The sequence below is a fragment of the Xenopus laevis genome, chromosome 3L, assembly GCF_017654675.1.
Source record: "Xenopus laevis strain J_2021 chromosome 3L, Xenopus_laevis_v10.1, whole genome shotgun sequence".
In the NCBI taxonomy this organism is placed as follows: domain Eukaryota; kingdom Metazoa; phylum Chordata; class Amphibia; order Anura; family Pipidae; genus Xenopus; species Xenopus laevis.
Genome location: NC_054375.1, coordinates 129270867 through 129415045, shown reverse-complemented (window position 1 = coordinate 129415045; position 144179 = coordinate 129270867). Strand labels below are relative to the sequence as shown.

The following is a 144179-nucleotide window of genomic DNA, read 5'->3' as shown; positions in this document are numbered from 1 at the left end:
GCGCCTGTGACTCTCCATTGGATTAGTCGGCCCCTCGGATATCGCTCCCACTGGCCAAGGCATGAGCTTCTTCCCCCGGAGAGATGGCTAGCGGCTACTGCTGCTGCTTAGTGTCCCTTGTTCCTCTTCCCAGCCCACACTCCTTCACATACTGTCAGTGAATAGCCAGGGAGGAGAAATCAAGCGCCGCAGGATGGATGGTCGCCCTGTCGCCTTTTCTGAAGAGGAGGGGAAGCAGAGTTTTGTTAAGTTATTTCTTAATCAAGACTTTGCGATTTTAAAGTGTAATTTGTTTTGGTGGTTTTTTTAAAAAAAAATTTGATGTTACTGGTCCTTTAAGTGTCTGGAATTTTCCATACATTTTTCTACATTAAAGAGGACATTTTTACAATTTCCCTGCAAGTTGGGACAGATTTCTATATTTATTTACATATATATGAATTGACATACCAAACACAGCAGAAGACATCCAGGCAGGTGCTGCTCTGCTCACTGCCCCCCAGCAGCAGGCTTGCACGCTTAATTTGCATTAAAAAAATTGGGAGGGTTTTGAAAGTCCAAACCCACGGCAACTTAAAAAACTAGCCCAAATCTGTATATTGGCTGGTTTGGACTTTTAAAACCCGCCACTAATCTTTAAACCTAGCCCGATTTGGCTAGAAACCCGCCAATCTGGCAACCCCGTTTACTGGTGACTTATCATGGATCCCTCTAGTTATCTGAGCACAGTAAAAACAACTGATTCTTTTTGTTCAATGTTTTTATGAATAAATTGAAATCTGGCAGTTATAGTAGTAATGGCCTCTCAAGTATGACTTATTTAAATTCTGTCTAATTTCTCCTTTAGGTTCATGGACAAAAAACTGTCTTGTAAGTATTTAAAGCTTTTTCAATCTACTTTCCTGTATAAAAAATATATATATCGCCAAGGTTGCTGCGCACACGTCTCACATAGGCCTTCCTATATTTCTATGTTAATATTAATTATGGTAATAATATTACTATAATATTTGCATTAAAGGGAAACTAAAGTCTAAAATACAATAATGCTAGAAATTCTGTATTTTGTATACTAAACATGAGCTTACTGCACCAGTAGCCTAATTTAACAAATGATTTATGTTTTCAAAGTTGGCTACAGGGAGTCACCATCTTGTAACTGTGTTAAACACTTTGCAAGACTAAGACTGTGCACATGCTCATTGTGGTCTGGGCTGCTTAGGGATCGTCATAAATCAAACAATATCTTCCAGAAGCCAATACAGCAAGACTGATTAATGATCAGAATATACAGACTGCACTGGGTCTGCGGATACAAATCTCTACACAGTCGCCGGCTGCTTTATAGGGAAACAAACAAAGCTGCTTGAGTTCTGGGAAGTAAGGTGAGGCTCCCCCCCCCTCCTGTTGTTTGAAGTGTGATTCTTTTCCCTGCAGAGCAGTAAGGGCCCGTCTGAAGTTTCCTGTCCTCAGCAGTCAGAGCAAGTAAATGAAGGGGGAATCTCACTGCATACACTCAGGTTTCTTATAAAAACTGTGCACATTTTTTAATTAATGTATATTGGATTGGGTTTTATTTTTTTGCCTTTACATCCCCTTTAAAGGGCATGAAAAGGCAAAAAAATAAAATCCAATTTTTACTTTCTTTAATGAAAAAGAAACCTATCTCCAATATACTTTAATTAAAAAATGTGTTTTTATAAGAAACCTGACTGTATGCAGTGAAATTCTCCCTTCATTTACTGCTGTGGATAGGAATTGTCAGATGGTCCCTAACTGCTGAGCAGGGAAACAATCATACTTATGAACAGCAGGGGGAGCCCCCACCTTACTTCCCAGCCATGCAGAACTCAAGCAGCTTTGTTTATGATGATCCCTAAGCAGCCCAGACCACACTGAGCATGTGCACAGTCTTAGTCTTGCAAAGATGTTTAACAAAGTTACAAGATGGGGACCCCCTGTAGCCAACTTTGAAAGCATAAATTATTTGTTTAATTAGGCTTGTGGTGCAGTAAGTTCATGTTTATATTTAGTATACAAAATACAGCATTTCTGGCCTTATTCTATTTTAGCCTTTACATGCCCTTTAAGTATTATTTTTACCAGTTGTGGCAAATGACCTGGTGCAACCTGAATTTTTATAAATACAAGAGGTCCTAATTCTAGATAATACTGTTATTTTAATTGAATGCTGTTGCATACAGCATTCATTTATGTTTATTTAAACATAGGACCAGCACTCCTGTATTTATAAATATATTTAAATACACATAAATGAATGCTGTGTGCAGCAGCATTCAATTAAAATAACATTATTATATAGAATTTGGACCAGTACTCCTGTATTTATAAATCCAAATGTCTTTATTACATCTCACTTTGGAATCCGTGAGACAGTGAATAAAGACATTGGGATTAATCATACGAACTGCATTTCCCAATCGCTGTGAAGCATCTGTTTAGATTTTGATACTTTCTTTTCATTCCTCAGTGAGGTTAAATGGCGGGAGACACGTCCAGGGGATTCTACGTGGCTTTGACCCATTTATGAACCTTGTATTAGATGAGTCCACAGGTGACCACCAAAATAACATTGGAATGGTGGTAAGTCTTTTACTCAGCTGCAACGTATAATGTATGGTCCTTCTCTGTGTGAGTAACTAAGTGGGATCTGAACAGCCTATTATCAAACTATTGGCTTCTGTGGAAGTCAGATAAAATAACTACTAGTATTCCCAAGTGCATGGCTACATAAACCACAGTACAGCATGCTGCATTTATCAAAGTTAATTGCGAATAAGCCCAGCAGTGTGTATTTGTGTGTTTACTCCTTATGTTTGGATATTACAGTTGTATGACAGTAGCTTCTTTAGATTATTTCTGTACTTGATTTTGATGGTAACATTGATAATGTCAGGTTTTGAACGGATGATAGAATACTACTTGTATTGCTTTGGGCTTTTTCTTACTATTTGACTTTTTAGAATGTGTTCCTTTATTAAACCGTAATTTATAACCTTAACTGGATTTTTTTTTTGATTGTCAGGTAATTCGAGGGAACAGCATTATAATGCTGGAAGCTTTGGAACGAGTTTAGCTTTTATTTATAAGCGTTGTTAATATACCCCCTACCTTCTCCTGGTCTAATGCCTTTATGTTCAATGAAGATGCCATATTCCTTATGTGAATTTGTTTTTGTATTAAAAACTTTTAAATAACAGTTATAGTTTGTGTATTTTTCATGTGATGCATTCTGATAGTATTGTCCAGGTTGTCTGCACATTACACAAGGATTTGACACACATTCCATAGACTACGGCAGTGATCCCCAACCAGTAGCTTGTGAGCAAAATGTTGATCTCCAACCCCTTGGATGTTGCTCCCAGTGGCCTCAAACAGGAGTTTATTTTTGAATTCCAGGCTTGGAGGCAAGTTTTAGTTGTATAAAAACCATGTGTACTGCCAAACAGAGCCTCAATGTAGGTTGACAATCCACATAGGGGCTACCAAATGGCCAATCACAGCACTAATTTGGCACCCCAAGAACATTTTTCATCTAGTGTTGCTCCCCAACTCCTTTTATTTCTGCATGTTGCTCACGGGTTCAAAAGGTTGGGGATCCTTGGACTATGGCATAGCTGCTTGGGTCACTGTCTACAAGATAACTCTATATGGCCAGAAGTATAGATTGCATGTTTGCACACTTACCAGCAGCATTAGAATTGTATGCATGTTTTTTTAGTGCTATGTACCAGCCAAGGATCAACTGGAATGGTGTAAATGTTGCCCCCAATGGTCTCTGGAGTGATGAAACCCCTTTCTCCATCTGGAAGTCTGGATTGGTGGATGCTAGGAGAATGGTGTTTGTCTGATACCATTCGGTCTGAAAACGTTTTCATCGGAGGAATCATCTCCATGATTTGCACTTCAGATTCTGGTTCTAGTGAAAGCAAACCCTAATACTGCAGTGTGCAATGACATTTGTGACATGTCTGTGCTTCATACTTAGTGCCAAAATGTATTCTGCACGATACACTCAAGCACAAAGTCACCTCTGTCTTTAACCTGACAGTTTCTGTGACATGATTTGTAATGTTAGCTGTGAGCCAGGCCTGATTCCGCATCAAAAATTCTCTTCTGTTTTCATGGAAACTAATATCTCCATAATCTATTGGAAACCCTTCCAGAAGTGTAGAAACTGCTGTAGCAGCAAAGAGAGCACCAACTTTATATAATACTCTTTGGTTTGGGAATAAGATATCGGACAGGCTCATACCTGGATACCTTTGATAATAGTTTCACTTAAGGAAATATTGGTAAGTAGTATATTCTAAATTGAATCCGAATATTTGGCACAGGAACAAGAGCCCCTGCTTTGTATTCTGCATTCCAGTTCACCCTACAAGTGTTCAGTTGGGTTGAGGGCCCTGTACAGTCAAGTTAAAGGGCATGTAAAGTAAAATAGAATAAAGCCAGAAATGCTGTATTTTGTATACTAAATATAAACATGAACTTACTGCACCACAAGCCTAATCAAACAAATAATTTATGCTTTCAAAGTTGGCTACAGGGGGTCACCATCTTGTAACTTTGTTAAACACCTTTGCAAGACTAAAGGTGGCCATACACGGATAGATCCGCTCGTTTGGCGATGTCGCCAAACGAGCGGATCTCCCTCCGATATGCCCACCTTGAGGTGGGCAATATCGGGCTGATCCGATCGTGGGCCCTAGGGCCCAACGATCGGATCCTAGCGTTCGCCAAACGGGCAGTCGGATCGCGGGACCGCATCAACGAACAGATGCGGCCGCGATCCGACGGGATTTTTAACCCCATCCGATCGAGAGATCTCGATCGGGGAAGCCCGTCGGGGGCCCCCATACACGGGCCAATAAGCTGCCGACTTGGTCTGTCGGCAGCTTTTATCGGCCCGTGTATGGCCACCTTAAGACTGTGCACATGCTCAGTGTGGTCTGGGCTGCTTAGGGATCATCATAAACAAAGCTGCTTGAGTTCTGCATGGCTGGGAAGTAAGGCGGGGGCTCCCCCTGCTGTTCATAAGTATGATTGTTTCCCTGCTCAGCAGTTAGGGACCATCTGACAATTCCTATCCACAGCAGTAAATGAAGGGAGAATTTCACTGCATACAGTCAGGTTTCTTATAAAAACAGTACACATTTTTTAATTAAAGTATATTGGAGATAGGTTTCTTTTTCATTAAAGAAAGTAGAAAAAGGGGTTTTATTTTTTTGCCTTTACATGCCCTTTAAGGTCCTCAACTCCCATCTCGGCGTCTGTCTCTGGAGAATGTGTTTCTACTGTCCAAAGACAGATCCCTTTACACCACTCCAGCCAAAGCTTAGACTTGTGTAGGACAGTAGGTGCAAGGAATGGGTTAGTTCAAAACCCAATGCAGGACTCTTGCCTTCTGGAAGATTCAGATTGAATTTCAATATTCAAACTCCTTGGTCAGGGGTAGATCTGTATATTTTTAAATATGTTCCTGCCCTGTTTGAAAAAAATGTTTTGATACAAATATCAGTCAACCATATTTGATTTCCACATTTACTTTATTAAATGTATATCCAGTGCAAGGTTTAGTGTTTTAGACAAAGCAGACTATGCTGTGTATTTGTTCCAGTCTGCTTCATCTGTACAGTAAGATTATTTCCATTGCAATAAAAGAATCATAGCTGAATATAGGAACCCAATTTTATCAAAGAAAGGTTAACAATACATGACCCCTTTCAGGCTCTTTATACAGTAGGTCAGAATCTTGCATATGCTTTAACACCATATAACAATAACCCCCCCCCCATCAACTCTCATCCAGGCATTCCATATGAACACTGATCCATATCATAATATTTTGTTTTAAACTGTATATATGAACAAAAGGCATATTAATTGTGGAAAAAGGTTATTGGGGTTGTGTTTTTGCTATCAATATACAATCCTGTTTTTTTACAACAATTCCAGTGTTTATTGTATGAAAAATGTTTTAAACATGATCACATTTTTTTTCTGTTAATTGGAAAAATTGCGACTGGTATTAAAAAAAAATTACCTTGCTAGTTTGCTGAGAATACATTCCGTTTGAATTACTTTTTTTTTTAGTATACATGTTGACTAATTGCAGTTAAAAATAATGATCACAAATGTTTTTTTGCTGTAAACGGTTTATTAATAATTCTAGTCCTAGATGTTTTAGTAGGAGAAAGTTCCAATCCATGTTTTGAGGGAAGCTTAAAATGCAGAATGAGACAGCGCTGCAGCTACTAAATGCTGGCCTGGTGTGACATTCACCTTAGAGACAGCTGAAAGTGCCAAGAAACTGAATCTTCCCAGCTCATCTCTCCATAGACTTCTGCTGGCTGATTATCCCTAAACAAGTGCCTATATAATAACATGAGATAATGCCCTGGGTTCTTTTTAAAATTGTTCATACTGTAGAGTGTAGACAGTCTCCCTTAAACCCAAAGAAAACATCAAAGATAGCAAGCAAAGGAATATAGTGGTCACCTGAGTGCATTTGTCACAGAACTATTATGGTGCACATGCGCTAATAGACTTTAGCTGCACCAAAGCTGTGAATTCTGCAAATGGTTGACTCATTAAATAACAAGAGTATTTGCAGATCAGCAATAAGCACATTTTCAAACAGAAGGTGGATTACACAGCAATACCATATAATTGAAGCAATGTTAACATCAAAGGTGCATGCCAGATGGGTAGATTATATGGCATTTCTTCTTCACTGGACGGAAGCCGTGGTTATCGGTTTACCTACTGAATCTATCGTTACTTGGTGTTATATGGCATTTCACTGCTGTGGGAAAGTTGCCTGAACAGAAAGCAATGGCCACCTATTAACCCTGATAGAAAAGTCACCCGTCAATCCCTGAGCCCATGGGCAACTTCTCTGTCACTGGAAGATGGAAAAGTTCACTTGGCTTGTGGGCTGTGGTTTGAAAGCGATTGACTACTGGCACACTGACCATGCGCTGTATTGTAGTCAGAGCATCCACACTGCAGCCCTGGGCTTATCAATAGGCAAGGAGGACTGTAGTTTTATTATCATTAAGGCAGTAGCTTCCTCTTCTTTTCGCATCCGGAACCATGCAACACTACGGATTTTAGCACAGGTACATTCCTTCAGCTTAATCTACTCTTTTGTTTAGAAAACGTTATTGTTTAATACAGGTATGGGACCGGTTATCCAGAATGCTCTGGACCTGTGGTATTCCAGATAGATCTTTCTGACATTTGGATCTTTTTTAAAGGAGAACAAAACCATATCTATCATCAGACTCTCATTCACTCCCCCTCCACTGCCCCTACTCCAAGCACCCTCTCTGCAAGAGCTATTCTGCTCAGAAGTCTCCCTGCCTGCTGACCTGCAATAAATCAAAGGTGCCATCTTCTGTCAGTTGCCAATATGGCTCTTGCAGGAGCATGCGCAATAGAAGCCGATTCAGAAGCCGATTCAGGACACAGATTAAACTGCACATTCTCCTTCAAGATCCATGTCGCCGCTCTGAAGAAGAAGATCAGAAGACAGGGAAGATGGCCCCCTGCAGATTTATTGCAGGTCAGCAGACAGGCAGACTGCTAAAAGAATAGAGGCTGCAGGGAGAGAGCTTAGAGGGGGCAGTGGAGGGAAGTTTAGTTCTCCTTTAAGTCTGCTAAAAAAAATCATGTAAACATTAAATAAATACAATAGGCTGTTTTTGCCTCCAATAAGGATTAATTATAGATTAGTTTGGATCAAGTACAAGCTACTGTTTTATTATTAAAGTGAAAACTTTTTTTAAAAATTTTTTTTGGATACAATGGAGTCAATGGGAGATGGCCTTTCTGTAGTTTGGAGCATTCTGGATAACAGGTTTCCGGATAAGGGCTAGTCCACACGGGGAGATAGCCACGCGTTTGCGGTCGCGGCGACAAAGCGCCGCGCCAGTCGCCGCAGGCAACAGTTTTGTATGGGCGCCTATGTAAAAACGCCTGTGCTAACCACACGAGGCGATGCGCTTTTCAACAGTCGCCTGAAAAAGCCTGGCGAGGCATTTTCAGGCGACTGTTGAAAAGCGCATCGCCTCGTGTGGTTAGCACAGGCGTTTTTACATAGGCGCCCATACAAAACTGTTGCCTGCGCCGGTCGCGGCGACTGGCGCGGCGCTTTGTCGCCGCGACCGCAAACGCGTGGCTATCTCCCCGTGTGGAATAGCCCTAACAGATTCCATGCCTGTAGTTGGATACATGCCAATAATGGCCCCCTACTTTATGTAGTGCAAAACATCGAAAGGTATGTGATTGGAGCATTTTATAAGTGCATTTACAATGCAGAACAATTAATTAGGGGTTCTCTGGTCACAAGGTGATGCTGAAAATTCAGCAGCACCTAGTGACAGTAGTTGTGCTCTACAAGACCATAGCAGTAGAGGTGTGGAATACTGCAAATTATCCCTTTTTTTTAGTATATGGCCTAAACGAAATTTCCAATATACATTTTTATTTACATTTTGTCTTTAAATTCTGACCCTCTAGAGACAAAGTATATCTGCAGCTAGAGTCCTGCGTGGAACCAATTTCTAAGACCCTGACCCAACCCTGACCCACAGCCCGAACCACAGCCCGAACCACAGCCCGAACCACAGCCCGAACCACAGCCCGAACCACAGCCCGCGTATTTAGCCACTTGGATCCGCTACCCAACCCGGACCCGCAACTGCCTTGTCCGCAACCCACCGACCATCAAACAGGAAGTGACAGTGCTGCAAACCGGAAGTGACGTCATCAAAAGTGGGCGGGCAGAAACGGGTTTCATAAAACTTTAAAAAGGAGCAAAGTAGACAATATTGCATAAGATTAGACATTTAGATACCCGACCCACAGGTATACCCGCACCTGAACCGCTGCAGCCATAATAACCACCTCTCCGCAAACTTACAATCTTTAGCTCGTTCACCAGCCCCAGTGTATCCTTTCAGCACGCACCACAGAGCAATCCTCCACTATTCTTCTTTCTTTGCTATCCCAGGGCAGACGCATGTGCAGTAGAGTGAAAAATACGGCTTTTTGTTAAACTTCGCCTATTCACTCTACTCCACAGGCACACCACACGAAAAAAAGAAGCAGGAGGAAGAAGCTCCGTGGCGCTTGCTTAGAAGAATCCCAGGCAGGGTCAGATTTCTTCTGATACCTTGGGACAGTTCTATCAGGTAAGTGAAAACAATCGCTGGGGAAGGGGAGGGGCTAACTTTTGGTACCACCCCCCAGTGATTGTTGACTTTCCTTCTCCTTTAATGTGTTTCACCCCATATACTAAAATAATTTTTTCTAGTTATCAAAGGCATTAAGTATTTCCCTTTAAATTAAAAAAGGGAAAAAAGAACAAAATAGACCACTTAGCCTCTTTATAGAGGAAACCAATTACAACTCGGACTTGAGCTTCTCTGATATATTCTCCTGGTCAATCTTTTGATCTTTGCCATACCATCGATGGTGGGAGAGCAGGGCCACATTCTTGGCTGAGACAGCGCTCATTTCCATGGCACTAGCTGCCCACTCGATACTGTTGATATAGTAGATCCTGTTATGAAGAATGATGGGAGGCATCTTTTCTGGGGGGTTGTATCGAGGATATGCCAGCCATGTCTTTGAGCTAACAGCGTGGTAAGACTTGAACAGCAGATGCAGTTGATCCTTGGTCAGAGGCTCAGGCGAGAACACCCTCCACACTTTAAGGTCTGTAGATTTTGAGGCGTCTTCTCCTGTAGATTTCACTGGAGACACAGCACGAATGCTGTTAATAAACAGATTGGGGTTATCTGTGGTTAGGATATCAGACAGTTCATTTGAACAAGGCTCTGGGCACCCAAAAAATGAAGCGTTAAGCTGCCCATGGATGAAAGTAGTGACTGTTTGCTGGTAGGGCTTGAAAAAGGTCTCGATGGGAGGATCAAAGTTTAGGAATTTTATGCTGGAAAGTCCTTTGTTAAGTGGAGCTGCAATGATAACAATGTCGTACAGCACCTGTTGGGAACCATTGTCCGTCTCAGAATTCACCTCATAAAATTTCAGAGTATCTCCTGCAGGATCAAGAAAACAGAAGGAACTTTACAGAAGGCATCAGAAATGTACCCAATGATGTCTACTTGTGTAGGAGACCTATGCTTGAGATCTGCCGTCTCTTTGTCCTTAAAGGAGAATTCAACCCTTAACCTTACCCCCTACCCTATGTAGACCCCCACCCTCCTCCCCCCCCAGCCTAGCTGCTAACCCGGGGAAATGCCCCTAACTTTTTTAGTGGAGGGTTGAATTCTCCTTTAATCAGGTTTAAGTGTATATTCTAAAAATTACACTACAGAACAAGGCTATCCAATTTTCACCCTTATAGCTGTTGCTGAATCACATCTAACAATATCAGTAATATATTTATAAGTATTTCTCAAGCAAGCAGAAGCCAGCAGCTCACCAACCTGCTGTGAGGGTATGGATTGACAGTACTTAAAGCAGGATTGACCGTACTTTACTAATTTGAGGTCTACTTTTAGTGGTGTTTTCCCAATATGATCTACATCCATAAAAACACGGTTAGTATTCCGTTCCATGGAAAATATGGATTAATGGGAAAATGTATATTGCTATATTTAACAAAACTATTTCTTATGTAACCTTAACATAACAAATATCTGAAACAAAGCATGAAACAGGAGGGTGATAGTGAATAGAGTCCATCTTCCTATCTAGAACTTTAATTATAATAAAAATGGTTGCTTATACTGTCCATCTGTTAGCCAAGTGCTTAAACTAATGTTGCTGGCAAAAAAAATTGCATGTTGCATGTTTATGTTTGTGTGCACAGTTTTCTGGTAGTCTTCCTATTTAATGTTTAAATACCCGATTTGGTTTTGGTACAGCATTGTTGAACGAATAATACCAGGTCTGTCTTTTGAAAGGCGGCACTTACCAGATTTCAGTGAACGAGTTTTCTCTTGCACCGATGTGACAGTGCCGCGAATTAGATTGGCATTGGAAGCATAGAGTAGACCTGTACATACGAGCTTGTTACCACCTTCTACAGACCAGAGGCCAGAGTCAGTGCCAGCCAGAGACACAGCACCTATTAAGAAAGACATATATGAAAGTTAAAGGGGTGGCTCACCTTTTAGTATGTTGTAGAATAACCATTTCTAAGCAACTTTTCAATTGGTTTTCATGATTTATTTTTTATGGTTTTTCAATTATTTACTTTCTTCTTCTGACTCTTTCCAGCTTTCAAATGGGGGTCACTGAAACAAATCCTCTGTAAGGCCACAAATGTATTGTGATTACTACCTTTTATTACTGCTCTTTCTATTCAGGCCTCTCCTGTTCATATTCCAGTCTCTTATTCAAATCAATGCATGGTTGCTAGGGTAAATTGGACCCTAGCAACCAGATTGCTGAAATTGCAAACTGGAGAGCTGCTGAATAAAAAGCTAAATAAACTCAAAAACCACAAATAGAAAATGAAAACCAATTGCAAATTGTCTCAGAATATCACTCCTACATCATATTAAAAGTTAACGCAAAGGTGAATAACCCCTAAAAAACACCTATCCTTGTGCCAATAAAGGAGCTTTCTAATTTCTCCTTCTCTTCTTTTAGATCGCCATTCCCCTTGCTGCAGACCACACTGGTCAGAAGCCCTCAACACTTCTTAAAGGAGAACTAAAGCTTAACTAAAGAAGTAGCTAGAAATGTTGTACATTATGTTTTATGCTTCTGTACCAGCCCAAGGCAACCACCATCTTCTTTTCTGCTGATTCACTGCACATGCTCTGTGCTGCTGTCACTTACTGAGCTTAGGGATCCACTCACAATATACAGTACATATAGAATAGAAATGTCACAATATAAGGCTGTTTAATAATACATCGCAGCACAGAAACCAGTGCAACTAGCACCAGAATTTAATAACCAGCCCTGTAACATCAGCTTATATTACAGACCCACCTAATTTTTTGCTTGATAATTTGAGACATCCCCAAAGCTTAGCTTCTCAACAGCAGACACTTTCCAAGATGGTGACCCCCTGTGACAAGTTTAAAGTCCTGGATCATTGCTGCTATTGACAAGCTGAAACTTTAGGCAGGTGCAATAAGTTCAGTATATAAAATCTTTAGCCATATTGATTTTTAGGGTTTAGTTCTCCTTTAATAGTAAAGCAGTAGGTGCATTTGTTGCCATTTCTCAACTCTTTCACTATTGGCTGGAGGTTTGTTGATATAATCCTTCTGCTTTACTATTGGCTAGCAGTCAGGGTACTGTCATCGCTGCCATCCCCATCAACACAGCACTAGACTACAGGTATGTCATAGCAAACATTAAATTAAACTTTCATTGACAAAAGACGATTCTAAAAATAACTGTAATATGGTCAAGGGTTGACCCACCCTTCTTAGCAAAATATTAAAACATTTTCTTGACCCACTCATGTTTACAACTATTTCACTCATCCTATATATCTCTTTAATTTTTAGTTCATAGAACCTTTAATTTCCCACTCATTCTGCTGCTCCACCCTTTTCTTCACTGGTTTTACACTGCTGAAGTGCCACTATACAGCAGAGATCTCTAACCTTTGTCTTTAGCTGTACAACTTATCAGCAAAGCTGAGGTGCCATAAATTGAAGATGACGGTTACAAACTGCTTACGCAGATTACATGTCTAACAAACACTGGAGTTTCAGTCCTATAATACAGTATGATGACCGCAACTGGTCCTGTTGTTGCTCAACACACAAACCACCCAGCTAGGGTTGCCGCTTGGCCGGTATTTTACCGGCCTGGCAGGTAAAAATGATGGTTCATCCCAATGTTATTAATAGGAAAAAAAAAAAAAAAAAAAAAAGATACATATATAGGAAGGCCGGTAAGGTGGAAGGTGAACCCTGCTCCCAGCTTACAGTTTAAAAACCAGCAGATACTGAACTGACCCAGAGGTAGAGTATTAGATAACCAGTTCTGAACTAACTAAATGGTTATGAACAACAACCCTGTAGCTGCTTTCTAAACTGATACAAGTGGTTTTATTCTTCAAGATAACTGCTACTTGATTCTTAATTTAAGCGGAATAGAGCAGTTTTAGAATGCTATACTGCTCATTATGATCACATATGCCCCATAATGGTAAGCAAATAACTCCTAACAGGTCAGTAATTGTCCTTACTACAGAGTTATACCTGATCTGGTATTTCTTTGTACAAACTATTAAGTTAAGGTTATCCCTGTTTAAATGACTGCACCCAATAAGATCCACCCCTCTGGTTTTTTGCCATTGGATTATAACCAATTGAATTATACTATAACAAATTAGCTATTCCAGTGAAAAAAGGAAATATTAAAAAGAAAAAAAGGTATAGAGACACTTTCAGACTTATCTCATCGATTGAAGAGAGAAGTAGCCTGAAGTGTAAAAGAAATAAATACATAATAATAATAATAATAATTAGTGTCAAATCTGTAGCTTCCAAATGTTGATGAAGTGTACAACTCTTGTATTTCAACAACAGATGGAGGCCAGTTGGAATGACCAAACAGGAATAAGGGGCAGATTTATCAAGGGTCGAATTAAAATGTTGTTTGTTTTTTTTATGGTCAAAACTGTCAAATTCGACTAGGGAGTTTAAAAATTAGAATTTGATTTGAGATATTCGTCATACTATGGCCCTTTAAGAACCCCGAATTTCGACTATTCGTCACCTAAAACCTGCCAAATTGCTGTTTAAATCAACGGGAGAGGTCCAGGGATTAATTTGGAGCTGTTTGCAGCCTTCCTAACATTCAAGTTTTTTTTCAAATCGAGTTTTTAAAACTCAAATCGAATTCAATTTGAGTTTTCGGGTCGAGTTTAAAAGAATTCGATTTTATGAATACATTTCAAATTTATGGGAGTTTTTTTTAAAAATTCGACCTTTGATAAATGTGCCTCTAAAGGTCACATGCCCATAGTCATTCTAGGCTTTTCCATTACAATCTGCATTGTCAATGCAACAGAGGTTTTTTCTATTCCACTCTGTTTTTGTAACCGCTATAAAGAACTCACCGACAAAGCTGTTAATTTTGACTCCTTGCAAATAGTTGACTCGCATGGCGGGAGTCACTATCTCTTCAATGAATCTGTGCGAGAAGCCAGCTTTCTCCAGCGTCTCGCTGATTGTTGTGTTTAGGAATGCAGTGAAGTCTCGCCCGCCCATAGCATGAAGCAAAGACTCTGTGCTGGAGAATGAATACTCGAAGGTTTGATAGCGATAAATCCTGCAGTAAACAAAAAATGAATAAGTCCAGTAGTTGGGATCATCTTCAAAGGAGCTTGGAGCTTTCTTGATAATTACTACTCAGCTGTACTGCCAACTGATTTAATAGATATGTATACAGGTATAGGGTCCATTATCCGGAAAACTGTTATCCAGAAAGTTTCGAATTACGGAAAGGCCGTTTCCCATAGACTCCATTTTATCCAAATAATGCAAATTTTTAAAAATGGATTACCTTTTTCTAAGTAATAATAAAGCAGTACATTGTACTTGATCCAAACTAAGATTTAATTAATCTTTATTGGAGGCAAAAATCAGCCTTTTGGGTTCCTTTAATGTTTACATGATTTTCTAGTAGACTTAAGGTACAAAGATCCAAATTATGGAAAGATCTGTTATCCGGAAAACCTCAGGTCCCGAGCATTGTGGATAATAGGTCCCATATCTGTATAGGGATTTTTTTTTTTTTTTTTAATAAAGTCAGGAAAGTACCTCATGAACTTATGCATTATGTCTTCCACCCACATGTACATTCGCAGGAAATTCAGCCCATACTGCCACAGCATTTTTATGACATTAATCAGGAACCATTCGCTTTCTTGGAAAACAAACTGCTCTCCATTGTAGATCCCAACCAGACTATTCGAGGGTGAGCGAGGCGACAGACCTGTTGGGTGGTCAGATTTAGGACGTCAGACAGAGGCATTTTCACTTTTTATCTACAAACATAGATATTCTGTAAAAAAAAAAAATCTGGTAATTGACGCGATTAAAGCAATTTAAATCACGTCTTTATGTCGCCTCATTGAGAATTCCTCTAGAACAGGGGTCCCCAAACTTTTTTACCCGTGAGCCACATTCAAAAAATAAAAAGATTTGGGGAGCAACACAAGCATGCAAAAAGTTCCTGGGGTGCCAAATAAGGGCTGTGATTGGCTATTTGGTAGCCCCCTATGTGGACTGGCAGCCTACAGGAGACTGTTTGGCAGTACATTCTGTTTTTATACAACCAAAACTTGCCTCCAAGCCTGGAAGTCAAAAATAAGCACCTGCATTGAGGTGACTGAGAGCAACTTGTTGCTAGCGAGCTACTGGTTGGGGAACACTGCTCTAGAATAAGGCTTTACACCGAAATGTCGGGGGTGATTCTCACTTTCTGGCAAGGGTATCCGCTTCCTTGTATTACTTACATAATCTGGTTACAAATTGATGGTATGTATTTGATAATTATTATTGTTTTTTTCAAATTGGACTTCAATATATACTCTTAAATGTGCTTTTGTGTATGATAAATAAATCCTTATTGCAGTACCACCTTTGTGTGTAAATTTTATTTTTCAGTGTGCAGGCCCATAACAGTCGAGTAGTATTTTAGAAATACCATGTGGGTGTATTTCTGGGCTTTTTTGCACCTTATGTCTATTGATATATTCTGATTCAATTTATCCTACACAGAGTGTCCTCCATTTATCTGTTCCTTTTTAAGTCGCCTCGGGTCCAAACCATGGGATCTGTTATCCAGAAAGCTTAGAATTACGTAATGGCCATCTCCCATAGACTTCATTTTATCCATCGATTAGCGATGCACTGAATCCAGGATTTGGTTCGGGATTCGGCTAAATCCTTCTGCCCTGCCGAACCAAATACTATTTTGCATATGCAAATTAGGGGCAGGGAGGGGAATCATGTGACTGTCACAAAACAAGAAAGTGAAAAATGTATTCCCCTTCCAACTCCTAATTTGCATCTGCAAAGTGGGATTCGGATTCAGTTCGGTATTCAGCTGAAGCTTTCGCGAAGGATTCGGGTGTTCAGCCGAATTGAAAATAGTGGATTCGGTGCATACCTACAAATAAAACTAATTTTTTAAATGGATTTCCTTTGTAATAATAAAACTGTACCTTGTCCTTGATCCATACTAAGATATAATGAATCCTTATTGGAAGCAAAACCAGCCTATTGGGTTTATTTAATGTTTATGATTTTCTTGTATATACCTGTACCAGGTTTATATTAATTCATATACATCAACACACACACACACACACACACACTCTCATCTTAATTCATTTAAATAACCCAAATACAATATACATACCCAGCTCTTTCACAAAAGTTTTCATGTGGATATTCAGTGGATGAATAACAGACCCCCCGGCCTCATAGAGGTTCCCCTCCATCTCCAAAGTAGCCAGTCGACCCCCAACCTCTTCTTTCTCATATAAGTCAATCTGGACATGTTTGCCAAACGTCTGACGCAGAAAATAGGCAGCGGATGAACCTCCGATTCCAGCACCTACAATTGCTGCAACAGTGAAACCATATGTTTTTAGCTGGCACACAAGATTATGCTGCCGGGGCTGCTCCCCATTAGTTATGCTGCTGCTTGGGGATGGCAAGAGGCAGGTCCGGACTGAGAATTAAAACAGGCCCTGGCATTTCAAGTACACAGAGGCCCAATCAGCCCCACCAGCCCACTAAATAATGACTTTCTATGGGACCTTATAGCAGCCCCTCTGGCATTTGCCAGAACCCACAGATTGCCAGTCCGGGCCTGGCAAGAGGTCAACGTTCTTGATCCAGTGGGTTTCTGTTTTCATACATTTAGATAACCTCAAGTACAACCATGCAAAGCTTTTAGATTGTAAGCTCTTTTGGGCAGGGCATTTTTCATTTTATTAACATTTATTTATATAGCGCCAGCATATTTGGCAGCGCTGTATCGTTACCTCTTTTATGTAATTATATGTTCAATGTATATATCCATATACTGTACAGTGCTGTGGAATGTGTTAGTGCTTATAAATACATGTTAAAGGGGCATTTCTCATTTAAATTAATTTTTAGTATGATGTAGAGGTTTTCATTTTTTATTATTTGTGTTTTTTTTTTTTTAATTATTGGGCAGCTCTCCTGTATGCAGTTTCAGCAATCAGGTAGCTAGCCTAACTACCCTAGCAACCATGCACTGATTTGAATAATGACTGGAAAATAGAAAAGAGAGGGCCTGAAGAAGAGTAATAAAAAGTAGCAACAGTAATGCTTTGTAGCCTTACAGAGCATTGTTTTGGTTTTTTTTAAAATGGGGTCAGCGACCCCCATTTTAAAGCTGGAAAGAGTCAGAAGAAGGCAAATAATTCAAAAACTATAAAAAGAAGAACTGAAGGCTAATTGAGATGTTGCATAGAACTAGCCATTCTATAACACATATAGGGTGTTATTTATTAAAGTGGACCTACACACAAAAAGCTGTATAACAAAAGTAATTTACAAATTAAACATGGAACCCAAATTGTTTTTTTCATTAAAGCAGCCATACCGGTTATAAAAGGTGTTTAAATATCTGAGCTATCAATCAAATATTACCATGCTTTAGGCATAGTGGTGGGGCAGTCAATTACTTTTACGTTCTATTCAGCACTTCCCAGATGTCACTGCTCTCCCCACATTCCCTCTGGCTCCTCACACTCTATAATTTGGTCCATACACAAGATTTTTGGGCGATATACAACTTGTCTTAATAACGGTATGTATGTATAACTTTATTTGTAAAGCGCTGTTAAGGAGCTGCAGCGCTGTACAGTGCATAAAAGTACAAAAAAAAAAAATTATATATATATATATATATATATACATATATATACAGATACACACAGATACACACAGATACACACAGATACACACAGATACACACAGATACACACAGATACACACAGATACACACAGATACACACAGATACACACAGATACACACAGATACACACAGATACACACAGATACACACAGATACACACAGATACACACAGATACACACAGATACACACAGATACACAGATACACACAGATACACAGATACACAGATACACAGATACACAGATACACAGATACACAGATACACAGATACACACACACACACACGGGGGAGACAAATCACATAATATATACAGAATCATAGGACAAAGAATTTAAGTGCTATGTGGTAAGAGACATCGTGGGAAGGAGGTCCCTGCCCCGTAGAGCTTACAGTCTAAAGCTGGCCATAGACGCACAGATCCTATCGTACGAATCAAGGATCGTGTGTGGAGAGTGCCGACATCTTACCCCGATATAGCCATGCTCGTTAAATGGCATATCAGGGAAAGATCCGCTCGTTTGGCGACATCCAAATTACGGATCTTTGCGTCTATGGCCAACTTAAGTCGATGGGAGGCTAACATACAGGTAGAAATCGCTACCACAAAATGGCTCCTGCCTGCGTGCTGTGATTGTTTAATACCAAGACTGAAATAAACAACGTAAGTAATAAATGTAGTGTTGGTAAATTTTGTTTTGCTCAACTAACATAATAAAAAAAATTATTTGGAATTATTTCATAGGGTGACCGGTCCCCTTTAAAATCTAAATGTTAAAATCTAGAAAAATTTGAAATTTTTTCCATGTGAAAACTCAAATTTATATACCCCGACGCTGCAAAAAAAAAAAAAAATATATCAAAAGACACAAAGCTGAAATTCTGCCATCTCAGATGTTCAAGTTTTTTTTAATCAATAAATAAACTAAAATCGGCTTGTGTTTTTTTTATAAAATGAGAAATCCGGATTTTAGTAAATAACCCCAAAACTTAACCACCCATTTAATAATTATGATACAGCCTGTTTATTATATTATTATTATAGTGAGGCAGCGGGGGCAGAGGTTGGTGGGGGCACTGTTCTCTATACAGGGGGAGTTGTTCTGAACTTATTTGAATAAGGGGGAGAAGAAGATAATTTGCATATAGGAACCTGCTGCAAGACTTTGTGTAAACTCAACATAAAGGGCCCCAAGCAGCCCAGTAAGTGTCTCCCTTGTGCAGGCCTTATCTTATCCTATTTATTATTATAGCAGCTCCTCACCTGTGTGACTCTGTATTTCAGCTATACCCTTCCTTCCCCTGCAAAACCTGTGCACCCCTCTGTCATTACCATAGAGATACCGGCAGCAGTTTACACATGCGCATCCTCACCTATCTTGTTAGGCGGGCTCCTCGGCTCCTCCGCTATACAAGGCCGCAGAGTGGTGAGAATCAGAGCAGTGCAGAGCAGCCCTCCTGCTGAGACGAAACCCATGCTGCAATCCTTCCTGACACTTTCAGCCTCTTTCGCAAACCAAGGTCACATGACCGCAGAAGGCAGTGAAAATGGCAGACTGGCTCTTGCTCTCCTTTATATGTCTGTAGGATGTTGCCCCCTGCTGCTCACAATTGGAAGTGCAACTCAGCCGTCCCGCAATAGCAAAGCATATTCCCTCGTCAATCCAGTGATTCACTTTCAAATACACTGAAATCACTCGATTTTAAATTTTCTCCTCATTTTACAATTTTTTTGTGGTGCCACCTACCTATAATCCATGATACATTTTACATCTTCTTCCCGCCTTTTACACCATTTTTTTCTGGTCCCCTGAAAAATGTAAAATGGAGGGTTGTAATATACTCTGATAACCTGGAGCCATGCTACAAGCCTGCAGCCTTATTGTGCTTCAAAACTGTCACTGTTCATATGAAAGAACTGTTTCCAGTTGTTATGTAATCAGCAGTATTTTAGGGGCCGATGCCAACCCCCCTCCGAACTTTCAACTTTTAGCACAGAAGCAGGTCCGGGGGGCCGTATATAGGGTTCCAGTAGGGTTGCCACCTGGCCAGTATTTTACCAGTCTAGCCGTTAAAATTTGGCTTGAGGACAATGTTATTAATTGGGAGAAATCCTAAAAATATAGGATGGCTGGTATTTTTTTTTACAGAAAAGGTGGCAACCCTAGTTGCTTTTCTGGAAAAAAAATACCGGCCTTCCTATATATTTATCTTTTTTCTTATTAATAACATTGGGATCAACCATCATTTTTACCGGCCAGGCCGGTAAAATACCGGCTAGGTGGCAACCCTACTTGAGGGCAGGGTCAGACTGGGGGGCCCAGCGGGGTTGCAGTTCAGGGCCCCCCTCCGGACCACTGCCCACACTGCTGCAGAGCCCGCACCAACCCCCCGCTCCAATGAGCTTGTGCACCTCTGCACAGGCGCACACGCTTTACGCCGGTCACGCCTGGAAGGAGAATGAAAATCCCCTGTAAACAGGGGCACTTCGCCAATGAGGCAACTTGAGACTGTCGCCTCAGACGGCAGCGCCCCAATAGGTACCAGGGGCGGCAAAAATGCAGAAAAAATTCAAATTTTTGTAACCTGGCCGATCAATTTTCTGACAGATGTCAGACAAAAAATCGTAAGATGCACAATGGTTTGATTCCCACTAACCTCACAATAATTTGACGAATTGGTAGGATTGCACTGAAATCAATCGTTCACCAACGAAAGATCTTTGTGTCTATGGCGACCTTTAGTTTAAAGTTTAGTGTTTGTGTCTCCTCTTCTTCGGGGCGATTAATCTTCCCAAACTGCCTCCCCTGCCTTCCCGCCGGCTAAAATGTAAATTGCCAGCGGGACGGCACTTGGAGCGATTCATTTTCCGAATTCGCCCGAGGTTGCCTAACGAGGAAGTTTTCGGGCGACTTCGGAATCTGAGTGCCATCCCGGTGGCTATTTACATTCTAGCTGGCAGGAAAGTAGGGGAAGGCAGTTCAGGGAGTTTAGTCGCCCCGAAGACTAAATCTCCCGGAATCTAACCGTGTTTCTCTGCCCTTAGAAGGTGACACACAGGGCCGCCATTAGAAATCACAGGCCCTGTACAACAAAATTTTTCACCGCCCACCCCAGATCCCGTCCTCTCCACACAACAGTTAAAAGACCACACAGAAATCAGTGCTAAAAAAAAGGTAACCCCCACACACAAATAAAAATCTATTGATGGTCAGGGCCCCCTTATAAGTTGAAAAAAACCATGGTGCCAGGGCCTCCCTTAAAAGTTTTTTTAAAAAATTGGTGGTCAGGGCCCCCCTACAAGTTAAAAAAAATAATTGGTGACTAGGGCCCCCCTATAAGTTAAAAAAAAACAGAGCCGCCCTTACAAGTTAAAATAAATTGGGGCCCCAAAGTATATTTTTTACAAAAAACATTGGTGCCAGGGCCTCCCTTACAAGTTAAAAAAAATTGAGGCCCCAAAGAATATTTTTTTAAAAAACATTGGCGCCAGGGCCTCCCTTACAAGTTAAAAAAAATTGGGCCCCAAGGAATATTTTTTAAAAAAACATTGGCGCCAGGGCCTCCCTTACAAGTTAAAAAAATTGGGGCCCCAAAGAATATTATAAAAAAAACATTGGTTGCAGGGGCCTATAGAATACTAAAATAATACATTGATGGCCAGGGGATTAAAAAAAAATGAAAAAACACAAAAGAAACCCCCCCTCACAAAGGAAGCTTGGTGGGGGCCCAGTGTGCACACTAATAATGTCCGTCCCCCCGCTCATGCTCGTGTCTGCTTGCTGTGGTGTGCACGCAAACGTTCCTGTCTGATCGTGGCATCGGAGTGGTGATTTCTGTAAAGCCCAATGTCTGCTTCCTCCATACCTCCCAACATTTTGGAAGTTAAAAGAGGGACACATTTTTTTTCCCGCACGTAGCGCAGCGAGATTGTTTGACCACGCCCCTTTCTGTGGCCACACCCCGTAATTACCGTGTTTGTTTTACAAAATTTGGCAGGTTATGAAAGTTTGAAAATATTTCTCCTTATCTAAACAGTTTTTTTGTGTCTCAAAATTGTTACAAAGTATCTTATTTGCACCTGTTAGGTGTTCTGTGCTTTCTGCTAAAAGCCAATTAAGTGAGAAACTTTGTTTCTTTTTCTGGCTGTTCAGTGCAGAAAAAATAGGGACTTTCCAGTACAAGTGAGGGACAGTAGGTTGAGCTGTGAAAAGAGGGACTGTCCCTCCGACAAAGGGACAGTTGGGAGGTATGTTCCTCTATTTTACACGCCTGCCCTCCTCACCCCAGTATCCAGTCTGTCTGTACAGTTGCCAAAACCAGGGGTACCCTGCCTCAGCTCTGCCACTTTCTGGGGGAATATTTATTTCTATATAGACCTCTGAGAGCTTTCCCTAAAGCTATCCCCCTAGGCATGGGTGCCTATATAGAAAATACAACTCTGATAGTGGGATGTAGTCTGACACAGTCTAAAAAAATGTCATATAATTATGTAGCTCCTACACCAGGGGGGAAAAAACCTCCTCAACTTGTGCTCGGCCCTGATAGTATATATGCAAGCTGCACCCCACAACCCACCTGTGTAAGGGCAGTGTTGGACTGGCCCACCAGGATACCAGGAAAACTCCCGGTGGGCCCAGGTGTCAGTGGCCCCTCATGCTGCTAAACATTTGGCCTATTTCATGGTCATTACCTATTTCTATGAGAACAAAGAGACTAAATAGATGGAATAATCGATTATAGTATGTAAAGAAAAGTGACTAGGAGAATAAAGGTTGAGTGAGGAGAGGAAGAATAATAGTACTGAGAGTGGCCCCCTGGTCTAAGGTTTTTGGGTGGGCCTCTGATCTAAGGTTTTTTGGTGGGTCCCTGGTGTCCCAGTCCAACACTGTGCACGGGACACCACAAAACACATGCTATGGGTGCTAGCAATTTATACCTTATAAGCATTTTTTTTCAATAGAAGTAAAAGTAGGTGATATTAAAGATTTTAAAAGGAGAACATGTTCCAGGTGGTTAAAATGAGGGGGTGTCTTCATTCCAAATGTATTGCACACGAGAGGGCCGACAATGGGCCCTGTGAAATTGCCCCTTTTGCCCTTTTATTAAAGCTGCCCTGGTGAGGGTATGCACAGCATGCATTTAGCTTAGGTGCCCCCTTCAGCTGAGTTATTAACAAGGCAACCCATTCATACATGCACAAAAAAAAAATACTGATACAAGAGGTGAAGGTAATCCTGCCAGCTGCCAAAAAGATTTTATAATCTACCCGTAGCAACTAATGGGTAGCTTGATGGAAACAGCTTGATGCTTTGGTGTAAGTACATTGATGCAATTCAACACCAAGATTAGTGAATCAGCCCTACTTGACTGGGGCTTTGCACCAGGGGCGTAACTACAGAGGAAGCAGACCCTAGAAGTTGCCAGTTAGACCCAGGAGTGCAGGGGGACCAGAAGTTTAGGTGGCCCAGTGAGGTCCTAATTGAGCAATTTAAATATATATTGGTAGGCAAGGCCAACTTATCAATATTTTGGGGCCCTAAATTGTGTGGCCCAGTGACATTTAGTTACGCCGCTGCTTTGCACCATACAAGTATTGCATAAAATACAATATATGCCATATTTGACCTGCTTAACTGTTATGATTAAGGTTTTATTTGGTTTAAAGTGATGGTTCATCTTTAAGGTAACTTTTATTATGTTATAGAACAGCCAATTCTAAGCAACTTTTCAAACGGTTTTCATTATTTTATTTTTTTATATAGTTTTATAGTTATTTGCCTTTTAATTCTGACTCTTTGCAGCTTTCAAATGGGCGTCGCTGACTCCCTTCTAAAAAAAACAAATGCTCTGTAAGGCTACAAATGTATTGTTATTGTTACTTTTTATTACTGATTCTTGTATTCAGGCCCTCTCCTATTCATATTCCAGTCTCTTATTCAAATCAACGCATGGTTGCTAGGGGAATCTGCACCCTAGTTACCAGATTGGGTAAAATTGAAGAGGTGCTGAATTAAAAGCTAAATAACTCGAAAACCTTCAATAATAAAAAGTGAAAACCAGTTGCAAATTATCTCTGAATATCACTTTCTACATCAAACTAAAAGTTATCTCAAAGGTGAACAACCCCTTTAAACAAAAAACAAATAAATACAAATAAAAGTACATGGAACATGGTGCCAAATTGAACCAGATGAATACTAAGAATACACTCAATATAAAATGATTGGGGGGGGGGGGGAAACCGTTCTTAGTCATTGAAATAAATAGCAAATGCTTATTAGCGCCGCTGGTGTAGTGGTATCATGCAAGATTCCCATTCTTGCGACCCGGGTTCGATTCCCGGGCGGCGCACTGTGTTTTTATCGTTGCCGGATTACACTATATTTTGCATTAAACACGACTACAGAATGAATAGCGTTCGCGACGCTATCATTAATATTACAAGTCATAGCAACTATCACATAATTTCAAAACGTTGCAAGGTCTGAATTTGGTACTCGCTATGATGTCGATTTTGCTCAGGCGTTCGGCAGGGCAACCTTTATCCCGTGGGCCTCGCTTTGCGCAAGCGCCTTTCTGCACTGCGGCCATCTTGTGCTGACGGTCTCGCTTGCATTGTTTCAGGCCGGGTTGGTGGGGGCCGGCGAAAGTGTGAGGGAAAACAGAAAAAAAGTGAAGCAAGAAAGAAAAATATCGGCCTACTACTACCCGAGGAGAAACTGAGACCCTTTCTTCCTTCTACCTTTCCACTGGGTTATCCTCCAGGGCCCAGGACAGCGCGGAGCCCACAGCTTGAAACCATGGAGGAAGAATTACCCAGAACGCTGTGAGTAGCCTTTGCTTGGAATAGGCCGAGTTCGGATCAGAGCTAAGGGTACGGCTGCTGTGTGGGACATTATTAGTCATACAGACACTGCTGCTGGCTAACAATTGTCTAGGGACTGGGCTGTAGGACCAGAGCAGTGCGGCTTTCTGTCCAGTAATGTGCTCTGTGACTATCACCAATACCTCCCATTACTGACACTATTTCTCTTTCTCACCGCTTCATCATCATCCTCCTCCTCATTATCCCATGGCTCCTGCACCTTTATGGTCCTATTGTTACTTTTGGGAGCATTTAATTTTATGTTGTTACATACCTGCACTCAATCTGTTTACATATATATATATTATATGATATTATATATATTTTATATATTTATTATTAGATATATATATATATTTTACACACACACTTATTTACACATCAACAGTCCTTACACATTTAAACCTGTGAAAACAATTCTGATCAGCTGTTGCAAGTATGTAAATATATATATATATATGATCCCTTATCCGGAAACCCGATATCCAGAAAGCTCCGAATTACGGAATGGCTCCCATAGACTCTATTTTATCCAAATAATCCACATTTTTAAAAATATCCTTTTTCTCTGTAATAATAAAACAGTAGCTTGTACTTGATCCCAACTAAGATATCATTAATCCTTATTGGAAGCAAAACCAGCCTATTGGGTTTATTTAATGTTTAAATGAATTTCTGGTAGAGGCTCAAAGACCCAAATTACGCAAAGATCCGTTATCCGGAAAACCCCAGGTTCCGAGCATTCTGGATAACAGGTCCCATACCTGTGTGTGTGTATATCTATCTATCTATCTATCTACCCCAGTGTGCCCCTAGTATTTAGAATTGGTGGATAAAACAGGTACGAAAGGTAGCACCTGGGTCCTTTTTTCCTGTAAAGGAGTGCGTTGGAGCTATGGACATATATATATATATATATATATATATATATATATATATATATATATATATATATATATATATATATATATATATATATATATATATATATATATTAGTCCCATATGTCACAATAATCATCACATGCCTGGGTGCTGTCTCAAACTTCATAAAAAGATTCCAATAATAGACGCACTCGAGGGCTACACACACACACTCACTCTCTATATGTACATATCCTTGTTTGTATAGTATACACAGTAACCAAGGTTAAGAGACACTGGAAGGAGATCCCAGCTTACCATGTGCAGTTTATATGGGTTATTTACTTACCTGAGGAGTGCTATGGGGCACAAAAGTGCACCCCACTAGTGCTCACTTACAAAGCACTTGTGCTCCTGCGGATGCTGGTCTCTGCATGAAGCAGCCTACCTCTGCCCACCCCTCATAGATCAAGCGCCAACACAGTCAGTGCTCTATTCACAGGGCATACTACAAAGATTATTTTTATTTTATATAGCACCCACAAAGTATGTGATGCTGTACAGAGTCTGTGATGCCGTACAGAGTCTGTGTATGTGTGATGGCACAGAGAGGGCCCAATCCAGGTAATATTAATGCTAACAATCATGTAAATCTAGGTGTGATGCATAAATGATATGATTTTACATTTTATTTGAGGGGGCAGAATAATCCAAAATAGAAAAAAGGTAAATTGCAAGAGTGTCTCAGAAGCCTGCAGTATAACTGCTACACAAACACAGGGGTGAGATTTGTTTTTTTTGGGAGGTCACTTTTTAGCATACCTCCCAACATTTTGGAAGTAAGAAGGGCAAAAAATTTTTTTCTACGTAGCACAGCAAAATTGTTCGACCACACCCATTCTGTGGCCACACCCACTAATTACCATGTTTGTTTTACAAAATTTGGCTGGTTATGAAAGTTTGAAAATATTTCTCCTTATCTAAGCATTCTCAATAGAAAAAATTATTCTCAGTATAAAAAAGACTTCTCAATAGAAAAAAATCCATTTTAAAAGCCAAGTCCCACATAAATAGTGTAAAAGTCCAATTATATTGCAGAAAAGGAAAATGGATTCCTAAGTCCATTGAATTGCCCTATGGGTAAAACTATAGGGGGGAATGTAATAAAATTTGCAAAGTTAATCAGAAGATTCACCTACCTAGGGCACAACGATTTGGGGGGCACTGGGCAGGTACCTCTTGAAGAGCATTCCACCTACCCCTAGTCTGGACTTTCTTGTCTCTGCTGACTCTCTGCACCTCTCCACTCCACCGTGCGTTCCCCTATGATGTCATCTAAACTGTGTTTTTGTGTCTCAAAATTGTTACAAAGTATCTTATTTGCACCTGTTACCTGTTCTGTGCTCTCTGCTAAAAGCCAATTAAGTTAGAAACTTTGTTTCTTTTTCTGGCTGTTCAGTGCAGAGAAAATAGGGACTTTCCAGTACAAATGAGGGACTGCGGGTTAGGGACTGTCCCTCTGAAAAAGGGACAGTTGGGAGGTGTGTTTTAGCATCAATGAAAAGCTGCAAGAAATGTGCCCATCTGAATTTGTTTAAGCACCCAACTAGTTCTTGTAGGCCATATGTGGAATTTTTTATTACCTGTGTGGGCAAGAAGGTGAATTACCTGTGGAAAGAGATCTTCTGTTTTCTCTACAGTTTATTTTGTGCACTGGGTTCATATTTTTCTGTATGTTTTAGAGGGAACGTGCAGCCAACACCCATTGGTACAGGTATGGGACCTGTTATCCAGAATGCTCGGGACCTGGGGCTTTCCAGATAATGGATCTTTCTGTAATTTGTATCTTCGTACATTTCTACTATAAAATAATGTAAACATTAAATAATCCTTATTGGCTTTGCTCCCAATAAGGATTAATTATATCTTAGTTTGGATCAAGTACAAGGTACTGCTTTATTAGTACAGAGAAAAAAGAAATTATTTTAAAAAATTTGGATTATTTGGATAAAATGGAGGCTAATGGAGCTTTCTGGATAACAGGTTTTCAGATAGTGGATCCCATACTTATTTTTTTTTTTTTTTTTTTACTATTGTCTCCTTCATGTTTATTACTTACAAGAAGCAGCATCTTCTGATCTCTAAACTTATATCTTCCCTTTGACCAGAATCTCTTTGTGTGTTGTGTTTTTGTTCAGGCCATTCCCACTGAAAAATACAGTGTGTGTCTATTCTGCTTGTCCTGAGCCGGCCTAATGTTCACTTTCTTTGCATCACTGACTACCTTTAGAATTTGCTTGCTCAAAGAATGTTCCTTGTTTACTTTTTTTTTTCTATTGCTTTGGGAATAGGACCATTCACCTCCTACTCAATTTATTGGCAGAAAAGTATATTTTGTACTTCTCTAAAATATTTAGTACCAGGCAAAGTTAAAATGTTTATATTAACCCGCCGATTGCATAAAATTTGTGATACACAAACTTTTGTTGTTCTGTTGCACAGGTATTATCTGAAATCACTAGTATGCCGTAATGTTAATCGTGTAATGTTAACATGTTGGTTTCTATAAATATAAGACACTGAATGCAGAAGTATTTGAAGCAAAACACCATATTAATAAAACCACATGTGCCTAATTTTGAATCATCAACTTAATGGCTCTAACAGTTCCAAGATCATTGCCTGTTACAAAACCATTTAAAATATATATTTTTAATCTTTTTCTAGGTATGTGGGAAATCTCTCTAGGGATGTGACAGAACCCTTGATTCTTCAGGTGTTCAGCCAACTTGGTCCATGCAAAAGCTGCAAAATGATCATGGATGTAAGTGCCTTTCACATCACACTAAATATGAAGTAAAAACTTTTTGTGCAACTAACGTAACATCCCTGAGGCCTGAGAAAAGCACACCTTTCCCCAGCAGGGCTAAATTCAGTTTCTTAGGGTAATAATATAATATTCCTTCCTGACACGAACATGGCATTTGGATTACTTACTGTATCCATTGATACTGAATTGATACTGTCATAGGAAAAAATGTTTTTTTTTCTCCAAAAAGCATTAGTTAATAGTGCTGCTCCAGCAGACTTCTGCACTGAAATCTGTTTTTCAAAAGAGCAAACTGATTTTTTTAACTTTAATTTTGAAATCTGACATGGAGCTAGACATTTTGTCAGTTTCCCAGCTGCCCCCAGTCATGTGACTTGTGCTCTGATAAACTTCAGTCACCCTTTACTTCAGTACTGCAAGTTGGAGTGATATCACCCCCCCCCCCCCAGCAGCGGTCAACAGAACAATGGGAAGGTAACCAGATAGCAGCTCCCTAACACAAGATAACTGCTCCTTAATAGATCTAAGAACAGCACTCCATAGTAAAATCCAGGTCCCACTGCGACACATTCAAGGGATACTGTCATGGAAAAACATGTTTTTTTCCCAAAACACACAAGTTAATAGTGCCGCTGCATCAGAATTCTGCACTGAAATCCATTTCTCAAAAGAGCAAACAGATTTTTTATATTCAATTTCAAAATCTGACATGGGGCTAGACATTATGTTTTCCCAGCTGCCCCAGTCATGTGACTTGTGCCTGCACTTTAGGATGGAACTGCTTTCTGGCAGGCTGTTATTTCTCCTACTTAATGTAACTGAATCAGTCTCAGTGGGACTTGGCTTTTACTATTAAGTGCTGTTCTTAGATCTACCAGGCAGCTGAAATCTTGTGTTAGGGAGCTGCTATCTGCTGGTTAGCTTCCAATTGTTATGTTGTTAGGCTGCTGGGAGTGAGGGGGTGATATCACTCCAACTTGCAGTAAAGAGTGACTGAAGTTTATCAGAACACAAGTCACATGACTGGGGGCAGCTGGGAAATTGACAATATGTCTAGCCCCATGTTAGATTTCAAAATGTAATATAACAAAATCTGTTTGCTCTTTTGAAAAATGGATTTCAGTGCAGAATTCTGCTGAAGCAGCACTATTAACTGATGCATTTTGAGAAAAATATGTTTTCCCATGACAGTATCCTTTTCAGTTACATTGAGTAGGAGAAACAACAGCCTGCCACAAAGCAGTTTCATCCTAAAATGCTGGCTCTTTCTGAAAGCACATGATCAGGCAAAATGATCTGGCTGCCTACACAACAATATTTCAACTAAATAAAATACACTTATTAGGCAGGAATAACATTTTACATGATGAAGGAAATTATTAATGCATTGTGAACAGTGTAATTTAGAAATAAAAACTACAGCATAAAAATCATGACAATCCCTTTAAATGGGCTGTGCTTAAAGGGACCAAAGATAATACATGTATCAACTAATGTATCAATTTAGCACTTCAGAAAGGCGTAAGAAGGTGAAAAATGAAACTAGAGTATTAGACACAAATAGAAATAAATTGAAAAAAAAGTCTTTATTTTCTGGTGAACTATCTGAAACCATCTGGACTGGAAAAAGTGTTTAAACTATGCATAATTTTTCTTTAGTAAGTTAAGCAAACCATAAGAAAAGTACTGTTCAAATTTATTATTAATTATCCACATTTTCTGGCTGGATTTGTATACAACAGTAATGTTCTACAAAGAGGTCTGTGTAGAGGTCTGTGTAGATCTTGCACATGCTTATGGCCATTAAAAAAAAAAAAAAGCAATATCTGCCCAAACTGGCCTGCGTTAGAACGCTCATTACCCCTTCTTTTGGTAGAGAACTAATCTGACTGACTTTACAGTAATCAGTCCCTTCCTATGTTGATGGTGCAACATTCTTTTCTTTCAATCTCAATGGATGTCCTTATGTCACCTGCAACATCCTGTAGGCTAAGGTTTGCTAAACAGAGTAGTCTATTGACCTTGTGTATATGAGTGCAGCTTTAATATATATCCTTTATAACAAACAAGAGAAAGTTGTGCTCACCACTTATTTTTTAAAACCATTTGGGGTGCAATGAGGCTGTGACCACAAAATACATATAGACAAATACTAGAGGTTCTCTGCACTCAACCCATTATCAATATATTTAAGACATTGAGACATTTTGTGCCTTAAAGGAGAAGGAAAGATACGGAGGCATTTTATTGCCAATAGATTAGCTGCAATAGTGCAAGCTAGAATGCTATATTTATTCTGTAGAATGTTTTACCATACCTGAGTAAAAAGCTCTAGAAACTCTCTGTTTAGAATAGGAGCTGCAGTATTAATGTGGTGTTACATCACTTCCTACCTGAGTCTCTTCCTGCTCTGGGCTCAGATTACAGTAGAGAAGGGAGGGGTGGGGGAAGAGGAGCAAACTGAGCATGCTCTTGCCCAGGGCAATGAGGTTTAAGCTGAAGGCAGGAAGTCTGATACAGAAGCCCATGTGTACACAATAGAAGGAAAGAAATGCAGTGTTTCTTTTGACAGGGGACTCAGAGCAACATTACTTTGGGGGTTTACTGGTATATTTAGATGGACCTTTCTGATAAGGCTTACTTAGTTTTAACCTTTCCTTCTCCTTTAAGCTTCTAAAAAATGACTGGGATATGGGATGACTGACGTAGTTGGCCAGCTTAAATATATTGCAATATATGGACAAAAAAATCCCTGTTTTGTTTTAAGGGTAAGGCATTTTTAGTAGCTGTATGCACAAAGTGTCTCAATGTCTTAAATATATTGATAATGGGTTTAGTGCAGAGGACCTCTTGTATTTATCTAAATATATATCCTCTATGGCACTTCTTTTCAAGAGAGAATAACCCCAGTTCTTCAGGGCTTTTATTGTAATTTACATCTTTAGTTTGTGTGGTTGGCCTTCTTTGCAACGTTTCTCATTTTATTGCAGAGAACCTTATGTACAGTACAAAATCTGCTTACAGCCACTTTAAGTATATAACAAATGAAATTGCAACACATATTGACTTCAAATCTTTAAAGGAGAAATAAAGTCTACACCTCCCTCTATGCCCCTCTACTGCCCCCCTCCAAGCTTCCTTCCCATGCAGCCTCTATTCTTTTCAGCAGTCTGCCTGTTTGCTGACTTGCAATAAATCTGCAGAGTTCAAAGGAGCCATCTTCCCCGACTTCTGATCTTCTTCTGTTGGAATTGGATCTTGAAGGAGCATGTGCAGTTTAATCTATGTCCTAAATTTGCTTCTACTGTGCACGCTCCCACAAGATCCGCATCGGTGACGCATTGAAGAGGAAGAGAAAAAGGACAGAAGCGAAAGAGGAGACAGACAGAACAGGATGAGAAGACAGACAGAAAAAGATGAGAAGACGGACGGAAGAGCATGAGAAGATGTTCACGAGGCTGAGAGGACGGACGGAAGAGGATGAGAGGACGGACGGACGGAAGAGGAAGAGAGGACGGACGGAAGAGGAAGAGAGGACGGACGGACGGAAGAGGTAAAGAGGACGGACGGAAGAGGAAGAGAGGACGGACGGAAGAGGAAGAGAGGACGGACGGAAGAGGAAGAGAGGACGGACGGACGGAAGAGAGGACGGACGGAAGAGAGGACGGACGGACGGAAGAGAGGACGGAAGAGAGGACGGACGGACGGAAGAGAGGACGGACGGACGGAAGAGAGGACGGACGGACGGAAGAGAGGACGGACGGACGGAAGAGGATGAGAGGACGGACGGAAGAGGATGAGAGGACGGACGGAAGAGGATGAGAGGACGGACGGAAGAGGATGAGAGGACGGACGGAAGAGGATGAGAGGACGGACGGAAGAGGATGAGAGGACGGACGGAAGAGGATGAGAGGACGGACGGAAGAGGATGGGAGGACGGACGGAAGAGGATGGGAGGACGGACGGAAGAGGATGGGAGGACGGACGGAAGAGGATGGGAGGACGGACACAAGACTGACAAAGATGGTGCTTTTGAACTCCACTGCAACTCTGCAGATTTATTGCAGGACAGGCTACAGGGAAACTTCTGAGAAGAATAACTCTTGCAGGGAGGGGGGATTGAAGGTTAGTTTGAGGATGGGTATGGTTTTGTTCTCCTTTAAATTCTTTATCCTTGGTTTAACAAAGGGGTGCCCAAAAGGTAGATTGGAATCTACCAGTAGACCTTTAGCTGGGGATCAGTAGATCTCAATACACTGTCAACAAACAGCTTGTCTATATCACCTTCCTGTTTCATGCTTTTCATTCAGATATTTATTATGTAAAGGTTACATAAGAAATAGTTTGTTAAATATTAATTTTCGCATAAATCATTTATTTGTTATCTCAATAAATCAATATTTAATATTTTCCATGAAGCAGAATGCTAAAGCTCTTACAGATGTAGATCATAATGCGAAATCATGGCTAAAAGTAGACCTTGCATTCGTAAAGTATGGTGTAACAGGTGGAGGAGCATTTTGGGTACAAGAAACTGTAAGGACCATGTTTTCTTTCTTTACTCACTACAGGCATTTTGTTTCTGAGAGTAGCTTTGAATGCTACTATATTAAACATTCAGTTATATACTAGAAGGCTGCCAGACAAGTAGACCTTTGTCTGATTTAGCCACCTAACTGATGGACCACATTTTGCTGATCATTTTCCTACATTTCTGATTGATATCCGAAGGCGCCTTGATAGAAACAATTCTTTTTTTGCAGTATACATAATTAGATTTCCAAGAATTAGCCTGGCATGTTAATTTTATCCTTCAATCACTTTGCTGCTTTTCTTCCCAATTTGGCCATGGACACAAGGATTTTTTTAGTGTTGACCAAGGCCCTACAACATTTATTAGAAAGCAGAAAAAGACAACACAACATATCACAGGCATCCCCCTTTTTGAGGTGCCCCTGGTGCATTTTAGATGCATATACATCAGTGCTGTCCAACTTGCTCTCCTTGTTTATACGTATACAACTGGTGCTATGCAAATAAAGATATACACATATAATAATTGCTCTGTATTAAATATTGGAATTGTTCTGTTGCTTAGACCGCTGGAAATGATCCCTACTGCTTTGTGGAGTTCTTTGAGCACAGACATGCAGCTGCATCATTAGCAGCTATCAATGGTCGAAAGATAATGGGCAAGGTAGGTTTTAACAGACATCTCTATGAAAGTATTGTAAAAGTAATTTGCTATTTTGCCTTTGGCTGGGCTTTCTGAGGCTTATGACTGTAAATTTTTGAGTGGATATGTAGGCTGATAATTAGAACCAAAAGCTGAACAATACATTGAAACAATGACGGGCCAAAATAGCATAACGTAATTATTTTGAGGGGGTTGTTCACCTTTGAATTAACTTTTAATATGACTTAAAAAGTGATATTCTGACACAGTTTGCAATTTGTTTTCATTAGTTGTGATTTTTAGTTTATTTTGCAGCTTTCTAGTTTACTATAATCTGATTGCTATGGTCCAAATTACCCTAGCAACCATGCACACATTATAACAAGAGACTGCAGTATTAATAGGGGAGGGTCTGAATAGAAAGATGAGTAATAAAAAGTAGCAATGATAATGAGGGGCAGATTTAGTAAGGGTCGAAGTGAAATTTAGAATTTTTGATTTATTTTTTGCTCAAAACTCTCAAATTCGAATTGTGAATTAACCAAACTTGATTCGAGTTTTAAATCAAATTTTGACATTTACCATATTCTGGCCCTATTCAACTATTAGCCTCCTTAAACCTGCCAAATTGCTGTATAACTCAATGGGAGAGGTCCAGGGATCAATTTGGCAATGTTTGTAGCCTTCCTGACATTTGAATTTTTTTCGGAGAAAAAACTTGAATCGAGGTTTTTTTTTGTTTTTTTTTTTTAAATTCAATTAGTTTTTCTAATTCAAATCAAATTCTATTCCAGTTTTTGGTTCGATTAAATTCGTTCGAGCTGAGAAGATTTGATTTTATAAATACATATCAATTGGTCGAATTTATATCAATTGGTCACATGAATACGAAATTCGACCCTTGATAAATCTGCCCCTAAATGTGTTGCCTTTCAGAGCATTTGTTTTGAAGATGGGTTCAAGTTAGAAGAAGAAGGCAAAGTTATAAAAAATAAACAATGAAGACCAATTGTAAAGTTGATTAGAACTGGCCATTCTATAATATACTAAAAGTAAACTTAAAAGGTGAACCACCCCTTTAAAAAAGGCTGCATTTTATTTATTAGATAGAAATAGGGCAAAGCCTTTATAAATGGTCAGTCATGGTTTCTAATTGATGACAATCGTGCAAACATTATGGGTAGTGACTTTGAGCCACTGGTAAAATATCTTGAAAGATGATTGTGCTTTGTGAGGTTACACAGTGATCTTCAGAATACAGTATACTGCATCTTGGGTTTATTCTTAATACAGCTTCCCCTTTTATATCATGCCAAAATATTCTATACCAATCTGTCAAAACTGATAAAATATTTTTCTTTAATCAAAGGAAGTAAAGGTCAACTGGGCCACTACACCAAGCAGCCAGAAAAAAGATGCAAATAGTAAGTTCCTCAGTTTTATATATCTATAAATAATTATCCATTTGATATGTTTGTATTTTAAAAATACAAGTATCATGAAATCTGTATTGAGTATTGTTGTAAATTTCTTTTGCTAAAACAGTCGATTATTTGCTTTGTTGTCTGTGATCATATTTTTAAGAACAAATCTAATCTTTGTCATCAGGTAGTTCCGTTGTCAGCACACTGCGTTCTCAAGGTAATTGTGTCTTCTTACAGATAAAATTCAGTCTCTCAAGGGTGATGAACGATAGCTATTTTGCCAGTATAGCTACTCCTCTTCACCCATTTCTTCTTCTCCCACTCAGGCTACTTTTTGCCATTTTCTTTTGTGCAGGGAGCACTTAATCTCACTTTACCCACTAAGCCAAACAGTCATTAAGCCCTGCTATATTCCGTTCTCTTTATTAAAAATAATAAATGCGGGTCTGTTTCCCAAAAACTTCACATTAGAAACTGCATTCAATTTATTATGCCATTTTCTGTTCTTTTAAAGCTATTTTATAGCTGGTTTTAAAAGAAAAAGAAACTCTTCTTAACATTCTCTGATTGTATTAAAGTGGAACTGTCACCCAGACATACAAAGCTGTATAATAAAAGTTCTTTTCAAATTAAACATGAAATGCAAATTCTTTTTTTTTTATTAAAGCATTCATAGCTGTTGTAAACTCATTTAAAAAATCTCAACTGTCAATCAAATATTATCTGCCCCTCCTCTATTGGAGGCGGCAGACAATTACTTTCACTTTCCATTCAGCACTTCCAAGATGTCACTGCTCTCCACACATTCCCCAGTTCTCTTTACCATTCAATTGTATAGCCAGGGCCTGGGGATGGACATCAGGTCCTCCATTCTCGTGCACAAACAAGATTCTGAGATGATGCAAGACTTTCCTTAATAACAGTGTCCACAAAATGGCTCCTGCTTGCTATAATATTTACCAGACCGAAGGAAACCAGATTCAAATAATTTATACAGTGTAATAAAAGTTCATTTTGCTTGACTAGCGTGATAATCTAAGATTTGGAATAATTTTTTTGGGTGACGGTCCCCTTTAAATGTGTATCTATATTGCCTTTAATTATCCTGCAAAGCTATAAAAGGCTGTGTACTTCAGTAAAATAACATTGGACGCTTTATCAGATTTCTTCCTGTACTCCTTCATTTCCCGTTAAATACTGGGCTTAATTATAATTTCGGTTCAATATTAATAACTTGTTTTCTGTTACTTTGATTCTTGACATATAATTAAATCTGTGTTTTTATTTCTGTATTCATTTTCACCCTTCCCCCCCAACAAGATCATTTCCATGTCTTTGTTGGTGACCTGAGCCCAGAAATCACAACTGATGATATAAAAGCAGCATTTGCACCATTTGGGAGAATATCGTAAGTGGAGAAGATATTCATTTCCATTCTCTGAAACATTTATCATGATCTGATATACTGTAGATGCATATGCGTTTGCCTTTCATTTTTTTCAAAATAAACTCAGTGTTGCCTTTTGTAATTTCTGTTAACCGTTTTTTTAATGTTTATTTCTCAAAATTTGCCGCAGCCACAGTCCAAAAGCGCATTGACTTGAGAATTCAGTTAACAAGCCATGTATGCTCCCTTTTTTTTAAAAAATTTGCATAGGGGAACTATAGCGAAAATGTAATATAAGCTTCCTCATACTTAAACAAGAACCTTTCTAAATACAATCAATTAAATATTCTGCATAATTTCTGAAATGATCAAGTTTATCTTCACTATTCATCTCTCAGCATCTGTTTCTCTTCATTCTGTCTTCATGCAGGAGTTGGGTGTCAGATATTCATTGACAGTTAGATCCAATATATCTTATAGGAGGGCTCCTTTTGCCTAGAAGATGTATTAGAGCTCACTCTAAAGCTGTCCATACATGTAAAGATTTTTAAGAGATCCAATCGTTATCGTGAGACCACAATTATCTCAAAATGACCTAAAAAGACCATTTTAGGCAATATTGCCAGCAAACTGAAGAGTAGCTGCCTGATTGGCCCTGCAAACATAGATAGATTGCACTGGGACCGATAAAGATTTTTAAACCTGCACGATCAATTTTCTGACAGATGTCGGCCGAAAAATCGTAAGATGTACGATCATTCGAATCCCACTAACCGCACAATAATTTGACGGATTGGTCGGACTGCACTGAAATTGGTCGTTTACCAAAGAAGAATCGTTGCGTCTATGGTTACCTTAAAAATAATTATGTCTCTCTACATGCAGAATTTGTGCAAAAGGCAGTTATTTTGTTAGATTTTGTTTGTACTGGAATCAGTTTTTTGAGTGAGCTCTGCTTTATCTGCTAGGAAAGGAACCCCCCCTATAAGATATACTAAATCTGTCAATGAATATCTGACACCCAAATTCTGCATGAAGACAGAATGAAGGATAGTGAAGATAAACTTGATTATTTAAGAAACCATGCAGAATATTTAATTGATTGTATTAAGAAAGTTACTTATTTCAATAGGTGTATATTACATTTTCATTTGTGATAGTTCCCTTTTAAAAGGAACTCTTTAAACAATTTCATTTGCTGGCGCTTTTTCCCTGTGCATTTAAATGAGCGTTGAGGTAGGGGATTTCGGAGGAAAAAGTGTTTTTTTATTTTTCATGCTACCTGCCATGACAATATAAATCGTATCATTTTGTTTTTTTAGAGATGCCCGTGTGGTTAAAGATATGACAACTGGAAAATCTAAGGGGTACGGATTTGTGTCCTTCTTTAATAAATGGGTAAGTGTTAAAAATAGCACTAAAATTCAGAAAGGTAATTGGCTTCACAAAGTTCTTCAGTTGGAGATGTTTCTCAAACCCGCTGCCCATACTAGTAGATACAAGATAAATAACTTGTTTTGGATGATGTAGATAATCTACTGTCCTAATTTGTTATTTTATTATTTACTGTTTTTGGCATTATTCTGGATTCCTAAACGCAGCCAGTCTTTATCCACTAATTTATGCATTTTGTGATAAATGCATAGAAATATTGGCAATCCAAACATCTGGGAGGGTTGCTTCCTGCTGGCTAAGTTATGGAGATCCCAAAAATGCCATAGACCTATAATGAGGAAAATATTTCCTCTTTACTTTGATATTTATCACTTACAAATATACAAACTGACAATACAATATTTTCATATGTTGATGTGGTAGACAAGATTACTTATTTTGTCCAAGCAAAATTACACATAAGGGGAGGCCCATTTATCAAATGAGTTTTTTTTAACTAATAAATTCGAATATACTCAGATTTCGACTGGGAGGTTATTTAAGAAAAAAATCGAGTATCTAAAACTCGAACGAATATTACCAACCCAAAAACTGAAATCTAATTAAACTAAACTCGAAACTAGTTTTTTCTCAGAAAAAGACTTGTCAGAAAGGCTAATAACCTTCAAATTGGTCTCCCATTATATGAACACTTAAGGTGGTGAATAGTCAAATTCAAATTATTCCCAGGGTATAGGTTTGAAAAATCTCTCAAAATTCAAATTCGAATAGAAATTTTAATTGTTTGGATAATTCACAATTCGAATTTTAGCTTTTTGAACAAAAAAAAATTGAGAATTTGAATTTCCTATTAGACCCTTAATAAATCTGCCTCTTATTGCGCCTTTACGCAGGCCAATGCAAAGAAAAGTTACAACTTTATTAATCATAGGCTAAGCATTTTCCTGGTGGTGGAGATCAGATTAAAAATAACCCCCAGTGATCATATAACATTGAACAGTGTCCGTATAGGCTCAGATTGAGGAATTCTGATTTGAAAGCAGTTTTGCCGTATCATAATGTTTCATGGATCAAAAGGCGTTTTGCTGATTTTTTTCCAATTATATTTTTCACCCTAGAGAATTGTCGTTCTTATCTTATCACTGCTATCAGGAATGTTTTTTAGCCTATCACTAATTTGTTACTCTTCATTGAGAATAAGGTGGTCTGACGGCAAGGAATCTTTTTGTTCACTCTATTGCAACTTGAAGCTATTTGCAGACCACAATAAAATCACAGCACAAGGATGACAGGTGCAAGATGTTTTCTGATTATTGATGTGCCATTTCAAGGCCCCTCGGTATACCCCATACACTGCCTAGTTGTGGATTAAATCTTGAGGTGCATTTAAAATCGCTAATTCCTCATCAACAATTTGAATGAATGTATAACTGAGAGTAATCTTTAATGAGGAGCTCTAGTGAGACAGGCAAGTAAGCTGATTTGTAGGGATGCACCGAATCCAGCATTCGGTTCGGGATTCGGCCTTTTTCAGCAGGATTCGGATTCGATTGCCAAGCCGAACCGAATCGAAATCCTAATTTGCATATGCAAATTAGGGGTGGGGAGGGAAATCGCGTGACTTGTCAGAAAACAAGGAAGTAAAAAATGTTTCCCCTTCCCACCCCTAATTTGCATATGCAAATTGGGGTTCGGATTTGGTTCGGTATTCGGCCGAATCTTTAGCAAAGGATTCGGGGGTTCGGCTGAATCCAAAATAGTGGATTTGGTGCAACCCTACTGATTTGCATCCACCTGTGAGATATACTAGGGAGCCGAAAGGCATCTAGAAGCAGTTTACTATTTGGAAACTAGATCTGCTGAAATTAAGTTTGAATTGGAAATGGATCTTTTCTTGCGGCATTCCCTTGCCTTTACAGCTCTATCTTTTAAACTGGTCTTGCTAAATCGGCTTTCTTACTATTTTCCAGGATGCCGAAAATGCCATTGCACAAATGGGAGGACAGTGGCTTGGTGGCCGACAGATTAGAACTAACTGGGCCACAAGAAAACCTCCAGCGCCAAAGAGCACCTATGAATGTGAGTTTGTTTACATGGACAAATTTTGCTTTCATTTTTTCTTAAAAGCTTATAAACACAGTTCTTGTCTCCCCAATGGTGGGTTGGGAAGTAGTCTTAAAACGTATAGTTGTTTATATCCCATTATTTAATTGCAGCCAACGCAAAGCAGTTGACCTATGAGGAAGTTGTCAACCAGTCAAGTCCCAGCAATTGTACTGTGTACTGTGGTGGTGTCACAAGTGGGCTAACAGGTGAGCGCTTTTTGTTTTTTATTGCATTTTATGGTCTTTTATTTGTAAATTTTTTTTTTTTTTATCTAATCATATATTCATGGTTGTGTTGCAGAACAACTCATGCGGCAAACCTTTTCACCTTTTGGTCAAATAATGGAAGTCAGAGTCTTTCCAGATAAAGGCTACTCCTTTGTACGGTAAGTTTTGACAGTTGTATTTGCCCCGCTTGTTCTACACTATATTTATTTCAGTGAAAATTTAATTTGTCCTTTTTTACACTTAAAGGGGAACCATTGCGGAAAAGGAAATTAAATATAAGCTTCATCATACTGAAATAAGAAACTTTGTAAATACAATCAATTAAATATTCTGCATCGTTTCTGAATATTCAAGTTTATCTTTACTATCCCTCTCTCAGCATCTGTTTCTCTTCATTCTGTCTTCATGCAATAGGTGTCAGATATTCATTGACTGTTGAATCCAAAATATCTTATGGGGGGGCTCCCTTTCCTAGCAGATGTATTAGAGCTCTCTCAAATAACTGATTCCAGTACAAACAAAATAACTGCCTCTTTCACAAATCCTGCATGTAGAGAGACATGATGTCTGGTGATTTTAAAAAGACCCCCCCTACAAGATATATTGGATCTAACTCAATGATTATCTGACACCCAACTCCTGCATGAAGAGAGAAACGGATGCTGAGAGAGGAATAGTGAAGATAAACTTGAATATTTCAGAAACAGTACAGAATTTCTAATTGATTGTATTTAATAATTTTCAGTGTGCTGAAGCTTATATTAAATTTTCATTTTTGTGATAGTTCCCCTTTAAGTAAAATTGATGTAATGGCACTCTCTTGTGTTTGTTTAAAATATGCAGCAAACATAACAATATTACATGTATGTGCAAATATTTAGTGTATCAGGTTTAGCTATAGTTCCAATACTATCCGCTATAGGTAATGTGTTCACCCCAGAACTCATCCTATGCTACTTTCAGACTTGGTTACCAGGAGTATATAGGAAACCAAACAGACAATTTCCTCAACTCCGCATTAGGCCCTGTATTGAAGTTATAACGAGCCAGGAGCATGAGTCAGGCTCTATAATGGAATACATTGTCAGAGTGCTCTGTATGACATATTGAATTCTACTGGTTGCATTTTTCCATAGGTTTAGTTCCCACGAAAGTGCAGCTCATGCTATCGTCAGTGTCAATGGAACTACTATTGAGGGGCATGTGGTGAAGTGTTACTGGGGAAAGGAGACTCCAGATATGCTGAATCCTGTTCAGCAGGTAAGTGAGGTAAACACTTTTTTTGTAATTCACTTAAGATCATTGTTTGTGTCCAAATACCTAGTCTTACTCTGAGCTGACTGAAAAATATGTGAACAGGAAATTCAAATTCTTATTATTTCAATCACTGTCCAAACTGCTGCTACATATCCTGCCCAGTTGAGCATCTCCCTCAAATATAATCTTCCCAGAATCAAATGCTTACTTTTGTGCTTTTGGCATGCTGAAAACTATTTTGTGTGTGTGTGTGTGTGTGTGTGTGTGTGTGTGTGTGTGTGTGTGTGTGTGTGTGTGTGTGTGTGTGTGTGTGTGTGTGTGTGTGTGTGTGTGTGTGTGTGTGTGTGTGTGTGTGTGTGTGTGTGTGTGTGTGTGTGTGTGTGTGTGTGTGTGTGTGTGTGTGTGTGTGTGTGTGTGTGTGTGTGTGTTTTTTCAAAGATGGACCAGCACAATAGTGTTTTTGCATCAGTTCGATATGAACGTATAGTAGTTTATGATAAATGCTATTAATGTTATTTTTACATATTTCTAGTTTTGACTGTTTTTCTATATTTGATTCATGTTGTAATTGTCTGTCTTTCTCTCTATAAAGCCAAGCCAAATTAGCTTTCCCCCACCATATGGGCAGTGGGGTCAGTGGTATGGCGGGGCTCAACAAATAAGCCAGTATGTGCCCAATGGATGGCAAATGCCAGCATATGGGGTCTATGGACAGGCATGGAATCAGCAAGGATATAGGTGAGTTTAATATAAAACATAATAGCTTAATTGGTTTGGTGATTGCATAAAGTTGAAACATATAACTCTTTTCACTCTTTTCAAGTGTGGGTTTTTATACGTGTAATGCAGCTATTTTCTGTCATGCTTGCTATTTTTAAAGGGGTGCTTAAAGGGCATGTAAAGGCAAAAAAATAAAATCCCATTTTTACTTTAATGAAAAAGAAACCTATCCCCAATATACTTTAATTAAAAAATATGTACCATTTTTATAAGAAACCTGACTGTATGCAGTGAAATTCTTCCTTCATTTATTGCTGTGGATAGGAATTGTCAGACGGTCCCTAACTGCTGAGCAGGGAAATAATCATACTGATGAACAGCAGGGGAGTCCCCACCTTACTTCCCAGCCATGCAGAACTCAAGCAGCTTTGTTTATGACGATCCCTAAGCAGCCCAGACCACACTGAGCATGTGCTGGAGTCTTAGTCTTGCAAAGATGTTTAACAAAGTTACAAGATGGTGACCTCCTGTAGCCGACTTTGAAAGCATAAAGTTTGTTTATATTTAGTATACAAAATACAGCATTTCTAGGCTTATTCTATTTTAGAATTGACATGCCCTTTAAAGGAGACCTGTCACCCAAAAAATGATTCCAAATCCTATTTTATAACATTAGTCAAGCAAAATGAACTTTTGTTACACAATATAAATTATTTAAATCTTGTTTCCTTCAGTCTGGGTATTCATAATTATAGCAAGCAGGCAGGAGCCATTTTGTGGACACTGTTTTTAAGACAAGCCTTGTATCATCTCAGAATCTTGTTTGTGCACCAGAATGGGGGACCTGATGTCCATCCCCAGGCCCTGGCTACACAATTAAACGGTGAAGAGAACAGGGGAATGTAGGGAGAGCAGTGACATCTAGGAAGTGCTGAATGGAAAGTGAAAGTAATTGTCTGCCCCGCCTAAGGCATAGGGGAGGGACAGACAATATTTGATTGACGGCTGGGATTTTTAAATGACCTTACAACAGCTATGAATGCTTTAATAAAAAATAGGAATTGGATTTTATGTTTAATTTGGAAAAGAGGGGCACTCAGGGCACCGATGGGGTTAAGCTCCACCATCCAGGATGTAGGACATGTGTAATAATTAAAATAAATGGCATGCCAGAGGGTGTGGCTTAATCCCCCCTGTACTGACCTATTTAGTTTTCAAGTGTCCTGCTTACTAGGAGGATGGACCTAAAAGTCTAAACAAACTATTGCCGGTACGGTGCTGGCACTGGGGTTCCCCAAGCAGCAGGGATACCTGTGTGTGTGTGGGGGGCGGGGGCCTCCTTCGTGGGAGGTCCCCCTTCCGGGGTCCTTCTCTAGCCCCTAGGCTATAAAGACCACCCAGATGCTCCTGCTCCCCATTCTGGATGGCAGCGGTTTGGCCGTATTGAGCAGTACGTGTGAGTAATCCTATTGTTAAATTTACTGACATTGGCTCTCCCGCTCCTCTCCCAGTGCCTGTCTGCCTCATTCTGCCAATGTTCTGCTAGGACAAGATATCACTGCCCCAACTCCGCTCCCTCCAGGGTGTCCTGACTCTCCCTGCTCCAGCCCTTCTCGCAGGGGAACAGGAGGCACATCACCACAGCACACAGAGGCGTAACCCTTCACTAAGCGCCCAACTGTTGTTTTGTGCCGTAGTGGAACGCATATGCGTTCCAGGTACTATTTTCTCTCATTCGCACGCTTCTTCACAAGCAGCAGCACGTGGTCCCAGGGTGACACGGTACAGGAGCTGTTCCTCTCTGCACTCTTCCCACACCAGACCCTTACTACCTACAGGCACCGAAGGGCATTAGCTTCAGCTAAACTACCTGGGCACCCCTTTTACTCACCTGCTCAGAGGTACCAGAGATTCTGCACATGTCAGGAGGATTATTCCCCAGGGCAGGGGGGGGAGAGCCCTAACTACAGCAGCAGCATCTCAGGTCACATATTTTGTGTGCACAAAATGCCATTCCAAGCTCCCAGGCGGTCAGGCTGATCCTCTCTGTAGGTCTTGTTCCAAGAGACAAGGAGCGGTAGCCATTCCAGGTAATGCTCCATCTCCCACACCAACTCAGCCAGGGAACATGTCCCTTGACGACACGGAGTGGCGGGCTCTTCTTTAGAGCCACCAGCCTCTCTCTGGGCAATTCAGCTTTCACAATCGCTGGCTTCTTTGCAAAGCTTGCCCTCCATTGCTGACAACTTCAGATCACAAAACCAGCAGTAAGCTCAAGAGAACAGAAGGCTCAAGAGGGGATACTTTTCACCATAGCCCTTCAGACGCCTCATTGGCGGGAGCTAATTCATCCCAATCGGAGGGTGAACTCCCACCATCCGACAATTCTTCAGGGGAAGAGGACGAGTGATGAACCCAAGGGCCGTGAGGTGCAACATGATATTGACAACATTATTAAAGTGGACCCGTCACCCAAACAAAATTATTCCAAATCCTATTTTATCATGTTAGTCAAGCAAAATGAACTTTAATTACACTGTGTAAATTATTTGAATATTGTTTCCATCAGTCTGGGAATTCAAAATTATAGCAACCAGGAAGGAGCAATTTTGTGGACACTGTTATTAAGGCAATCCTTACATAATCTCAGAATCTTGTTTGTGCACCAGGGGACAGGGACCCAATGCCCATCACCATGCACTGGTTACACTATTAAATCGTTAAGAGAGCTGGGGGAATGTGGGGAGAGCGGTGACATCTAGGAAGTGCTGAATGGAAAGTGAAAGTAATTGCTTGCCCCGCCTCTATGCCTAGGCATAGAGGTGGGGTAGGCAATATTTGATTGACAGCTGATATTTTTAAATGAGTTTACAACAGCTATGAATGCTTTATTAAAAAAAAGAAATTGGATTTCAGGTTTAATTTAAAAAGGACTTTTATTATACAGATTTTCATGTCTGGGTGACGGGTCCACTTTAAGGGAGTCCTGGAGGTCCTAAAAATCACTCCTTCAGCGGACTCAGACGGCAGGGCTGTTCAAAAGACAGCATAAGTCCTCTGCATACTTTTATAGTAGGTCCCTATTGCATAGGTGGAGACCTGCGATGCAGAATAAGATCAGTCAACATGTATTGCTGTTGAAATCCATAAAAATGCACCACACTGCAGCCATGCATAGACTTGCATTTGGGTACAGAGGTTCCTTTGTACTTTCTCTGTGGCTCCTTTTTGTGCTGGGACTCTGAGCCAAAAGCCAAAAATGCTATAAGGAATTTTTGTATTTTCCTTTAATTGGATTAGACTTGTTTGTGTTACTATTTAAAAAAAATACTTTGCACTGAGCAGTAAGCAACATTTTTATTGAAATGTATTTTGTACTGGAATTGTTTCATCTTGATGTATTTATTCTGGTATATTGGCCTTACTCATAAAGCATTATTGTTGACTTACTCTCCCATTTTCTGTTGCAGTCAAACTCCATCATCTGCCGCAACATGGGTGGGACCAAATTACGGGGTGCAACCTCAGCCTGGGCAAAACGGGACTCTGATCACAAACCAAACTGGCTACCGGATGGCTGGATACCAAACACAATGAGAAGAAGGACTCCCAGCCACATCGGCAGCCTGATGCTGGCCCATTTGTTTACTTTCATACCATTATAAAATTACATCAACACAGATGTCAAATACAGTATATTTATTAAAACAACAAAAATCCAATTTTTTTTTTTTTTTAAATCATGAAACTTTCATCCATTTGTTTGAAAACAAAACACATACTAGAAATGCTGGATGTTTGCCAATTTTTGCCTTCCATTTTTTTTTTTTGTTTTTATTTTTTATATATATGTAAGTTACTTAACCCTGTGTCTCTCAAAGATAACAGCCAAATCTTTTCGACAGTAAAAAGGGTTAAGTTCCTTTATTTGAAATAATAAAAACAATGCAGGGATCACTGCCACTTTGGGCAGAAATTGCACAAAAACCTTTATTTTGTTGTTTTTGTTTTTCACTGAAGTAGTGTGCAGTTTTAGATTGCATTCCTAATAAGATATGAGATGTATTATAAAGTTGAATTGTACAAAATTTTTGATGTTTAAGGTTTAATTCCCCCCCCCTCCATTTAAAGTCTTCACTATGGGGGGGAGCAATTTTGTCAGATTGTACCCAATGTTTAAAATTCTTTAGTACTCAAAGGTTTTTGGTTTACATTTATTTGTACGTAGACATTTTAAAACAGCATTTTGCCTTACAGAGATGTAGCATAAATGGACTGTATCCCTGATTCCCTCCAGCGCTAAAGGTTACCCACATCAGAAAATGTGTGACTTTATCTGAGCCTGTATGTTAGATATTCTATTTCACTTTTCACTTTGTTCTTGTTTTTTTTCCCCTCTTCAGAAAGGTGCCTATGAACAATATCCTGGCTGGAGTCCTTTCTGAAAGATTTTTATCTTCTGTGATCAAAAAAAAACGAAAATGATAAAAAAAATACCTTAAACAGTGATAAATGTGATAATCTTTCCATTTATATGCACTGGGCTTTTTTTTTTTTTTTTTTTTACTTTCAAAAAAAGTCAGGAAATCTTCTTGTCATTGTTTTAATGTGCATAGAACTCAACCTTCAGCAAGCCAATGTTTTAATGGCTGTTTTTTTAAGAATTCGGTGCAAGCCGGTTGTTTGATGATTGACTAAAAAGTCTGTTTGTGTAGCCAGATCTGAAAGTCAAAATAGCTTGCTCATAGGGGTTCATCAGCCTAACTGGACAGTTTATTGCACTGCTCACAGTGATGTTAACAGGGAACAATCCTGAAAGGAAAAATAAAAATACTTGCACCTTTAAAACGTGTGTGCCATCAGGTAAATTAGTGCTCTGAAAAAATGCTTTTATTTATTTTTTTTGCATGGCATTCTAGAATTTGAAGTTCTACTACATGTTGGGGGTTAAAGGCCTGGTTTAGATGGTTTTGATGGGGGAGTTTCAGTGACTGGAATCCATGTTCCATATTATTTTATACAGTTGTTGGGTCTGGACCTCGGTGAAAGTCTTTTCCAATGATGCAGCCAACGCTCTTTTCAAAGTTTCAATCAGAGAAGGAAGTTTATTGAGATACAGAATACAGAAGCATTCAGCAGCTCGGAAGAACGTTCTTCCCATCCCGACCCTTACACACATTGATTAGGTTTCGTATCATATCAAAAACATTGTGTCATACATGATTAGTTAAAATACCACTGCAAAATCTATGTAATGAAGCTAAGCAAAAATATACTTAAATGGGCATAAACTTTATCCATGGTACAGTTGTTTATTCACCTGACCACAAACAATTTCATAATAACGAGATAGCTAGGCATTGGTCATTAGGTTCCGCTTTTATACTGTTACAGTGCACGTAGCTGCATCTTATAAATGATTACTGTTAGAAATATATTTATATACACACACACACTCACACTTAGCAAGACCTAAAATTCCATAGAAAGAACCAGAGTTCAAAGGTTATATAGGCCTCAAAGGGTTAAGAGTGGGCCCTAGGCTAATTAAGATCCAACTCAGTGGAACCCCAGTTTTATGTACCCACATTGTATGTCTTTGATGCCTTTTCTTCATGGTCAAGTTCACTTTCTTTTCCACCATTTTTTTTTTTGTCCCCGTAAAAATGTCAAAAGGGGGTTCCACTTTATATGGAATCATGTACCTGCTATTGTAAAAAAACAAGAATATTGTCACCAATAGTCACCAAGAAGCACAAGTTTCAGCAAGTTGTGTTGCAAAAATGATCATTAAGCAACATATGCAAGGATATAATTTACAGGATTTCGGTCACCGTGTTTATATATAAAATATTAATAAAAATAAACGTACATCAGCTCAATTTCCAAACATAGCCATGCTGGAGGTGGTTTTTGATTTGATTTTTATATCCCCAATTTCCCCATCCAGCCTGGTAGCATAAATATATACATTAAAGTTATGACACTGCCTTTTTGATCACTGCTTTATATATATATATATTATGACACTGCCTTTTTGATCACTGCTTTATTTATATATATATATATATATATATATCCATCTATTTAAATAAAGGATCAGCACTTTGTAATTTGTGAAATTATGGTATTTTATTGATACAGCTCATCCAACGTTCCTTGAGAAAGGACAAAGGTCAATAAAAGAGCATAATTTCACAAATTACAGAGTGTGCTGATCCTTCATTTGTTTATATTATAACCCTTGATCGTGCACCTCTGGCAAATATATATATATATATATATATATATATATATATACTCACACACACGCATATAACTATGCTTATAACTAGCTCAGAGAAGCTTAGGTTATGATATATGATGATTAAGGCCCCAGTGTGATTCAGTGTATTGCCAATATACATCGCAGTTATCAAAAATGCATAATCTTTATTCTGAGGCATAAAAAAAAAAAAGCAAATAACAATACCATTGTAATGTTAACAATTGGGGTCATACATAGGTGGTTTGAGATGCATGTATTGTATATAGGTTTTTCTGCAAGTCCGTGCAAGTGTTAATTGACCACAGTCTGGCCTGTGAATCTACTCATGGGAGATGACGCTAACACTGATTGCAGGGGGAAAATTACCTTTTCTAGCATATAGACCTTTTTTTAAAGGGATTGTTTACATTTGAGTTCATTTTTAGGATGATGTAGAGAGTGATATTCTGAGACATTTTGCAATTGGTTTTCATTTTATTTTTGATGTTTTGTTATTTAGCTTTGCAGCTTTCCAGCTTGCAAATACTATAATCGGGTTGCAAAGTCCAAATAACCCTAGCAACCATGCACTTATTTTGTTAAGAGACTGAAATATGAATAGTTGACAGTCTGAATAGAAATATGAGTGATAAAGAGTATCAATAACAAATGTGTAGCTTTGCAGAACATGTGGTGTTTACATGGGGTCGTTGACCCCCATTTGAAAGCTGGAAAGTCAGAAGAAGGCAAATAATGATAACTCTATAAAAACAATGAAGACCAATTGAAACTTGTTTAGAATTGTCCATTCTATAATATACTAAACGTTAACTTAAAGATAAAACACCACTTTAATAACTGATGTTGACGATTTTGCTGACATTACTCCATAGGTTATATATTTAGTATTTCAGCCAAGTCAATCTGAAAAAAAAAATGCTTGAAAAGGGAAATAACTATTGGAACATGCTAAACGCAATACATTACAATCCCATTGTAAGTGCCTGGTAATTCAGCAACCTTAGTGGTTGTTTCATGCCAATTTTTTAATTTCCCAAGGTGTAATGTCAATGCTGAGTAAACAAATGATGTGGGTTGTAGTTGGCTGAATTTGGAAATGGGAAACTTTGAATGTGACTGGTTAATGCTTTGCGTTGCTGGAAAACATTCCATGTTAATGTCAGCCCACCCATGTGCAGAAAAATTGCAGAGCTAACTGATGCCCTTAAAACAAAGGTTTTCTTCTACACAATTGACTTAATTTGAAGTCTGTGGATTATAATTTTTAGGCCCATGGTAGATATGGTGTAGTGCATTGATCAGAATTATATATTGGGGATGCACCGAATTCGGGATTCGGCCTTTTTCAGCAAGATTCGGATTCGGCTGAATCCTTCTGCCCGGCCAATCTGAATCCTAATTTGCATATGCAAATTAGGGGTGGCGAGGGAAATTGCATGACTTTGTCACAAAACAAGGAAGTAAAAATGTTTTCCCCATTACTAATTTGCATATGCAAATTAGGATTTGGTTCGGTATTCTGCTGAATCTTTTGCAAAGGATTCGGGGGTTCAGCCGAATCCAAAATAGTGGATTTGGTGCATCTCTGCGATATATTGCTGACTGTAAGGGACAGTGCTAAATAGCTCTTGGCCAAGATTTTCCCCCTCTCCCCCCAAAGAACACCAGTTTTTGTCCGGGGTACAGGGTTAGGTGACATTAAAATTTGCTTTTTTGTGTGTTGCAGATCACAAAATGGGTATCTTTTTTTTTTTTTTTTTTTTTAATAAGGCTACTTTTTGTTCTGCAACCTACCGTTTAAGGGGATGTCACTTTTACATTTACTTTTTATGATGTAGAGTGATACAATTTGCCATTGGTTTTTATTATTTGTATTTTTTGAGTTTAGGTTTTAATGCAGCAGCTCTCCTGTTTGCAGTTTTAGCAATCTGGTTGCTAGCACTGATTTGAACAAGTGACTGGAATATGAATAGGAAATGCCCTTGATAGAAAGATGAGTAATTAAATGTAGCAATAATAAAAAAATAAAAAAAACTTTTTTAGACTGGATCAGTGACCCCCCCATTTGAAAGCTGGAAAGTAACAGACGAAGAAGGCAAATAATTCATAAACTATAAGAAATAAAAAAATGTGTCAAAACTGCTGCTTAGAATTATACATTCTAATCTATAACATACCATTAGTATTATGAAAGTCAGATTGTAACAGGAGAAATCCAGAAAAGGAAGAAGATAGAAGGAAATATTCTTGCCCATAAAGTGTCCAATCTGAGTGCAGTGTCAACTTTACAGGTATGAATAATACAATACTAAGTCCTGTTAACAGTGGTTTATGGGGATTGGCCCATAAATGTCATGGCTGAATCAAATATTGGGCTGGTGCTCCAAAGGGAGTGTACTGGGAGGTTTCATTGCAGATGAATTTCAAGAGGTAATGGGCAAGAAGAGAGAAAGGTAGGAGAGGACAATGGCTGTGGGTGCCTGGTTTCTTCACCCTCAGTGCTTGATATGTGGGCCTGGGTTTTGTTCAATGTAGTTAACTAAAACAATGGGAGGAGTGGACATATAGTTATTGTCATCAGATATGATTTGTACAATTATCAGTACGTATGAGTTGAGTGAATACTCCGTACAGAAAGCAGCCATGGATATTGACCGCTTTGGTGACCAGCCAGGTTTGACAGTTTTATTTGCCTGGCTTCTTTTGTACAACTATCTTTATATGTACAGTCAATCTCGCATTGTAATCGCTCTGGATTATAGGCTGTCAATACAATTCTGTCAACATGCTGTATGTTCATTGAACAGAAAGATTGTTAAAGTGTGTAAATAACTATTTGGCAGCATTATATCATAATTACAGTCACTATATAGATAATCTATATCTGTAAGTATAGTACTTTTGGAAATAGTGGATATTCTAATTGACAGAAAACATATGATATTACAATTGGATCCCATGTCTAGCCTTGTACAGTAAAGCAAACTGTATAACAGATGTGTGGTGATGTTGTGCATTGTGTGTCCCCCACACTTAGGGGCACATTTACTTAACTCGAGTGAAGGATTAGAATGAAAAAAAACTTCGAATTTTTTTGGCTACTTCGACCACTGAATTGGCTACTTCGACCTTCGACTACGACTTTGAATCAAATGATTTGAACTAAAAATCGTTTGACTACGCGATAGTCGAAGTGCTGCCTCTTTAAAAAAAACTTTGACTACCTACTTCGCCACCTAAAACCTACCGAGCACCAATGTTAGTCTATGGGGACCTTCCCCATAAGCTTCCTAAGCAATTTGTGATCGAAGTAAAATCCTTCGAATCGTTCGATTCAAAGGATTTAATTGTTCCTTCGATCTAAGTAAATGCGGTAAATCCTTCGACTTCTATATTCTAAGTATTTTACTTTGAGGGTCGAATATCGAGGGTTAATTAACCATTCAACCCATAGTAAATGTGCCCCATAGGGTTGCCACCTGTGTGGTGTTTTACCCGCCTGGCCATTAAAAATGATGGCTGATCCCAATGTTATTAATAGGGAAAAAAAGATAAATATATAGGAAGGCTGGTATTATTTTCCAGAAAAGGTGGCAAACCTACTACCCACACAGCATTTGTCAACTGGCAGTAGGGTTACCACCTGACTGGTAAAAATTATGGTTGATCCCAATGTTATTAATAAGGGAAAAAGTAGGGATGCACCGAATCCACTTTTTTGGATTCGGCCGAACCCTTTGCGAAAGATTCGGCCGAATAGCGAACCGAATCTGAACCCTAATTTGCATGGGATGGGAAGGGGAAAACAATTTTTTACTTCCTTGTTTTGTGACAAAAAGTTATTTGATTTCTCCACCCCTAATTTACATATGCAAATTAGGATTCGGTTCGGCCAGGCAGAAGGATTCGGCCAAATCCGAATCCTGCTCAAAAAGGCCGAATCCCGAATCCTGGATTCGGTGCATCCCTAGAAAAAAGATAATATATAGGATGGCCGGTATTTTTTTCCAGAGAAGGTGTCAACCCTACTACCCACACAGCATTTGTCAACTGGCAGTAGGGTTGCCACCTGGCCGGTATTTTACCGCCTAGCCGGTAAAATTGGGATGCCAATGGTATTAATAGGAAAAAAAGATAAATATATAGGAAGGCCCGTATTTTTTCCCAGAAAAGGTGGCAACCCTAACTGTCAGTAATACCCAGCTGCCCCCATTCTGAACGATAAACCCCTGCAACGATTTCACATAATGCTGGGAGCTGTAGCCAAACCAATAGCAATGAAGTTGGGCCTGTATTTCAGTCAGGCTGCTGCTGCCATTGTATCTACAAGTCTGGGAAACATTATTGATCTTGTATTAGAACAACACAGATTCTCCACAACAGGAGCAAGGTGATTATTATAGCACACCCTCCCCAGGGTATAATTCACCTTCCCCAGGCAGAGCTTCATTTATTTATCAAAACAATGTTAATGGAACAACCCCGAATGCTGTTCTTATTTAGATGAAATAACACGCGAGCAGTCTTTTTGTTTGGCGTAAAGATAGCAGAGAACTACATGTCCCATCATGCATTAGTGACGTCGAAGCTCATGTGACCGCGGCCGCTCAATCCCTCTGTCCGTTACAGAGCCCCTCTCGTTTGTAAGGAGCTCTAGTGAGGGGTCTGAGGCAAGGGCCCGTACGCGGTCTCAGGGGCCCCGGGTGAGCTACCAGCACAAGGTAAGGTTAAAAGGAGGAGCCCCGCGTTCGATGCAATAAGCTGTGTGCGAGAGGGAAGCGCGTGCATCGGTTTATACCGTTGCATTGCAACCGTCGGCGATCGCTGCAAAGCACAGGAAGTGACGTCAGAGCTGTTAGTCGCGGGTTGCAGCGAGGGTCAATGAAAACGGGACAGTATGTGGCGCGTTGTAGGCAGCGTAGCCCCAGAAGGAAGTGCGCGAACCCACCCAGAAGGCATGGGATGTAGTATAAAGAGCAGAGGCGAGCAACCTCCAGTCTCAGTCCCAGCTGTTACAGGACCACAACCCCCAGCGTCAACCTGTCAGGGAAACCTGCTGGGACTTGTAGTTTTGTAAGGCCTGTCAATGTATGTAACGGTTGTACGTCACTGGCACAGAACTGCCGGAAGTCCCGCTACTCCCCGGCACAATTCACCTTCTTGTCTTGTACATTGCGCCTCTGTGCAACAATGACAGCTGCACCTGTGTGATGGGCAGAGCTTGTATCAGCTGGACATGGCGGCTCAATCATTCTTCTGACAACTCTTCATATTCGGAGAAGAGCAGCTGACAAATCTTGTAACAGAAGGACTGTCATGGCTCCTGCCTATTTTTGCAAGAAATAAATACAAAACCGAGTGTGGAAAAAAAACTGCCACCAATATCATTTTATTTATATAACACCAGCATTTTCCACGGATTATACATCACATATTCACAGGGTTGCCACCTTTTCTGGAAAAAAATACCGGCCTTCCTATATATTTATCTTTACTCCCTATTAAAGGGCACGTAAAGGCAAAAAAATAAACCCATTTTTACTTTTTTTTAATGAAAAAGAAACCTATCTCCAATATACTTTAATTAAAAAATGTGTACCGTTTTTATAAGAAACCTGACTGTATGCAGGGAAATTCTCCCTTCATTTACTGCTGTGGATAGGAATTGTCAGACGGTCCCTAACTGCTGAGCAGGGAAACAATCATACTTATGAACAGCAGGGGGAGCCCCCGCCTTACTTCCCAGCCATGCAGAACTCAAGCAGCTTTGTTTATGACGATCCCTAAGCAGCCCAGACCACACTGAGCATGTGCACAGTCTTAGTCTTGCAAAGATGTTTAACAAAGTTACAAGATGGTGACCCCCTGTAGCCAACTTTGAAAGCATAAATTATTTGTTTGATTAGGCTTGTGGTGCAGTAAGTTCATGTTTATATTTAGTATACAAAATACAGCATTTCTAGCCTTATTCTCTTTTAGACTTTACATGTACTTTAATAACATTGGAATCAGTCATAATTTTTACCAGCTAGGTGGCAACCCTACATATTCAGTCATGTGCTGCTCAGAACAAAGTCAACCTGCACCCAACCGTAATGCACAAAATGTTGCCATCAGGGTCGGACTGGCCCAGCGGGACACCGGGAAAGAACCCGGTTGCCCCCCGGCCCTCATGGGCCCCCGCTGAGCCAGACCCACTCTCCGGATCTCCTGGGCCTGAAAAAAAAAATTATTTGCAAAGCAGCGCTGTGTGGCTCTGTGCACGCATGTGCGCCTTCTTGTGCGCATGTGCGCCTTCTTGTGCGCATGTTCGCCATCGAGTATGGAGGCCAGGGGGCACGGAGGGGGGCCCTGGATAGCGGTCCCGGTGGGCCCCCCAGTGGGACCCTGGTTGCCACTGTAGGACCTGCACCCAAGTTAACCAGCTAAGCAGGTTCTGGTTGAAATTTGGGTGACAGGGTTGAGTTTGGGTCAGACTGGGGAAGTACAACCTGCCTCTGCTCCAAAATCCCCTGTCTTTGAACCAGAAGCACACACAGAAGTAGTGTACAGAAAGAGAGAAGGTACTGGTCGGGTGTGGGTCCTACAATGACAATATTTTGTGAGTAAGGGTAGAACTCCACAGGCAATTATACCGTCTGTTCCGATGCGATGAGACTAATCACAGGCGTCACGTCGGATGCGCCGAATCTAAGGTACGCAATACAAAAGTCGCACATAGAAGCTGATTGCATCAGACACAACTGTCGGATGAAGACGCAACATGCAGCATTCGCATCCGACAGTTGTGTCATGCCGGATGCAATCAGCTTGTACGTGTGAGTTTTGTATTGCTTACCTTAGATTCGGCGCATCTGACATGACGCCTGCAATGAATCTCATCGCGTCGGAACGGAAGGTATCGCAGGTAAAATTGCCCGTGGAGTTCTACCCTTAGAGTCGGGTGCAGTTTGAGTTTTTCCTGATCCACATGTCACTAATACTCACATCTTCCTGCTCTGTACGCTACTTCTGTCACATCTCTAGTTACAAGACAGTGTCTTTTGAAGGAGTGTGCTTTCCCAGTATGCCCCACACCCAACCCAAACTGCCAGTGGCCCCTGCCCCAGTGGAGTTTACCAATTCTAATTTCCCTGTAATGGACACACACATTAGGGTCCATTTCTGCTGGAGCTAAATAACCCGCCTGTATGTTTTTGGAGTGTGGGAAGAAACCTAAACAGATTTGCTGATGGTGTCAAATTTATATGAGATAGCTTTGTTGTGTTGTGGAATTGTTGTAACCACTGCACAGCAATTTGCTGAGAAATACCATGAAATTGTAAATGTTTAAATTAACTTTTAGTATGGCTTAGAGAGAGCTATTCGGAGACAATTTGCAATTGGTTTTAATTTTGAAAAATGTCTTGTTTTTGAGTTATTTAGCTTTTTATTCAACAGCTCTCCAGTTTGCGGTTTCAACAATCTGGTGGCAAGGGTCTAAATTACACTAGCAACCATGCACTGATTTTAATAAGAGACTAGAATAAGAATAGGAGAGGGCCTCACCCCCATTTGGAAGATGGAGAGAGTCAAAAGAAGGGGGCAAATAATTCAAAAACTATAAAAAAAAAATGAAGGCCAATGGAAAAGTTGCCTACAATTAGCTATTCTATAACATACTAAAACTTAACTTAAAGATGAACCACCCCCATAGTAAGTAAACATGCAAAATTGGTCAAAAAAAAAAAAAAAAAGAAGATGAACCACCCCTTTCAGAAGAGGTAAAGGTTAAACACCGACTAAGCATTGAAAATAATGGTAACTGGTCTCATTCTTCCGGTACCTTTTAAAAAAACACAGATACATTTCTGAGTGATAATCAAATCACCAAATACATTATATTTTTAATTAAACTAGTAGTTTTCAGAGTTATTTTTCATCATACGCTGAATACAAGAGCCCAAAGTGTGCACTGTTCCCAGAGAAATTGGAATAGTGATTTCAGAAGGGACCCCCCAACTTTCAAAAAAGGATAACAATGCAAATCAGTGACGTGAAACTAATAGCCCTCAAACTCTTGTTCAGTTTTACCCCCAGCCTCTTCCAATACCTAAAGGCTGACAAACTCTTGTTCAGTTTCAGCCCTAGTCTCTTCCAATACTCAAAGGCTGACAGAGGGCTGCCATTGGTTGGAATCCGGTTATCATTTAAAAAGATATAAAACCATAAATACACAATGTGAATTTCCAGTTTATACTGATCAATTATGATCATGAGATGAGCGTCTGTTGCCAGAGCTATTCTGAATGTGAGTTTTGCTTACAGAATATCTAATATTGCCTTGACCATTTTCTACCTCTGCAGGGTTTAAAGAAGAATGGAACCCAGTTCAGCTAAGCCAAAAGTTCCAGAATTCCTTGCCAACTTAGGAAAAGCCACCCTGCGAGGAATTAGAAAATGCCCGCGCTGTGGTACATACAACGGCACCCGAGGCCTGAGCTGCAAGAACAAGAGCTGTGGCGTGGTGTTCCGCTTTGGGAATCGCAAACAACCCAGTAAGGCTGCAGTCAAGCTTCATACCGGGTCCGATGTGCAGATATTCTCTGTCAGGCAGAGGGACAGGGGACATGACCACAGATGTTTGGTGGTCTTGGGTCTCTCAGAGACCACTATCCAGACTGAAGAAGGTACAGTTATAACCCAGATAAGCTCAGGTCGCTGCCTAGCCCCATCTTGTCTCAAGGCTGCAGCACGCGGGGTTGTAGAAAACCACTGCCAGCATATCAAGTTGGCTATGGACTGCCAGAGTGAGGCTGAGCCTTTGCCACTAAAAAACTCACTTCTAAATGCCATGCTGATCCCGCCAGAGACCAAACAAAGCATTTGGCAGTTAGCTAATGAGTCGCCAGGGCCATTAGTCCAGAGGATTACCAAGTCTATCCTTGTGGTGCGATGCAAAACTAGCCAGCAGCACAGCCTGGGCTTCCTTCATGTTTCTTTCACTCAGAAGCCCAGTTTGCAGTCTGAGCCTGGGCATGTCTTCGTTTGCTCCTGCCAGCCCCCGAAAGCGGCTAAAACACAACCTGCAAAACCTGAGGCTGAGGAAAAATGCATCCACTACTATGCTTGCCTGGGGGCCTTCGCCAGCGATGAAGCTCTAGCCAGTGAATTTACAGAGTTTTTCTGCTTCCTGTCCAGCGATAAGTCTCTGGGTATGGCGGGAGGGATGTACTAGTGCACATCATTACACAAAGGGAAACTGTGCCAACAATAATGAGGGATCCATATGTCTTTAAAGAGCATGTCTTTAGGCAGGAGTAAGAAGTGCCATATATTTATTTTTTTTGTTTGAGTTTTGTAGGTGGGTTGTGCTTTGTACATTCAGAATGAACACTTTTATCTCTCTTGAACACGGTGCTGGTTGTCCCTTATGAGGGCCCAGAGCAGTGGAACACGATACGCCTATTGATCTCATTAATTTGTAAAAGTGGGGTTGACCATTTCTTGGTCTAGGAAAGGGGGGTGGGCTTCAGTCCTTGAAATATATAACACTGCATTTCTAGGTTGAGCTAAAGCCCTATGTACATTGTTATGGTTTAGATACAATTGCCCTCATCACACACACCCCCTCTTGTATCTTTTGTTCTTGGTGCTGTGACTATTTACTTGTCTCATTAGCACACTTTGTGAATGTCCTGCACCTGTGACCAACAATTTCTTATTTAAGTGTCATGAAATCAGTGAAATATTAGAAGGAACAAATTTTGTCAGAAAACTTATTTTACTATCATTTATATTTGTTCATGTTCCATTTTTGCATCAGCTTCTTGAAAGCAAGATACTCATAAAATCCAGTTTATTTCCCAGAATAGACCTCTTTTGTGTACATTGATTCTTCTTGTGTTACTTACGCAGAGTATCAGCTGTATTTAGTTGTTGAGTTTTTATTTTAGGATGTCGCCTTACTGTAGAGCCAGTAAAAAACGCTGAAATCTATGGTTTATACAGATGCGTGCCTTCATACCCGTAGAGATCTTAAATCTGCTTGGTGTCTTATGGGCCTGTGTATACATTAAAGGACCAGTAACATCAAAAAAATCAAAAAATTCATTAGTGTAAATATAAAAAAAAATACCAAGACAAATGAAACTTTAAAATCGCAAATAACTTACTGAAACTCTGCTTGCGCTCCTCTTGAGAAAGTGGAACGATCTATCGTTTGGCACTCGATTTCTCCTCCCTGCCTCCCTTATAGGTGATAGCCAGAGAGGAGAAATCGAGCACCGCACGATGGATCGTCGCCGTGTCGCCTTTTCTGAAGAGGAGTGGAAGCGGAGCTTCGGTAAGTTATTTCTTAATAAAGGCTTTGCGATTTTAAAGTTTAATTTGTCTTGGTGTTTTTTTCTATGTATACTAACGAATTTTTTTTTTTATGTTACTGGTTCTTTAAGGGGTTTTTCTTACAAGAGACGTATACTGATTACCTTGTGACAAAAATGTAAAGCAGCCAGACAATGTTGCAGAGCTCAATGGAAAAAAATCCCCACTTTTGACACAGGCTTCCAGACTTCCAAAACTTTTTTTTTTATTTTACACCGACATACAGAGCAAATTACAGTCTGACTCAGCTGGAACCATTTCACCGCTGTTTTAGGTTCCAGTGTAATTCATCCCCTCTCTCACCCTGTTTTATGCTGAAGTGATGGATTCTGGGGCCCGAAGTCCCTCTGTTTTCCAACATACTGCCCACACATCCCACAATCCATCACTCAGCAATCAAAGAGGTGAGATGCGAGCATAGTAAATAGATTCATGTATGTCTGTTTAAAAAAAAATATATATATATATAGAGAGAGAGATCTCTATTTATTTTTGCCCCTCTTGTACATAAGCCCAACTGCAATATTATTTGGGTCTATGGGAAAAGCTCATAGAATTAAAATATATTTAAATATCAAAGCATGTGTGTACCCCTAGCTATGCCTCTGGGTACCTATTCCCAGTGTGCATGGTCACAGGGAATGTTTCCAAAATGTTTTCCTGCTCTAATTCCTGTATTTCTCTTGCTCTGATTTGCACATGTGCAGTCCTTAAAGAGGAGACTGTTTTGGAGACAGACTGCAAGATGGAAACCGTGGTTCAGGTACAGGAGCAGCCAGCCACAGCATTCAAACCCAAAAAACGTCGAAAAGACGACACTCCTGGTAAAGATTGCTTTTATTTTCCAATCTCACTATGATGAGCAAGCGTGCATGAGAATTGGTCTTCATTATTTATTTATTTTATAGTTTTTTTTAATGATTTGCCTTTTTCTTCTGATTCTGTTCAGTTTTGAAATAGGGGTCACTGACCCCATCTAAAAACAAAATGCTTTGTAAAGCTTCAAAAGTATTGTTATTTCTGCTTTGTATTACTCTGTTTCTGTTCAGGGCCTCACCTATTCATATTTCAGTTTCTTATTCATATCCATGCATGGTTGCTAGGGTAATTTGGACCCTGGCAACCAGATTGCTGAAACTGCAAACTGGAGAGCTGCTGAATAATAAACGAAATACCCTTAAAACTTCAAATAATAAAAAATGAAAACCAATTGCAAATTCACTCAGAATATCACTCCCTAAATCATACTAAAAGTTAACCCAAAGATGGACAACCCCTTTATGGGGTCCAAATTATAGAAAGATTCCCTTATCCAGAAAACCCCTGGACCCAAGCATTCTGTTTATATTTCTAAAGGGCCTGGCTGTCCCTTTTCCACATGTATCTCTGGGAAATGCAAAACAGGCAGGATGAGTTCACATAGAAAGCGACAGCCTCATGCTCACAATATGGTATATCATACAGACTTGTTTAGCAGTTGGCAACTTTGTGTCTTATTTGTTTGTAATCATAACTTGGCTCTTTCTTCTGTGTTTAAGGTGCCAACGCATCTGTTCAAGAATCATCTCTCACTCCCCTGAGAAAATCCTCCCCAAAAAAACACGGAGCCATTCCAACTATTAAGAGGCCAGGTAAAAACTGAACCCCAAAAACATACTTTTAGATTTGCGTACATTTAGTCAGGTCATGTGTCAGTTGTGTGTCAGTGCCTTTAGCATTTTCTTGTTGGATCGAAAATTACTTTGAATGGCACTTTTTTATATGGTGTTGTTCACCTTTAAATTAACTATTAGTATGATGTAGAGAGGGATATTCTGAGACCATTTGGTTTAAATTTTTTATTATTTGTGGTTTTTGAGTTATTTAGCTTTTTATTCAGCAGCTCTCCAGTTTGCAATTTCAACAGTCTGGTTGTTAGGACCCAAATTACCCTAGTAACCATGCACTGATTTGAATAAGAGATTGGAATAAAATAGGAGAAGACCTGAATAGAAAGATGATTAATAGCAGGGGCGTAACTATAGAGGAAGCAGACCCTGCGGCTGCAGGGGGCCCAGGAGGTATAGGGGCCCCATGAGGCCCTAATTCATATACAATTTCAATAAATATTGGAGAAACAAGTCAACCTCTAAACATTTTGGGGGCCTGAAAAATAATTTGCTGTGGGGCCCAGTAATATCTAGTTACGCCACTGATTAATAGAATTAAAGGGGTTGTTCACCTTCCAAACACTTTTTTCAATTCAGTTTTTTTTTAGATTGTTCCCCAGAAATAAAGACTTTTTTCAATTACTTTCCATTATTTTTTTTTATTTTTTTTTTTACTGGTTTTCCAAAATCTTCAAGTTTAAAGTTGAATGTTTGTGTCTGGTGTTTAAGTCTGGCAGCTCAGTAATTCAGGCGCAGACTCTAAACGCTTACAATTTTGCAACATTTAGTGGATACATTTCTCAGCAGAATCTCTGGAGTATTAGCAAATATTGTATCAATTCTAACAGCTGCCTGTAATGAAACCCAGCGATTCTGCTCAGCAGGGACAAAGATAAAAAATGTATCAACTAATTGTATCAATTTAGAACAGTTTAGAGGGTCGGCGACCCCCCTCCCAGAGCTGCTTTAGAAGGTGAAAAATTACACTTTACACTTCAATATTAGAAAAACGGTCACACATAGAAAATAGTCATTTGAAAAAGTCATTATTTCTGGTGATCTATCTGAAAACAACTAGTTGTTTGAAGGCGAACCACCCCTTTAAGCAATAACAAAAAAATGTTTAACCTCATGTATTTGTTTCTTGAATGGCATCAGTGCCCCCCATTTGAAAGCTGGAGTGAGTCAGAACTATAAAAAATAAATAATGAAAAGTTGCTTAGAATTGGTCATTCTATTACATACTAAATATTAACTTAAAAGTGAACCACCCCTTTAAATGACTGGCTGTTGATACTGTGTATGTGGTATGTATGTTATGTATTGCACAAGGGGTACAAAAATAATTATTTACAGTACCTGAAAATTCAGGAAATATATCCATTTATGCCTCTGTAACCTGCTGCTTTGAAGAACATAGGACAGCACATTTTTGGCTTTAAAATTTATGTTTTAAATCCTCCACTATTAAAATTTTTCAGTATACAGTCATGTTCTTGGGCCAAGAGTTCTTTTATTGGCGGATTCATAATAAATCAAATGAATACAGCGAAATCCTTCGAAGATCTTATTTATAAATCCCATTTAAATCTTAATATGCAGTGCTGTACATCGGTATTATTCATGCTTCTATGTGTTTGTGAATGCAGTGTTTCACATTTTGTATTGCAACTGGGATATTTCTTAAATGGTAAATAATTTACTATTGTTATGACTTAGTAGCAATGGTAAATCTGTTATTTTTCAGATTTGTTTTTTGTAAATCTTATTTATCCTTTATTCGCCCTGCATTTAATCAGCTGTTTGGTTGCAACATTTAGGGCAGAGACACACAATCAGATTAGGGGAGATTAGTGGCCCGGCAACAAATCTCCTCTTCTTCAGGGTAACTAATCTCCCCGAACTGCCTCTCCTGCCTTCCTGCCAGCTATTTTCACACTAGCACTTCGTTTTCCGAAGTCGCCCGAACATTCCTTGTGAGGCAACTTCGGAAAACGAAGTGCTCCGAGTGCCATCCCGCCAGCGATTTTCATTGAAGCCGGTGGGAAGGCAGTTCGGGGAGATTAGTCGCCCGAAGAAGAGGAGATTTGTCGCCGAGCAACTAATCTCCCCGAATCTGCGTTTCTCTGCCCTTACCTACCTTTATTGAAAGAGCCCAAAGGAAAAACATACAAAGTTGAGATCAGTACTGTGCAAAGAATATTGAAGTTGCGCTGTACCCTAAAATGTTTCTGCAAAGTTTTGCATAGTTAAAGGAACAGTAACACCAAAAAATAAAAGTGTTTTAACGGAATGACAATATAATATACTGTTGCCCTGCACTAGTAAAATGTGTGTATTTGCTTCAGAAACACAGCATATCTGTTATCTGCTGTGTATCCTGTGCCTTTTTCCTTTTTCAGCTTTCAATGACTGCCTCCGCAAAATATAGTTGTGTTTCTGAAGCAAGTAGATCAGTTTTACCAGTGCAGGGCAACAGTAAATTACATTTTTATTAATTTAAAACACTTTTGTCTCTATCTGGAGCAGAATTCCTTTTGGTCAGAGGATTGTTTCTGCTTATACTATGTTATATGCCCCATTACTGGCCCTGTTTGTAAAACCCTTGTAAAGGTTTTAGTGGAGGATATGGGATTTGATGAGTACGAGATAGGGTCTGTAGGTTTGAATTTGTATGTAAGTTGAAACATATACATTTACTTATTAAATGCAACAAGACAGTCTTAACATAGTATTTATTTTTACCTTTCTGTGCTTTGCAGTAGACAACACACACCAGAGGGGATTGGGGGCAGGTGGTTTATTAAAGGTAAATGGTAATAAAAGTCAAGCAAACCACAGTATGTTACGGTAATAGCCTCTGTATGTAAGTGTGAATTGTATGTTAGAGTCCTGCGCGGAACCAATATGTTAACCTGAACCAGACCCACAACCCGCATACTTACCCGCTTGGACCTGCTATCCGACCTGCAAGTAGCTTATCCGCAACCTGATCCGCGACCCACTGAGCATCAAGAAACAGGAAGTGCTATCAATGTAAACCGGAAGTGACATTGGAAGCAAAAAAAAGATAAAACCCGTTATTGAGAAGACCTGCGACCCACAAACCCGGGGAACTGCAGACCCGCATCTATACCCGCTTCCGAAACTTCTACCTGCAACCCACAGGGTTCCGCACGTTTTTGCTGGTAACACCTGGGTACCCGATCCGCTTCAGGACTCTATTGTATGTAAGTCGGGTGTATGTAACTCGAGGACTCCCTGTATTGTCTTGCATTCTAGTACAGGTATGGGACCTGTTATCCAGAATGCTCGGGACCTGGGGTTTTCCGGATAACGGATCTTTCCGTGATTTGGGTCTTCGTGCCTTAAATCAACTAGGAATTAATTTAAATATTAAATAAACCCAACAGGCTGGTTTTGCTTCCAATAAGGATTAATTATATCTTAGTTGGGATCAAGTACAAGCTACTGTTTTATTATTACAGAGAAAAAAGAAATCATTTTTAAAAATGTGGATTATTTGGATAAAATGGAGTCTATGGGAGACTGCCATTCTGGAGCTTTCTGGATATCGGGTTTCCGGATGAGGGATCCTGTACCTGTAGAATGAAAAATTAAGATTGAAACCAGATGAGTCAGCAACACTTTCATAGAAATTCGAGAAAACAAAGCATGTCCATATAAAGGTTAAAAAACGATGGACATTGGCCCCTTGAATGTATTTATACCTGGATTCTAAAGCTAGTTAGTAACATAGCAGCTGTTTCTCTTCTTTACAGGATGCAGCCCACTCATCGATGAGTCTCAGGTATCCTTGTCCTTCCAGGACTGGCTGGCCAGTGTGACAGAGAGAATTCACCAGACCATGCACTACCAGTTTGATGGTGAGCAGGACAGATATATATATATATATATATATATATATATATATATATATATATATATATATATATATATATATATATATATATATATATATATAATTAAATAAATATAAATATACCTTTGCCTTTATGTAACCCCAGTGCCCTGTTCTTTTGTGTCCTATTTCTATCCCTCGTTTTTTTTATTTTCTGTCCTTGTGTGTCCAAAACCCAAATACCACAATCTCTCCACCCTGACACCTTCTCTATTTCTCCAATAACACATTTTATGAGCCGCTTATACTTTTATGTCTTTATTCCTAGGTAAGCCAGAGCCACTGGTATTTCATATTCCACAGTCGTTCTTTGACACTCTTCAGCAGAGGATTTCTATGGGAAACACAAGGAAGAGGCTTCCAAATTACACCACAAGTAAAGCTCTTTATAAGACTACTAAGTGGAGACGAATGGCATGTTTTGGATTAAATTAGCGTTTGTGTTAATAACAGAACTGTCTGTGCGTTTTCAGCTTTCGTCAGAAAAGATGCCCTTCCGCTGGGAACCTTTGCCAAGTACACGTGGCACATAACCAATATCAATCATGTCAAACAGATATTTGATACAATACAAGTAAGTTGTTAAATGGGATATGTGTATCAGTTTCAAGAATAACTGTATAACCTAAACCGATTTTAGATTTGTTTACTATCTGAGGAGTACTTTAGGAGAATGCATAAATAACCATTGTATCAGCTTAATGCTTTAGTTTTAATCTTGATTACTATCATGATTTTTATGATGTAGATTTATTTTCTAAATGACACTGTTTACACTGCAAATAATTCACTCTACAATATAAACTTTCATTTCTGAACCAATAAGTGTATTTCTTTTAGTTGGAATATTGGTGTGTAGGCGCCATCTCAGGTAATTTTGCCTGATCATGTGCTTTCAGAAAGAGCCAGCACTTTAGGATGCAACTGCTTTGTGGCAGGCTGTTGTTTCTCCTACTCAATGTAACTGAATGTGTCTCAGTGGGACATGGGTTTTTACTATTGAGTGCTGTTCTTAGATCTACCAGGGAGCTGTTGTTAGGCTGCTGGGGAGAAAGGGAGGGGGGATATCACTCCAACTTGCAGTACAGCAGTAAAGAGTGACAAAAATTTATAGGAACACAAGTCACATGACTTGGGACACCTGGGAAACTGACAATATGTCTAGCCCCATGTCAGATTAAAAAGCTGTATAACTGCTATGGTTAGTTACACCATGTAATCAGCAAGTAGACTGATTGGGAGGCTACATTTTTTTTATTGGTCGTTTTTTAACCAATTCAGGCCTTTTTGTATATGTACCGTGCCAAATTCAGGATTATTACTAGGGTCACTTTGCCTTGCAACTAGGCAGCAGTTAAGGTTTCTAACTGAAGAGATGCAGAAAAAAATGAATAATTAAACACATTTGAAGGAAAAAAGATAGGCAACATATTATAGCATACCCTTATTTACACCATTAATTGGACTGTATTTGTTCTAATAAGAATATTAAGAAGTGAGTTTATGATTGTTGTATTATCTTGCGAATGTAATTGTGCCTGTGCTGCCATTGTCTCAGACTAGCTGCAATAAAATAGTGTCAGGATTCAGGGACAGATTTATTAAAGGGGATGTTCACCTTCAAACACCTAGTTATTTTCAGATCACCTGAAATAACGTCATTTTCTATGTGCAACCATTTTTCTTACATTCAAGTGTAAAGTGTCATGTTACACGTTTAAAGCAGCTCTGGGAGGGGGGTCGCCGACCCTGTAAACTGTTCTAAATTGATGCATTTAGTTGATATCTTTCTTATCTTTGTCCCTGCTGAGTTAAATCCCTGAGTTTCATTACAGTCATCTGTTAGAATTGATACAATAGTTACTAATACTCCAGAGATGCTGCTGAGAAATGTATCAACTAAATGTTGCAAAATTGTAACAGATCAGAATCTGCACCTGAATTACTGAGCTGCCAGACTCAAACACCAGAGACAGGGACATTCAACTTAGATTTAAAAAAAAATGGTAAAAAAGAAATAAAGGAAAGTATTTAAAAAAGTCTTTATTTCTGGAGAACAATCTGAAAACAACTGAACTGAAAAAAGTGTTTGTAAGGTGAACAACCCCATAAAAGGGTGGCATTGAAAATTCAAATTTTCGAAAAAATTTTATGGTCAAAACTGTCAAATTTGACTAGGGAATTATGCAAACTCAATTAGAATTTTTTAAATTAAAATTACATTTTCGAGATTATAATACTTTGGCCCTTTAAGAATTCAAATTTGACTATTCGCCACGTAAAACCTGCCCAATTCATATATAAGCAAAGAGGGATAGGATGGAGCAAACAATTCAGCAGATTTTACTGCAAAATATTTATTAGCACAACATGTTTCGGACCTTCAAGGATCCTTTTTCAAGACACTTGAAAAAGGATCCTTGGAGGTCAGAAACATGTTGTGCTAATAAATATTTTGCAGTAAAATCTGCTGAATTGTGTGCTCCATCCTATCCCTCTTTGCATATATTATATTGGTCGGACTGGTGTGGCCTAATCAGAAGAGAGAGCAGCAACAGATGGTGGATTTTCGTTAGAACAAACCTGCCTTGTTCATAATTCATATATAAGTCAATGGGAGATGTCCAATGACCAATTTGGAGATGTTTGTAGCCTTCCTGACATTTGAGTTTTTTTCTGAGAAAAAACTCATATTGAGTTTGGTTGAATTCGAATCGAGTTTTCGGATCGGTAAAATTTGTCAGAGTTTTAGTTAAATAACCTCCAGTCGAATCTCGAGTATATTCGAATTTAAGGGAGTTTAAAAAAATCAAATGAATTTGAAATCTGACCTTTGATTAATGTGCCGCTTAGTGTCATTCCCCTGCTCCATGCACTCTACTTTTTGTTATTAGGTGCCACTGGAGGTTACCCGAAGCTTTGTCCAGAACCGAGATGGAACATATGAGCTGTTCAAATGCCCCAAAGTGGAAGTGGAAAGCATTGCTGAGACATATGGCCGGATAGAGAAACAGCCAATCCGACCTTTGGAGCTGAAAACGTTCCTGAAAGTCGGTATGTCGTACAGGTGCAGTTCACTGGTGACCGTGACTAGTGACATTAATTTCTGCTGAATACAGATTCACTGACTCCACATCACCCTTGACTCTCCTATAGTTGGGATATCCCATATCTGTATTCAACATGAGTTCAGCATACCCATACATGCACAGATACCTTCATAAGATTTTAGACTTTATATGATTTCCAGGGCATGCGTGTCCAAGAAGTGATCAGCACAGACATCCTCGTACTATAAAGCACTGCGTATCTTGACATCGCTATATAAATAAATGATGATGATATATATTGGTTGATCAGGCACGATTTAATATTTTGTTTGGTCTGGCTTAAAGGAGAATTAAAGTTTAACTACAGAACTAGCTATAAATGTTGTACATTATGTTTTGAGCTTCTATATCAGCCCAAGGCAACCACAGCCCTTTAGCAGTAAAGATCTGTGTCTCCAAAGATGCCCCAGTAGCTCCCCATCTTCTTTTCTGCTGATTCACTGCACATGCTCTGTGCTGCTGTCACTTACTGAGCTTAGGGACCCACTCACAATATACAGTACACATAGAATAGAAATGTCACAATATAAGGCTGATTAGTAATTAATACAGATAATTACTACCTGGTAGCACAGAAACCAGTGCATCTAGCATCTGAATTTAATAATCAGCCTTGTAGCACCAGCTTATATTACAGACCAACCTCATTTTCTGCTTTATAATTTGTAATGACCCCTAAGCTTAGCTTCTCAACAGCTGCTCAGAGCCCAAGTGTCACAGAGACTTTCCAAGTCTGAAGTCCTGGATCATTGCTGCTACTGAGAAACTGAAACTTTAGGCTGCAATAAGTTCAGTATATAAAATATGACATTTATACCCATATTCATTTTTAAGGTTTGGTTCTCCTTTAAACAAGTGACAGTCAATAATATAAATATATATGTAATCAATCTGGCACTAATGATAACACAGTAGTGCCAAAGAATGATGTTTTTGGCTGATTCCCAACTGACTTCTTAACATGCACGTCCAGTCTTCCAAATGATCTTATTTTCCAAGACAGCAGACTTCAGGTTAATGATTCATCGATCTATATACAAAATGATCAGTCTTACAGTGATTCATTAGTGGTTCATAATGAAGGCAATAAACAGAAGAAGCAGAATACATTATCACACATGCCCCCCTTCATATGGCTCATGTTGAGCTCTGGTGTTTATTGCCCATTTTATGGCTAACATTGGAGCCACCGATGTATATAAGAAACGGATCCGCACACACGCTGATTGATGCAGTCGGGGAATATCCCCTTTTATTCAGACACCAAACATCATGTCGGGGAATATCCCCTTTTATTCAGCCACCAAACATCATGTTTGGTGGCTGAATAAAAGGGGATATTCCCCGACTGCATCAATCAGCGTGTGTGCGGATCCGTTTCTTATACACATCGGTTGCTAAGGGACCCAGCCGGGTCAACGGAAGGAACGCACCACCAATTGCAGGATTGGTGAACTACAGGTGTGCGGTAGGAGAATTACATTGTAAAATTGGAGCCAGACATATGAAAATGTGCATGGGGTCTTCACTCATTTTAGTATTATTCTACATTCCCATTGCCTAAAAATCGTTATTTACCTCTAGATCTTTTTACACTCTTATTCATTTTTTTTAGGTAATACTACCCCAGACCAGAAAGAGCCCACCCCTTTTACCATCGAATGGATTCCTGACATCCTGCCTGTGTCCAAGATAGGGGAGCTGCGCATTAAATTTGAGTATGGTCACCATCGGAATGGTCCCGCTACTGATTTCCACGAGCCACCACCCAGCCTGGAGCACACTCTGGAGATAACACCTCTCACCACTATTACATTCGACTGATCTCATTAACAAGCTCTGACCTGCTTTTCACATCCCATGCACTTTTATGTAGAGTTACCATTGGGTAACGTGTCATTGTACAAACAGGATCCTTTGAAAGGGGTAAATACCCAGCAGCACAATAATTCTGCCCATCACCCGCCAAGTACCCAGAGTATCATCTTTTTAACTTGGTGACCACACACCCAGCAGTGTTACTACTGTTCAGAGTTCTTGATTATTTCTCCCAGACAGTATGAAACAGTTACAAGGAAGAACTTGATAAGATAATCATTGAAACTATCTTTTTTTTTTTAACCTGACATTTCATTGATTGGGTGGGGAAATAAAACTGTAGAACGAACATTCACTTGAGCTGAGTGGAAGGCAATGTTTCTGCCCGATGTACTAATCTTTTGGTTGCTCTAAAAACCATGCAACGCTCTTCTATTATTAGCTGACTTGCTCTGCTCTTGGCTTAATGTGACTTTGAGCCCAGCACTGCTATCATGTGCTCTCAGTCTGTTTTGCTGAGTGCAAATATCCCTTTTCTTTCTCTGAGCTCTGGCAATGGCTGCTAGTATGTGTCTCATTCTCCTGTGGTGTTAAAGAAAGTCTTTGTGGTGGCACTTCTAATGCCAAGCTGCCAGTTTGGATTCCTGTAATTCTATAGAAAGGGAAAGTGAGCTCAGACTAGGCACTGAACCAATGGGAGAGCAGAAGTAAACTTCAAGTGAGTGGACATGAGGAACTTCATAGACGACTTCACCAGCGAACTTTCGAATCATGGAAAGAAGTTGCTTTACTGCTGCCATTCAGAGCACAAAGGCACAGGATCAGTTCTCTACTTTTTATTGGTGGTTTTTATTTTCACAGACACTGCCCTACATCTTCTCAGTTACTGTTTATGGTACTTTTGACTGCTTTTTTTTCTTAGAAAAAGAGCCTTTCAGCCCAGCTGCGAGTGATTGGATTCCTATGTCTGGGCCTCGAGCATTGGTGCTGAGACGGAGATGAGTTTAACCAATGAGAAAGGAGAAATTTATAATTAAAAAGCTGTAATGAAGGCTATAAGAAAAATATTCACTCTCTACAATGCAGTCTGTAGATATTCACTCTCTCCAATGGATTCTGTAGATATTCACTCTCTACAATGGATTCTGTAGATATTCACTCTCTCAAATGGATTCTGTAGCTATTCACTCTTTACAATGGATTCTGTAGATATTCACTCTCTACAGTCGATTCTGTAGATGTTCACTCTCTCAAATGGATTATGTAGATATTCACTCTCTACAATGGATTCTATCCTCCCACTGGCTCACTTGGTGTGGTCGATCCACTATTCCCAGAGTAGAGAATTACGTATGATAGTAAGAAGCTTGATAATGATTTGTGTGCTGTTTGCGGTTTTCACATTGTGCTTTCCTTCAGTTACAAGCCCTGTGATGAGCTGAATTCAGTCTTTGAGGATTTGTTAATTACTCCTGAGTAAAAGCCAGAAACATTGGTCTTGCCGGTGGTAATAATAACAGTTAATATGGGAATGATCTAGGTCTTGGTGCAGTTGGTCTGCATTGTGTATATAAAGGCTGCAGGTAATCGGCAACCTCCTATAGGTCACATAATGGAAACCCTCCTAACTACTAGTATCAAAATGACTGGTGTGCACCAAATGCATCAATAAAGCCTACCCCTTTCCTATGTAGCAAGAGCTGTTTCACAGGCAGCCATCAAATTGCACCCATACTTATAAAAAGTAAAGTTCTGATTCATTTGAATGTATGGAGAATTTATGAATGAGGCCGTACATTGTGCTGTAATGATTGTAGAGGCTTTGCTTGTAGCCAGTAATGTATCTCCTGATCTTGTACACAGTTCCGTGGACAAGGTTGAATTTGGAGCAGTATCACAGTTGACACACTCATATTGGGAGATATAAATGATAAGGCGACGGGTGCTGTAAATCTCTTTAATCCATATCCCCATCCATAGGACTGGGATTGTGATTCCGGATATTATTGTATTGCATCTGAGGCTGTATCCCAAGTAAGGAAGCGGATAGCTCTTATATATAGCTGGATGAATTCTTTCTGATTGGCACAGGATCCAGTTGGTAAATAATGCCATAGGCTTTTGCATGTATTTCAGTGATACAGAATCTCTCCTTAAAGGGAAGATGATCCTAAAAGGAATGTTTGGTATGGTACAGACAATGGCAATCCTAAAACAACTGCCTGCATTTATTTTTTTGTATTTTTTATGTTTATTTAAGACAATTTACATTTTAGTTGAGCTTCCCCACCGGTATATATATTGCATATTCATTTAAGAGAGGGGCTTCACATCTGTGTACATTTCCTTTAGCAGCTGGTTGTTACTGTATCTATTTGATGTCTAATTTCATGTAATATCGTTTCCAGCCGTCAATGAGAGTGACATGGTATCCATCTCGGGCCAAGCAGAGCTTGCGGAGGTTGCAGTGCAGTTTCGGGCTCCGGCTCATAGTAAGAACTTTGCACATGTAACACAGTCAAAAATCAGCGGGGAATCATTTAGCGGCAAAAGTTTTTACAAACAGGACCAAGATGCAAAGCTAGAGTGACAGTAGTTGGTCAGTATTATCATTCATTTCCACCAGTATTACACATGCTCCCGGCCTCACTAGACAGGGATAAGTTACCACCCACAGGGCAGAGTATCTTACTGATAGGAGAATTGCCATGAAGCACAGAGACCTACATTCACCCCATAAATACAACACTGTCAGCGTTCAGCAGGGCTTTATTTATGAGGGACAGGAACATAGGCCTTCCCTCTTCCTGAACAATATTCAAGGAGCAGTAGCGGTGGGCCCCTATACACATATGAATAATATGAATGACAGGTCATATTGCGCCTCACACTGGACTTTTTTATTTGGCATCAGGTGTAGAGCTTAGCCAGATCCTGGTTACTTTTGCACTCCATAGTGCACTACTGTATGGGGTTTAAGTAAATTAACATCAATGCTTCCACTTCCCCAGCAAGCACTAATTACTAATTGGAAATATAAAGCTAATAGTGTTACTGCAGTTCCCATTTGGTTCAGACTCTGTATTTCCATTTCTCCTCGGGTAGAAATTCACAATATCACAGTCTGTATGAGTCAGCGCTAGATAGCTAGGAGAAATAAGAATGCAGCATAAAAGGAATCTTAAGTGTAGTGGGTTGTTGGTAGTTGTAGTTCCACACTCTCCCAAAACCTCACTAGGGGGTGCTAGAATACTTCTTACATCCACCACGTGTTTTGCTTAAAGTTGGGTACTTACAAATGTTTAAGACTTTAAATTCATTCAGCAGAATAGTCAGGATGAGGTACTACGTGATTACTGCTGTCAGAAGATGTAGAGCGCAAATAAAAGTGTAAAACCTTTTAATACGTATATGTAAAAAAACAACTATTTCACTCATATTTGAGAAGTTTTAAAAAGGAACATCAAATCTCCACTTTCCCTGTAGAGTCCATGTTACTATGCAAGCTGGTGTATTGGTTTTGGCTCCAACCCGCATTGCTTCCACCCGCTATAACACTCCTGGGGCGCTTAGAGATGACGTCACACCTTTGCCTTACGCGTTTTGTTGCTTTGGCAAAGGTGGTGACGTCACAACTAACGGTGAGACATAGGGTATAAATATGACATCATGGGACTACGTTTCCACAGCCTACACTTTGCCACCAATCCTGAACAGCCTAGCTCTATAGAGAGAGAGAAGCATCAATCCACAATTCAGCATTATAGATCACAGATAAACAGAGATAGATATTGGATCACCAATGAGCTCCCTTCACTAAAAAGACCAAAAAAGTGATGTCACATGCTTGTAGGCCAACCATCAGATGCCACTTCTTACCTAAAGCTGCTTCTAAAACTTCTTCCTTCCTCCAGTGCTGTTGGATTCCACCTTATAATGGCATAGCCTAATGATTCCTTGTTGAAGTCCATTCATTTCAGTCTTTGCAGGTACATTTCACCTGTGTGTGTGTGTTTGTGTGGCTAGTGCTGCACTTCAGTGGAGCTGGATACTCTAATGGCCGCACATAATGAGGCCAATCGGTTTCCAACTTGTTTCTAATTGTCGTTGGTTAATAAAGGAAAACCATTTGTTGATATGATTTCACGTGTTTTAAATATAAATAGATATAACTGTTAAAAGAACAGTAGCACAGAGAGACCTTTTTAGCTATTTGCCTGGGATAAGTCTTGTATGTATTCAGGGTGCTGCCATTCTATATTATTTGCTCATTTCAGTATTAGGGGGCATCTTTGACTTCCGCAATGACAATATGTATCATTTTCTTGCAGTAGGTTCCACCCTTCCATTCTGCTTCCCTTATCACAGTGATTTTCACATTCTTTGGGTTCACGACCCCCTTATTAAATATTAAGTTTACAGATGCACGTCACTCTAGTGTCGTCCCAAAGCCGTCTATTGAAAATCTTACCCTCACTGAGGAATAGTTAGGACGGCAAATAAGCACTAATTCCATTGGGGTTTAGCTTTGGGGGTCTTTGTCGCCGTTTTGGGATCACCAGTAGCTGATGAATAGGAATGGGACCCCAATACTTGAGCAGTTTATTTATATATTTTATCTATACAGGACCACATTTAATTTGAGGAAGAAAGCTTCTCTCCTAATTCAGGTCCAGATTGTCCCATAGAACCAGATGCAATTCAGTGAGAAAAACTTCAGGGTCAGGCTGGGCCGGTGGGACACCGGGAAAAAACCACGATGGACCCCGCCACGCATGGGCCCTGTCGACCCGATCCCTGCCTGCCTTCTGCTGTTGCTTCATCCAAAGTTTGCGTGCTGAGAGTGGGAGGGGCAGGCGGTGGGTGAGCGAGCAGCCGGCAGGGGGCCCCGGAGTGGGTGTGGGGGCCCCTGTGGTAGTGGCCCTGGTGAGCCTTGCATGCCTCACCTGACCCTGCTTATCTCACTGATTATCAACAATACATGGGGAAAACTGAAATGTTTTTTTCTCTGGCTGTAATTTTTCACATGGTAAACCATAATATAACGTTTTATCATTGATTTGAATCTGCCTCATGGTATGAGTTAAAGGAGAACTATACCCCCCAAACAATGTAGGTCTCTATAAAAAGATATTGCATAAAACAGCTCATATGTAAAACCCTGCTTCATGTAAATAAACCATTTTCATAATAATATACTTTTCTAGTAGTATGTGCCATTGGGTAATCAGAAATAGAAAACTGACATTTTAAAAAATAAGGGCCGCCCCCCTGGGATCGTACGATTCACGGTGCACACAAACAAATCAAACAAACTATACATGTTAGGTCACATGAGCCAATTTACAGACAGAGTTGTGTCTTGCTTCCACACTTCTTCCTGTTACAGTTAGAGCTGCAGTATTTCTGGTCAGGTGATCTCTGAGGCAGCACACAGACCATCACAAAATGGTGGCTCAAGGCAAGAAATGTAAAAGGGCAATATTTACTTAACTATATATACCAGATTGATAAGATTCTTTAATATGCTACTTAATTTGGTATTAACTATCTGTTGCTCAATTATTCATTTTGAGGGTATAGTTTTCCTTTAAGAAGGAGAGGCAACATGCTGGCTGCCTTAAAGGACAAGTAAAGCTAAAGTCAGTGGGGAGGTGCCAGTTTGTTTAGCACTCTCAGTGACTTTAATCAATTGTCTTCTCTATCCATAATAATAATATGGGGGTTTACCTTTAAATAATAATGTATTATTAAATACTGAACTTACTGTACCAGCCCAGAGGTGCAGCAGCCCTGTAATTATAATGATTCAGCCCTTCATAGCTATGCACAGGAGTTCCCCATTTGGATCTTGCTAGGAGTGTCTGTGACTCTGCACATGCTCAGTGTGCTTTGTTGAGAATCTAAGCTTAGGAGTCATCTCAAATCATCAAACAGAAAAACGAGGTTTGCCTGTCATATAGGCTGATGCTACTGGGCTAATTATTAACCAGCTTTGTATTGGGATGTTCTATATATTCCCTATATTGTGTATATAGTCCTGAAGCTAAAGTAAGTGAGAGCAGCCAGGGGCGTAACTATAGAGGAAGCAGACCCTGCGGTTGCAGGGGGGCCCAGGAGTGTAGGGGGCCCAGTGAGACCCTAATTAATTAGCAATTTTAATATATCTTGGTAAAATAGGCCAACTTATAAATATTTTGGGGCCCTAAATTGAATTTGCTATGGGGCCCAGTAACAACTAGTTACGCCACTGAGAGCAGCCCAAAGCATGTGCAGTGAATGAGCAGGAGCTACTGAGGAAGAGCTAATGGGGCATCTTTAGAGACACAGATGTTCCCTGCTAAATGGTTAGGGTGGTAGGTGTAGCATTTCTAGCCTAATTCTTTGTTGAGTGTTAATTCTCCTTTAATTTATTTCTCCTATAATACACAACTTGAAGCTGTGAGCAAGCAATGACATTGATACCTCTCCGATTGATGCCTCAATCAAGAAAGGAGGATCCAACAAGTCCATTTAGTTCATTCTGGCTCCATTCAGGTCGCATCACTGCCCATCTGCCCTTTATACCAATAAATTCTAAATCCTTTTAAATACCACAGATTTTATTTTCAAGTGCCAAAGCAAATAACCTGTGTCTGTGCGTGCGGAGAGCTGAGAGATTTGCCCACCTCCCCTGCTCCAAGATCTCCGGCTCCACAGCTGCTCTCAATCCATTTAAAAAGCCATTAGGAGAGAAACAGCAGTGCACTTAACCCTTCATGTGCTCAAATGTGGGAAGGAACAGCAGTGCCAAAATGATGAAAAATGATGAAAAACGAATGTGTGTGTGTATATATATATATATATATATCCAAATGCTTGCACTCTAATCCAATCTTTAGTACTGCGGGGGCAATTCCAGAAAGGACCCGCAGTCAAAAATTTGTGAAAATAATCAATCTTTATTCATACTTGTGCATCCAGGTATTCATTATACATGTTTTAGTTATACAGGAGCAGTGACCAGCTCCATGTTGTAGCTCCCACCCTTCCCAGCTATAGTCAGGTGATCCCACTGGTGTCTAATAAAAGGGCAGCCAAGTTTGTGAGTTTTACTTTGAAAGCAGCAAGTAAGTTGCAGGTAAAACCAAGTCCCTTTGTAAAATGTATAATGAAGCAATAGAATTCTTAATGAATCAGATGAAAATTGAGCGTAGGACTGGCCAGATATGGGATGACTTTGACGTAGTTGGCCAGCTTAAATATATTGCAGTATATGGACAAACAATCCCTGTTTTGTTTAAAGGGTAAGGCATTTTTCAGTAGCAGTATGCACAAAGTGTCTCTGTCTCTAGACCGGCCCTTCCTGTCAGTGCAGACGCTATGGGTTTAAGTATCTACCTCCGGAGGCAGGACAGAAGAAGAAACTTCAGGCTCCACCCTCCTCATATATTCTGATGCTCCTCCTAATTCCTTCAGTTTTTTCTTCTGTCCTGCAGGAGGTTAGGACAGCAGTTTATTTTTTTTTTTATCTTATCTTCTTATTTATTTTACAAGGACCTATTACAGGTCGTCATCAGCTGGCCCTATACTACTCCACAGGACTGGTTGAGGAGCAAAAAATATGGGACTTATCCTGCAGCACAGTAAAGTCTCTCAGAGACAACTACTGTGCCCAGCTACCACACCCCATACTCCACAGAAGGAAACAGCATCGGTAGCGCAGGGGGAAGTAAATCGGAGCTGACACAGCTACCGCACTTCCGACTTGCTGATTACAGGACTCAGCGCCAAACAGCTAGCCGCACTTCTGGGTTAGTTTACCATGGCGCCACAACGTGGTGCATGTACACTACGTGGCCGCCATTTTGTCGCTGTCTTCAGGCGCGCAAGTCCTACAGCAGCGGCGCCATCCTCAGCGCTACCAGAGACACAAGGCCTGCACAAGGATTGAGGTATACATGGGGATCATAAGGGCACGTTACTATCTACAATCTGTAGGATATACACGCCTACTCAGATATATAGACTGGCCACAGACATAGATATATTAATGCTCACACTATTACTTGTTACAGCTACTAGTGATTCTATTTATAAGATGCAGACATGCTCTTTTTTCTGTCACACAGATACAACATCTGTTTAAAGTGGAAGTCATGGATACAGACAATGTATAACTCCTCGGATATGAATCCTACCATCCCTACACCTAAGGCCAAAAAGAAGCAAGCCAAGTGTTCAAACAACCAGTCTAGGAAATGCAAAAAATGTAAACATTCATTACGCAGAGGGGAACAAGAGATCTGTCAGGATTGTGCAGAACCATCAGACTCTGCCAGTTTTATCACCTAATCCCATCCTATCTCAGGATATTGAGGAGACCCCTCAGATTAGTGACACACAGGGACAAAACCCTTCCACTTCAGCAAAAACACCTCAATTTGAGGAATTATTTGATTGGATTAAGTCCACAATTCAATCATCGGTAGCCAAAGTACCGAGCCACAGTAAAAAGCCACAACTCATTTTAGATATAAATTCTTCTGAATCTAGTGACATCAGTGATCAGGATAGTGACCCAGAATGGGGTGAGCTTTCTATTAATGACAATTCCTCCGATGACTCTGACAACGAACATCAGTACCACTTGCTGGCAGGCAGGGCCGGAACTAGGGGTAGGCAGAGTAGGCACGTGCCTAGGGCGCAAAGCTGGGAGGGCGACAGGCACGTACCTCCTCTGTCGCCTACCCCAAGTCTGGTTCCCTTCTCTGTCCGACTCTGCATTTTTTCTCTCTTTTTGCGCTTCTGCGGGGAAGGGTGGGGGGTCGTCTTCAAGATTTTTTTCCTGTTTGGCAAACTCACATACAAGACAACTGGGTTCTTTCAATCATCAACGAAGGTTACAGAATCCCATTCGACACAATGCCCCCTTGCACATTCAAACGCTCGGTCTTACCAAAGAACCCCATCAAATTATAAGCACTAGTCACGATAGTCAACGAACTCCTTGCCAACAATGTCATTGTGACAGTACCTTTAAAAGAACGTTACAAGGGATTCTACTCAAACTTGTTTCTAATTTCAAAAAAGGAGGGCTCCTTCAGACCAGTGCTCAACCTGAAACCGCTAAATCAGTTCGTGACCAAGCAAAAATTCCGCATGGAATCAATTCGATCAGTACTCATGTCAATGACAGAGCAATGCTACATGACGAAGGTGGATCTGCAAGATGTCTACTTACATGTTCCCATCAGGGAGATCTCCCAACGGTACTTAAGGTTCACGATTCTCGAAAGACACTACCAATTCAGAGCTCTTCCTTTCGGCCTGTGCACGGCACCCCGGGTTTTCACAAAGATCCTCAGCCCTCTCATTACGTGTCTCAGACGAACAGGGATCACTCTCTCCCCATATCTGGACGATCTCCTGATAAGGGCGACATCATGCGAACAATGTCTGAGTGAAACTCAAGTTTGCGTCACCACGCTCCAGCAACATGGCTGGCTCATAAACTACAAAAAAGAGTCAACTCCGACCGTCACAGCGTATCCAATTCCTAGGAATGTGGTTCGACTCTTCCATCCAGACGATCTCACTGACTTCAGAGAAAATTCAAAATATTACGCTCACAGCTCAACATGTCTCCGTCCAGACCACAGTGTCGGCGGAAATCTGCCTTCGCCTATTGGGCTACATGGTGGCGGCACTGGAGGCCCTGCAATTCGGCAGGTTTTACATGAGACTTTTTCAAAATCATTTCTTACACCACTGGAACAAGGATCATTTCAACCTGTCACAACAAATTCCAATGACCAACTCAGTCAGGCGTTCATTAAGATGGTGGACACTCAAACCCAACTTGATTGGCGGGAAAACATGGACTTTGCAGCAATGGACAGTAGTCACCACGGATGCCATTCTAACGTGCTGGGGGGCAACCTTTCCGCCCCGCACTTGCCAAGCAATCTGGTCACCAGAGGAGGCGAAATTAGAAATCAATGTTCTGGAGATCAGGGCAATAAGGAATGCCATCTTTCATTGGTCACAAGAACTGTCGGGTCAACCTCTCAGGATACAATCAGACAATGCCACAGCAGTAGCTTACTAACAAACAAGGAGGTACTTGCAGCGCAATGAGGGAAGTAATTCAAATACTAGAATGTGCGGAGTCCCACGTTCCTGCACTCTCAGTGGTATTCATTCCATGTATCCTGAACTTGGAAGCGAATTACCTCAGCCGGCAACCTCAGCCGGCAACAGTTAAACCATCCCGAAGTTTTCCAACAAATCATGTCCAGATGGGGGGCACCAGACATAGACATGCTAGCGTCAAGACACAACTGCAAGGTGCCTACTTACTGCGCCAAGTCTCAGGACCCGGGGCAGTGTTTGTGGACGCTTTAGTCATACCATGGCGTTTCCACCACTTGCCCTGTTACCAAGGATCATCCGCAAGATCCATCAAGAACGGACACAGACCATCCTCATCGCCCCAGATTGGCCCGAGGAGGGCATGGTACTCGGAGATTATAAATATTTTAGCAGCTCCTCCAAGGCGGCTACCTCTCAGAAAGGATTTACTGACTCAAGGACCAGTAAAACACAACAATTTACAATGTCTGCATTTGATGGCATGGTTATTGAATCCGAAATATGGCTTTCCAAGGGATTCTCCAAACAGGCCACAGACATTCTACTGAAAGCAAGAAAACAGTCCACAACTAAAGCCTATCATATGACATGGAAGACGTTCATTGAGTGGTGTGAAGCAAGGGACTCACCTTGGCGCCAGGCTTACAAGCAAACCATTGTTGAATTTCTCACTCAGGGTTTCCAGTTAGGACTTACATTAGCCACTCTCAAGTTTCAGCTCTCTCACTCCTACTTCAACACCAGTGGGCCAGGGAACCAGACCTTATCCAGTTTTTACAAGGGGTAGGCAAGGTTAGGCCTCCGTTTAGGGACCCTACACCACCGTCAGACCTTACTACTGTACTAACAGCATTACAAGGCCCACCTTTTGAACCATTGGCTTCATGCTCCCTAAAATTCCTTACTTGGAAGATGACTTTCCTCTTAGCTATTACATCCGCAAAATGGGTGTAGGATATGGCAGCTTTATCCCAAAAGGAGCCCTGGCTCATACTGCACCAAGACAGGGCGGTGTTTCGAACAGTTCCAACCTTTTCTCCCAAAGTGGTCTCCTCTTTTTACATCAACGAAGAGATAAACTTACCTTTATTGTGCCCGAGACCCTCAAACATGAAGGAGAAAGAATTACACAAACTAGATGTGGTCAGGGCGGTTAGATACTATTTAGATAGGTCCAAGCCCTATAGAAAAACTGATACGTTTTTGGTCACTTATGGTAGAAACAAAGGGTCACCTGCTTCTAAAATGACAATTGCTAGGTGGTTGGTGGACAAAATAAATTGTGCTTACGATCTCAGTAAACAACCCAGACCTTTTAAGGTCAAGGCACATTCCACCAGAGCACTGAGTACTTCTTGGGCTCTCTATAATTCAGCTACACCTGAACAGATTTGTAGATCGGCCACTTGGGCCTCACTTTCCACACAAAATTTTACAAACTACACGTTTTTCACTCAGCCCCTGCAGCTTTTGGTAGAAAAGTCCTACAAGCGGCAGTGAGGCACTAGTAATTATTGCACCCGCCCAAATTGGGGACCAGATTTTCCGGTAAGTTAAAATCTATCTGTCTTAAATATATTGATAATGGGTTGAGTGCAGAGGACTCTTGTATTTGTCTATATGTATTTTGTGGTCACAGCCTCATTGCACCCCCGCCTAATGGTTTTAAAAATTAGTGGTGAGCACAACTTTTCCTTGTTTGTTATATGTGTGTATATATATATATAATGAGAGTACTGCCTATATAGTAATCACGGATGCCTGGGTGCCAAATAAATTTGATTTCTTCTCCATAAGACCTGCGAGTGCGGCTTCATCTTTGCATTGTGTGTGTGTGTATATATACCGTATATACTCGAGTATAAGCTGAGTTTTTCAGCACCCAAAATGTGCTGAAAAAGTCTACCTCGGCTTATACTCGAGTCAATGACGGGAATGGCTGAACCTGATGGAATTGCCCCCAGACGGCTGCAGCAGTGACTTTGTGCTTTCGAGGTAGCGGCGACTTTCTCCCCAATACTTTAGTTCTATGATGCGGCAATTCCCACGCTGCAATACACGGGACAATGTTTGATTTTTTTTGGCAACATAGTAGATGATGAAGCATTATGCAGGAGCCGCAGGGGGAAGTGACGTCACCGGTTTGATTATGGCAATCGCTATCTGAAGAGTAGAGCGCTTACTTTGAAGAACCGTAGCAGGATAAAGAATGTGCATATGGATTAACTGCTATAGCGGTTCGGGAGGCACAAAGGTGGCCATACTATTGAAGGTATTCTGTTGTTACACCTTTCCTTCTCCTTGTGCTCAGTGCTCGTTGCTGTGAAACTCCTGTGCAGCTGCCTGAGACATGGCATGCTGGAGAGGGCTGAGCTGCCGGAGACATTGTGTGTTTGCTTCTGGAAATTATTATTGATCCCAGATCGACCTCCACCCACCCGGCACCCCCAATCAGGTCCAGACTGAGAATTAAAATAGGCCCTGGCATTCAGTTACACAGAGGCCCAATCAGCCCAAACAGAAGCCCAAACAGCCCACTAAATACTGACTTGCTATGGCACCTTATAGCAGCCCCTCTGGCATTTGCCAGAACCCACCTATTGCCAGTCCGGGCCTGCCCCCAATGATGAAAAGTGCACAGTGGCCCCATCTCACCTCCCTGTGCCCTTATGCGCCTTTAAGCTTCTCTCACCTCGGCTCGCAATGCCCCCTCTCCCCTCCTCTCTGTTGCCCCTTCACTAACCCTGTGGCCAAGGAAGCAGTTTCGGCTAGTGCCTCTGGATCCCCCTTATCCACCTGCTGCCAGGCTGCTGCTTCCGCTTGTCTGCGAGTATCAATGATGAAAATAATAATGATTACACGTGAGCAGTGCTTTCCCTGCCCCTCTCTCTAGCAGATGTGCCCTGGTGCTTAGGGGCTGTTGACGGATCCCTTCATGCTACATGTCACACTGGACTTCACACACTCTCTGACCAAACAAGATTTGCCTTCTCTGCTGCTTCTCCCAACTTGGCCCATTTAAACATCACATATGTATGTATGTGTATGTAATGTATGTATGTGTATGTAATGCATGTATGTATATGTATGTATGTATATATGTATGTAATGTATGTATACCCTTACAACAGCAAGTGTGGACAGCACTGAGCTGTGACTGCAGCCTTTTCGGATCAGTAAGTAAGAGGCGAGTTCTTCCCTAGCAGAGCGCATGCATGAGTGTGTCTTCTGCTGAAGATGTCCTAAAATGCATTTCTCATCCCATGGCTTATACTCAAGTTTTACATGTTTTTGTAGGTAAAATTAGGTAGCTCGGCTTATACTCGAGTATATACGGTGTGTGTGTATATATATATATATATATATATATATATATATATATATATATATATATATATGTAGATAGAAGGACTCGCACACCATTTTTAGTGAATAAAACAGTGTTATTTTATTCTTAGATGCATTTAAGAATAAAATAACACTGTTTTATTCACTAAAAATGGAGTGCGAGTCCTTCTATCTACTTGTATGACGAAAATTGACCTACGCACCCGAAGTGATCTTAAATCTGGTAAGAGTGCATACACACAAAGACTGAGAAAAATGTATTTATCAAACAACTTCAGACTAACGTTTCAGCCCCATCAGAGGCCTCTCTGACTTTGAGAAAGGCCTCTGATGTGGCCGAAATGTTAGTTTGATAAATACATTTTTCTCAGTATTTTAAGTCCTGTGAGTACTAATTGTTTTTGGAATGGATGGAAATGAATCGTTGATCGTGCACCCAGGCATATGAACACTTTATTGCCGGCTATTTGGTGGTTTATATATATATATATATATATACACACAGTATATATATATATATATATATATATATATATATATATATATATATATATATATATATATATATATATATATATATATATATATATATAGTTTTTGAGAAATTTGAAAGCTGGAAAGAGTCAGAAGAGGAAGGAAAATAATTAAAAAACTATAAAAAATAATGAAGACCAATTGAAAAGTTGCTTAGAATTGTCCGTTCTATAACATCCTAAAAGTTAACTTAAAGGTAAACTACCCCTTTAAATCCTAAAGATGGAGATAGCCATAGCAAAGCAATAAGGGAAGACACATTTAGACTGTTACAGACAGTTGTATTTTATTGGTGCATTCTCCGTACGCACTTCTCCCTCTAGACAAGACCATGCATTAGGTTACATAACATTACCCGCAGCCCCACATTGGTGTTGCCCTATTGCCCCTCCCCCACACATCCCAGGTTGGTCTGTCATGTTTGCAAAGCAGCAGCTTCCCCCACCCCCTGCCTTGTGCATTATATGTGCTACCAGCTTTTTTGGAGCCTGAGAGATGGCCTTCCCTAACCCACCGTTCTATCGCGCCGATCACTCAGACAATGCATCGGCCTCTCTGGTAGCTTGAGGTGTCGTTTTTTGGATAATCACAAAGCTTTGTTCTTAATATGCTTGGAAAAGGGGGGATTGGGTGAGATGGGGCAGTGACAAAGGCCTCAGCTACAGGTAATAGAAATATATGGATGATAATGGTGTAGTATTAATCTCCTGTGAATGGCTGGTTTGTGATATTCTGCAGTGTCGGTAGGGAAGGAACTTAATGATATGTTTGCCCATCTGTTGGCCAACAGAAACACAACTTCACCATATAGTTGACTTATTTCTACTGGACCAGCGAGTCTTGCCATTTTCTCCCTTATGCTTGCCCAGTGATATCGTAAGACCCCCTGTAGAACTGTGTACAACAGCTGGGCACGTGGATTATTATCCTATTAGATATTCATACAGCAAAATGTGTTATGGTTAAGCTTTAATTCGGTAAAGCAGGTTTGGATCATTTTATTTTAACCTTCTCCATTGCCATCACAACAGGTAAAGAGATTAAGGGAAATAATGTTTTCTTTCACAAAATCTCTTCCAGTGGAACTTCTGGGGCTCTACACGTTCATGTTAGTTTGCTGCAGCTTTTTGTGAGATCTTTTCTTGATCCCCTGGCTTTGAGGTTTTGGGTTGGCCAGAGCTGCCTCCTTTCCCACCCTCTGGTGACTCTTTCTTCTCCTCTTTCCTGATACTGATGGTGCTTGTAGTGGAGCTTCTGCCACCGGAGTATGACCCAGAGGAGAATGGGTAGCCAATACCGAACATGCTGCCTCCGCCCACTGAGGTTAGACGTGTCTCCTCCCCTTCTAGGAGTTTCCTATAGAAAAAGACAGGAGAGGTGATTCTTAGATATATACAGTAGGGCAGTGCTTGTTGGACTTTCAGTTCAAACCTTCTTGAAATCTAACCTTGGGTCAGGGCCACCCTTAGCTACAGACATAGGAAAACATTATATCCAGTATATCCACTTACGTACAGTTTCAAGAAATCAGAAATGTTTTCACCCCATAGCTCACCCTAACTTGCCTTCAAGTTGGGCCATAAGCAAATATTTTTGTTTTCCTAATCCTCATCCCTAACTGGTAAAGCTCAAGTAAAGCTCTCCTGCCTCTGCTCCAGGCTCTCCTATATGGTTCAGCCCTACAGTTTAGGAACCACTGCAAAATGGGTATATAGAGTCCTGTTTATGATAGGGCATAGCTTGTAGTATTTATACAAGGAGACTACCCCATATTCTCCAGCCGTGATTATATCACCTTTGTAGCATATTGTTGGTGGCCAAAGTAAAGGATGCTTTTCTTTTGTAAGAAAGGAATTTGCTTTGCACTAATAAGAAGGAGTTTAAAAATAAAATATTATAAGTGTTGGCATATTGAGAGAAATTAAGTTGGTAAGCAAGGGTATAAAAATGGACAGTGGTTTTGTGTTAATATCCATGGTAATTATATTTTCATCCAACCCTCTGTAACCCATGGAAGGCTCTCGTTTACCTTTAGAGACAAGGGCCCTTAAGGAATATTCCACCATTAAGAACTGGAGACTAACAATTTGCATCTTTATATGTATCTTTAGATATTGATTTATTCTACATTTTATTTTTTGGCCATATCTAAAGGGAGAGATCATGTACCTGTAAGCAGCTATTTCAATATCCAAAGCCATCTTGACATTGAGGAGATCCTGGTACTCCCTCAGATGTCGTGCCATCTCTTCCTTTGTGGTCCTCAAAGCATTGTCAAGCTGGCCGATGGTATCCTAATGAGAAGAACGTATTTCATGATGTCAAAGAAAATACTAAATGAAATACCAGCTCACCTTGGGCTCAGACGATTTTAGGGTTTTTCTCAAAAGCACTGGTTTAAGTCTTCTAAAAATGTGGCCTATCTTCAAACCTACTGGACTTATTATATTCTTTAAAATTTTGAAGTGCATTTATAGCAGGAGTGAGGTGGCAAATAATAAAGGTTTAATGAAGCTTTAGCCCGCCCAACAAGAAATAACGTGTTACATATGCATTTGTCCTTTATTGGGAAGCCGTCTACTTGTAGGGGATCTCCAACAGTTCTAAACCTCAATCATAATCCAAATTATTAGTATCAAATAAAGTAAGAGGTCTCAGTTTGTTCCTTGTAACGTGTCCATGACTACTAACATTATTCCTTTAAATGTTATCATTATGTTCTAGGGATGGGTGAAGGGTGTGTGTGACCCTTTCTGAGCCTTTTCAGGAACTATATGCTGGAATAATGCTCATCAGTGCAGGGAACATACATGCTTTCAGCCAAAGAATATCAGTACTATCCCTTTTAGAGCATTACCTGCAGATGAGACATTTCTTCATTACTCCTATCCTCGGCTTCCTGCAGCTGCCTCTCTAGGGACTCGTTGGCACTGCGCAGAGCATCAATCTCCAATGTTCGTGCCTGGAGCTGCCGGCGGTACTCTGTGATCTCCTCTTTGGCCTGACGGACAGAGTCGTTATTCCGGGAAGCTTCCAGAGATACGTTGGCAATCTTGGCCTGGTACCACTCCTCGGATGACTGCTGATTGCGGGCAGACAGAACCTCGTACTGCATGCGGATTTCCTTCAGTGCAGCCGTCAGATCAGGCTTGCTAACCACATCCATCTCCACAGAGATCTACAAAAGATGAAGTTATATTCATCAATCTGAAACCTGAAAGGCATGAGACAGTGGCTGATTTATCTTCTCTTTTCCCTGGTCTTTATTTCATTGCACTTATATGCCCCCTATTGCAGTTTATAAGGATATTAGAGATGCTGCACATGCTCAGTAGGCTCTGGGCAGCTGTTGAGAAGCTAAGCTTAGAGGTCTGCAGAAATCATCAACGCATTAGCAGGAGGTTGGGGTGAAAGCTGTCATAGAAACTGATGCCACCAGGCCTGGATTTGTGAAAAGACCACCAAGGCCCGGGCCTAGGGTGGCAGAATTTTAGGGGGGTGGCATGAAGCCCAACCACACCCACATTGGTTCAGAAAGTCTAGGGCTGATCATGAGATACAATAGGTTTTTCAATTTCCCATTTGACAATCTCCAGTGCTCCTGACCTGTTTAATTTAATTAAAAATTAAAATTTTAGCATGTGCACAAATGAAGGGGAGGGGTGACAAATGGCAGTGGGCCTAGGGGCGCCAGCTATGTAAATCCGACCCTGGATGCCACAGGGCAGATTATTAATCAGTTCTGAAGTAGAATGTGATTTTGCATAATTAGATCTTCACTGCTAAAGGCCTATAGTTGCATTGGGCTGGTACAGAAGCTTAAAGGGCACCAATTGAGAAAATATATTATCCCCAACCAAAGGTGTGGGCTAATAGAGCTCGCACTCTGGTTGGGGGTAACAGTAGCTTTTTTTTAAAAGATTAAGCGCTAAGCCACCCACTCCTAGTACGAATGGCCATGTCGGTCAGAGCTTCTGACGTCAGGTGCATGCGAATAATTAGCAAGTTGCGGCATTCACTCATTATGCGCATGAATCTTCCCAAACATGGCCACTTGCACTGGTTGGGGGTAACTACTGTTACCCCCAACCCGAGTACAGACTCTGCTAGCACACACCTTTGAATCTTGGAATCTTTAATGCAGCTGTATTCGGCTTTTATTTGCATTAATTAGTGTAAAGGTATGGGATCCGTTATCCAAAAACCCCTTGCGGTTACATTACGGGAAATCCATCTTCCATAGACTCCATTTTAATCAAATAATTCTAATTTTTAAAAATGATTTCCCTTTTCTTTGCAATAATAAACAGTACCTTGAACTTGATCCCAACAGATATAATTACTCTTTCTTTGAGCAAAATACTAACATTGGATTTATTTAATGTTTTTTGTAGACTTATGGCATGGAGATCCAAATTACAGACCGATCCCTTATCCAGAAAGTCCAGATAATCTAAACCCTAGCATTCTGCAGAACAGGTCCCATACCTGTACATTGTATTCATTTGTATGTATTATTGTAATGTCCCCCTGTTTAATTTAATTTATTGTTCTGCTGTACAGTGCTGTGCACATACGTAGCAGTATATAAATAAAAATAGACGTATACAGTAGAACCTCAATTTTACATCCCCTGATTTTAAGTTTTCCCTCATTTTACATTGTTGTTTTGTGATGGCCTATATCTTATGGAAGTGTGAGGGTTCAACTCTGTAGGGTTGAAGGCAAGACAGAACTGCATTAAATCCTATACAATGCATATCCATAAGGAGGAGAAATAATCAGAGGATCACAAATCCTAAGTAATCTCTTGCTGGGTAAGAACATTGCAGGGGAAATTCAATATAATGGTGCGTAGCAGTAAAGCACTGCAGGGAGGGCAAACCCATTCAGATGGAATGGACATAGAGACAGTAATGTTGGACGGACACTCGGAAAACCAGATCAGATTTTATCCTTCAGGAAATAAGATTCCCTGTAGACAAGGAATTATAATGAGATTCTGCTATAAACTAGGGAATATCCTTGGCCCCTCTGTAAAAAAACAATTTGCATCATGTTACCCCCCCCCCATACACACACACACTTGTGTAACCTTGAGTGAATGGTTTTGAAGGTATGGGAGGGTGTCGGGGGTTGCAGCTCCTTCCGAGTTCACCTTCATTATCAGTTCTATCAGAAATTCTGCTCAGTCAGGGGTGACTGTTGCTTTCTCTGAACATAGGAGAGGTAAGAACTGGGGTTAAAGAGGGGGTGTTATCAGGCATCTGAGTTTTTACTCCCTTGCTAATATAAAGGTGTTTCCTCATATAAAGGTGTTTCCTAATATAAAGGTGTTTCCTATGCTCCCTGCAGGTCTAGGGAGACAATGGGACACATTTATCATCAACGTATGAAAACAGAGCGCTCGCCATTCACTTGATAGGGATTTTTTAGTGGGTGACAGTGAGAGTTTACCCTTTGATAATTACACACCTAAAAGCCCATACATTTTACACTAATAGACTCGACAGAGAGAGATGAAACTGCACCGATTGTTTATGTTTCATACAACTGCTGCTCCGTGTGGCCCTGGAAAGTAGGTTCGTGCGGGGCCCCTACTAAACACAGTGCTGTCTAACAAGCATTACAAACGGTTACAAGCTATAGTAGAATAGGGACACAGTATCACGTACAATTGATCCGTATTCATCAGTAGCTACAGACAGTCCATGCACGAGGGCATATATATATATATATTTGTGTCATTTCATATAAAATTCTGTGTCCAGCTGCAGCCATGTTCATAGGGTGGGTTCCATGCGCCTCTGCAGTGCAGGGCAGTTGCATAATACAGGGTGTGGCCCATGCAGGAGCACCACAATATTCATGCACATCATCAGCCTGAGCGCACGGAATTCCACTATAATAACAGCACTCATATACTGCACACTAACTACTTGTCCTGGGCTACTTCTTTTAACCCTTGCCTTAACACAAGTAATGAAAGCAGCATTGGCTAGTGCTACCAATTCCATAGCAACTTATCCATGCCAGTTAATTAATGCTATAAAATGTCAATACTACGCACAACTGTGGAGTGAAGGTTTGAGGCATGGTATAGGTGGAGAGCACACATTGCAATGTAAGTTTATCCATAGGATGTCCCACTGGCACGTGTTTAATTAGCGTCTCTCTCTCTCTCTCTCTCTCTCGCACAAGTTGGGTGCATCAGATGCAATAATATAGAGAATATATCCAGTAGGGGAATTACCTGCCACAGTTCTACACTACTAGTCCATTCCTGTAGGGGGGTCTACCTTTTAGCCCAATCAGAAAAAGGACAGTCAGAGCTTTCAGAATGTGTGATTTGACCTCATTATAAGACCATAAAGCATACACACACACACACACACACATACACACATGATATTAGGAGCAAGGTGCCAAACCAACATAGGAATCCCGGCAATCCCAGTGTATGAGATAGCAGATGTAGCATCTCTTGCAGAACTGTCCCCTCCCAAATTGTAACCTTACCTGCGCCTCCTGCACGGAAGCCTGAAGCTCAGCAATCTCCTCCTCATGGACTTTCCTCAGGAAAGCGATCTCGTCCAGCAGCGACTCCACCTTCTTCTCCAGTTGCAAGCGGTTGAGGGTGGCTTGGTCCAAGTCCTTCCTATAGTTCTTCATGACATCCTCTGCCTCCTCCCTCCTGGCGGACTCCTGCTCCAGTTTGAGCTTGAGCTGCTCCAGACATGCCCCCAAGTGCTCGTAGTCCAACTGCGCTTGGTCCTTGTCCTGCTCCTGCTCCTCCAGCTTGGACCTCAGCTCCCGGATCTCCTGCTCATAGATATGGCTCAGCCGGGAGGGCTCTGAGTGCTTTTGCCTCAGCAAGGTCACCTCGCTCTCCAACAGCTTGTTCTGCTGCTCCAGGTGATGGACCTTCTCAATGTAGGTGACAAAGCGGTCATTGAGACCCTGCAGCTGCTCCTTCTCGTTGGTCCTGACAATCTTCAGCTCATTGCTCAGGGCAGTGGACTGAGAAAGGTCAAAATGGTCCTGGGCTGAGCTCAGGTGTCCTGGGGAGCGACTGACCTTCCTGTAGGAGGAGATGTTGCTGGTGTAGGCTTCCCTGGGTCTGTACGACTGGGACCTGCTGCTGCTACTGTTGGTGGTATACAGGAGGCTGGAGGACCTAGGGGAATCCCCAAAGATCTTCTTGTAGGATGAAGTGTAGAGCTCCCTGGAAGTCATGGCTGTAGCTGCAAGGTGGGTGTGGGATGCTGCTGCTGGTGATAGTTATGTACTCTCCTCCACTGTCCCAAACACAAAGCACACTGCAGAGCTGCAGCATCCCTCTTTATATAGAGCTCTACCCACCCATCCCTCCATCCCTTCTAAATGCTGCTGGACACGCCCCCTGCTGCTCCATGTGCACTTGCTCCTCTCTGCAGTTTGTCAGGGAACTCAGCGACTGCTGCTGCTGCACTGCTCTGGGCTAGGGGGTGTAATTCTGCTGCTACCTGATCTTTCTGAATTTTAAATTATACTTTATAAAAGGTTTCCCATCCCTAACATGATGCACATCTAGAGAGAGAGTTAATGAAGTGGCATTTCGGACTCCATCTAGAATATACATTGTTATTATTGTGTAAGCTTGAACGCATTTCCTTAGATCAAGACACACCCTGATTTTAACTCTCAGGCGCTTTCATTGTGAACGACATTGTGCCTGTGAGCTGTGCAGTGTAGAATGCAGATCAGTCACATAATAGGTAGATAAATATCACACAGGAATGGAATTTTGGGAACTCAGTTGCTGATCCAGCACTCAGGCCAGCCCTGTGTCACTGATATAAACAGGAGGAGTAGGGGTTAAACTGCAGGCTATTGTCAGTTTAATCTGTTCATCGGACATGTTGGATATGGTTCCGGTACATTGGCTGAAATTGCTGTGGTCACCAAAAAAAAAGGCTCATTGTGAGCCAGAGCCTGACTAAGATAAAACTGACCCTGTTATACAATGAAGCTCTGCTTTACTGCCCCACCCCAGCTCTCCCCTCCCTACTGCAGGCACATTTGCTGGGTGGGGAGGGCACAGGGATGTCCCCAGAATAATGCAGTCAAATGAACTGCAGCTGCTTCCCCCATGCTGCTCCCTGCACAGGCTCCTGGCATGCTCTGGGCATAAGGCACATTAATCAGAGACAGAACATGGCACATATAGAGAAAAGACAAGTCTCACTGCTTCCAGTCCCCAGCGTCTGACACACTGCACTGCCCAATGCTTATTATCTGATAACAAATAAAGTGAACAGTAGGCACAGACAGTATTTGCTTTGGGGGGAGATGTCCTATCTCCTGATCCTGTCTCATAACCTTGAATTGTACAGCCACCATCTCTCTGTGCAACGCATAACTAGACTAATAATAATGGGAAATATGCACACAAAGTTGCTGTTGCAGGGGAAGGACCCATTGCAAAAATATTCTTTGGACCCCACTATTTATACATAAGGAAAGGCACATTGGGGTTAGGGAGATGCACACATTTAGCATAAAATGAGTCAGTATTTAGGGCTCTGCTACATGTTATTTTGGCCTACAATGGCCACCCCTCTTTCTTTGTCCCTTAGTTTGTTATTCTGAGCTTGCTTGGTCAGTAGGCAGAAGGTATTTGTTGTATGGCATAGACAGAGGAGTAAGGGTATCTGCCAACATCTGCCCCCTCCTGGAATCTATTAAATGGCACATCAGGTTGCAGAGGAATGGATGGTTGGCACAGGCTAAAACATTTCTGTTCCAGGGAGTGTGCCACTTATACATTATAATACTGTAAGTACCACATCACCCCATGTATCACTTCTCCTTGAGTAGTACCCCATGAATCATCACCCCATTCATAAAAACATCCCATGCATCATCAACCCAGTTATTAATACTCCCATGCACCAATACCCCATGTGTCATAACCCTATACATTAATATCCCATGCACCATCATCCCCCATTCATTAGTACTCCATGCACCAATACCCCATGCAACATCACCCCATTCATTAATACCCCAAGCACCAATACCCCATGCGTCATCACCCCATTCATTAATATGCCATGTGTCATCACCCCATTCATTAATACCCCATGCACCAATACCCCATGCGTCATCACCCAATTCATAATATGCCATGCGTCATTACCCTATTCATTAATACCCCATACACCAATACCTCATGCGTCATAACCCTATACATTAATATTCCATGCGTCATCACCTCATTTATTAATACCCCATACACCAATAACCCATGCATCATAACCCTATACATTAACATCCCATGCGCCATCACCCCATTCATTAATACCCGATGCACCAATACCCCATGCGTCATCAACCAATTCATAATATGCCATGCGTCATCACCCCATTCATTAATACCCGATACACCAATACCTCATGCATCATAACCCTATACATTAATATCCCATGCGCCATCACCCCATTCATTAATACCCCATACACAATGCCCCATGTGTCACCACCTCATGCATTAATATTCCATGCGTCATTACCCCATTCATTAATACCCCATGCACCAATACCCCATGCATCCCCACCTCATTCATTAATACACCATGCACCAATACACCATGCATCATCACCCCATTCATTAATATCCCATGTGTCATTACCCCATTCATTAATACCCCATGCACCAATACCCCATGCGTCATCACCCCCTTCATTAACACCCCATGCATCATCACGCCACACTGTTTTTTACAGCAGCCTTTCTGTGTATTTTTATACTTTCTCTTTCACTGCATCCCAAATCTGTGAAATAAGGGATCTGCAAGCTTGTTTGTTTTAACTTACGAAGCAAAAAAACGCCTCTTGGTTGCGTGTCAGGTGGGGGGTGGGTAATGACTTTATTAAGAAGCAGATTCCCGGGGGGCAACAGTCTGTGTGTAGAGAAACTGCAGTAGAGGATGGGCTGCTTCTCAGCAAATTGATTCTTCAGCACCTGCTTAGTTTCACTATTGACAAAGGAAGAGCAATGGAAATATATGTGACTGCAAACGTTTGACTCAAACTGCACTGAGACCATAAATAATCACCATAATGTTATAAATACATTTATATAGTTCGTTTTGTGGTATAGAAAACAGGGGTGTTGCAGGTATTCCGGATTTGTGTCGGGGGCCCCTGACATTCAAGTGACCCCATCTTCTTCTTTCCATGATATTCCCAACATGGGCACATTAATATAAATGCTTGAGTAGGGTGAGCCGCCTCATACAAACACCAATTAATTCCTTTTCATTTTAGCCCCCTGGTTCCAATTCCAGATGCAGCAGGACCAAATGTCTTGCTTTTTGGGTATTATACAAGTAATTGCCACTGTACTTATACTGTCATGTGTTTTGGACCTTAAATATGGAATTGACATGACATCCTTGAATGGATGACATTTTGACGTGTTCAGGGGTTTTTTACATTCAAGTGCCGTTGCATTTATCCTGCAAGGTATTCTGGAGTATTATCTGTGAAACTGACTCTTTTATACTGTAAAGGAATCTATTTAGAAAATGTCTTTAAGTAGCCTCCCCCCAAACACATAAATCGGCATCCGTCTATATTCCCAGTAGTGTGAACGAATATCCTGATTGGTGCAGCCTTGTGCCTAAGAAGCATCTGGGGTCAGTGCTGTTTGCACCATAAGCAGCTTATAGATTTTTGAGCATGCTCTGATTGCACCTTCGTGGCAGATCTACTGTAAAGCTAAAACCTTAAGTACAAAAAAGAAAATGTTATACAGTATATAACGATGACAACTATGTGGAATTCATGGTGTAGAAAGGCCGGCGACGTTAATACTGCTGCTGCAGAAAGCCAGGTGCCAAAGCACTAACACAGAAGTTAAAGGGAACTGTCATTGGTATAGCCTTGCACAACAACTGTATCCAGTATCTGGATCAACTTTATACATAGAGTTAATATAACTAAAAAATATAAAAATCCACACCTTTATTGAAGCTGTCTAATGTATCTGCCAATTACACAGTTCTCACTGTAAAAAAATCATTTTTGCATTTTAAAGGGCAAAGGGTAAAGTCTAAAATAGAATAAGGCTAGAAATGTTGTATTTTGTATACTAAATATAAACATGAACTTACTGCACCACAAGCCTAATCAAACAAATAATTTATGCTTTCAAAGTTGGCTACAGGGGGTCACCATCTTGTAACTTTGTTAAACATCTTTGCAAGACTAAGACTGTGCACATGCTCAGTGTGGTCTGGGCTGCTTAGGGATCATCATAAACAAAGCTGCTTGAGTTCTGCATGGCTGGGAAGTAAGGCGGGGGCTCCCCCTGCTGTTCATAAGTATGATTGTTTCTCTGCTCAGCAGTTAGGGACCATCTGACAATTCCTATCCACAGCAGTAAATGAAGGGAGAATTTCACTGCATACAGTCAGGTTTCTTATAAAAACGGTACACATTTTTTAATTAAAGTATATTGTGTCTCCAAAGATGCCCCAGTAGCTCCCCATCTTCTTTTCTGCTGATTCACTGCACATGCTCTGTGCTGCTGTCACTTACTGAGCTTAGGGACCCACTCACAATATACAGTACACATAGAATAGAAATGTCACAATATAAGGCTGATTAGTAATTAATACAGATAATTACTACATGGCAGCACAGAAACCAGTGCAATTATCATCAGCTTATATTACAGACCAACCTCATTTTCTGCTGGATAATTAGTGACGACCCCTAAGTTTAGCTTCTCAACAGCTGCTCAGAGCCCACTGAGCATGTGAGTGTCACAGACACTTTCCAAGATGGTGACCCCCTGTGACAAGTTTGAAGTCCTGGATCTTTGCTGCTATTGACTTTAGGCTGGTGCAATAAATTCAGTAAATAAAATATTCAGCACTGCACAATATGTTAGCTCTAAAAATACATGTTAATAATAATATAGCATTTTTAGCCATATTAATTTTTAGGGATTAGTTCTCCTTTAAAGAGCACTAGAACTGTATTTCCCAAATATATGGAAGTAGCTGTACAATACACATTTGGTGCCTCATATTATCCCAGAACTTCACTGTTGGGTGCCCATCTTCACCTCAAGGAACAACACTCTTCTAATAGACAAGAGTTCCTCCAAGAGTGTAAGGGGTTAAGAATGTAACCCTTGTTCTTCCCAGAATTGTATGTATTGCTTCCATTCTGCCAATAGTAACCAAGAGCTAATGACATATTCATTATTCAGTGCTTTATCCTCACTGGAGGAAACGGTTTCTTTAAAGGGGACCCTCACCCAAAAAAAAAAAACCATTCCAAATCCTATTTTATCACATTAGTCAAGCAAAATGAACTTTAATTACACTATATAAATTATTTAAATCTTGTTTCCTTCAGTCTGGGAATTCATAATTATAGCAAGCAGGCAGGAGCCATTTTGTGGACACTGTTATTAAGACAAGCCTTGTATCATCTCAGAATCTTGTTTGTGCACCAGAATGGAGGACCTGATGTCCATCCCCATGCCCTGGCTACACAATTAAAAGAGAACGGGGGAATGTGTGGAGAGCAGTGACATCTAGTAAGTGCTGAATGGAAAGTGAAAGTTATTGTCTGCCCCGCCTCTATGCCACTGGCATGGAGGAGGGGCAGACAATATTTGATTGACAGCTGGGATTTTTTAAATGAGCTTACAACAGCTATGAACGCTTTAATAAAAAATAGAAATTGGATTTCATGTTTAATTTTTATTATACAGATTTTTGTGTCTGGATGACAGGTCCACTTTAAATGTATTTTTATCCAATCAACGGCTCGTTGCTAAGTAGTTACTGGAACCTCTTATAAAGCCTGAAAGGTAGAAGGGGAGGTCGTTGAGGCTGACGTAGGACAGAAAGGGGCATTGGATAATAAAAACTGATTGGTTCTCACAGTGCGACCATTTCTCCGGAGATGATGTTTGTTAACTGCAAGTTCACACAGTTTGTCGCAGAGTATTTCTGATATACTTAGTAGCTGAGGTTGAAATTATGAAAAAAATGTCACCTTGCTGAAGGTCAGTAAAAAATACATTTTCTTTCATAATAGAATTTTATAGATTTAGAGAAATATTACATAATTACATGCTAGATAAAAACCTTCCCCCCTCACTTCTAGCTGGAGCTATTCATTACATGACAAATATTCACGTTTAACCCTTACACTGCTAGACAAGTCTTAAGCTGATCCAAGTTTGAGCAGAAAGCAGTGCAGTATTTTCTATCGTGCCGATGCTGCACCCTTAAAATCTGCTGTGGCTGCAACTGGTGCTAAATCCCACAATTCCCACTTGCCTTGACCCTCGAGTCCTTAATGACTCTGCAATGGAGCAATGAATATTCAGGCCTCTGCAGAGTCCCCTGGTGAAGCTACTGATGCTGCAAAGAGGAAAGGATCGAAGCTCATCTGCATAGAGACACATTTACTGCAGAGCCGCTGGGATTCCAAAGATGAAAATGAAGCTACAGACAAGACTGAGACCCCCCCCCCGCGCCTTTTATTTTCCCTTTAATTTTATTTTCACTAGAAGCCCCTTGGGGACAAGGCTGCAGTATCGTGTCCTTGGGGCTGTGTCTCTGGCTGGGCTACAAGTCAATAATCTGCGGTTGCCCACTCCACTTGTATTGAGCAGAGGCTGGAATAGAGAATTACTGTCAATATCTCTCAACTATGATACATTACTGGTACTTTTTTTGCCTGGGAGCAGCTTGTGAACAGGGGGTACATACATATGTGTGTGGGGGGTGCAGTCAATATGAGGGGTCACATATCAGTGTCTTTCATGCAGCTGATGCCATACCTCCCAACTGTCCTGTTTTTTGTGGGACATTCCCGGTTTTAACAGCTCAACCAGCAGTCCTGGATTATTACTGAAATGTCTAAAGTTTCCCTTTGATCTCCTGCACTGAACATCCAGAAAAAGATACAACATTTCTAAAACTTAATTAAATAAGAGGCTTTTGGCAGAGAGCCCAGAATACACGGCAGCTGCACTTAGATATATTTGTAACTATTTAAGATAAGCAAAGAAACAATTGTAACTATTTACGATCAGTAGTAGGTCTCTTGGGAGAAATGAGACTACCAGCTTAAAGGGCAATTCGCCTTCATTAGCAGAACTGTAATAACACATAAAACCTGAGCCTAAAACCCCCAAAAATGTGTTCAAACGTTCCATAACCTTTCAAATTTTGTAAAATAGATGTGGTATTTAGGTGGTGTAGTCATAAAATGGGCATGGTCAAAAATGTTGCCACGCAAATCTTTCTGTCCCTCTTTCTATTTTCCAAATGTTGGGTGGTATGACTGATGCCACTGCCCATATTGCTGGCCAATGCTAATTGCTGATTTGTAATTTAGTTTCAAAGTTGCCAGGCTGACCAGGCTACTTGAATAAAGGTGGCCATACACTGAGAGATCCGCTCGTTTGCCGATGTCGCCAAACGAGCGGATCTCTCCCCGATATGATCCGATATGGTGGGCAATATTGGGCTCATCCGATCGTGGGCCCTAGAGCCCAATGATCGGAACTTAACAAATAGTAATGGGCGGTCGGATCGTGGGACCGCATCAACGAATAGATGCGGCCGCGATCCAATGGGATTTTTCGTCCCATCCGATCTAGATCTGGCCGACTTTCGGCCAGATATCGATTGGTGAAGCCCGTCGGGGGCCCCATACATGGGCCAATAAGGTGCCGACATGGTCTGTCGGCAGCTTTTATCGGCCCGTGTATGGCCTGCTTAATTGTCTCAGCAGTCCTCAGGCTGTATAGGGCCCCCCAGCAGGGCTGTCCTTTTTGGTCTGGAAGTCATTATTTAAACAAAGTGAACATCAGCTCATCCAGTTAATGTTAAACTCCTTTTAGCATCTGATGGTGGGTGGAATTGGCAGCTGTTGGGTTAAAAGATATCACTGGGAAAAAAGGTAAAGTCTTCCCTAGAAGTATCGCGATGGTGAGACTTGTACATAACTGGGACTCTAATTGGCTAATTGGAGTGTGCACATTTTGCACTTTTGAAGTTATAGGGGTGTTTTACCTTTTAGTATGTTATGGAATGGCTAATTAAAACCAATTTGTAACTGGCCTTCATTTTTTCTTTTCTTTATAGTTTTAGAATTATTTACCTTCTTCTTCTGACTCTTTCCAGCTTTCAAATGGGCTCACTAAAAAATCTAAAAACAAAAGAAAATTAGTGTAAAGCTGGCCATAGATGTTGAGATTTTTAAAAGATCAGATCCTGATCGTGAGACCACGATTTTCTCAGAACGATCGTACAAATTTACCATCAACTAAAAAGACCAATTTGCCAGGAAAACAAAGGGGAGCTGCCTGCTTGGCCCTGCAAATATAGATAGATTGCACTGGGACTGATAAAGATTTTTTAACCCGGCCGATCAATTTCCTGACAGATGTCGGCTGAAAAATCGTAAGATGTACGATCGTTCGAATCCCACTAATCGCACGATAATTTCGAAGGATTGGTCGGGCTTCCCTAAAATCGATCATTCGGCAAGAAGAATCGTCGCGTCTATGGCCAGCTTTAGGCTAATTTGGACCCTAGCAACCAGATTGCTGAAAGTGCAAACTGGAGAGCTGCTGAATAAAAAAGCTAAATGACCTTAAGAAAATGAGAACCTATTGCAAATTGTCTGAGAATATCACTGCCTACATTGCACTAAAAGTTAATTTAAAGGTGAACCATCCCTTTAATAAATGAGTGTCTTTACGTGTGTCTCTGCTGTTGGTCTGGCTCTGGCTCCTGCTGCATGTTCCTCCCAATCTACAGTTCAGAAGAACCCAGGGCTGGATGAGAGGAGGAGCAGGAGGAGCAGGAGGAGCAGGAGGGAGACACAGTTAGACCAACAGCAGAACAGCACTCCCCTGGCTTTAAAAAAAAATCAGATTTTACTGATGCTGCAAAATGCCTGTATGATGACATTCTATTCAAGGCTGCCCTCTGGTGGCTATTGAATATGGATAGAGCACATTTTGCCAAATTTTAATTGTATTTTAATCATGTATTTGCTGCAACATGCTAGACAGTCATATCATTAGAGATGGAGCGAATCCCGGAATCGGTTTGGGACTCAACAGGATTTGACTGAATCCAAGTGCCTGGCCAATCCAAATTCAAAAATTCATGTGACTTTTTGTGACATAAACAATTCAAAATTTTTTTAGCTGTGCTCTGCGTGCACAGTTCTCTTTCCCCCTTGTTTCCCTAATTTATATATGCAACTTAAAGGGGTTGTTCACCTTCCAAACACTTTTTTCCAATTCAGTTGTTTTTAGATTGTTCCCCAGAGATAAAGACTTTTTTCAATTACTTTCCATTATTTATTTTTTAAGTTTTTTCCAGAATCTAAGTTTAAAGTTGAATGTTTGTGTCTCTGGTGTTTGAGTCTTGCAACTCAGTAATTCAGGTGCAGATTCTGAACTGTTTCTATTTTACAACATTTAGTTGATACATTTCTCAGCAGCATCTCTGGAGTATTCGCAACTATTGTATTAATTCTAACAGCTGCCTGTAATGAAACCCAGAGATTCTGCTCAGCAGGAACAAAGATAAGAAATGTATCAACTAAATGTATCAATTTAGAAAAGTTTACAGGGTTGGCGACCCCCCCTCCCAGAGCGAGAGAAATGACCCTTTACACTTCAATATTAGAAAAACCATCACACATGGAAAATAGAAAGTCATTGGAAAAAGTCGTTATTTCTGGTGATCTATCTGAAACCAACTAGTTGTTTGAAGGTGAACCACCCCTTTAAGGGAGATCCGCTCGTTTGGCGATATGCCCACATTGAGGTGAGTGATATTGGGATCGTGATCCGATCAGAATGGAGGCAATAAGGGCATTGGATAACCTTCCTGATCTGGCCTGGTGGTGATGTGTGGGTGGGGATTTCCCCAACCCGCACCCGACCCTAACCCACTCTCCCTTAGCACGCACCCGCCCGATCCGCGCTTCTGGGTTGCTTTTATAGACCTGCGCCACCCCACCCACAAGGGGCGAGCAGGCACAGCGTCTATAAAAGACGAACCTGGAAGCCGGCATTTGATGGTGAAGAAGCATGCGAGGTCGGCCCGCACATCACTAATCTGGCCAGATATTGATCGGGGATGGCCGTCGGATGGCCCACATGGCCCAATAAGTCGAGGGGGAACTAGTTCATTTTCAATGATTACTCAGCAAGTCCAGTTGTTTTAGAATTACTGATACTAGATATACCATGACCTTGATGAATGAAAATATTCATAGTAGTAGTTTTGTATGAGTCGGAATAAAGGGGAACGTCAAAGACTTTGGACATTCTATTTCTAAAGAATCTAGAGATTGTCAATCACCTGACCAGGGGTGTTACTATAGAGGAAACCAGGGTCAGACTGGGGGGGGGGTCAGGGCCCACCAGGGCTGCCACATCAGGGCCTCCGCGGGGCCCCAAGGGTCCCCCTCCCCAGTCGCTGGCACCCCTCGTGGCGCATACCTATGTCGGGCTCATTTGAGGGCAGGACAAGTGGGTGGAGTGGGTGGGGCAAGAGGCGGATCGGGCGGGGCAAGATGCAGATCGACGGGGCAACCAGGCGGTGCCACCAGGCAGCGGCGATTCTGACTAAGGAGCCGTCTGAGACGGCTCCTGCAATGCCGCCCCCCCTCACCAACTTACGCGTCGGGAGGGGAGGCAGAAACACTATTGCGGAGAGCGCAATTGCGCTCTCTCGCAATAGTACAGCCGAATTTCCGGTTCAAAAACCGGAAATTCGGCTCTTAAAGGTGCAGGAGCGGCTTTTTGCCGCCCCTGGAATCCTTTCATGCGCTGCCGCCTGAGGCGAGCGGCTCAGCTCGCCTCATTGGCGGTGCGCCCCTGCCACCAGGTGGAGGTCAGGGGTGGAGGGGGAGGAGGTCACTATGTGGAATGGGTCTGGGCCAGCTGGGCCCACGAGAGCTGGGGCCCACCGGATTTTTTCCTGGCATCCCGCCGACCCAGTCTGACGCTGGAGGAAACAGATCCTGTGGCTTCAGGGGCCAAATTACTAGGGTCCAAATTACCCGAGCAATCTTGCATTGATAGGAATAAGAGATTGGAATATGAATAAGAAAGGCCTGAAAAGAAAGAAGAGGAATAAAAAGGAGCAATTATAATACATTTGTAGAGCATTAGTTTTTGGATGAGGTCAGTAACCCCCATTCGAAAGTCAGAAGAAAAAGGCATATAATTAAAAAAACTATAAACAATAAACAATGAAGTTTTTTTTAATTTTTTTAGAAATGACCATTTTATAACATACTAAAAGTTAACTAAAAGGTGAACCACCCATTTAAATATTCAGTAAGTACATAAAATATCAATAAATATTTTGTAGCACCCCTACTTTAGCTACAATAAGAGCTTTATCAGTGACCAGGAGTGGGTGTTTGGGGGGGCCAGGGTACAGCATTTAACATCACTGTTTTGTGACAAGTGGAAACTAAAGGTGTTGTTACAATATGGTGTCACCATTCTGTCTGCTAGACTTGGCACAGGGAAGTATAAACTCAGCCAACAGTACCCTGGGCTGCTACTTTTTTGAAGAAGAAGCAGAGGAGTACCAGACTGGGGTAGCAACTCAAATCAATAGGGGTGCCTAATAACTTGGTAACCCCCAGTAATTTTTCTTAACCATTTCAGTGCTATCCCCCCTCCTGGAACTGACCCACCCAGCTGCTCCTGTTCTATGCGGATTCATTTTTTATTGCCTCACAGTTACTGATCTTAAGAACAAATACAGAAAAAATGGTTTACATAACATATAGCCAGCTTTTTAACCCCCTTTATTTGGTGCATAATGGAGCTCTAGGTGTCAGGATCACTTTAAAATCAGGTTTTTACTACTTTTTATTTTAACACCACAAGGTGGCACTGTGTGAGCGATATAATGTCAGTAAATCAGGAGATGTTAGTTTGTTGTGCTCTTTCTATTTAAGAGCTTATTTTTAAAGAAGGTTCAAAGAGTAGCTTGAAAGCACTAAAAGCAACAATATTGCACCATCTCTCCCTACTATACCTGCTATCCCACAGTCACACTCCCTTCCCAGAGACTATTATCCACTGTTACTATAGAACCACTCTCTCCCTACTATACCTACCTGCTATCCCACAGTCACACCCTTCCCAGATATTTCCCACTGTTACTATAGGCACCATCTCTCCTACTATACCTGCTATCCACAGTCACACTCCCTTCCCAGAGACTATTATCCCACTGTTACTATAGACACCATCTCTCCCTACTATACCTGCTATCCCACAGTCACACTCCCTTCCTAGAGACTATTACCCCACTGTTACTATAGACACCATCTCTCCCTACTATACCTGCTATCCCACAGTCACACTCCCTTCCCAGAGACTATTACCCCACTGTTACTATAGGAACCATCTCTCCCTACTATACCTGCTATCCCACAGTCACAGACCCTTCCCAGAGACTATTTTCCACTGTTACTATAGGCACCATCTCTCCCTACTATACCTGCTATCCCACAGTCACACTCCCTTCCCAGAGACTATTATCCCACTGTTACTATAGGAACCATCTCTCCCTACTATACCTGCTATCCCACAGTCACACTCCCTTCCTAGAGACTATTATCCCACTGTTACTATAGGCACCATCTCTCCCTACTATACCTGCTATCCCACAGTCACACTCCCTTCCTAGAGACTATTATCCCACTGTTACTATAGGAACCATCTCTCCCTACTATACCTGCTATCCCACAGTCACACTCCCTTCCTAGAGACTATTATCCCACTGTTACTATAGGAACCATCTCTCCCTACTATACCTGCTATCCCACAGTCACACTCCTTCCTAGAGACTATTATCCCACTGTTACTATAGGAACCATCTCTCCCTACTATACCTGCTATCCACAGTCACACTCCCTTCCCAGAGACTATTATCCCACTGTTACTATAGACACCATCTCTCCCTACTATACCTGCTATCCCACAGTCACACTCCCTTCCTAGAGACTATTATCCCACTGTTACTATAGGCACCATCTCTCCCTACTATACCTGCTATCCCACAGTCACACTCCCTTCCCAGAGACTATTATCCCACTGTTACTATAGACAACATCTCTCCCTACTATACCTGCTATCCCACAGTCACACTCCCTTCCCAGAGACTATTACCCCACTGTTACTTTAGGAACCATCTCTCCCTACTATACCTGCTATCCCACAGTCACAGACCCTTCCCAGAGACTATTTTCCACTGTTACTATAGGCACCATCTCTCCCTACTATACCTGTATCCGACAGCCATAGTCCCTTCCTAGAGACTTTTATCCCACTGTTATTATAGGCACCATCTCTCCCTACTATACCTGCTATCCCACAGTCACACTCCCTTCCCAGAGACTATTATACCACTGTTACTATAGGCACCATCTCTCCCTACTATACCTGCTATCCCACAGTCACACTCCCTTCCCAGAGACTATTATCCCACTGTTACTATAGACACCATCTCTCCCTACTATACCTGCTATCCCACAGTCACAGTCCCTTCCCAGAGACTATTATCCCACTGTTACTATAGGCACCATCTCTCCCTACTATACCTGCTATCCCACAGTCACACTCACTTCCCAGAGACTATTATCCCACTGTTACTATAGACACCATGTGTCACCCATGGTAGTGATTTTTTATACGCAGATGACATGTAACTCTGTGTATCATTGCCATAATGTATTCATGAGTGATGATAGATAAGATAACTAAATTTAGCTCTCACAGTGTGCAACTCCCAGTTTTGCCCCATTACAAATAAGAAGAGTTTTGTTTCATGTGCAATGGGTATTTCTTGGAATTGATCCTGTCACTCGCAATCAGCTTTTTTTTCTCCACTTCTCCTTTATTGTAAGTTATAAAGCCGCCCCAGTGACAGCCTAACGTGACACATTGCATAACAAACCACAGTGTGTATCTGGCAATGGGCAAAACAAAGAAAGGAAACTGAAAACTAAAAGAGCAAATAAAAGGTTAGAAAATCCCCACAGCTGAGAGGAGAGGTAGGAACAAGGACAAATAAATTCTTTACATAACAGAATGGCCCTGAGACTGTTGACACAAAATAGCTCCACATGCCCAGGCTGTCAACTTGGAGAAAAAAAAAACTAGTAACCTGCAACCAGTTGTACATGAAATTGTATTATCTGATTAGCTGCTATGGGTTACTAGATCCTCTGCTAAGTTTGGGACTTATTAATATCTTTACCTAACTTTTAGTACTTTTACAGAGGGGCGCAGGGGGAAAAATTTCTGAACTTTCATGCATGACTCTGAGAATATGGGGATTTGGTTCTGATATAGCCAAGACATTTACACCAGTTGACGACACCAGGTTTGGACTGGGATACAAAATAGGCCCTGGCATTTCAAGTACACAGAGACCCAAACAGCCCCCACCAGCCCAATAAATAGTGACTGTCTATGGCATCTTATTGCAGCTAGTGATGGGGGACTTTGTCCCGTTTCGCCGAAAAATGTGCAAATCTCCAGCAAAATTTGCCAAACAGCAAAAAATTCATGAAGCGCGTTCAAGTCAATGGGCATCTGAATAATGTTGGTGCGCGGTGGTTTTGATGGGATTCATTTTTTTTGCTGATGTTTGGCGAAACACGAAAATTTGCCGCAAATTCGCACCTGCCGAATTTTGCTGGAGATTTGCGAATTTTTCGGCGAAGCGTATTTTTTGGTGAAGCTAAACGGGACAAATTCGCCCATCACTAGCTGCAATAAGATGCCATAGACAGTCACTATTTAGCGGGCTGGTGGGGACTGTTTGGGTCTCTGTGTACTTGAAATGCCAGGGCCTATTTTGTATCCCAGTCCACTGGCATTTGCCAGAATCCACAGTTAGTTCGCCTCACTACTGCACGTATTCCAGTTTCAGTTTATTTTGGCCTGACCATGAACTGTCATGAGTCACGCCCGGGTTGTTTCAGTGGCTCTTCCACACAGTGGTACGGCCTTTTGCTATAATTAGGGAGATGTTACCTGCAGCCTCACTTGAGTAGGTGTGTCAGCCTGAAACTCAGGCTTGTGGGGGAAAGGCATGTGCAGATAATGTGCTATCCTTGGCACAACCTATAACAAAAGACATATTTGTGAATTATCTCACACAGCCAGCACCTGTGACTCACAGCCATCTCTGCACAGATTTCCCATATCAGAGGTGCTGACCCTGAATAACAGGACTTTAATGTGATTCTGTTTTACATGGGCTTATTTACTGGGAAAAATAATTGGCTCAGCAACCCACGGCAACCAATCAGATATTTGCTTCCAGTAGTCTACCTGCAGCAGACTGATCGAAACGAATTGCTGATTGGTTACTGCACTGACACCATATTGCCCAGTGTTAGGGAGGTTAATATCACACGTGTGTAAATACGGTGGCACTTGTGACATTATCTACACAAGTCTGATGTACAAGTGGGAGATTCCAACATTTGGGGTAGGATGACACACTGCATGCTCAACACAAGAGAATATCAGTATAATAGAGAGAAATGTCCAGTCCAGAAGCCCCATGTTATCAGTGAGATCCAGCCCTGTGTCTGTCTGTAGAAAGACAGACTTTATGACACAGAATCTGTCCTCCTCCTGTCTAAATAGCATCTTATTATAAGCGTGAGACAAATGGATCTGCGCACAGTGATACAGTCATGGGGTGAAAGGTCCATTGACGACTCCACTTGACTTGATACAGGTCTGTCTGTAGGGTACCAGCCTGTAAGAGAAAATAGATCCTACTCTCTATTAGGCTTTATAGTCCCTTTATTTTTAATTTATATTTCCAGTAACATAAATGAATTTTTCTGCCCAGGGAACCTTTATTATTTTCATTTTAAAAATGAGTCATGTTTATTCTCATCTAAACACTTCTGTTCAACAGCGGACACTAAAGGCCAAACTGTGAAATAAAATAGTGGCATAGCTGCTGAGCGTTACCAAGCGCTGCATTCTTCCTTCACTCAGCAATAATGACTATGCCACTTATTACAGCCATGATATTCCATAACACAAAGGGCACTAGAGGGCACTGTTTATTGGAGTCAATGGTTACCGGGGTCCATGGCAACAAGGTTGCCAGGTTGGAGGTTTACTAGCCAAATTGGGTTAGTCTTAATACTTAGTGGTGGGTTTTAAAAGTCCACCCCACAGTTGCTTTTGCATTGCCTGGTCACACCTCAGTCCCTCATTTTGTGTGGGGATTGGTATACTTGCGGTGAGTTTATTCAGCTTTCTAATCTATGTTCCATGTGTTTTCTTGTGGCGATTTTGGTAGACAGGGGTAAGGGCCACTAAACCAAATGTACCCAATTATCTGAAACTGGTATTGCTTTCATAATATATATTTCTCGTGGCAACTTCGGGTGACTTTGGAAAATTAAGCATTCCGAGTGCCATTGAGTCGCCAGGCCACTAAGCTCCTCGAATCTTCTCGTCTATCTCTGCCCTAATGAAATAGTAGGCAAAGTAAGTAATCTGGAATAGTGTATAGACGCAGGAGGTTGTTGGTAAACGCTGTGTGTTAGGGCAGGGGTACACGGGCAGATTCAGGGAGATTTAGTCGCCTGGTAAATAATCACCTCTTCTGCGGGGCGACAATCTCCCAGAACTGCCTTCCGCCTGCTATAATGAGAAAGCACCTGCGCCAATTCACAGGCGGCGCTACGATTTCTGAAGTCGCCTGAAGTTGCCTCACGAGGAAACTTTGGGCGAATTTGGGAAACAAAGAGCAGCGTGTGCTTTCCCCCAGGTGATTTTCATTTTAGCCGGTGGTGGGCAGGGGAAAGGCAGTTCGGGGAGATTGTCGCCCCAAAGAAGAGGAGATTTGTCGCCGAATCTGCTCGTGTGGCCAGACCCTGAGGTAACTTAGAGCGACTTCAGAAATCAAAGCGCCGCGAGTGCCATTGCGCCGGCTTTTTCTCATTATAGCAGGCGGAAGGCAGTTCGGGAGATTGTCGCCCCGCAGAAGAGGCGATTAGTCGCCAGGCGACTAAATCTCCCCGAATCTGCCTGTGTGCCCTTGCCCTTAATCTGTGGAGCTCTGCCTATTGTTTCTCCTCAGAAACCCTGATTAAAGAGATAGGCAGCTAATCCCAAATCCGGCACCACTTCTCTTCCTACTCCTGGTACTGGATTTTCAGGACGGCCACACCCCAGTCACGTCTTTGTAATTACCTCTAATTATACCTGCAATTAAAAAAGGGGGGTTGTAATTTTGTCATTGTCTTTCTCTCATGTCACATATCCTCCTGCCTCTCTGAGGTGACACTGCCTGTTACTACTGTGGTAATGATTCAGTCCTGTCAAATAGAAATAATAGTCTGGTCTCATCATCATCATCTACAGTGGAGTGTCCACAGAGAGTCCAGTCTGCCCCGGGTCCATGGTGTGTGAATGTGCTATGGACTTTAGATTGTGAGCTCCACTGGATCAGACAGGGATTGACGTGAATGATCTTTACTACACTATTCACAGCTTGATTTCTACCCAACGATTCTCTTCAAGTGTCTGTCCCCTGCCCCCATCCCCTGACCTGAAAGTCTTCAGGTCGACCAGTCCCTGCTTGTTGCTAGGCACGCCATTCATCCCAGAGCAAACAGCTTTAATATTTAAAGAAAGAGGACATAATCTCTCCTCCTTTACTGCTCCACCACCCAATAAATATCAGCCACCACTTTAGGCACGAAGGGTAAGTGTTTTCATTGTATAGGAACCCATATTCTCCCTTATTAACAGAGAACCCATTATTGTATATGGCATTATTATATTATTATTCTTTATATCTAGTGAAGCTGAATTAGCAAGGGGCAGGTGTCATTTCAGAGAAAGCATAGGCTGTAGAATACACATTATTGTGCAACAGATCTTGCCCATGATGGTCCAGCATGGAACGCTTTTGGGGTCCAGTTTAATATATCTTGATACCCAAGTACCCAATCCAGCACCAGATCAAGAAGTCCAGTACTATACAGGAATGGCTTTCACCTTGCACTTAAATAGCACCGTGCTCACGTTACTCAATCATCACAGTCCTGTATGCTGGAATTTCATGTATTTAGTCCTTCTACTTTCAAGTGCTCCTCCTTGTATCTGACTCCATTGTAAACGTTCCACTCTCCTTATGACTCCTGCACACATCTCACAATATGTATTCACCATAAAGCACAGAATGCTACATTATATAAATACAACGCTGTGCCCTTTGGCATATATAGAAGTATAGCATCATTTTCTAAGTGGCCATAAGTGCAGGGATGGGCAAAGAAAAATAAATTCTTTCTGGGCCCTCACAGCCACAGTGGTGTCTGCTCCCCATGTTTTTGAGCCATTGCCTGAAATTTCTTTGGCATTTTTGTATTAATATATTAAAAAAGTATAACCTTCTTGGTCAGGTGACAGTGTTTAAACTGTAAGCTCTTGGATTTCAGGGCCCTTATTATATAATAAATCAAGAGCCATTAATATCCCATAAATGATATCCTTATAATCAATGCTTGATGATGCGCATGACTCACTGAAAATTGTGTTTTATAAAAAAAGATGTAACCCCTGTTATAAAATATAAGGATATTATAGCTCACCTCTGAGTTCCACAACCCATACAAAAGCAATTGACCTCCAGCTTTATAGGTTCCACTATGACTTATAATATCCTTATATTTTACAATAGGGGGTACATTATTCTATATATTTATCGGTCTGTAAGATGGTCATCCCATGATATTAAAGGAACAGTAACACCAAAAAATTAAAGCATTTTAAAATAATTAAAATATAATGTACTGTTACCCTGCATTGATAATTGCTTTAGAAATACTACTACAGTTTTTATAAACACGCTGCTGTGTGGCCATGAGGGCAGCCATTTAAGTTGAAAAAGGAGAAAAGGCACAGGTTACTTAACAGATAACTAATAATCTCTGTAATAGAATACAATGGTATTCTACAGAGTGCATCTGTAAACTGAGCCTTGAATGGCTGCACAGCACCTTGTTTATATAAATGATAATAGTATTTCTGAAGCAAACACAACCATTTTACCAGTGCAGGGAACAGAAAACTATATTTTAATTACTTTGGAACTGTTTCATTTTTTAGAGTTACTGTTATTGTTCATTTAACAAATAGTAAAGCTGAACATACACAGAGAGTTATCTTGGCCCAGTTTCTCAACAATGTGCAGGGCTGTATCAGGCTGATTCAGTCTTTGACCACCGGATCATTAATTGGATCATAATATGACCCTGTGCAAACTGGTAAATTGATTACTTACCAGACTTTTATAACACTGTAAGGGCAGAGACACTAACTCAGATTTGGGGAGATTAGTCGCCCGGCGTCAAATCTCCTCTTCTTCAGGGCGACTAATCTTCCGAACTGCCATCCCCTGCCTTCCCAGTGTCGGACTGGCCAACCGGGATACCAGGAAAACTCCGGGTGGGCCCAGGGGTCTGTGGGCCTTTGTGCTGCTATACATTTGGTCTATTTCATTGTCATTCCCTATTTCTTTGAGAACAAAGAGGCTAAATAGATGGAATAATAGATTATTGTATGTATAGTATGTAAAGAATAGAGACTTGGAGAATAGAGGTTGAGTGAGGAGAAGAAGAATAATAGTACTGAAAATGGGCCCCTTGTCTATGGTTCTTTAGTGGGTCTCTGGTCTAAGGTTTTGAGGTGGGCCCCTGGTGTCCCAGTCCGACACTGTTCCCGTCGGCTAGAATGTAGATCGCAGGTGGGATGGCACTCGGAGCGCTTCGTTTCCAAAGTCACCTGACGTTGCCTCAAGAGGAACTCTGGGCGACTTCGGAAAACAAAGCGCTCCGAGTGCCATCCCGCCAGCGATTTACATTCTAGCCGGCGGGAAGGCAGGTCGGGAGATTAGTCACCCCGAAGAAGAGGACATTTGTTGCTGGGCGACTAATCTCCCCGAATCTGAGGGTGTGTCTGCCCTTATACTGTTTCTTTGTGAGGAAACTTTGGGCGACTTCGGAAAATTAAGAGCTGCGAGTGCCATCCCGCTGGTGATTTACATTCTAGCCGGCGGAAAGGCAGTTCAGGGAGAACAGTCGCCCCGAAGAAGAGGAGATTTGTCGCCGGGTGACTAATCTCCCCGGATCTGATCATGTGTCTGCCCTAAACATCTGGGGAAATTCCAAACCACTATGGCAGCTTGAGCCAGAGATAAAAGCAATGTACATAAGCAGCATGCCTTGGCATGCCTCGCCCTATCATCTGGCATATACTGACTTTCAGGCCAGCAAAGTGAAACTGGAGTTTGGGTCAAAGGCATTCACTGATTTTATTGCTGGAATTTACCCTCATGTGTAACTGGCTCTGAAAAGGAAAACAAGTGTACATGGGGAATTCTCCCTTTCTTGGGACCCTAGCAACCAGATAACAGTTTCAGTTCCAGAGGGAAGTGTTATAGAACAGGCTGGTCACAATACATTGGGTTCTAGTGCTTAAGTGCTGAGGTCAAATGTCACTTACGGTTCTCTGCACAGCTCCAATATGTGAACAAGCTTTATGCCGGCAATAAATAATTTATTTGCAGTTGCCAGGGTGACAGACATGATCTATACATGTATATGAAATATTTTCAAAGTTACTGGCCCTTTAAAGTGAGAATCACTTGCTAATTATTTCTTGGCTTTTAATTGCATTTCTCATGTGTACAAGGAAACTGTTGGGTGGCAGGGGTATCTCAAAAGTGGAAGGGCTTGAAGCGACACCCGCGCTCAGGATCGTGTGCATGCAGGGGACAGGACTCGCAGGCAGGTATCCTCCACCGCTGACCCCGGATCGCCCACTAGTGAGTTGCAGCGGGGTCATAAAGCGCAGATACCTGTGCTCCTAGACCCCAGAGTTCCCCACATGTGGCTGGTCTTCATGCTGCCATTTTATCTGTGCTGCTATAGGCCCAGGCCTTTGTGGATTTGCTACAAATTAGGGCATGACATGACCTGTACATATAGTATAAGGGACATTATAAGGTATTTGTGCCTGACCTGTACATACAGTATACAAAATTGGTGCTTGGTCTGTACATACAGTGTAATAGACTAATAACTGACCTGTACATACAGTATAAGAGTCTAGTTACTGACCTGTACATACAGTATAAGGAATTAGTGCCTGGCCTGTCTATACAGTATAATGAACACAGTGGGTTTGCAGAATGAAAAGTGGATCCATTCTTTCAAGAGTGCATATTTACTTTATTAGGGCTTTGGTTGAAATGTAAAGGTAACTATAGAGGGCACTGCATGTATATTGGGATGCAAATGAGCAGCTTCGGGTGCAACAGGAGTAGCTGTACATGTTAGGGCTTGCTCCAATGTAGAAACAGAAACTAATTTTTTCCAGCAGAAGCACCAGTGTTGCTAAATCTCATGCCTCTCTGTTAGCCTTTCCACCACAAGGGCTGTCGAGTCCACAAATTGTTTCTGATGTTGTAAACCCAAGCGCACACTTATAAATATTGACATCGGCAGTTTGATCAGAATTACATCCCAGTTAGCACAGTAGCGCTACCCTGCCTCGACCCCCCATTCTATTACACAAAACACAATCAAAACATTGATTTTGCTATGAAACACCAACGCCCACCCCAGCCCTGGTCTCCTTTTATTCCCAGCTCACTCCTATGGAATGGACACGGTCTACCAGTCCATTTTGTTTATGGCCCCTCGTTAACATCACAACTGGCTTTGGGAGAAAAGCCTGAGGACATGACCCCTACCGAGAATTTCCATGGAAAGGTTTATATTAAATCTTATAACACAGTTTAATACATTTGTTATTGTTATATTGAAATCTATTAGTTATATCTTTGATAGGTTTGACTTCAGTAGAGAAGCATGGCAGCTCCCAGTTCGATTACATGACACTGATTGAGATAGTGACAGTTATTGCCCTAGCCTGTAATGAGAAGAGAGTGTGATTTGGGATGCTCCTACCTAGAAAATACAGCACCGCCACTGGGAAGAATGCATTTTTATATAGATTTATAGGGGTTGTTCACCTTTGAGTTAACTTTTAGTTATAGAACGTGATATTCTGATACAATTTGAAATGTGTTTTCTGTTTTTTGAGTTATTTAGATTTTTTTCAGCAGCTCCCCGATTTGCAATTTCAGCCATCTGGTTGCTAGGGTCCAAATTACCCTAGCAACCACGCATTGATGTGAATAAGAGACTGGAATATTAATAGGAGAGGGTCTGAATAGAAAGAGGAGCAATAAAAAGTATTTGAAAGCTGGAAAGAGTTAGAAGAAGAAGGTAAATAATTAAAAAAAACTACTAAAATAAATATTGAAGACCAATTGAAAAGTTGCTTAGGATTGGCCATTCTATAACATAGTAAATTAACTTTAAGGTGAACCACCCCTTTAAGTTTATAGTGGGTTGGAAAAGAGGATTAAGAAGCCCTAATGCACAAATATCATGAACAGCATAAATGTAAATCAGGTGTCACTGGTATCGGCCATTCAGTCATTAGTCATATAATTAGTAGAAACCCCCTTAACCAAAAGGAGGTCTTATTCAGAGCTGTTAAACGAGCACTGGGCAATATCTGCATTACAATAACCTCAATGAGATTTATGTGAGGCGAGGGACGAGTAGAAACCTGTAGTTCAAACAGCTCTATTAATTAGTCACAAACCACACAGACAATTAGGTCAGTTTCTGACACCCAAAGCCACTGTTAGGGTAAGGCCACACTAAGCGATAGCGCGGCGATTTGACTCGCCGCGACTATTCGCCGCGACTTTTAATCCTCAATCGCTGGCGAAACTTTGGCGCTGGCGTCTATGGGGAATCGCTGCGTAAAAACACACGCGGCGATCTTTTTTCTATTGTCGCTCGAAATCGCCTCGCTAGGCGATTTCGAGCGACAATAGAAAAAAGATCGCCGCGTGTGTTTTTACGCTGGCGATTTTGCGCGATTTCCCATAGACGCCAGCGCCAAAGTTTCGCCAGCGATTGAGGATTAAAAGTCGCGGCGAATAGTCGCGGCGAATAGTCGCGGCGAGTCAAATCGCCGCGCTATCGCTTAGTGTGGCCTTACCCTTAGGCTACGAGCTTCTCTAGCGAGGAAGTGTTTATGTTCTTGGTTGCCTTAAAGGGATACTGTCAAGGGAAAACATGTTTTTTTCCAAACACATCAGTTAATAGTGCTGCTCCAGAGGAATTCTGCACTGAAATCAGTTTCTCAAAAGAGCAAACATGTTTTTTTATATTTAATTTTGAAATCTGACATGGGGCTAGACATATTGTCAGTTTCCCAGCTGCCCCCAGTCATGTGACTTGTGCTCTGATAAACTTTAGTCACTCTTTACTGCTGTACTGCAAGTTGGAGTGATATCACTCCCCCAGCAGCCCCCCCTTTCCCCCCCAGCAGCCAGGGGCGATCCTGCCCATTTTGCCGCCTGAGGCGGCCTTTGTTTTGCTGCCCCACGTCGCTAGTGCAGAGAGTGCAATTTTGGCTCTTAAAGTTACCAGTAGTGCCATTTTTGCCGCCCCTGGTAACCAGGGGGCGCTGCCACCTGAGGCGAGTGTCTCAACTCGCCTTATTGGTGGAGCACCACTGCAAGCAGCCTAACAGAGCAATGGAAGGTAACCAGATAGCAGCTCCTTAACACTAGATAACAGCTGCCTGGTAGATATAAGAACAGCACTCAATAGTAAAATCCAGGTCCCACTGTGACACATTCAGTTGCATTGAGTAGGAGAAACAACAGCCTGCCAGAAAGCAGTTCCATCCTAAAGTGCTGGCTCTTTCTGAAAGCACATGACCAGGCAAAATGACCTGAGATGGCGCCTACACACCAATATTACAGCTAAAAAAAATACACTTGCTGGTTCAGGAATGACATTTTATATGGTAGCGTGAATTATTTGTAGTGTAAACTGTGTAATTTAGAAATAGAAATTACATCATAAACATCATGACAGAATCCCTTTATGGAAATTAGTCGGAGCTAATGAGGCCTTAGTGCATTAGAACAGCATAATATCATTTAATAAATAAAGAGAGAAGTGAAAACAGAATGACCCATAATGTCTGCACCTCCCACCATGATTGTCCGTATTCCTCTCCAGAGGCACCAAGTCTGATCGCTACCTTTGATAAAGCTCAGGCACATCAAGTAAAATGCGCGTCAGGCGCAATCTCTTCTGTTTTAGATTTACTAGGCAGGACGTCGGAACTTTGCTAAAATAGGGCATCTATTGGTTGGGAGGACACTTTGCTGGTAGTGAGGGACTGTGTTGGGACCTAATCTGAGACAGTTAGTTAGACTCCAAGTTAGGTTAGACAGTTTGTCAGACTCCAAGTTGTTACTACCAGGTGCTGCCTGGATGTAGTGGTGCATATAGTGTTCTAGCACATGTAGTACTGCACTTTATTGCAGCTGACCAGTAAGCAGCTAACCTCATACCCCAGAGTGGTTTCCTTTGATGCCACTGCCTATGTCCGTTTTAATCAATCAGGATATACCCATTTTAAAGGGTTGATAAAAGTTACATTTTAATCGTCATACAGAGGAATACGGACAATCATGGTGGGAGGTGCAGACATTACAAGTCATTCTCCTAAAAGGGAACCTGCTCAACTCCAACTAAAATCCTTAGCGTGGCTGCCTGTTAAGCAAAATATTGCAATAGCATATAAACTCCTTCTAATAACATTCAAAGCCCTTCACTCCTCTGCTCCTCACTACATTTCTTCTTCTTGTCTCGCTATACGTTCCTGGTCGTCTTCTCCGCTCTTCTCAGAGCCATCTTTTCTTCACACCATCCACATCCACTGCCATCCCTCATCTCAAACCCTTCTAACTTGCTTCTCCTTCCCTCTGGAATTCCATCCCTGAATTCCTCCGTAAGGAATCTTTTCTCAATCTCTGCAAGAAAAAAAACTAAGAGCCTACCTTTTGTTGCACTAGAACATTAGCCTAGTCCTGTGCCTACTGACAATGCCTTACCTTGTGCACTTTTACATTTCCAATTTGTGCCTGTATGTTAGCCTCCCATCCACTTGACTGTAAGCTCTACGGGGCAGGTACCTCCGTCCCACTATGTTTCTTACCACACAGCACTTAAGCTCTTTGTTCTGATTCTGTGTATATTTATTATGTGATTTGTCTTCCCTGTTTATACTTTTATATATACTGTATATATATATATATATATATATATATATATATATATATATATATATATATATATATTTTTTTTTTTAATTTATATATTGTACTTTTATGCACTGTACAGCGCTGTGGCTCCTTAACAGCGATTTACAAATAAAGTTATACATACATACATTCTGTTTTCTCTTCTCTCTTTATTTACTGATCATTTATTGACCCTTCACACCACCTTCTGTTTCTTGGTTGGGTGGTAGGTGCTTCCACTTTATACAAAATTTCTAATAATATAATTTGATTAAATTTTAGAGTTATTAGGGGCAAGTTATCCAGACCAGGGCAGGTGCTCCACTAAACAAGCAACAAGCACCAGCCTGGGGAACTTTCTTCTACAGGTGTGGGGCCTGTTATCCAGAATGCTCGGGACCTGGGGATATTACCGGATAACAGATCTTACTGTAATTTGGATCTTTATTCCTTAAGTCTACTAGAAAATCATGTAAACATTACTTAAATCCAATAGGCTGGTTCTGCTTTCAGTAAGGACTAATTGTATCTTAGTTGGGATCAAGTACAAGCTACTGTTTTATTATTCCAGGGAAAAAGCAAATAATTTTTAAAAATTTGGATTATTTGGATAAAATGGAGTCTGTGGGAGCCATTCCATAATTCTGAGCTTTCTGGATAACAGGTTTCCGGATAACGGATCCCATACCTGTAAAGCGCTGCACCGCCATGTTTGATCTTTTTACAAGTATCCCCTGCGGTCATTCAAGCTGGGCACATGCTCAGTCCAATAAACAGAAACTACTCCAATTCTGATGCCTCAAGATCCATTAAGGACACCCAAATACTGACAGGGCTGCTTTAAATGCTTTTTTAAAAATAAATTAAACTAATTTCAGATTGTGTCAATTTTGCTGAAAAATAGCACTAATGGGCGTAAATAATTCATAGGCAGTGCGGCGTTTGTTCACCTTTATATTAACTTTTAGTATGATGTAGAAAGTGATTTTCTAAGACAATTTGCAAATGTTTTTCATTTTTTATTATTTGTGGTTTTTAAGTTATTTAGCTTTTATTCAGCAGCTCTCCAGTTTGCAATCTCAGCAATCCGGTTGCTAGGGTCCAAATTACCATAGCAACCATGCATTGATTTGAATAAGAGACTGCAATATGAATAGGAGAGGCCTGAATAGAAAAATCAGTAATAAAACATAGAAATTGTAAAAAAAAATTTAGCCTTACAGAGCATTTGTTTTTAGATGGGGACCCCCATTTGAAAGCTTGAAAGAGTCAGAAGAAGAAGAAAAAAAGCAAATAATTCAAAAACTATAAAAAAAATGGAAAAGTAGCTTAGAATTGGCCATTCTGTAACTTACTAAAAGTTAACTTAAAGGTCAACAACTGCTACAAGACCATGAAAATAGAGCTCTCTGCTCAACCAGCATAAGTAGATTGTATTGTTATTTATTTTAAATGCAGTTGATTGATTTTTAAGCACTCTAAGCATAATAGACTCCTTGTAGATTGGCAACCTAACTGCACAAGTGAAGCACAGGGTTCAGCAAGTGAAAGTGCAGTGTGGCAGCTTCAGCAGGTTGTTCCGGGGGAAGTAGAAAGCTGTATAATGCAGCCCATACAGGCTAACTAAGGAGTCATGTGATACTGTCCATTTAAATAGGGTAAATGCTTTAATGCTTGTTGCTTCCTTCTCAAGGCCGGCTCATTTCCCAAGTATGTACATTGCCAAAGGCAAAGGGGAAGTTAGGTCAGTATGTCTCATATATGAAGTTCACTGGGCTGGACCCTGGCTGCAGCTAAACATGTCAGGACTAGTAGCCACATGCAAACAGGAATATAATCTAGTCCAGACATGCCGAGCAAACATATACTTTATCTGTCAGCACAGAGTCAAGGAAAAAGGTGCATTTTACAGATTTTTTCTCGATGAATATGTATATCACCTGGTGCTTGTGTCTGCCCGTACAAGATCAGCTAAATTTAGTCTAGTGGTTTCGTTGTTATCATGTTGTTTTTCAACTTCCTAATAACAGCCACCCATAGTCTTACATTGCAATCACGTGACTAGTGTTTGTGACAATGGAACTCTATAGGAGGTTGTTTTAGGTGCGTTAATACAACATTGAGATACATAACACCTCGGGGGTTATTTACTAAACCACAAATTGATCTGGTTGGGCAAATTTTTAGTGGAAATAAAAACTATTAAAAAGTTTCTGAGATTTATTATACCCCAATGCGGCAAAAAGCCCGAATCCGATAATCTGCCATCTCAGACCTGTCGAGGTCATTTATAAGTCAATGGGAGATGCCCCTATCCCAATTGGAAGTTATTGTGGTTTACTAACAAAAATCTGAAAAAATTGAGTGAAGTCCAAAAAAATGGTACGATTCCAGTTTTCGTTCGATTTTATTGTTTTTTTTCCCAGATCTGATTTATAGGAATTATTTTATTAATAAATAGGGTTAAATCAGGCATGGGAGTTTGGTTGAGCTTTTTTAATTTAATTATGAGATAAATTCATGGTTTAGGTTATAACCCCCCTAAACTGACCTGGTGTACCATTAACCTAATGTTTGGGTATTTAAATAACTCCTCTTGCTAGTGAAACAAATTTTGCAACACTAGTGGGGTCCCTGTTGACCCCATATTACAGTATGTAGTTGGGGCAGTAGGGTACCAGGCAGGTGTTACTGAGTAGGAGCCCGTGACTTAATATGACCTTTGTCGTTGGGATTGGGAGTAATAAAAATAAAAGTTCTTACCCTAGAATTAGCCTTAGGTCACACAACCAGCCTTTGGTTTTCACCCTTATACCAAATGAACTTGGTAAACAACATGTTATAGTAAATAGAAATAATACAGTTAATATATTTATTCATGCTTAAAGGGAGGACATTAGTTCTGTTTTAAAAGTCCCTGCAGTAATTGAGGTAGAAATTAAGACACGTGCCAATCAAGTTCAACACTATAAACCTACCTAACGTCCAGCTTAGATGCCTTCAATATGCCTCATAGGATATTGTTGCCCGCTCGCACACCCTGGCCTTCGAAAGTTTAGCACCTGGTGCACGGTGTTGGAGGGATCGGCACCCTCCTCAGCAAACGATCCAAGAAAACACTGGCACTCAAGGCAAGCAAATGCAGGGTTATACCCTTGCAAATTTTATTCTGCAAACGTGCAACGTTTCGGGGTCAGACCCCTTGACAAGGGGTCTGACCCCTTTCTTGGATCGTTCAATATGCCTCAGACAGGGTAAAATATCCACCCTGCCTCCGAAAGAGCAATCCTACCAATCCCTGGATCAATAGTAAATTTCAAGTAGCGTCCGAATGGGGTTTCCGGGGCCCACGAGGGCTGTGCCCAGACACATGAGTGCACCGTGAACTTTAGTACTTCTCGTGGATATGATCGGGAGGGTTAGCGTCTGCAATTGCCAGTGGCAGAAGAGGACCTGGGTTGTTGTGACCAATCTGCTTTTTTTCCACTGTCCTGCTGGGTAAAGGGTAACAATCAGCCTCTTCTCCTATTAATTTATACCCCTGTAATTCTTTACTCTGAATGATATTACTGACACAACGAATTTAGCCAACATTATTGAGCTGGAAACTTTATGGGCAGCAATAGTTGCCATTTGTCCTTGCACTTAGGTGTCCTGGTGGTGAGACCCCGTAGACACAGTGACAAAAATAATTTTACAAAACCACAACCCAGTGCACCTGCACACACTCACCAACACTTCTCTTAATAAAGCTCCACGAGGCAAACTCACTTTTCTTTCAAAACAATGTGACTAAAATGGGAGAGTTTTTCATAGACAGGATGCTGGATTAGCTCTGTATAGTCGTACCTGTTACAGTGACTGGGAATTTTCTGCATGGGTGAGATCTAAAAGGATGAGATTGCAGCCCTGCATTGCTGAATATTCTTCCTAGCCCATTGTTTATCCTGCGCCAATCACATTCAGACACAGGACACACCATGTTTGTTTGCACTTATATAAAACAATGGGCCCTCATGGAAATGGAGTTTGATGGTTAGAGGGGTTAGAACTGCTTATAGCAACAAAGAGCAACACAGGTTTGCCATTTCTGGTGACACATCATAGGCCTTATTTACTCAGGGGTAGGAACAAGAGTGAAAAGGTGGAGCAGGTGGTAAATACAAAGCTCCTTATGACTGGGGTATTTAAGGGTCTGCTGCCACCTAAAGCTGGCCATTGATGTGCAGATTATTGGCCTATGTTTGACGAACGAGTCTGTACCAATCTTCTGACCTGCAACTAACCATTCAGAATAATATAAAGTAAGTAAAGAGAACAAATTACACAATACACAAGGCCATTAAGTGACTGATGGCAATCATACAAAAGTTATTCCTAAAGGTGGCCATAGACGCACCAATAATATTGTACGAAACACATTTTCCGAAAATATTTGGTGTGTGTATGGTGGAAGACGAGCCGACCAATATCTGCAGAAGACTTCTGTCAGCTCGTTGATCAGGCTGGCCGGAAAGTTTGGATTGGACGTCTTTGAAGGCACCCGAACATTGGCCATTGTTAATGCTGAGTCGTCAGATACAGGTAGAATTCCATTGTTTCTACTTGTATATCAGACAATTCAGCTCTACATGTGTGTGTATTAAAATGAACGATCTTTCTTGGAATTGCAACGTCTATGGCCACCTTAAAGCTGGTCATAGACACCATCTTATGAAACAAAAGTTGTACGATTTTTGGACCGTATGTGGAGTGTCCTGAAATATTTTGTACCATGGAGATTGGTTGTTCGGTCAATCAGACAGGTTAAAAGATCTTATTGGCTAACAATAAGATCTCTGCATGTATTGCCTCTCTGACAATATCAATGGGAGATTGTCACTATTATTATTATTTGTTAGGTAGTCATCCATATCCCAATGTCCCACACTTAACTTAAAGGGATCGTGTCATCGGAAAACATGTTTTTTTCAAAACGCATCAGTTAATAGTGCTGCTCCAGCAGAATTCTGCACTGAAATCCGTTTCTCAAAAGAGCAAACAGATTTTTTTTTTATATTCAATTTTGAAATCTGACATGGTGCTAGACATATTGTCAATTTCCCAGCTGCCCCTGGTCATGTGACTTGTGCCTGCACTTTAGGAGAGAAATGCTTTCTGGCAGGCTGCTGTTTTTCCTTCTCAATGTAACTGAATGTGTCTCAGTGGGACATGGGTTTTTACTATTGAGTGTTGTTCTTAGATCTACCAGGCAGCTGTTATCTTGTGTTAGGGAGCTGCTATCTGGTTACATTCCCATTGTTCTTTTGTTTGGCTGCTGGGGGGAAAAGGGAGGGGGGTGATATCACTCCAACTTGCAGTACAGCAGTAAAGAGTGATTGAAGTTTATCAGAGCACAAGTCACATGACTTGGGGCAGCTGGGAAATTGACAATATGTCTAGCCCCATGTCAGATTTCAAAATTGAATATAAAAAAATCTGTTTGCTCTTTTGAGAAATGGATTTCAGTGCAGAATTCTGCTGAAGCAGCACTATTAACTGATTCATTTTGAATTTTTTTTTCCCATGACAGTATCCCTTTAAGTGCTTGGAGAAGTAGAGAAGGGACAATATTACTAAAATAGCGGCCCCTGGTAAATTGCTGCCTCATGGCTAAAACGGCATCCCTTGTGGCCTTTTTTACTCTTTCTTGTGCCTTAGGAATAAAATGCAAGTACTGGGAATTTCTATAAACACACATGGGCCACCCACATCCGCAGGGGCGACTCTCTATCTATTGCACTAGAAGAGCCGAATTTCTAGTTTAAAGTTACTAGGGAACATGTATGGCACTAAAGAGGCTTGTATTTCAACTCGCCTCATTGGTGCAGAGCCCCTGAGTACAAGGACCCAGTATAAGTCCTGACTAACTCACATTTAAGTGAATATGTAAAGTTAAGTTGTGGGATGTGGGCCCTAATAAGATTTTGCTCTGAAACATCTAGTTACAGTTCTGGGGATGCACTAAGGCAAAGGCAGCTCTGGTTCCAAGTGATGTGCCTGGGCCTTGGGGCTGATTACAACTCACTGTGTGCAGCTCATGAGAGGGTTATATCATGCAAGAATGAGTCCCACATGGACCTGTTAGGAAGGAAAGACTCAGCAGAGAGGGGTGATGCAAGTTAGGAGCAGAAGTACGTGCAGATCCGGGCAGGTTGCTGTGGGAAGCGGCTAAAGCACTGATGAACATTAGATTCCAACAGGGAAGGAAAGGGCAAGTGGCAGTTATAAAAGAGTAATTGGAATCATTTTAATTCCTCATTATTTAGAAAATCCTCAAGGGGATTGAATCGTTGCAGCACACCTACTGTATTGTACGTTAAGCACAGTGACCATGAATGCAAGTGATCAGGAATTGTTAGCAAGACTCCATTGGGGTATAAAGGTGATAACTGACATGGCTTAAGAGGCAGATAATGGAAGAGTTTTAACTTCCTCTAGTGATTTTAAACATTCCAATAATATTTTCCTCGTCAGTATGGCTACTTTTCTTGTTTAATAGCAATTATTGTTTATTTATATAGCACTGACATGTTACACAGAGGTAATATATCGATCCCTGCGTCGGTGGAGCTTACAATCTAGGATCCTTATAATATTTACACACACTACAGTCAGTTTTATTGAGCACAGGGACCTGGTGGTGCCATAGAGAGTTGCAAATATTGTGGTAAAGCTGGAAGATGTTTTAATAATAGCTGTCTTATGGATTCAGCAAAGTACCTGTCCCAGACTTCAGGCTACTTCAGGTGGTAACGGTCCCATCCACCAGCATTTGGGGATATCGCTTTCTTGCTGAGGGTCAAATGCTTTAATGGCTGTCTTTTATTTTTTCTCTTGGGTTAGCGTCACATGATCAGTGTGCATGTCAACATCCGGACATGTTTTGAGGCTATAATGCTGCTACCGACATTTTAGGATTTGCTAAGAAATGTGGATCCCTGCAGTGAATGAATGATGCACATGAACAATGTCCCTGGAGATAACGGATCTGAGGAAATATACTGAGGATAAGCTGAGGGAATTCTCCAGGGAAATCCGTATTTGCAGGGCTAGGCCCATTGCACAAAGCTATCTCTACTTGCAGCTGGAGGAAATCAGATTTAAATATCAGCAAATGAAGGGTTTCTTAGTGATAAGGTAATTGAGATAGTGTAGCATTGCTTATGGATGCGGTTATATGGATACACTTCTCAGCTAATGGCAATTTTTTTTTAACTATTATCTTCTATTTTGCCTACATGTTACTCAGTACTTGCTCAGAGGTTGATCATTCTCTCACACACATTCTGTCTCACACAAGGCCAAACACAGGGTGAGACAGTTCCTGATGCACTGTGGGTAAGGGGTGGGAAGACATGCGGCTAATTAAAGGGAAACTAAAAAATGTTGTACATTATGTTTTGGGTTTCTATACTAGTCCAAGGCAACCACAGCCTTTTAGCAGAGAAGATCTCCCCATCTTCCTTTCTGGTAATTCACTGCACATGCTCTGTGCTGCTGTCACTTACTGAGCTCAGGGACCCACTCACAATATACAGTACACATAGAATAGAAATGTCACAATATAAGGCTGAGGCTAATTAATAAATCATTATTGGTATATGGCAACTCAGAAACCAGCACATTTACCATCAGAAATTAATCATCAGCCGTGTAGCATCAGCTTATCTGATTTTATGCTTGATGGTCCCTAAACTTAGCTTCTCAACAGCTGCTCAAAGCCCACTGAGCATGTGCAGTGTCACAGACACTCCTAACAAAATCCAATGCCAGATATCAGCACCCCTAGGCCACACGGTCCTAGCATCCCGCAGCGTTCTAGTGAGCGCAGGCACACCGGAGCACTGGGGAGCTGTGGTCGCCGGTGCTCCCTATAGAGCGGCTGAGTGACATGCCGTCCCTAGGAATTTGCCTCCATAGGCCTGGCCCCTTCTCTCACCACAAATCCGGGCCTGGCAAAATCCAAGATGGGAAACACCTGTGACAACTTTGAAGTCCTGGGCCATTAATACTATAGAGATGCTAGACTTTAAAGCTGGTTCAGTAAGTTCAATACATAAAATATGGCCATATTAATTTTTAGGGCTTAGTTCTTTTAAAGAGAGACATTAGATGGCCAGGAGGTAGTACAGACAGGGCAGGGGTTAGAGACTGGACAAAGTTAATACAGTCATATATAGGCCTCCACAATTGGTGGGTACTGGGCACATGCCTGGTGACCCTGAGCATACCTTTAATGCCACCACAATATATCACTTTACATTTATTTTCCTTTAATAATACTAAAATATCTCTACCTTTCATTAATACACAAAATAATTGAATTGAAAATAAAGAATGCAGGAAAGTCTTCTGCACAAGAAAGGCAGAGACACTTGGGAACCATCCGCTCTTGCTTAGGAAATGAATGTTGAAATGTACACAGGCCATTACAACAGGGTCTATGAAATACGTGCAATTTGTAACTTTGAAATAGTTACACAACGACTAACCAATAGTGCCAATTCCCTTAAACCTGGGTTAGATATGATATTTACAGTAAGACTGCGTTCAGTCGCGGACTGTAAGAATTAATGTAAGCACAGGAAGGAACTGTATGGCCAATGATGCGGTGAGAGGAACAGAATAATTTAATTAACCAATGGCCACAGACATATATGCCGATGTGGTCCGTAAACATTTGTTTTTCATAGGCAATCTGGTTAAAATCAATTGGAACACAGACTTTAATCTGACAAACGTTTGGCCATATTGACAGGGCCCATTGTGTAAATGTTAAATGAAAGAATGTGGTTCAAAATACAAACAATTACACAAAGCATGGGACAATATAGCCGCCAACATAATAGAGAGTCAGCTGACGCGTATGTTTCCCTAGGGATGCTCTCCTGTGGTTGGAAGGTCCTGATATACATTCCAGTCTGTTGGTTAATAAGGGGACTGGGCAGCTATTGATGTGCTACTGAAAAATCACACTGAGCTGCACCATTTCTAGGGGTTTGATTTCCATCACTTGAGCTTTTAATACATTTAGGCTAATAGGTGATTGGCGTGAAGACCTACATCTTAAAGGGGGTTGTTCACCTTTAAATTAATTTTTAGTATGCCGTAGAGAGGGATATTCTGAGACAATATGGAATTGGTTTTCATTTTTTTTATTATTTGTGGTTTTTGAGTTATTTAGTTTTTTATTCAGCAGCTCTCCAGCTTGCAGTTTCAGCAATCTGGTTGCTAGGATCCTAATTACTCTAGCAACCATGCATTGATTTGTTTGAGAGACTGAAATATGCACAGGAGAGCGCTGAATGGAAAGAGGAGTGATAAAAAGTAGCAATAACCATACATTTGGAGCCTTACAGGGCATTTGTTTTTTAGATGAGGTCAGTGACCCCCATTTGAAAGCTGGACAGATTTAGAATTTTTTAAAAACTATAAAAAATAGAAAAACTGAAGGCCAATTGAAAATAAGCAATTTTATAATATACTGAAAGTTTACTTTAAGGTGAAGCACCCCTTTAATAGAGGTGAAGGTATATGATAAAAACATGAAATATATGAGATGAATTAAAGTGCAGCAGGATGTTGATTTGCAGGTGAAATAGCTGTGGTACCACTGTTACACTATATGATTTATATGAATATGTTATATCATTATTATTCCATGTTTTACATGTTTTTACATGCACTGATGCCAGTAACATGGTAGATTGGCACTTGTGCATTTTCACTAGACATAAGCCTACCCTACTGTGCTTGCAGATTAATAATGGATCATGGTTAGCATTTAAAGACGCCATATACCATATAAGGGGGATGGGGGTAGTGGGTGCAGTGAACATTTCTTTTCTAGAGAGATACACAGAAGAGCATTTAAAGAAGATGTGTGTCCCCAGTAGATCCCCATCTTTAAGCTCTGGGCTGCTGACAGTTAAGGTGGCCATACACAAGCAGATTAAAACTGCCGATATCAGTCCTTTAGACCAATTCAGCAGCTTTTCTGCCAGTGTATGGGGCATTCCAATGGGTCTCCCCGATCAATATCAGGCCAATCGGGTAGGTTTGATTTTTCTTGGCTATCGAGGCTAGTTGATGCATTCCTCGCCCATTTCCTTTGTTGTAATCCAATTGTTTAGCCCTAGGGCCGAACAATTGGATTAACCCGACATCACCCTGCCTTTGGTGGGCATATCAGATCTAGATCCGCTTGTTTGATGACCACGATCTTATCGTGTATGGCCACCTTTACTTGAGTTTAGGGATCGACACACAAAATAAATATATATACTGTAATATAAATGTCACATTACAAGGCTGAATAATATACACAAAGACTGCCATTACATGGAAGCACAGAAACCAGTGCATTCGGGATCACAACTGATTTATAATCGGGCTCTATGTTGGGGTGGTGCAATTTCAAGGGTTAACTTTTTCTTTCTTTACTATGATTTATAATCAGCCCTGTAGCCTCAGTCACTATGAGAGATGAATCAGATTCCAGATTTAATGGAACATAGAGAGGTGGTGCAGGTGTTTTGGGGCATTTCTCTGCTAGGAGACAATCTACATGAAATTATACTGGATCTGGAGTCTGATTCCTCCATACATACGGGCCCAAGCAGTTGCTGTTTTGATCAGCCAACTCACAGCCAATCATTCTGTGCAGGAGATTCAGTATTCTGGTGTCCCTTATTGGTGCAGGTCCATGGTTCTCAGCAAGTGTGCTCATTTAATTTGCTTCCAGCTAACCAGTCCTCACATTCAGTCTGCAGACTGGGCAAACAGTTTGTGCAAATTGACTGTCCATTTGCATTGCCAGATTGCAGACACCGCACACAAAAGCAGATCACAGGGGAATCCAGGGGAATGTGTCTGGTTACAGAGCAAGCTAAGTGAAAAAAGATGCTAATGACGGCATAAAAGGCACTTTTTGCTTGAAATGGGGGGTTGACTGCTGTGGAAACATGGTCCAAGGTTGTCCAGCTGGATGCTTACAGAAAATTGATTGTAGGCAGGCACCAATCTGAAACACCAGAAAGTAGAACCCAGGAGCCCAATGTTTAAATAGTACATTATGAAAGGGTTTTTCATAATGTAAAATAAATCTTTTTTGTACTATTTAAACGTTGGGCTCCTAGATTCTACTTTCTGGTGTTCCAGATTGGTGCCTGCCTACAATCAATTTTCTGTGACTTACTCCCCTTTGCTGAAGGTCTGGGGCATGAGCACCCGGACCCACCATAGAAAGCAGTAAGCTTATACAACAGCCCAAGGCAGGCCTGGACTGGGAGTCAAAATAGGCCCTGTCATTCCAAGTACACAAAGGCCCAAACAGTCTCCTACCAGCCCACTATATAGTAACTTTTTATGGAGCCGTATAGCAGCCCCTCTGGCATTTGCCAGAACCCACAGATTGCCAGTCCGGGCCTGGCCCAAGGATTTTAGCTTCTTATGTTTTGGAAATATATATACTTTAATCAGCTGGATGCTTAACTTGGCCAACAGTCTTGTTTATGACAATGTCATGTTATAATAAGCTGGCTTGTGTCTGTCCAAACATATCGACCAGCTGATATAAGTGAGTGCCAGAATGTGCCAGAGAGAGAGACCGTTATGTTGTCAAAGAGGGTTGTTGGCTCCAGCATCAGTATGATTCAAATAATGAATGAAATTCAAATTAATGACCCTGACATTCTAAGCACTTCATAACTCTGCCCCACCCTACATCTCTGAACTCATCTCTATATACCCAACTGCTTACTATGCTCCTCTACTGACCTGCTACTCAACTCTTCTCTCATTACCTCCTCACATGCTCGCATTCAAGACTTTGCAAGGGCTGCACCCCTCCTCTGGAACTCTCTCCCACGTTCTGTCTGACTTTCTCCCAACCTTTCTGCTTTCAAGAAATCTCTTAAAACGCACTTCTTTCGAGAAGCCTACCCTCACTCTGCTTAACTACCAAACGCAACACCAAATACAGTACCACATTTCTCACCCACTTAATTCGATCTTGCCCACTCCCACACCTTGTGTATTACTCCCTTCCCTTTAGAGTGTATGCTCTTTTGCATAGGGCTTTCCTCACCTTTTGTACCGGCATTGATTGTGATGTATGTAACTCCATATGGTCTATGTATATAATTTCATGTGATAGTTGTATAATCGCATTTACTTTACAGTGCTACGCAATATGTTGGAGCTATATAAATACATGTTAATAATAATAATAATAATAATAATAATAATAATAATAAAACCCTATTTTAGCCTTCACCCTGGCATTAGTGTTTTCACTAGTGCACAACTGTGCAAATTTCTACACCTGTTTGCAAGAGATACTAGATTGGTACACAAAGGGCACAAAAGTGGCCATACATATACAGATGCTCAAATTTGGTGGCACAAAATCATGTTGACACAATAAATCTTTTTTACTTTTTGCTTCAACAACCTGTGGAAGATTGCCTTTATTCTGAGTGCCTGCTCCATTGAATTTTTTCGGCATCACAAATTCACACTAATCAGATTGTTTGGTCAGTGAATGAATCAAATGAGCAGCCTGTTCACATTAGCTGGAAGAATCCATGGCCCCTGGTCTTCTCCTGTTGAACAGATGACCCAATGGCAGTCAGATATAGATTGGTGAGGCCCATAGACATGCTAATAGGCTGTCAACATGCTCAAAGTAGCAGCCAATGCTTTAAAGGCCATGTTTTAAAGTAGCACAGAGCCAGTCTAGAACTGAACCCCTACTTAAGGGTTGGTAAATACAGGGCTTCTGGGCATGTCCCAATTATTCTTACTTCTTCATAGTTAGCTTTGTAGTTTATAGCTGAATGGGAACATTTTATCTGTCTTGTTTTATTTCAGAATTGCCTGAAAATTTGCTTAACTAACTTTTGGACCTTTCAGTTCTGGCCTAAAGCTGTGATAGAATGCACCCAGTGGTGATTTTGCTCCTTCCTCAGCATGAAGGCAGACGGGAAAAGGAAGGAATTCAGTGTTGATTGCTTTGTACAGACCCCTATTTACTTGTTTCCACTAGGAAAGCCCCTATGCAGTTGCTGGAGCCCATTACATAGTTGCATGATTAAAAGCATACTCCGGATGAACTGATAAGATTCATACATTGCTTCCTGTACATATGAAGACACCTTTGTCACTGATGCAACAATCTGTCGCTATGAAGACATCATAGGCCCTAGTGATAATCATCAAGAAGGCATCAGGTTGCATAATGATAGGGAAGCAGACCTGAATTCAGCACTCTCATAGCTTTGCTAGGGATGGGCTGCACCTCAATGATGATGGTGCAGCTGTTTTTGGAGAGAAGATGGCTAGACAGTTGGAGGAGATTTTAAACTAGGCGTGAAGGGGGGAGGGTTCAGTAAAAGATTCAGTGGAAGACAGGTTAGATGAGATAGTGGGCAAAGAAAGGGAAATGGGGGTGGAGATTTGGTTGGGGATACTGTTAAGGATAGGGAGGACCACATGTCATATGTTCAATATAATACCAGTATTAGGGGGTAATGAAAGGCTTCAGATGTTTTTTTTTTGCCTTCCTCTGGATCAACTAGCAGTTAGGCAAATTAAAAAAAAAACTAAAAGGTTGAACTTGATGAACGTGTGTCTTTTTTCAATCTTACTTACTATGTTACTATGTAGCTTGGTTTTTGCAGTGCAAGAGGGGCCTGGTTCAAGAATAATTAAGAGCCCCTATAATCATATAGGGTCTCTTACACCTATGTCTTCTAAATGTTGAACTACAATTCCCAGCAATTACCTGGCAACCCTTTGGATTATTATTTGTAGGATACTAGAAGTTGTAATTGAACAAGAGCAGAAAACCATGTGTTGGACAGGCCTCATATAATCTGGATGATTTTTGCCCAGATATCAGGCAGGCAGGCCCTCCCAAGGGTCCCAGGAATGGGTCAATAAGCTGCTGACTTGGACTGGAGGGGCAGAGTCAGAAGCTTTTTGTATGGACATCTTTAGCAAGGCAAATGATAAAATTCCATACAGTGGAATAACTAGTGGTGACATGCCTAGGTGCAGGATGTGCACAAATCCCCGCCAGCCCCTGCCCCTCCTCATCCTTCAATCACGTGCACACAAAAATGTGCCTGTGATATGTGCCTTCCACAGCTTTGGTGGGCCCCATGGGGTTGTGGTCCCAGGTGCAATCACATCCCCTTCACCCCTAGTAGTTATGCCACTCCTTCTATCCAGGGGCAGAACTACAAAGGAAGCAGACCCTGCAGCTGCAGGAGGGCCCAGGAGGTATAGGAGCCCCATGAGGCCATAATTCATATGCAATTTCAATAAATACTGGTGAAATAGGTCAATCTCTACACATTTTGGGGACCTGAAAAATAATTTGCTGTGGGGCACAGTGATATCTAGTTACACCACTGCTTCTAGTTACACCACTGCTTCTATCCACACTAATATAACTCCATAGACATTTTTGAAGCTTGTGCCCAGAGCAGGGCATTCATTGGGGATACTCCTATAGGGGGTTTAGACTTTGTAGGGTTTCTGAAAGCCAATATTTAAAATGAAATAGTCGACCGCAAATGGTGCACTTGTGCTGGACCTTAGTAGTTGGTTACTGCTCGTGGCTCAACACCAGTGGTTCCCAAACTGTAGGGCTGGCCCTCTGTAGGGGGACCCAAAGCAGATCCTGGGCTTATATTTAAGACTAGTTAGGATGAGGTTTTGGGGTAGGCTTACTTGTTTTCCTTGGTACTTCTGGAAGGTCCATTAGTATTAGATTTACATTTTTTCCTTCCCAGATGTTTTTAGAACAGTGTCAGAACCAGGGGCCATGAGATGAGTTGATAAAGTCACCTCAGGTGGCTACAGCCAGGGGCATTAAAAAGATGCTCCTGGTAAAGTCAAGGGCCAAAATTCCTATTTTTAAATCAATATGGCTCCCCTTGACCTGATGCAAGTAAACTGTGCAGAAGGGGTGGCATTAGCTCTCGTCAGAAACTCTAGGGGTGCTCCAAACAAATGCTGCAGTTCAAAAGGGAGTTTGATCTGAAAAAGTCTGAAACAATTGCTGTACTATTTGTAAACACCATATTTTATTACCTCCAGGAGCCAAAGTTCAGGTGATACTGGGAAGTGCAACACAACAACACGATCGAAATCATTTGGAATACGAATAAGCCCTAGGTTTCATAGCACCTGAGATTTGGCAATTGATTCATAACAACAGGACTGGTTTTGCCAAACCGGTACAATATACCAGTAAGAATCTACGCATAAATTGTAGGAATTCCCCTGGCATTTCCCATCCACTGCGGGGCAGGAAACTACAACATTTACACATAAATCCATGAGCTCTGTCTCAGAATGGGGAAGTGTTGTGTTTGCGTCTGACTCGAGAGGACATCACAATGGTTATGTTACTAGGAAGGTGTGGAGGTTACAGCTTTGCAAAAGAAGGTGTTGTTTTGACTGGTGGAAGAATTCCGTTTGTCATTTTTTTCGTGCAGGCTGTCAGGTTCTGAACAGCTCAGGGTTAGAAATTGCCCATAGGCAAATAACTAATTTGCACAGTCTTGTGACGATATAACATGTGATGTTTGCATGAATAATAATAATACACATTTAGCGTGTGTAGGCAGAAGTAATTATGGTAATTTGTTTCTCTTCCATAGAAGTCAATGGGAGCTGAGCACATCCTATTGGACATTTTTTTAGCCATTCTGACTCAGATTTTTTTTTTCACTTGTAAAATACTCCGATTTTTAGTGGTCTTAGAGATATTTTTCACGTTTTTCCATTTGTACTTTTTATAGTTGGATCTTTTCAATAACTTTCAAGGCATTTGTGGTTTTAGAGAAATAGAGTTTAAAGGCATACTGTCATGGGGAAAAAAAAATCAGTTAATAGAGCTGCTCCAGCAGAATTCTGCACTGAAATCCATTTCTCAAAAGAGCAAACAGATTTTTTTATATTCAATTTTGAAATCTAATTTCCCAGCTGCCCCAAGTCATGTGACTTGTGCTCCCACTGTGACACATTCAGTTACACTGAGAAGGAAAAACAGCAGCCTGCAAGAAAGCATTTCTCTCCTAAAGTGCAGGCACAAGTCACATGACTGGGGGCAGCTGTGAAATTGACAAAATGTCTAGCCCCATGTCAGATTTCAAATTTGAATATTAAAAAAATCTGTTTGCTCTTTTGAGAAATGTATTTCAGTGCAGAATTCTGCTGGAGTAGCACTATTAACTGATGCGTTTTGAAAACAACATGACAGGATCCCTTTAATTGTGGTTTCAAAAAATACTACTAAAGTTTGAACTGTAATAAATGGGCCTCCGTGAGTCCGTTTTTACAGTATTTATGACCCCCAAAATAGAAAAATGCTTACAATGAAAGATTGTGTTTTGGGTATGTAGGTGTCTGCTTGAGGTAGGTACGATTTCCCAGTGTTGTGGTCAATGAAACAAGTTAGGGGGAGCAAAAGCACTTGCGGATAGCTTCATTGACTCCAAATATAAATAACCCATGTGTGTATGTGTGGTGTCACTATAACAGGGAAATTAGTCTGTAAGCTCCTCTGGGGCAATTACAGATGTGAATGATTAAGCAGTCTTTATAAAGCTGTAGGTACTATATACATAATTACCTTTATTATTTAGAATTCTGCTAACAGCATTGCCCCAGATGTATCTGTGTTGGGGCCATGAAAGGTAAGGATCAAGAACATAGGGGCCTCAAAAAAGGGCCCTGTGCCCACCAATACCTTAAAGCATCTTTTGTTTGCATTTCAGTAAAAGATAAAACCCTAATTATAAGCTTTGAAGAGGGGTCACCTTTCTCTGAATGCAGGTGCAAGTATCTACACTATCAGAAGAATAAGTGTGGTGGGCTGTACAACTGAGTAATGCAAAACATATGTCTTCACTCCCTTAACGATGCTCTGTATTGCACTCAGGCTTAGCAGCAAAACAACAAAATAGGAGGAAGAACGTAAACAGATTACTGCAAAGTTTTTTAATCAGGGTAGTGGTTACACAACATGTTTTGGATCAATGACCTTTATCAATTGTACCTACACTTTGACCATGTGTTCAGCGCCCCTATGGAGCAAACCAACAATAACTATCCGCTGTGCGAGAAGAAATTCGATTACTTCTGGAGAACATGAAACACCATTACTATATCCCTAGGTATCTTAGCTGTGTGTAGTCACACATTGTTAAAGATTTTTTTCTCAGTAAAGATTCTGAACAAATAAAAGTTTTCTGTGCCTGTTCCCAGTTGTTAGCATTGCCCCTATTACTGGTTGTATCTACATTGATGTGAGATCATTCCCATGACAGTAAAGGTGGCCATAGACTCAAAGATCCGCTCGTTTGGCGACATCGCCAAACGAGCGGATCTTTCCCCGATATGCCACTAACTGCATGGCTATATCGGGGGTAATTCGATCGTTCGGACGTATGGCCGAACAATCGAATTACGATGTGCCAAGGGGCTCCGACGGGTCGGTCGGGTAAAAATCCAACCTTCCCGATCGATATCGTGGCCAGATATCGATCGGGAAGACCCGTCGGAAGCCCCCATACACGGGCAGATAAGCTGTCAAATCGGTCCAAACGACTGATATCGGCAGCTTTATCTGCCTGTGTATTGCCACCTTTAGACCATTGATAAAGGGGCCAGATTGCCCCAAAACGTTGCCCTTTGTATAGGTGTATATGAGCGAAATAAATACACTACTGCAATGTGCTTGCTGGATTTTCTACACAGTAGGACACACCCTAACACCCTATTGTTAAAGGATTATCACACACCAGACTAAAAGTGACAGCACAGTCAAGTATGGACTGATATTCAAAATAGTACACAAAGGCCCAAACAGCCACCCACATGCCCACTATAAAGCACTTATCTATGACACCTTAAAGCAGCCCTTCTGGCATTTGCCAATTTATAGAATGTCAGTCTATGTCTGAACCCCTCAAGGCAAGATGAGAATCATCACCATGTATATATTCCATTCTGAGCAAGCAACTCCAATCTATTAGACCGGGGGTCCCCAACCTTTTTTACCCGTGAGCCACATTCAGACATAAAATGACTTGTGGAGTAACACAAGCATAAAAATGTTCCTGGAGCTAAATAAGTGCTGTGATCGGCCATTCAGTAGCCTCTATGTGGACTGGCAGCCTACAGAAGGCTCTGTTTGGCAGTACATCTAGGTTTTATACAACAAAATCCTGCCTCCAAACCAGTGGTCCCCAACCAGTGGCTCATGAGCAACATGTTGTTCACCAACCCCTTGGCTGTTGCTTCCAGTGGCCTCAAAGCAGGTGCTTATTTTTGAATTCTTGGCTTGGATGCAACTTTTTGTTCCATTAAAACCAGTTGTACTGCCAAACAGAGCCTCCTGTAGGCTGCCAGGTCAGATACGGGGTACTAAATAGCCAATCACAGGCCATATTTTGTATCCCCAGGAACTTTTTGCATGCTTATGTTGCTCTTCAACCTTTTTTCCCTCTGAATGTTGCTCACGGGTGAAAAAGGTTGGGGACCCCTGCTCTAAACCAAATATCCAGAAATAAAGTTTGAGGCCACTGGAAACAAGGGGATGGTAAGCAACATATTGTACATGAGACACTGGTTAGGGATCAGTGTATTAGACCCTTTGTTTACAAACTGCAGGGCTTGAACTCTGGTAGGGTCTGGAGCAGTGGCAAGAGGGCAAATTAAGGTGACATAGGAGAGGAATACATGTCTGTTTTAAAGCTCAGCTTGAAGGTTATTTAGGGTGAGATATGGGGCACCCTAGATATTCTTAAACCTATGACTGACAAAAATGTTTTCCTACATCTGTAACCCTGTTAGAACTAAAGGGGGTCCTGCCCAAAGGATGGGGCTGGAACTGTATTTAAAATCATTGAGAGGGGGACCCAAACTTTGAGTAGTGCAATACCCAGTACAACAGAACACAATAAAACTGCCAACTGTAGCATAGGTATCCAGTTTAAAGCTAAATATACACTAAGATCTGAGTGTTTATTGAGGTGCCAGATTAATGGATTTTACCTCATTTGGCTTCCATCAGGCTGGGCCAGATACGCCTGACCCGATCGTTTGGCCCCTGGGTCAACTATTGGATTATAATGGGAGCTCACTTCATCAAGGCAGCTTTTATACTGGATGTGTATGACCAGTTTAAGACTAGACAGAATAACGTCTCCTATCTGCCCACATCTTTCAAGCCATGCAACTGTAATCTCATTATATACAGAATTCTACTCTTACTATTCTTATTGAACAAAGAGAAATATTATCCTGCAGTCTCACATTGTTGCTTTCTACCTATTGCTTTCAGTTTCTTCTCTTATGAATCCTTACATAACCTTACCATACTAAGGAAAAAAATGTGAACATTCTATTTCCTTATTGATGTTATTTGTTTGGAACCAAGGTCAGGAGCAGCCAGACACGCAAAGGGGAAAACTATAGGTAATGGGAAGCAATTATGTTGTATTCTCACATCTGTTTGCCTGCAACTTTATTGTCTAATCACAGTAAATACAAGATTCTAATCTAACATTATGGCATTTTTGATGCTATTAAAATGAGACACCAGCAGTGAAAACAAGGCCAGAACAGGGTGGTTTTGTAGGGAGAAGTTCTTTTGAGTGCTAAATGCAGGGAGCTAAGAGGTGATAACAATTTTAGAAGACTATAGGGAATTATAGAAGGGACTAATTACTGTATTTGCGCTGGGAGTTCATTTACTGGATTGGAGGGATGGTTTAGAAAGCTCTGGGGGGGTGGTAAAATTATCCTCCAACACCTTAAAAGATTTAAAGTGGAACTTCCCCCCAAATTGCTATAGATAAGACTCCCCACCTGACCCTCAAACCCACAGACCCACAACCTGCATCTATACTGGCAACCCACAGATTATCCGTCTTTTTGCGGGTAACCCGAGGTTACCTTACCCACTGCAGGACTCTACTACAGGTTCTCTATGAATCATATAGGAATAATGAGAAGAAGACGAGTTGTTTTAGGGCATTCCTTCCTATAAGCCATTGCTTCCAAAATCATGGGCCTGGTGCAGTGGTGGCGGTGACCAGCCTGAAGCCTAAATTGGGTGAGATTTATATCGGCAGTGAATAATTAAGATTTATGAACACTTGGAGGCACATTTATCAAAGGTTGAATTACGAATTCATGGGAGTTTTTAAAAACTCCCCTAAACTCCCATAAATTCGACTAATCGAAATTTATTAAAAAAAAAACGAAATTTTCAAATTCGGATAAAAAAACTCCAATGTCAGGAAGGCTGCAAACAACTTCAAATTGATCCCTGGACCTCTCCAATCGACTTAGGGCAGGGGCACATGGGCAGATTCGAGAGATTTAGTCGCCTGGCGACTAATCGCCTCTTCTTCTCCCCAAACTGCCTTCCGCCTGCTATAATGAGAAAACGTCATTGCAATGGCACTCGCAGCACTTTGATTTCCAAAGTTGCCTCACAAGGAAACTTCGGGCAACTTTGGAAATCGAAGCACTGCGAGTGCATTGCCGCAGGCTGAAGGCAGGGGGAAGGCAATTTGGGTAGATTGTCGCCCCAAAGAAGAGGCGATTAGTCACCAGGCGACTAAATCTCCCCAAATCTGCTTGTGTGCCCCTGCCCTAAAATAGCAATTTGGCAGGTTTTTGGTGGCAAATAGTCGAATTCAAGTTCTTATAGGCCAGAGTATAATAAATATCGAAATCCAAATTAGAATTAAAACTCTAATCAAGTTTGGATAACTCCCTAGTCTAATTTGACAGTTTTGACCATAATAAAAATGTGAAAATTCAGATTTCGAATTCGGATTTTCAATTCAACCCTTGATAAATCTGCCCCTTAGCCTTCCCAAAACAAGATGATCTGCTATATGCTCATATATTATTGGGAGTAATAATAAAGTAACAATTAGGAATAAAAGGGGTGGTTCACTTTTACGTTTACTTGTATGTTAAAAAACGGCTAATTCTAAGAAACACTTCAATTGGCCTTCATTTTTTTCTCTTTTATAGTTTTTGAATGATTTGCCTTTTTCTTCTGATTTATTTCACTGACCTCATCTAAAAAACAAATGCTCTGTAGGGCTACAAATGTATTGTTATTGCTTTTTATTACTCATCTTTCTATTCAGGTCTCTGCTATTCATATTCCAGTCTCTTATTCATATCACTGCATGGTTGCTAGGGTAATTTGGACTCCAGAAACCAGATTGCTGAAATTGCAGACTTGAGAGCCGCTGAATAAAAAGCTAAATAACTAAAAAAAAACACAAATAAAAAACGAAAACCAATTGGAAATTGTCTCAGAATATCAATCTCTACATCATACTAAAAGTTAATTTAAAAGTGAACAACCCCTTTAAGCAAATCCTGTCTTCAATAACAACTGTTTTTACAAATAACTTTAAAAGCACTGATATTTTTTTTAATAAATGTATACTGGAAAGTTGCTTAGAATTATGTCAAACACATTAGAGGTGCAATGTTCTGTAGCTGGACTATGGTACAAAATAACATCGAGGATGTATCAGTGAAGGGAAATCTTACAACACTAAGGGGCACATTTACTTAGCTCGAGTGAAGGATTCGAATGCAAAAAACTTTGAATTTCAAAGTCTTTTTTGGCTACTTCGACCATCGAATTGGCTACTTCGACTACGACTTTGAATCGAACGATTCGAGCTAAAAATCGTTCGACCATTCGATAGTCGAAGTACTGTCTCTTTAAAAAAAACTTTGACCCCCTACTTCGCCACCTAAAACCTACCGAACCTCAATGTTAGCCTATGGGGAAAGTCCTGATAGGCTTTCTAAGCTTTTTATGGTCGTAGAAAAATCGTTCGATCGATGGATTGAAATCCTTCGAATCGTTCGATTCGAAGGATTTAATCGTTTTTTCATTCGATCAAACTAATCCTTCGAAGTTGAAGGATTTAACTTCGACAGTCGAATATTTGACCCTCGATATTTGACCCAATGTAAATCTGCCCCTAAATCATAACAGTGTTGAGTGTAAATATATTGTCAGGACACACTGTAAAAACATAAATAACAACTAGAGACAACCCATATGTATTGTACAGTTACATTTTGTTTAGTGTTACATTGTTCAATATATAACCAAATGGATGGACATAATACAGCGAAATGATGGGTTGTAACTGAACTTGAAATGTAGAGTGCCTTATTTGTAACAAGAACTGTATATAAGGGTACAGGACCTACTTTTCAGCTTGGAGTCTGGGGTTTCCAGATAAGGGTTAATTCTGTCATTTGGATCTAAATTAGTGATGGGCGAATTTGTCCCGTTTCGCTTCGCCACAAATTTCACAAATTTCCTGCGAAATTTGTGAAACTGGCGGAAAACTCACGAAAACTGCGATTTTGACGCCAGTGATAATTCGCCAGCGTCAAAGTTGATGCCGGCGCCCATTAAAGGGCCAAATAAATTCGCCCATCACTAATCTCCATACCTTAAATCTGCTAAAAATCATTTAAACGTTAAACAAACCGAATAGGATTGGTTTGCCACCAATAGGGATCCATCAAATACAAGCTCCTATTACTACAGAGAAAAGGGAATTCATTTTTAAAAAATGGGGAAATGTAAAAAAAAAAAAAAGGGAAATGGCCTTCCCGCAATTCAGATCTTTCTGGATAACAGGTTTCCTGATAAGGAATCCCATACCAGTTCTACATCTTACATACAGTATATGTTCATTCTAGTATATATCATGTCTTAGTATTAATTGATTTAAAAATAAAACTCAAATGGAAAGACTGATAAAGATATAGGGAGAGGTTCCTGGTCAAACATCTTTATTGCACCTATGGGGGAATGTAATAAAAGTCGGTAACAGTAAAAATAATTGCAATGCGAAAATTCATGCCTCTGAGCGAACAAATTTTCTTCTGTGTGAAATTAATATAGTTTGCGCAGTGTATGTAATAAAACTAAACAAAAGATCACAACTGAAACTCGCAATGCAATAAAAGATTAATGAAGGATATTACATTGTGAAATTCAATTTATTGATCTTATTTTGCAGAGGTGGGCCAAGCTGACTGGGCACCCTAGGTGACCCGACCGGAAACTTCCTCTATGACATCCCCTGTGACATCATAGGGGAACACACGGTGGAGTGGAGAGGCGCAGAGAGTCAGAAGAGACAAGAAAGTCCAGACTAGGGGTCGGTGGAATGCTCTTCAAGAGGTACCTGCCCAGTGCCCCCCAAATCGTTGTGCCCTAGGTAGGTGCATCTTCTGATTAACTTTGCAAATTTTATTACATTCCCCCCTATAGTTTTACCCATAGGGCAATTCAATGGACTTAGGAATCCATTTTCCTTTTCTGCAATATAATTGGACTTTTACACTATTTATGTGGGACTTGGCTTTTTAAATGGATTTTTTCTATTGAGAAGTCTTTTTTCTACTGAGAATAATTGTTTCTATTGAGAATGCTTTTACTGGGAAGTGTTTCCACGTGTGATTATGGGGGAAGAGGCGGGGTTATGCCTATAAAGGTGTGTGTTACATTTGGGATTGTATCCTGATGAAGGGAGGTTATACCCCCGAAATGTTGATACCAGTGGTGTTATACAATAAAGAAAGAGGCACTTCCCTACTGCAGAAAACGTGTGCGAATCTGTAAACAAAAGTTGCTGTTGCTCTGGTACCTTGCCGGGTCAACGGAGGGCCAGCACCAGTATTGCAGTGCAAGTTAATTAAAGGAGAGTGGTGTATCTAATATATCACTGCAATATAACACACATTTTGGGGCTAAAAAGCACCGGTATAACTGGTTTTAGGCATTCCCATTTCAGTCCATGAAAGATGGCAGCTTATTGGCTCATGTATGGGGTCTGCTGATGGACCTGCCCAAACAATATCTGCCCAGAAATCAGACAGATAAAAACTAGGCAGGTTTGAAAATGCTGTAGGACAAGGACAATGTCAGTACTTTGATTCTTTCCTTGTCCAATGGGCCTCTGTAGACCCCAGCAGCATACCTCCCAACTGTCCCTTTTTCAGAGGGACAGTCCCTCATTTTGTACTGGAAAGTCCCTATTTTCTCTGCACTGAACAAGCAGAACAAGATACAAAGTTTCTAACTTAATTGGCTTTTAGCAGAGAGCACAGAACAGCTGTCAGGTGCAAATAAGATACTTTGTAACAATTTTGAGACACAAAAAAAAAAGTTTAGATAAGGAGAATTTTTTTTAAACTTTCATAATCTGACAAATTTTGTAAAATAACCATGGTAATTAGGGTGTGTGGCCACAGAAAGGGGCGTGGTCAAGAAAAATGTCACTACGCTACGTGTGGAAAAATTATATGTCCCTCTTTTTACTTCCAAAATGGTGGGAGGTATGCAGCAGTAGTGATAGGTTTAACCTGATATGGTCCTGTACGTGGGTGCTCAAGATCAGGTCCCCTTTTCGTAGCAACCAAACAAGTGTATCTGGTCTTGTATGGACTAGTAGGAATTTACATACATTTGCCAAATGTGACAAATACTCCTGATAGAGATATTTCAGTGCAGAGAATTATGTTTACCATAAAATTGTGCCAAAGTGAGCAAAACCCCAGCAATACGTCTGAATCGTTACAGGGAAAGAGATGAAATTCACTCGAATGTCAAAAAGTCTTTGACCAACAGTTGGGGAAAACGATTAAAAATACCTGTGAAGGTTAGAAAAATTTTTTAACACATGAGCAAGTTGTACTTCGGCTATAGTTTGTCTTTAATCTGCAGAAAGGGTGCAAACTCATAGATCATATTTCCCTGTGCCTAATGCTCACCTTACTTCACCTTTGTCATCACTGTCTGTGTCTTGTGGGGCTGAATAGCCCAGAGCTGCCCGAGACCACACGCTTGCTTAGCAAAAGGAGACAAACAAGTGTGGGAGTCATTCCAGGAGGCTTAGTGCAAGAAAATATCGGTGTGTTTTTGTACCATAACCACACACAGCCCAGGTGTGAATCTCTCTGTATGAATTGCCCCACCCTACCTCATTTAGATTGTGTGTTCTTGTGAGAAGAGGTATCTCCTCCATAATAAGTAACTCTATTATTATTATTATGCTATTTCCTAAATCTTGTACAGACTGGCGAGTCATAGCTGCTATTTATATCAGTCCCTTTCCCGCTAACAATATGACTTGTATCTACTTCCTTCCATTGAAAGTATCAGTCAGATTAGGGTTTCTATACATTCATTTTGGTTAAAGGGATTCTGTCCTGATTTTTATGGTGTAGTTTTTATTCATAAATCACACTGTTTACACAGCAAATAATTAACTTTGCCATATAAAATGTCATTTCTAATCCAACATGTTTTTTTATTTAGCTGTAATATTGGTGTGGAGAGAGCCAATCCTGCACTATGGCATTGCTTTCTGACAGGCTATTGTTTCTCCAACTTAATGTAACTGAATGTGTTGCAGTGGGACATGGGTTTTTACTATTGAGTGCTGTTCTTATATCTACCAGGCAGTTGTTATCTTGTCTTAGGGAGCTGCTATCTGGTTACCTTCCCATTGTTCTGCTGGGGGATCGGTGGGTAATATAAATCCAATTTACAGTGGAGCAGTAAAGAGTTAAATCACGGTAAGTATGACACAATTTTCACTATTCCCTTGCCCTCTCCATGTCAGTACGTATTGGGACGTAGCAAGCTACTAAATCCCGGGTGGGAGACCAAGAAAAATAAAATCCATAGCAAAGTGCTGCAATAATTTTTAATATTTCCCAACAGCAGATTTGAGAACATTGTTGCCAAACTGGGAATTTTCCACTGAGGATATGTCCAACTGGTAATGTGAGACAAATGTGTTGGGACTCGACCAGGATGCCGCCCTGCAAATGACTTCCAAAGGCATGCCAGCTTGAGCCGCCCATGATGCTGCCTGTCCCCTGGTAGAGTGCGCTTTAACTTTGTCGGGTTCCTGAATGCCTTGAGATGCATAAGCCTTCTTGATAACAGTCTTGATCCAACTTGCAATTGTAGATGAAGAGGCTGCTTTTCCATTGTTCTTTCCTGCCAGGAGAACAAACAAACGATCCAATTTTTGGAATGTTTCTGGGCTTTGCAGTACAGATCTACTCCCGCAGCCACATCCAGGGCTTCTAAGATCTGGTCTCCTTCCTCCGGGAAGGCTGGTAAAGATAATTCGCCTTTAAGATGGAATGATGAAACCACCTTAGGCTTAAATGAGTCAGCAAATCTTAATACTACCCTGTCCTGGAAGAACACCGGACTGGAAGCGTCATATTTAATAGCTTGGAGTTCCCTACCATCTTGGCTGAGGTGACAGCTACAAGGAACACCACTTTAATGGTTATCTGAAAGATTGAACAGTCTTCCGTTGAATGAAAAGGCAGTGAAGCCAGCGATGTCAACACTAAAGGCAGGAAGGTCTTTTTGCTGGCAGGATTCTGATGGCTTCCCTGAAAAACTGTACTATCAACGGAAGTTGAGACCATCTGGTTTCCGAAAAGGCCGAAATGGCTGAGACCTTGGTTTTCAATGTACTGATAGTTAGGCCCTTATCCAGTTCCTGTAGGAATACTAGGATGTTGCCCACTTTCAAGTCTGTACAACTCTAGTTGACTTCTCTCTGCTCAATTGGAGAAAAACTTCCCAGATTATTTCATATATGCCTGTAGTGGAGGCCTTTCTGGAATTCAAGAGTGTCTCGACTACAGTATCAGAAAGACCTTGAGCCTCTCCATGCCGTTAAGGCCAACGGGCCTCATCTGGATGGACAAATGTCCCCTGAATCAGTAGGGGGCCTGACAGGGGAAGTTTCCACTGAGAGCTGCAGTAATTGTGGGATCCAAGGGCGATTGGCCATGCTGGAACTACGCAGATTACCTCTGCCCTGTCCTCCCTGATCTTCTGCATTACTTTGGAGATCAGAGGAGGAAAGATATAGGCCAAAGTCTGGTCCCACTTCTGGCAGAAAGCATCCAATGCCCATGCTGCTGTATCTGGTTCCCTCAAATAAAACCTCCTGCATTTCATGTTTTTTGAAGTGGCCATGAGGTTCTCCGAGGGGCATACCCATATCTGAGTTAATCTGCTGAAAACTTGTGGGTGAAGGCCCCACTCATGCCTCAGAAGACTGTGCCTGCTGAGGAAATCCGCTTAAGTGTTTTCTCTGCCGGGAATGTTGTCCGCCGTGAGATCTGACATAACCTCTTCTGCAAGGCAAAACAATGGCTCTATTTCTGCTAACAGGGCGCCGCTTTTTGTGCCGCCTTGTCTCCTGATGTAGGCTACCGCGGTGATGTTGTCCGAGCGTACCTTTAGCCTGCAGCCTTCTAACTGGTTGCGGAATCAGCAGATCTTCCCGATCTATAGGGCAACTTCCCCTTAGATGACTGTGTACTTGAAAACCTATTTTCTTTCTCTGGGGAATAAATTGGCTTTTGCCTCCTGAGGCTTTAGAAATTAACTCCTCCATCTTTTTCCCAAAGAGGAGGTGGCCCTGGAAAGGAAGAGTACAGAGAGCTATTTTAGAGTCTGCCATTGAGTCTCACAGTGAGGCTTGATCATCGACTGGTAAAAAGCGTGCCTCTAGATCAGGGATCCCCCACCTTTTGAACCCGTGAGCAACATTCAAACGTAAAAGGAGTTGGGGAGCAACACAAGCATGAAAAATTTTCTTGGGGTGCAAAATAAGTGCTGTGATTGGCCATTTAGTAGCCCCTGTGTGAATTGTCAACCTACATTGAGGCTCTGTTTGGCAGTGCAGCTGGTTTCTATACAACCAAAACTTGCATCCAAGCCTGGAATTCAAAAATAAGCTCCTGCTTTGAGGCCATTGGGAGCAACATCCAAGGGGTTGGAGAGCAACATGTTGCTCACGAGCTACTGGTTGGGGATCACTGCTCTAGATAGATTCAGGATTGGGGCACCCACCCCTTGGACTGAACAAAAGTCTTTAATGTCCTCTTCTCTGAAAGGGTACCATTTTTCGGAATATCTGCTGGGTTGCGCTTCTCTTTGAAGGTATCTCCTACTCAGATTTAACCAGTTCTGACACTTCCTGATGAAAAGGGAAGACTTTGCTCCTCCTTTTACAAGGGGGTATGAAGGATGTGGTTGGATTCCCTTCATCCCTTAGATCGAGTGCTTGCCTTACTGCTTTAACCAAGGGGGAGACTAATTAACATTAATTATGTGACATGAATATTGTTTATATAATAAACAATATAATAAATATAATTTGTGCTAATATGTTTAAAGTAAGGGCATACGAAAAGGATATGTGACCTAATTGATTTGATATGCATTGTTGCTTTACATCAGAGTGTGATGTGGCAACAGGTCATTGGTTTTAAGGTTTGAGGGAGGGATCTCCATGGGTTTAAATGTTGGAGCCAAATGTAGCATTACTAGTGCCTATGATTAAGTACTGTATGCC

The 144179-nt window shown here is 40.9% G+C and overlaps 5 protein-coding genes and 1 non-coding gene across 15 annotated transcripts in view; 4 read left to right on the top strand and 2 right to left on the bottom strand.

Moving 5' to 3' along the window:
- Positions 1 to 3220, top strand: part of snrpg.L (small nuclear ribonucleoprotein polypeptide G L homeolog) — a 4422-nt gene extending 1202 nt beyond the window's left edge. For both annotated transcript variants that reach the window (XM_018253396.2, XM_018253397.2), the window contains exons 2-4: positions 848 to 870; positions 2492 to 2604; positions 3047 to 3220. In XM_018253396.2, the coding sequence (XP_018108885.1) occupies positions 848 to 870; positions 2492 to 2604; positions 3047 to 3097 (187 nt within the window). In that variant the 3' untranslated portion in view covers positions 3098 to 3220. The remainder of the gene's footprint in view (positions 1 to 847; positions 871 to 2491; positions 2605 to 3046) is intronic.
- Positions 3221 to 8341: 5121 nt separating this feature from the next.
- pcyox1.L (prenylcysteine oxidase 1 L homeolog) lies at positions 8342 to 19487 on the bottom strand. 2 transcript variants are annotated; one of them, XM_018253393.2, is made up of 6 exons: positions 19309 to 19487; positions 16402 to 16608; positions 14796 to 14970; positions 14093 to 14304; positions 10973 to 11125; positions 8342 to 10091 (listed from the first exon to the last, which is right to left on the bottom strand). In XM_018253393.2, exons 1-6 carry the CDS (start codon positions 19409 to 19411, stop codon positions 9433 to 9435), a joined length of 1509 nt encoding a protein of 502 aa, XP_018108882.1. In that variant the 5' UTR covers positions 19412 to 19487; the 3' UTR covers positions 8342 to 9432. The 2 variants fall into 2 exon arrangements, with proteins under 2 accessions (XP_018108882.1, XP_018108883.1); XM_018253394.2 differs by lacking the exon at positions 16402 to 16608.
- Positions 19488 to 24217: 4730 nt separating this feature from the next.
- On the top strand, positions 24218 to 24288 carry trnag-ccc. The gene has a single exon. It is a non-coding gene; the product is annotated as a tRNA-Gly (tRNA).
- A 201-nt stretch (positions 24289 to 24489) lies between these two features.
- On the top strand, positions 24490 to 47035 carry tia1.L (TIA1 cytotoxic granule-associated RNA binding protein L homeolog). 4 transcript variants are annotated; one of them, XM_018251071.2, is made up of 13 exons: positions 24492 to 24811; positions 28393 to 28489; positions 33594 to 33692; positions 35041 to 35095; positions 35280 to 35312; positions 36416 to 36503; positions 37805 to 37880; positions 39848 to 39956; positions 40094 to 40189; positions 40284 to 40368; positions 41347 to 41479; positions 42060 to 42205; positions 45658 to 47035. In XM_018251071.2, exons 2-13 carry the CDS (start codon positions 28478 to 28480, stop codon positions 45782 to 45784), a joined length of 1059 nt encoding a protein of 352 aa, XP_018106560.1. In that variant the 5' UTR covers positions 24492 to 24811; positions 28393 to 28477; the 3' UTR covers positions 45785 to 47035.
- A 5950-nt stretch (positions 47036 to 52985) lies between these two features.
- On the top strand, positions 52986 to 73452 carry c2orf42.L (chromosome 2 open reading frame 42 L homeolog). 5 transcript variants are annotated; one of them, XM_018253390.2, is made up of 9 exons: positions 52998 to 53176; positions 56802 to 57649; positions 59525 to 59641; positions 60356 to 60448; positions 64249 to 64353; positions 64657 to 64764; positions 64862 to 64962; positions 67283 to 67442; positions 69114 to 73452. In XM_018253390.2, the coding sequence occupies exons 2-9, from the start codon at positions 56815 to 56817 to the stop codon at positions 69320 to 69322; spliced, it is 1728 nt and encodes a 575-aa protein (XP_018108879.1). In that variant the 5' UTR covers positions 52998 to 53176; positions 56802 to 56814; the 3' UTR covers positions 69323 to 73452. The 5 variants fall into 5 exon arrangements, with proteins under 5 accessions (XP_018108880.1, XP_018108879.1, XP_041442882.1 ...); XM_041586947.1 differs by having other exon boundaries at positions 53019 to 53176; positions 56802 to 57124; XM_018253392.2 differs by having other exon boundaries at positions 53023 to 53176; positions 56802 to 56992.
- Positions 73453 to 83596: 10144 nt separating this feature from the next.
- Positions 83597 to 90629, bottom strand: nif.L (low molecular weight neuronal intermediate filament L homeolog). The gene is given in 4 exon segments (NM_001086012.1): positions 83597 to 84688; positions 85502 to 85626; positions 86190 to 86510; positions 89852 to 90629. Coding segments are annotated over 4 exon segments (1410 nt in total). The 5' UTR covers positions 90569 to 90629; the 3' UTR covers positions 83597 to 84441.
- Between the last annotated feature and the right edge of the window lie 53550 nt (positions 90630 to 144179).

Excerpts from the sequence above, each read along its gene's own strand:
- tia1.L (XM_018251070.2), top strand. The coding sequence starts at position 24,738 with ATGGAGGAAGAATTACCCAGAACGCT. Across the intron at positions 24,764-28,392 it reads GAAGAATTACCCAGAACGCT|GTATGTGGGAAATCTCTCTA; the intron begins GTGAGTAGCCTT and ends ATCTTTTTCTAG. Across the intron at positions 40,190-40,283 it reads TGTCACAAGTGGGCTAACAG|AACAACTCATGCGGCAAACC; the intron begins GTGAGCGCTTTT and ends GTTGTGTTGCAG.
- pcyox1.L (XM_018253393.2), bottom strand. The coding sequence starts at position 19,411 with ATGGGTTTCGTCTCAGCAGGAGGGCTGCTCTGCACTGCTCTGATTCTC. Across the intron at positions 14,971-16,401 it reads AACTTTTGTGAAAGAGCTGG|GTCTGTCGCCTCGCTCACCC; the intron begins GTATGTATATTG and ends ACCACCCAACAG. Across the intron at positions 14,305-14,795 it reads ATAATGCATAAGTTCATGAG|GATTTATCGCTATCAAACCT; the intron begins GTACTTTCCTGA and ends TGTTTACTGCAG.
- c2orf42.L (XM_018253390.2), top strand. The coding sequence starts at position 56,815 with ATGGAACCCAGTTCAGCTAAGCCAAAAGTTCCAGAATTCCTTGCCAAC. Across the intron at positions 59,642-60,355 it reads TCGAAAAGACGACACTCCTG|GTGCCAACGCATCTGTTCAA; the intron begins GTAAAGATTGCT and ends TCTGTGTTTAAG. Across the intron at positions 64,354-64,656 it reads CATGCACTACCAGTTTGATG|GTAAGCCAGAGCCACTGGTA; the intron begins GTGAGCAGGACA and ends CTTTATTCCTAG.